The 144,179-nt window shown below is 42.0% G+C and overlaps 1 protein-coding gene and 2 long non-coding RNA genes across 4 annotated transcripts; 1 reads left to right on the top strand and 2 right to left on the bottom strand.

The window, feature by feature from the left end:
* Window positions 1-45,076: 45,076 nt before the first annotated feature.
* On the bottom strand, window positions 45,077-70,530 carry LOC133625392 (uncharacterized). The gene is made up of 3 exons (XR_009818696.1): window positions 70,322-70,530; window positions 45,822-45,946; window positions 45,077-45,717 (listed from the first exon to the last, which is right to left on the bottom strand). It is a non-coding gene; the product is annotated as an uncharacterized LOC133625392 (long non-coding RNA).
* On the top strand, window positions 70,037-93,069 carry LRATD2 (LRAT domain containing 2). 2 transcript variants are annotated; one of them, XM_061995971.1, is made up of 3 exons: window positions 70,037-70,262; window positions 70,710-71,588; window positions 88,939-93,069. In XM_061995971.1, the coding sequence occupies exons 2-3, from the start codon at window positions 70,715-70,717 to the stop codon at window positions 88,944-88,946; spliced, it is 882 nt and encodes a 293-aa protein (XP_061851955.1). In that variant the 5' UTR covers window positions 70,037-70,262; window positions 70,710-70,714; the 3' UTR covers window positions 88,947-93,069. The 2 variants fall into 2 exon arrangements, with proteins under 2 accessions (XP_061851955.1, XP_061851954.1); XM_061995970.1 differs by lacking the exon at window positions 88,939-93,069 and having other exon boundaries at window positions 70,038-70,262; window positions 70,710-76,852.
* Window positions 87,331-104,784, bottom strand: LOC133625391 (uncharacterized). Its single transcript, XR_009818695.1, has 3 exons — window positions 104,729-104,784; window positions 101,022-101,121; window positions 87,331-87,417 (listed from the first exon to the last, which is right to left on the bottom strand). It is a non-coding gene; the product is annotated as an uncharacterized LOC133625391 (long non-coding RNA).
* Window positions 104,785-144,179: the final 39,395 nt, after the last annotated feature.

Genomic DNA, 144,179 nt, shown 5'->3' with positions numbered 1-144,179 from the left:
AGGGAAGTGATCTTGTAGTGAATGTTCATGCAATGACTCTGGAAAAGGAAAATTGAATAAGAAAGATTAGATCAAATAAAATAAGATTATGACATTATGTTAAAATCTTTTGGTGTGTCTAGAGCTGTCTGTATCTCTAGTAATCACAGCTCCACAGCAGATAGTAGAACCAGAAAACATACAGAGAAGCACCACAGAGGTAAATAGCAGTACAGAATAGTTTCCATACAAGAAACAATTAAATAGTCACAGACACATAGAATCATGGAAGATATGGAGAGAATAATTGAGAGAGAGAGTATTTGCTGGTTTTCATAGAACAAGAACTAGGGACACCAAATTCCTTTAAACTACAGATTTAGGAACAGCAAGTGATTCTTTGTCTCATATCCCTCACATGTACTTAAATGCAGAAATCAATTGCAACAGGATTTTTTGGGGTGTTCATAAAGATGAGCTGGACCTATGCCTGAAAGACGTATATACATCAAGATCAATGGAAGCATGATGACTTTGATTTCAAGGTTTTCCTATCACCCATGGATAGAAGCTGAGGAGGAAAACAGGAATTTTTTCATGGAGGCAAGGATAAGGAAAAGTAGACAGAAGTTTGATTTAGAGACTTACAGAACTGCACATCTTCCATATCTTCCACACTGTCTGCCTAGTACTGCTGAATGTGAGAAGAGCATGTGAGAGACTGATCTGTGAGTGAAGCAATAATGAAGACAGGTCTTCCCTGTGGCTTAATCAGATATCTAATCCTTTAACTGATCCTGAGACAAAGTAGATGCATATGTGGTGTTTATTTTGGCAGTTACCAATAATGTAAAGCTTGGCATTGCGGAAAATTCACTGTGTTGAAGATCTTTCTCAGAATATTCAATAACTAATACAGTTTAAAGCCAGGATATGTAATTTCTTCTAATATGGCTTTGTCTGCTTTTTTTTTCCATCTATCTTTGAATTTTGTCTATTGAATGCTCTTCAGCTTCTGTCTGTCTCCCAGAAAGAGAATCAGTTTACACTTAAGAGTGTCAAGATTCAGCAGATGAACTGTTCTCTGAAGCTCGTTCCAGTGCAAGTCTCCTTCATCATTACAAGCACTCGTCTAATAATCATTGGAGTTCCTTTTTTACATGGCTTTAAACTCAACCACGAGTTCTTGCTATGCCATTTTCTACTAAACAGACTTCTAAATCTGGTGGTTTTCTTCCCTGAAAGTTGGTAACACATTCTAACTATGCCTTTTGCTGTGGTACTATGCAGTGGATGTGCAGAGCTATGGACAGAAACGTTTATGAAGCGTAACATTGCTCCCTTCCTTTTGCCTCTGCTTGTTTATGTGATGCCCTGACAGGGCTCTTTAGAAAGATGCTCTGTGAGGATTCTCAATCTCCTTTTGGATAAGCTAAGTAAATAGAGCTCTTCAAGCCTGACAAGAACAGCATCATTCTAAGCCAACATTTGTGGTTCCTTCCTATGTATCCTTACATTTCCTAAAACCCTGACAAGTGAAATGCGTACAGCATCACAAAAGGTGCCAGAAGTAAAACATCTCTACTCCTACCTGATTATTTTTATACCAGACTATCTCTCCAGGACTTCATGCCTGATTTCTTCCCTAATACTCCCTCCCTCTTTGTTTTTTTCCAAAGTGCATGTTGTGGAGAATATGGTCCTTGTGTGTTAACTGACCAAAAGACCCTGCTCCTAAATGTCAGAACCACTATGAAAACCAACCACTGCACAGCAAGTACATCAGATTCATAACTTCCCCAAAAGTCAATAAATGAGCTGGAAAGTATGCCAGAAAAGAGCTTCATTTGAGATAGTCTGTGTCTTGGTATACTTCCATGGATTTACACTTAACCTCTGACCCAGCTGACAGTCAGGGAGAGGTCGTACACAAAAGCAGTGCTCTAGATCCTTTCCCATGTAATTTGTCCCATGTAATTTACATCTCAAATGCATGTGTGGCATCTGTAGGCATCACAAATTATGATTCAGACAGTAAGGGTGAGAAGCCACAGTGAAGTTCTTGATGTCATGAAGGAGCAATCTCCAAAGAGTGTGATTTAGAGGAAAACATGACTGAGGTGCTATTGCCCTTCAAAGAGTTTTCTGTCCATGGCTAAGAGCTTTTATTACATTGTAACACTGCTGTAGAGAGAAAGACATCTGAAGCTATTAGAGCGGAGAAAAGCTTCATTATATCTCCACACCCTCAGGCAAGTGAAAACCAACTGTTTCAGCATCTTCTAGGATTAGACTGATAAAGATAAGAGGAAAATGCATTCTGGAGCAATGAGCTATTAAAAGACCAGTTAAATAATTTAGACAGAAGCATTTTTTGTTGTGGTTGAATATATTCCTGGAGCATGGTTATTTACCTCTTTTTTGCTGATACACACCTGCACAAGTGGTTAGTATTCTGGTAGGTAAAAATCCCTACATGGCTCTATTGCATGTCACAGTGCTTTTCCTTCAGTGTCTCTGCTTAGAGACTCTTATACAATGCATAGTACAAAATATAGCAACAGCTACCTTAGTCTGCTTTGCAGTCACACCTGGATCTGTCATATATAAGTGCCTTACTAAAATGTTTTACCATGATTCCTGATGAAAAATAGGTGAGATCTGTGAGAAAAAGGGAAAGAATAAGACAAGGAGACAACAGAGCAGTCCCTCAAAGACCAGAGGAGTTTGGTCCCTCCACTGTTACTAATTGGGAGAGAAAACCGACAGAAGTGAATGCTGCAGAAGTTACTATAAAGAACTTTTCCCTTCTGGAAAGTCCCAGAGATGAAATCAATAATATGGCAAGAATAGAATAAGGAACGAGATCCTTCCCATTATTCAAACAAAAAGAAACAGTGTTCAGATTTCTGCACAGTGACCCAATGCTATCCCAGAAAAGGATGTTTCCATACAGGATAAAATGCAGACGTTCTGCCTCATCTGATGGTGCATGGGTTCCTCCTTCTGTGCCTGGCATTACTTCAGACCTAGAACAAGACATTGGACAAAGCACAGATTTTGTGTCGATGGTCACAGACATGTCTATTACATGCTCACATTATAGCAGTGTCGTTGACCAAGTGCTGTAAGATCTTCTGTTACCACAACGATTACACATCTCCCAAGTTCTGAAACATTACACCGAGTTGCTCCCGACTGTTCAATGGCAGCTTCTTTTCCTGAGAATGACCACATGGTGGTGATGTATCACCATAAGTTCAGCATTCAGGTCTGACTCCCAGGAGCTGAAAACTTGGTTAAAGGAGCTGGAAATTTATAGCACAGCACACTTACAAGGATGCTTATTGAGTAAGCTCTCTAAGCCTACTTTACCTCAGAATTTATACTCAGTGCTTAACTGCTTTGCCTATGTAGTTGTGTGGCTTTCCAGTCAAAAATATCCTGGAGTTTTCCTAACAGATGTATCTCTCAGCAGGTACATCAAAATGCAACAGTATTTGGAGTTACACACAGGGAATTTAATTTGTTTGTCCATTTGATCAATCTCCCAACCTAGATTTTTTTAACATAATCCTTTGATACTCTATTCACTTAACAGGAAAAAAAAGCACTCCTGACATCTCCTTTAGAGTCAGTCAATGTTGAATGCTCAGTCTTCCCAATTTCTTCTGCAAAGTCTTCCTCTATAAACCTTTTCAGCCACTCTTCACATAAGGCAGATGCTTAAAAGAGCGTGTATTGCATTGTCATTGTGCTTTTCAGACCATTCACAATATAAGCCTTAAATTAGCTACTATATGTCCTTGACTGAATGTAGACAGTGACAGACTGATCTAATACGCAGTGAAGTCAATGGGTGACTTTCAGTTTTCCTTCATTTGGCCCTGAATCAAGTTCAAAGTTGTCTGGTTCAGGAACTAGATCTTCTGTGACTGTACAATGATGATTATTCTCCAATATGGATGTAGGTTACTGAAAAAAAAAAATCCATTACAACTTTGTGCACAAAAGGAGTTATATGTAACAAAGGCAGCAAGTCTCAAACCAACAGAGAGATTAGCTCCAGTTTAATTGGTTTGAAACAAGGGCAGAACATCAACAGGGACAGGAGGGTTGGTTTGGACTTAATGAAAAATACACTTTTTCCCTCTCACAAACTTTCACTGCAAACTCACCCTAAACTTTTAGAGCCAGAACTATTTTAACAATCTTTTTCCTTGCATTGTCATTGGCCTTTTTACTGATATGTTTTGTCAAGGATCAGAGAAATACACACCACCAGAGAAGGAGGGCTCTTTCACAAAGTGAGTGACTACATACCGTAAGTGTAAGAAGTGTCATGAAATACTGTATTCATGGATATTTTCTAGACAAAATGCATGCAGGCTCAGACAGTTCAGACAGACCACTCTAACATTTTACCTTGTGGCTGGAGAACCCTTTCATGCTTTAAAGTGTAGTGTGTTTGGTACCACAATCCTTTATGATGTAGGCAAACCTCAGCACATCTTCTTAAAATCTTTGGAATCTGAGAATATATTAATCCATGTCCACCTATTTCAAATATTTATTAGATACTTGAAGTCCTTATGCAGCTGCTGCTCATCCAGGAAGAACTGAAATCCCACAGTTGTCTCCCTTTTGTTGCTGCTGAACCTTTATGGATCCACCCATATCGTCACAGTACAAAGGAGATGGATGTCTACTTCTTCTGACTCTTGTGACTTGAGGAAGAGTTCCACTAATGTGTTTATAAAACATTGAATCAGACCTCTCTGTAAAGCTGACATGCAGGGCTTTCTGTCCTGCAGCTGGAACTTCATCAACTAGAGCTCTTACTGAGGTCTGGGATCTTCTCTCTTTGCTTTGGATTAAATCTTACAGCAAAAGCTTAGGATCATGGAATAGTTTGTGTTGGAACAGATCTTTAAAGCTCATCTCATCCAACCTCCCTGCAATAAGCACAGTCTTCAACTCAATCAGACTGCTCAGAACCCCATCCAACCTGACCCTGAATGTTTCCAGGTACTGGATATCTACCACCTCTCTGGGCAATCCGTTCCAGCATTTCATTACCTTCCTTGTAATTTCTTCCTTATGTGTAGTCTGAATCTACTCTTTTTTAGTTTAAAATCATTTTCCCTTGTTTTATTTCAAAAGGCCCTACTAAAATGTTTGTTCTTGTCTTTCTTATAAGCTCCTTTAAGTACTGAAAGACCACAATAAAGACTCCCCAAAGCCTTCTTTTCTCTAGGTTGAACAACTCAAACTCTCTTAGCCTGTCCTTATAGCAGAGACGTTTCAGTCTTCTGATCTTTTTTGTGGCCTTCTCTGGATTCACTCCAAAAGGTCCATGTCTTTCCTGTGCTGACGCATTCAGAGCTGGATGTTGTACTGTAAGTGGGAGAGGTTCACATGGGACCACTTTTCAAGCTTGTCCAGATTCCTCTGAATGGCATCACATCCAGAGGTATGTGAACTGCAGCACTCAGCTTGGTGTCATCTGCAAACTTGCTGAGGGTGCCCTTGATCCCTCTATGCCATTAATGAATATATTGAAGATACTGAACTGTACTCCTCTCTCCCGGTTTGGATCCCTGAGGGCCACCACTTGTCACCAGTCTCCATCTGGACATTGAGCGTTCAGCATTATCTTCTGGAGGTGACCATCTGTTCTGGTTTATCAAGGAGCAGCTTTTGCTTGGTAACAGCAGGAGGAGGTTGCAGTGAAGACCCAGTAAAGAGTTTGTGGACTCTCCCCGGGGCTCCTAGGTTCAGACCCACCTCCGGCCCGGCTGTGCCAATCTGGAGCCTCTGCCATCACTATTTAGGGACGGGAATTCGGAATGCAAGGTGGAAGGTGTAAGAGTGATACAAGATGGAGGCGACCACGCGGACCCTTCAGCCAGAGAAGGAGGAAGGAAGGAGAAGCAATAGACCAGAGACTTCTCTGCAAGCCGTGGCGAGAATGCAAGCTGTGCCTCTGCAACCTATGGAGATCCATGGCAGGACTGAGAGTTACCAGCAGCTCTGTGTGAGTGCACTTGGATGGGCGAGGAACTGTGTGGGGAGACGGCCATGGCCCAGGCCGTGCTGGAGCCTGCACGCTGCAGAGCAGCCCCACACGAGAGGCAGAGAGGAGCTGCAGCCTTTGGGATAAATGCATGTTGGAGCAGCCTGTGCAGGGCTGCCGTGTGTGTGAGGTACCCCACGGACCTGCAGGGAGGATGGGTGCAGAGCCCAGCTGCCCTGAGGAGGGACAAATGGCAGAAGCTATCGGGAACAGACTGAAACCCCCACTACCTGCCCCCCCGAACCGTTCAGGAGGGGACAGGGTAAAAACCCCGGGGATCAGGGCTCTGAGCCCAGGAAGAGGGGAGGTGTGGCAAGAAGGTGTTCTTAAAAAGGCTGGTTGGACTCTTCATTGATGTATTACTCTGTGTTGTTTCATTTTGGTTATGTTTTGGGTTTTTGGAGGTATGTTTTAGTTGATGTTGCATTAAACTGTATCTCTGTTTTCTTCCCCAAACCGAGTGGCCTGGTCTGTTTTGTCCTGATCCTTAAGCGGCAATTAAGCCCTCCCTGCCCTTGAGCAATTCTCAGCCTCTTCAGTACGGAGCTAACCGTGGTCTTTGTTCCTTGAGGGGCCTAAACCACGACATTAGCATTATCTTCTGGAGGTGACCATCCAACCAGTTCCAAACAGCCCACCTACCAAATCCATACCTCTCCAATTTAGGAAGAAGGATGTAGTAGGAGACTGAAGCAAAGGCCTTACAGGATTCCAGATAGGTGACATAATATAAACCAGAGCAGACACTGAAACTGTTCAATAGTGCATTTTGAGGATAAAGTTCTTCCAATGCTTTTTAATACAGAGTCTGACAAAATAAATGAGGGTACAACCTGTAAGGAATCGCCTCCTGAGAGTCCCATTATGTCTCACTGACAATGATGACTTCAGAGACACAGAGATTCTCTCAGCTTTTCTGCAAATGACAGAAGAGCAATGTCTCACCTTGAATTATTCAATGAGACAAATTAAGCTGGGATGCAACTCCTTTGTTTAATATCCTTCATAAACACCAGTTGAGATAGTGTTAACCAGAGAACTCAGAGCTCCTTATCTGCATAATGCCAACTGGCATGTTCATTCCTTCTACATCTTCCCCTAGTACCAGAGACACCCTGTCCTCCAGTAGTATGCTCATCCAGGAAGTACACATTGCATCTGCTGCTTCTCCTTGTTTCTTCAGCTTGAGTAGACCTAAGCACTCCCTTCTTTGCTTCTAATCTTTTCTAAGCCCTCGATCAATGCACTAGTATTTGCCCAGAGGAAATCTCTTGGGGTGTATTTGGCTGCTTTCAGTTATCGTTGTCTATTGGACTTATTGGGGACTGGATATTGAAGGTTCAGACATCCCTTAACAGTTTGGGTGGAGGAAAGAAGTGGCATCAGGCAAAACTTGTGCTTTGATCCACAATGAGACAAGGACAATTTGTTCAAATCACTTGACCCTTTGTGCTGGAGGCAATCCAGCTGGGAAATTGACTGAAAAGAACAATTTCACTCCAGATCAAATGCAGCATCTGAGCTGAGTTTTCCTGGCCCAGAGAATTGCAGTGGCTAAAACAGTTCAACTCAGCACAGGATCTGATTAAAATCTGGGTTAAGGTGGTAGAATTAAAAAATATAGTTACTTATAAAGAAGTTCTTTATCCTTCTTTAAAGCTCTTTATCCTCCACAACTCCTCTTCCCTGGTGAGGCCTCATCTGGAGTCCTGTGTCCAGTTCTGGGCTCCCCAGCTCAAGAGGGACAGGGAACTTCTGGAGAGAGTCCAGTACAGGGCCACCAAGATGATCAGGGGACTGGAGCATCTTCCTTATTATGAAAGGCTGTGGGAACTGGGGCTGTTTAGTCTGGAGAGGACTGAGGGAGGAATCTTATGAATACAGGTATTTAAAAGGTATATGTCAAGAGGATGGGGCAGCACTTTTCTCTGTTGTCCCAAGTAACATGACAAGGGGTAATGAACAAAAGCTGAAACACAAATAGAAGTCTATCCGGTGTACTTACTTCAATAAAACTAGAATCAAAGAAAGTCCAACTGGACTGAAGTGAATCTTGAGTGAATATACATAAATCAAGGCCCACGTATTGTATGGGACTCACCTGGTCTAACACTCAGGTGTCTTTGATTCAAGTGTCTATACCTCAGGTAATATCTAGTCCATAGATTGTCAATGGAGATTTAGTCAGTACAATCAACAGATATTTTTATGTGATTCATCTAACCAAACGTAGAACATAGACATGCACAGAGCTGAACTGCATCCTAAATTCCACTGAGTTTGTGAAGCAATCCCAGGGTGTCTTGCTCCGCTGTAGGTACCCCCATCCAGGCACTGTCAGGATAAGTGGGTGGCAGAAGCTCTTAAGACCCCAAAGTCTACTAGGTCTGAATTCCCATATTCATTCCTTTATATAGCTGTCAATCAATAATGATTGTAGCATGTTTCAAACCACACAGGAATATTTATTGAACAAAGTTTCAGCAGTGTTGAATAAACCTGTTCGGTGTGATTGCTGTCACATCGCTCAGAGGGGAGCCTTTACAGTATCCAAGATGCAATGTTTTTAATGAAAAGTAGAAATGGACAGTGACTACAAACAGCATCTGTGGACCTTCTCTCTTTTTTTCCATTGTGCTAACTTCTTTCTGACACTCTGTCATACATTAAATGTAATGTCTGGAGGCAAGAGATTGACTTCAGAGCCCTAACACAGCCCCAGCTGAGCATCATGTGTTTCTCTGCAGAGTCCCCGATTACTCCCTGGGTGCTACTAAGACAGTTCTACTGAGTACAGGGGCTGAGCTGAGCAGTATGTGCTTTCCCTTTAACGTCATGCCAGAAGAACTCCTACACATCAAGCCATTAGATTGTCCAATAGGAGTAATAAGGCTGATATCAGGTACATTTATTTTAACTATACAATAAGGCACAATGTTAAAACTGCAGAGGGCCAGCCTGGTTTTCTGCAGTACATAATATGTCTTGCATTTTTTACAGTAACCAGAAAGGCATAAAGATGTCAGAGAAACTACCCAGGATGCAGAATATTCCTTGCAGAGCCACATAAGGAAAGGCAGACACCATTCTTTAAAACCAAGCACACACAATTAACAAGAAAAATATTGCCAATAAAAAGGGGAAAGATGGCCAGTGAGTATAATTAAATGGGATAGTTCAGGGTGTGGGTTTGGCAGGAAAACGACAGCTAGAAGTAACAAAAACACTTTCAAGAGAACCAGTGTTTGTAGCTGCAGAGAACATTGTTATGTGCAAATGGAGCTTTAGAGGCCTCTTGTTGGAAGCTCATGGTGAGTGGATGTCAGAAAAGAGTTGAGCGGGATTCGAGAATGGTCATAGATTTGGTTTTCTGTGGGAAAAGATCTCTTTTGATATCTACAGTGAATGGTCAGACCGGAGGGTGCTTAGGTGTCAAGGTTTCAAAGCTGGATCCTAAAATCTATCTTGTCAATTTTTGTCAAATCATTGCCTAAATTTTTCTGGACCAGCATCTAGCTTTTTTCAAAAAGGACACAGGTCACAGGACAGAGACTAGGAATACAAAATATCATGGTGTCCATTTTTTTAATTGCTCTTTGTTGGCACAGCTACCCACAGTCCTCACCTAGTCCTTGTTCCTGACATGTTGGTTTCATGATAATCTTGAATCGGGAGAACACGAGCTGCCCCATTGGGAAGTCAGATGTAAATTCATACGGAAAATCTGAGGCAAAACAAGCACTAGACTTTGCCTCACACCCTTGTGTAAAATCCTTTGTCACCGAACTGTTCATCATCTCATTGTATTTAGGAATACAGATCATCTGTAGTCTCTACATCACCTCATTAACAAACAGCTCAAACTCAGAGGATTCAACTGCAAAAGGCATCCATATGGGAGGATTCAATGAAACCCAAGGACTGTGTTGTAAACAGCTGGCAAATATACAGAACTACAGGCAAAACTGCAAGGAATACAGCAGTGAACACCACAAACTCAATATATATATATGTGTGGTGTCTTTTATAATGTAAATGTCCTCAGTGCTTTGCAGAAAGAACCTATAAATGGTTTATAGCATTTTAATTGAAAGCACATAAAATGGAAATGGTTTGAAAGAAAGAATTCATGAGTGTATAGTCAGTGTTGAAGAAACATAGAAGCAGATTTGTGTCAAATTCCATTTTAAATGAAATGAATTGATCTGGAAAATCCTTGAGTTGCACACCATAGGCCTGGAAGAGACCTCAAAATTCATGTAGTCTAGTGCTCATGTCCCAGAGCAGGATTGAAGAAGCTCATAAGATCATCTTACCTACTGTTTAAAGCCTTCAGTGAGTGTCCTGGGATCTTGTTAGGCTGAAAAATGTTCTTCTATGGAGAGCCTCAAGAGTTCAAGGTCAATCTACAATACACCAAGAGGAAACTTAAATATGTGAGCTACCTCCACCAAGTGTCTTCCACCCTCTTGTCATTTTTACTGTCTCCAAGCTGGGTTGAGTAGCCTTACTGAGAATTCATCAGCTGATGATTTATCTGCATTGATAGGCATACCTGGGCACAAGGCTTACAGACAGAAGAAGGCTTTTTCAGTCAAGGAAAACATTCCAATGTAAGAGCTTCCTATCTAGAAAGAAACATGTCTCATCTGTAAAGCTCAAAAAATATATTTTCAATCAAAGCCAATTTTCATCCCTGAAGGAAGCCTATGGGTTCCCTGGGTGGTGCAGGACAGATGAGGTCAGTTACAGGGGAGCACATCTGCTCTCACAAGCAGAGAGAGGCTATCTGATACCTATCACAATCTGTTCAACTCAACTTTGGCCAGCAGTGAGTCCATCTTGGAGCCATCTGGCATTGGCTCTGTGAGACATAGTGGAAGATTCCAGCAGCTTTTCACACAAGCCATCCCTGTAGTCCCCATGCCACTCACACCCAATACATTCTTCTTGTCTTTCTTTCTCTGACATTTTCCCTATCATACTATATCCCCTTTGAGATATAGAGAGAAAAATCATAAACCAATATGTGGTATACATATAGAGACATCCTCTTCTACTCCATTATGCCTTTCCTAAAAAGTCTTAATTTTAAATCTGTTTTACCAAGTGTGTTGAGCACTGAGACAATTTTTACAAACATACTAGTATATCCTGAGATCTTGTTCCTGAGTGATAACATCATATCAGCTCATAATTTCATATAGAAAGCTTAGGACCATTTTTTACCTATATTTGAGCACTGGAACAGGCTGCCCAGATGGGTTGTGGAGTCTCCTTCTCTGGAGACATTCCAAATCCACCTGGACGAGTTCCTGTGTGACCTACTCTAGATGGTCCAGCTCTGACAGGGGACTTGGACTAGATGATCTTTCAAAGTCCCTTCCAATCCTTAAGATTCTGTGATTCTGTGGTTCAGATTGAGTTTCATCTGCCATTTTATTGCTGGGGCAAATCCCTTTACAGTTCTTCAGAGCTGGACCTTCTATCCATTATCTTAACTTTGTTTGCCTTTCTTTCTTTCTTTCTTTCTTTCAGATCATTGATAAATATGTTGAGCAGAATGGGCCATAGAACATTTTGTAGATCTCTACTGGTCATGTCCCTCTACTATGACAAATGACTGTTTGCTCCTGTCATCGGTTTCCCGTTTTTTATCTAAGCCTTTTTCAAAGAGCTTATGATGAAACATTCATGTTTATATGAAAAACTTTACAGATTATGCCAGACATAAGAGTTGGTTTTTATCACTAGTTTTACCTCATATCAATTTTAAATAAAAGCACATCTAGCATTAGCTCTCAGAGATTACTACCCAAATGTCAGAGAGTTTAGCAGATATCAAGTGAGCACTATGCCAAGATCATACCCTTCAATACCCTTCTGGCCTCCATCTCCTTCACGTCTTTGGAAGAATCACATTATCACAAAACAGCTTACTCTAGAAGAGGCTTCAAGAGGCCATAAGGCAAAGCAGGACAACACTGATGGGATTTGGTTAGCTAAATATAGATATTTGCCATCTGAGATGCCCTGGGGTATTTCTTTCAGCTTCCAACTCAGGCTTATGAAAAACACAAGTGTCTTGTATATCCTCTATTGTAATGGTCAGCCCCAGGAGGATGTCTTAGATACCAAAAGGCATCTCAAATAGCAAAGACACTCATGTTTAGTCAACTAAGCCACATTAAACAAGTGTAATATTTTCCCCTCTCCCCTTTCCATTTGTTAAATTCATTCTGGGCAAAATCCATTTGGGTTTGTCTCTTTATCTGAAATGAAGGGAAGACAATTCAGTCTCAGTTCTCTCCTCACAACATCACTGCTATCAACAGATTCAAGCCAAAGATAAGCTGCTTCCTCCTCTGGCAGAGGAGTATAGCTTTTCACTACAGTATCCATGCACATCATTTTCTTATGCACCATAAAGCAGTGCTTCAAATGACAGGAGTAAGCAGAAGCATGATGCTCATGTTAGAGGTAGTCAAAGGCTCAGGGATCATGAAGATCCTGCCTGTCCTTTCCCTGTGCAGAGGTATCTTTCTCAACACACATCCCAACCTCAGGTCTTAGATACAAATAATACTATAAGAGAAAGCATGAGGAACTCCTCCCCTTGCTTATGAGTTACTTTACAAGCTACAAATGCAAAGGCAAATGCGAAACTTGAGCAAACTGTTAATATACAAAGAGTTGGTGGGTCTGAAATATTTATTTTGGCTTTCTTTAGGAGTTAAAATTTTAACAATTCACCTGAAATTCTGTTCTACTTTACAAAAATCAAACCTTGCTGCAAGTGATAAGTTAAATGAAGCCTGTGCACTGTGCAGAGGGTTGTATTGGCCTCTGTGCAACAGGAGGAAAAAAATAGCACCAAATGGATTTAATTAAATGGAGTTATAAATCTTCCAGCATGAATTTCTTCACAATCAGCCTTTGTCTTGAAGACCAAACAGCATTTATCTTCTTCCTGATGCTTGCCTTCATACTGCATGTACTGACAGAAACTGTATCCTGTCAGTCTTCGTGGTGCCTCCGAAGCATATACTGAGCTCTTCATTTCCACAGTCCTTTTCTGCCCCTTTCCAGTCTGCATTCATCTCTTTTGACTATGGGTGACTGGCTCTTCTATCATAAAGTGTCCAAATCCCTTGGAATGAAGAGTGCTCTTAAAAGATGAGCAAATGCTTACATCAATGGCAAAAAGGCCAAGGGCAGTCAGACATTATGATTGCTATGTTCTAAAACATTTCCACCTTGGAAGCCAAGAGCTGGCCTCCTGCAGCATGTACATTCCTCATTCCTTGCAATGCCAAATTGCTTCAACCCTGTGCCTGTAAAAGTTAAGCTTTATCCCAAGTTTTATTTCCCATTATAGCGCACTGGGATCATGGACCAGGTCGTTTTCTGCAACTCCACTGCCTCAGCAATAAGTTTCAGTTCATTTCCCCTTGCTCACTTTGGTGAAGAAATACTCTCAGATTTCTAAAAGGCTGCTTTTCTGGAGAAGCAATCCACCTACATGAGGATGGATAGTCAAGATCTACCTGCAATATCTAATCCTATTCTTAAACTCAGCAGGAGCCTGTGCTTTGGGGAAAAAGCAACTAGTGTAAACCTTTGAAATTACTGAAAAAGCAGCAGCACTAATGTGGAGAAGCCTGACACTGAGATTTGTTAGGCTCTGGAATCCTCTCCCAAGGTTAATGATAAAAACATCATCCATCACTTAGGTATTCTAAAACTAGTCAAAGCACTAGAAAAAATACACTTTAGGAAAACAATGCTCTGTTATCAAGAAGATGGGCTGAATGGCCTGATGAATCTCTTCTGTCTCTGATCTTTTTTTCTGCTGAGAGGACTGGGAAGTGTTTTTTTCCAGCGACAGATCTGTCATACTTAGCTGTCTGTGGAGAGGAATTTTACTCTGGACAATTCTAAAGTGACGTTTTCATAACTGTTCCCTTACAGAGGTGATTATTTTTCAGTATCTTTTACAGAGATATGCATATTTTCTGTTGTAAACATTTGAAATTGTCTTTAAAAATGCCAACATGTTCTGCTAGCCCCTTACCAGAAGAACAGCAATTTCACTGATAATTGATGAGATTTAGTTCTACAAAATACCTGCCTGTCTATCCTTATCGGTGCAGTAAGAGGCAAAATGGACAAGCACTCATTAATTACAGTATCTGCTAGGGAATCAGGGTAGAGATGACTTCATGGCATTCCAGTCAGCTCCTGGTTTCAAGCTGGTTTACCAAAGTCATTCAGTGCACCATATTTAATCTTCATTTTTACCTATAGAAATAGCAAAGTGGAACCTGGCCATGACAGTCATTCCATCAGCCAGCACTGAAAATTCTCCCAAGTGTTATCAATAGACCTGGCACAGCATAAGAGAGGTTTCTAGCAAAGGCTTTTACTGGGTTAATACTGAAGACAGTAGGTAGAAAAATAAAATGCTAGGTCCTTCTCTTGTCATGAACCTTTGCCTTAAGAATAATTCTGAGAACAGTTCAGAATAATTCACTCTAAGATGCTGTTACGGCAACATGTGATGGACCGTAACAGCCTCATCTGTAATAACCAAAAGAAATTATCTCCTTGCTGCAGACTTGTAGGGGTGGTTCAAAAGTCCTGAAGAAAGGACAGTGTTTTCCATCTAGTGCTGCAGACTTTTTCATGTAATTCTGGTAGATTTTTGTTACATTGCTCTATTATTTCCAAAGTGAATTACTCTAGGAAACTAGGAGTTATTTTCAAAGCAACAGCAGTCCTTAAAATAAAAAGCATCCAGAACCAGACAGAGCTGAGGTACAGCTGTGTACATTGTGACTTTTTCATCTGGAAGAAAAGATTTCCCCATACGTAGGGCTGTGTTTACTGATTTGCTTCTATAAAAAATGTAAAACAAACTAACAGTGAGACATCATCTTTGCCTGGATTGGCAGAGCTAATTCCTGATTTACACAGCTGGCATCCTTTGACACAGCAAACGACACACAATCACATTCCCCAGCATACCTGTCAAATGCTTCTTCCCTGAATATCCTTCTTTTTTCTTTTCATCCCCATTATAAGTATTTCCCAGATGATAAATGCCACAAATTCACGTGTTCCTCTTCAGCTACATCAGGAGAAGTGGAATTTTCTTTAGCGCCATTTTATTGTCTGCCAATAACTTACTATATCTGCGTTCTCAGAGGTTTTCTTACAGGCTTTGTAACCCTCCTGCAGCTGGCCACAAGCCTGTTCAGGGAAAGCCTGTGCTGTTTTGGGACTGCAGACAAGAAGTCTCTGCTCAGATCCTTTGATGAAAGAAGGACCCCAGAACCTTTTCCTTAATTCTGAAAAGCTAAGCATGGAAATCATCTGCAGATAAAGCTAATCTGGACGTTGTGCATAGTTATGCCTGATGGACCTTAGAGGTAGTGACTAAATGCATACAGTCAGACAGATATGATCAGCAAGTATGTCCTCTAGATGCCACTGCAGACAGCAAAGGGCTTGTGAATGCCACGTCTATTATCTCTGATGGAAGTATAGATTCACAGAATGAATCATAGAATGGTTTGGGTTAGAAAGGACCTTAAAGACCACCTAGTTCCAATCCCCCTAACATGGGAGGGACACCTTCCACTAGATCAGGTAGCTCCAAGTTCCATCCAACACTTTCAGGGATGGGGCATCCACAGCCTTTCTGGAAAAACTCTTCAGTACTTCACCACCCTCACAGTGAAGACTTTCTTCCTAATCTAAATCTCCCCTCTTTCAATTTGAAGTCATTATCCTTTGTCCTATCACTACATGCTCTTCTGAAAAGTCTCTCTCTGACTTTCCTGTAGGCCACTTTAGGTACTGAAAGGTGCTCCAGAGCCTTCTCTTCTCCAGGCTAAACAACTCCAACTCTCTCAGTCTATCTTCATGGGAGAGGTGCTCCCATCCTCTGATCATCTTTGTGGCCTCCACAACACTCCAACAGGTCCATTTCCTTCTGATGTTGGGTGCTCCAGAGCTGGATGTAGCATTGCAGGTGAGGTCTTCCAAGAGCAGAGGGGTAGAATCACCTGCCTCAACCTTCTGGCCAGATATAGTTGCCTTCTGGGCTGCAAGCACACATTGCCAGGTCATATTTACATTTTTTATCCACAAACATTGCCAAGTCCTTCTCCACAGGGCTTCTCTCAGAACTTCTGCATAGTGTTGTTGCTGGGTCCTCAGTTTAACTACACACTAGGCAGGCAAAAAGACTGGGCAATCTGAGACAGCAGTTTCATGTTAAGTAGGAAGATTCAGCAACAATGCTGGTTTAGTGAGTTCCCGGTCAGCACAACTTTGGGAAGCCCTATCAGTGCTCTGACAGCACCGAACACAAACAGGAGTTATCTCCCACACTGAGCTGCAATCACATCCATTACACCAAAGAAGGAGTGAGCAGCAGCTAAAGGAGAATTTAAACTGCAATAAATCACATGAACGGGATGGTTTATTTATCTGATGGTGAGAGATGAACAAAAGCCTGGAGTACTGAACTTGCAACACTCCAGTGCACAGTGGATCATGAACAGCATCTACTACACCTTGCAACCGCAGCATCCAACACCATGTCAGGCTCATTGGTACAGCTCTGACAGTACCAGGAGAAATAGCTGTTAACATCTCTGAAGGCAGAGCTGTAAAGCACCGAGATGTGTTTAATGTGACAGGGACACACTAACACGGCACTCGTAAGGGTAAATCATGCCTCCTTCACCTCTTAAGACATTTTGAGAAGCCTGAGAAGGTTGTGTGTAAAAAAAGGGGGACAGGGGCTCATCACAATCAGTCCTGTCATGGATGCTTTAAAGGGCTGTCTTGAAGCCAGTCTAGAGCACTGGTGGCAGTTGCATCTCTATGGGGAAGAATGACCATCAGGATTGGCCCTGGAGGCTTGAGGCTTAAGGAATGTGTCCTGTGTTCACCAATGTGATCAATGCAATAGACTTTAAGAGGAAAAAGTGACACAACCTCTCATTTCTCGTTTGTGGGCTGGGTTCCCTCTTCTGAGGGAATTTTGGCCAGGAGAAAATGGTGGCAGTATCCCTGCCAGGGATGAGGCTGGAGCTGCTGAAACTCTGCAGCAGAGGCATCTGTGCTTTGTACAGATGGCCCTGGCCTCCCTGTAGATTGAGTGAGATTTGTAAATGATCCCTGTGGCAAATTTTTTAACAATGGGGGCTGTCCCAGCTGCTTTCATCTAGCAGAGCCTTGACAACACCAGCAGAGCCAAATATCTCCACACTCCCACACAAGCCTTTGTCTGTCCCTTTCAGTAAAATCAGGGGAAGCAGTAGTATCAGAATTCTCTTTTCTTAACCAGAGATTTGTCCCCAGAACATCAGAAATGCATATTTATCTGTGTCTATTTTATCTCCAGAGTTTAGTTGTTACCATCAAAACCTACCATTTCTCTTCCATTTCTATTCACCATGCTACACAGCAGACACATTGCTAACCTCATGCCAAAGCACAAGCTGTAATAATGCTATCAGAGCAGCATTTCAGAGAGTTTTTTCTCACTAACCTGTGTCTGACCTTTAACTGATAAACAGCAAAGTGGATCTGATAGCGGGGTGATGCAGAGGCCTTATATCTCTCTATAACTTCAATTGATTGCCCCTAAAATTGAGATAAAGTGATACAAGACCACAGTATCTGATATAAGAAAACACATCACTTCGCACATGAAGAGAATGCCGAGGCAGAGCACGGAAAGGTTAGACAAGTGGGAAAAAAAGGAGGGGATGTGGAATAAAAATCTCAGTGTTGAGAATCTCAGCTGGTCTATCAGAATTAGTCATGCAGTTGGGTACAGATTAAAGCTATCTTGTTTGATTAGTCTCAAAGCTTGGTAGGGAACTTAGCCACACAACTTGTTAATTCCAATGATCATGTCAGTGGCTAACTACCTCTGCTGACTTTGAAAAATCTGCAGTCTTGATATTAAGTTTTTCTTCCCATAAATTTCTCATGGACTGAGAGCAGCGATGAAGAAGAAAAATGCTACTACATGTAGGAGCTTATCTGAAGGAATGCCTAATGCAATGACTTTTATTTCAGCTGCTACTGCTGTTATTAAGAAGATGAATTTAGAAATATCACTATAAATAGAAGGCCATGCTCATGACCATGTGCTGTGAGTCATTGCTCTTAATTATTCACATATCTTTTCAAAGATACCTGGGGATTTGCACAGATGAGCAGTTGTAGAAGTACAATTGGTTACTTAGCATTGTTATTATCATATATGGATGTCTATAGATATGCATCCATTTGTTTTCTGTTGTTTCTAGTTTCTCCATGTAAATAAAGAGAAGGAATTGTATCACATGTTAGAAGTGGCTAGTCACAGGATACAGTGAATAATTAACAGTGTGTGCAAAGCAGCTGACAAATCCCCCAAGCTAAGTTTTATTGTATGCAAACTATTTGTCAGCCACTTGTGACTAACAGATTGATTTTGTAGAAATTGTGACCTGTTAGTGGACAGCTGACTTATACAAAAAGGAGATGATATTTCCAATACATGTTCTTACAAATAAATTGCTTTCGCAGCTTTATTAACCACCATGATGAGACAGAGGAGCGTTTTGCTACTGTGCCCATTTTAGTTGTTGAGTCTGTGGGTTTCTTTCAAGAGCAGAAGCAACAACATGCAGACAGGAAGAGGAAGGCTCTACAGGCATATGGGTCCACTTTGAAACTGGTTATATCAAACCAAGGATCACAGAATCACAGAAGCTCAAGGGCTGGAAGGGACCTCAAAAGATCATCTAGTCCAACTCCCCTGCCTAGAGTAGGTCACACAGGAACTCATCCAAATAGGTTTTTAGTATCTCCAGAGGAGACTCCACAACCCATCTGGGCAGCCTGTTCCAGTGCTCTGTCATCCTCACAGTGAAGAAATTCTTCCTTGTATTTCTTTGGAACCTCTTGTGTTCCAAATTACACCCATTGTCCCTTGTCCTATCATTGGCTGTCACTAAGAACAGCCTGGCTCCATCCTGCTGACACCTGCCCATTATTGCAAAAGTTAATGAGAACACCCCTCAGACTCCTCCAAGCTGAAGAGCCCAGCTCCCTCAGCCTTTCATCATAAGGGAGATACTCCACTCCCTTCATCATCTTGGTGGCCCTGCACTGAACTCTCTTCAGCAGCTCCCTGTCCTTGAACTGAAGGGCCCAGAACTGGACACAATATCCCAGATGCAATCACACATGAAAAATAAGCAATGCAGGTAATATCCTCAGCTTGGATTGGAGTTTTCTGTGCTGTTAAATAATTACAGTGGCTCCTTGGCTTGATTCAGATCTGAGGAAACTAACACCTTCTCAAACCATTCCCAGGTACAGCTCAGCAGTTAGCACCAGCAAGGGACTATTTCTGGCAGTCCACAGAATGGAAGAACCACAGAACCACAGAATGGTAGGAGTTGGAAGGGACCTCTAAAGATCATCTAGTCCTACCTCCCTGCTAAAGCATGTCCACCTAGATCAGGTGCCACAGGATATTACTGTAAGTAGAGCAACACAGCTTCAGAGACTTAGGGATCAAGACACCAGCAGCATGGATGTTAAATGTCCCATACTTGTTGTTCTCACTGCCCAACAATACAACATAATAAATGTACTAAGCTTGATGTACCTGCTGTACCCAGGAAAGTTCCTCTCTGTGCAGAAACTCCTCTGCAGAACTCTGTGCAGCAGTCCATCTCACCCTCAGTAAGAGGTTTACTGGCTTAACCTTCCAAAACTTTATGTCTTCCAATTTACAAATCCTTGTTTCTTAAGACTAATATCCACTATGTTTTTTCAACATCAGTCTGGGACCTATCAGAACCTTCTCTCTGTCCTAAAGTGTCTTCACTGAATACAGCAAATCACCAGCTCATCTTCACTCAGCTCATTAGCTCCAGCAGACACAGATCACCTTTGTTTTGCTCACTATTTCCCCTTACTACCATCCCCATTGCAAATGACAGGTTTCTTTGTCTGGAGTACAGTCTAGTTGAGCTTTTCCTCAGATGTGCCAATATCAGTAATTAATGATAAAAATCACAAATCAGCAAACACAAGGATGTGTTGCCTGCTCTCAACTACTGTTGCCATGTCTGATTAGTTGTGTGGACTGTGCACACAATTTGTTTGGCAGCACAAAGTTCCTCTGAGATCACAAGACAGACACTGCTCTTCATCATATAACTCAATAAGAAAGTTGCTGAAATATAAGACCAGTTGCACTAAAATCCTCAACTTCCCCAGTGTTTTAACAAAAAAAACCCAAAATCCCTCTTCCTTTCCCAGTTGTAGGGAAACTGTTTACTGTGTACCTCTAGGGGGCCAGAATTACCTTTACTTCACAATATCAGTGGAGCTCAAGGTGAAGGATGGTGTGTATATGACAAATGTCTGACTCACATCTTCTCAGCTCTGCCTCCTTGTTCTCCAGCACAAGAAGAGAGGATGCAGAAGGGGAAGGGATTAGGCAGTTATGAAGGTCTCCATGCAAATACAGAAGAAAGAAAATCAGCTCTGCTCTCTGTTTGAACCTCTTGCAGTGTCTGTTTATGGTCAGAAAGCTTGGCTAAGGAAGGTCTGCTGTACTATGGTTATATTACAGCCTTTTCTCCCACATCAGTTGCCCAAGTCTTTAGCAAGACTGATTTGAATTTCTCTCTGCATTCAGTGTAGACTGCTGTACTGCCCAACACCTGCTTACCCTGATAAAACTTCAGAGCCTGGAAGCACGCCTGCCTCCTCCTCCTGGTGTGCAGTGCAAAATTATTGTCATGACTGCTGGAGATGCTGGCAAGAGCAGGGCCTCTACAAAGAGTCATTGTTACCCAGCCAACACAAATGCAATATTTTGCTTCTTTACAGCTCATGTTAGTCAACAAAATTTACCAATTGACCAATTGATGCCTTGCAATAGGTGAGGTAATAGCAGAAGCTATTTGTCTTGTTTAACTCTCATCTATGAGGCAGATCATAGAATCACAGAATGGTAGGGTTTGGAAGAGACCTCTAAAGATCATCTAGTCCAACGCCCTGCTAAAGCAGGTTCACCTAGATCAAATCACACACGAACATGTCAAGGCAGGTTTTGAAAACTTCCAGAGAAGACGACTCCACACCCTCCCTGGGCAGCCTGTGCCAGGGCTCCCTCACCTAAACAAGAAAGTTTTCCTTAACTTTTTGTGTTCCAACTTTTGTCCATTATCCCTTGTCCTATCACTGGACATTACAGAAAAAAAGTGTTGCCTCATCCTCCCTGACATTCTCCTTTAAATGCTTGTAAGTATTAATGAGGTTCCCACCTCAGTCTCCTCTTTGCCAAGCTGAATAGCTCCATATCACACAGCCTTTCCTCAAAAGGAAGATGTTCCTGTCCCTTCATCATCTTGGTGGCCCTGTGCTGGACTCTCCAGAAGTCCTCTGTCTTTCTTGAGCTGGGAAGCCCAGAACTAGACACAGGACTCCAGATGAGGCCTCACCAGGGCAGAACAGAGGGGGCGCAGAACCTCCCTTGATCTGTTGGCCACATTCTTCTTGATGCATCTCAGGATGCCATTGGCCTTCTTGGTCACAAGGGCACATTGCTGGCTCATGGTTAGGACTCCCAGGTCTCTCTCTGCAGAGCTGTTCTCCAAGAGGTCAACCCCCAGCCTGTACTGATGCATGGGATTACTCCTTCCCAGATGCAGGACTCTGCACTTGTCCTCATTGAACCTCATGAGGTTCCTCTCTGACCAACTCTCAAGCCGGTCGAGATCCTGCTGAATGGCAGCACAGCCTGTGGGGAATCAGCCAGTCCTCCCAGTTTGGTGTCATCAGCAAACTTGCTGAGGGTACACTCTGTCCCCTCATCCAGGTCGTTGATGAAGATGTTGAACAAGACTGGCCCCAGAACCCATCCCTGTGGAACTCCACTGGCCACAGGCCTCCAACTCTATTCTGTGTCATTGGTCACCCCCCTCTGGGCTCTGTCATTCAGCCAGCTCTCGATCCACCTCACTCTGCACTTATCCAAGCCACACTGCCTGAGCTTTCTGATGAGGATGTTATGGGAGACAGTGTCAAAAGCCTTGAAGAAGTCAAGGCAGATGACATCTGCTGCTCTCCCCTCATCTAGCCAGCCGGTTATGCACTCATAGAAGGCTATCAGGTTGGTCAAATAGGATTTCCCCTTGGAGAATCCATGTGAATCAGATACCAGTAGGTTTAGCACAATAATAATCCATATATAGAAACACTAGGTGTTAGGTGTCCCACTAGTAGCAAGCTGAGGAGTGCTCTGCTCTGACTCCTTTTCCAGAGCTCATGCAGAGCCTTCCCATTCAGAGTCATCACCAAGAGGAGCTGCTTCTCTGCCAAGGCAACTCCTGAAAGGCTCACTACAAACACAAATAAAAGCCAAATGCAGGAGTTTGTGCCTAAGAATTGGTACTCATTTCTCTTGGAAATCCATGCTATTGAGCATGGTTTACTTCTAAATTCTCATCTTGCATCCCAGGAGCAAATTTGGAAGGCCTTTGTGAAAATAAAAAGGTCATACTTGACTTGCATCCTTATTTAGAAGAAAAATTTATCTTCTGAGGATTTTATAACATACCAATATTTTTACTCCTTTTTCTTCTTTTTCTTTCCTTCATTTTTTTTATTCTGGAACCTCAGGCACTTGGAATCTTCTAGTAATTTTTTTTCATTGGAACAATTTAAAGGAACAAAATCAGTCTGTAAGTTGCTACAGATTGTTACTATGAATTATCCCAAAGCCTTTGTGTCAGCATATTGATTGCTTTAAAGTCAAGTGAATATAGATGCACAGCCTAGAAGAGCCATTAAAAAAAACCCTCCACAAGAGCAAAGAGATTATTCATCCATACCAGTTAAAAATGTAGCTTGTAGGTACATGGATATGATTAGTGAATAAGTGCAGCTCTGACAGTGTGACACATACACGCAGCCACCTGTCTGCCAATTCCTTAAATAAACCGATTGTCTAGAAGGAAGCCTTTCTGATTCGTAACAGAAGATTCAGGTAAGGGCTTCTGCTTCTTTGATGGGGGAAGGTATAAGGAGTTGAGTTTTAGTCAGATTTTATGACATTAATCAACTCAAAGCATTGTTTCAGATATTCATCAGAATTGTTACTGTGGCTGTATCCTTATTCTGCAGTGAGGTTTCTTCATAATTTATGATTTATAATTGTATAGATTCTCGATGTGCTGTAGCCAGACTTTGTTCCTCTCTCTGCCTGTCAACTCAATTGGTTGCTATCTCTTCCATGCTAGATTAGTGCTTATTAGTTCTGATAGATGTTATCCTTTCAAGTTGTTTCTAGTTTGATTTTGTATCTGAGTTAGGAGGGAAATGGAGCTGCGAGCAAGCCCTTGGATGCAGATTTTTAACTCTCCCAGTTGTTGCTGGTTGTTCAACTGTTCTGCTCACCACTGCTGTGCTGCTGATGCCAGGGGCAGTCAGCAAGGGCCAGTCTGCAGTCTCTCCCAAGGATCTGTTTCTAAGCAGTCTCTACAACCCAGCCTTACCAGCTGGGCACTTACTTTTTGGCTAACATCTGAAAGCTATTTGGCAACTCTGGTGAAAGGAGGCTCTCCTTTGTGAAGAAGTCTACTCATAGATGGTGAGAGGACTGGAATAACATTGTTATGAAGAAAGGCTGAGAGATCTGAGGCTGTTTAGCCTGGAGAAGACTGAGGGAGAACCTCATGAACACTTAATATGTACCTAAAGGGTAGATGTCAGCAGGATGGGGTGGCACTTTTTTCTGTTGTATCCACTGATAGGAATAGTGGTAATGGACTAAAGTTGGAACATAAATGGTTGTACTTAAACATAAAGAAAAACTTCTTTACTCTGTGGGTAAAGGAGCCCTGGCACAGGCTGCCCAGGGAGGATGTGGAGTCTCCTTCTCTGGAAGTTTTCAAAACCCACCTGGACATGTTCCTGTGGGACCTGATCAAGTTGAATCTGCTTTAGCAGGGCAGTTGTACTAGATGGTCTCTAGAGGTCCAGCCTCTACCACTCTGCAATTCTTTGACTCTGCATAGGCATGTCCTCTCAGTTAAACCTGGCATGCCTACAAAACTGACCCAAGATGAAGGTAATCCTGTCCCTACCTGCATGTTCCTTTGTGCTTGGGGATGCAGACTGATGGCTAGATCTCCTCTGCCTGCAGTGGGAGCCCCACCATGTAGGACACCTGTTGATGTAGTAATCTGGAGTTGTCTCCCACCTCCAATTTCCCTCTCTTGTCAGAAGATACATAGGGGCACCAAGGTATGCTTCATCCCAATCTGCTATCTAGAAGATGAGTGAGTCACTATCTGGGGCTACCTGACTGTGCACTGACTGGACAGGACAACCAGAATGCCAGCTTAAACAGGATACCATTTACTACAGGGATAAAATTAGATGAGAGGAATCCTATCCCTGTGGTGCACTTAACTGAGTATCCTAGCAAAAGCTGCAGTCAGCACCATCAGTTGCAGAGGAAAGGAGCAAGGGATTTGCCCAGAAGGAAGGTTTCTACCTGCCAATATTTGTACGACTTGCATGAAGATTAGGTTTGCATGAAGATTAGGTTTGAGCCCTTCTAAAGCAACTGTTTGCATTAATACTGGATATTACTGTCTTCTGTACAAACAACCTTTTTCTGAATTTCATGACACTCTTTAAAGTTTATATCTTATGGTAATGAGTTCCTCAGGCTAATTGTGCATTGTCTGAGAAAAAAAAAATCTCCTTGTATAATTTTTTTTCTGAATATATTTGTTACACCAATTAAAGGACTTCTCTTCCCACAATGTTTTCTTTAATATTACCATTAGCTTGAATTCTGCAAGTAGGAGGCAGCTGTTGCAGAGAGAGAGGAGTGGGCTAATCACAGGGCTGGAAATAAGGAATTTATGAGCTCCTTAAAGATCCTCTAATGTCAGTTGCCCAGGAAAGGCCCTTTATTAAGCACTCATCTGCCTCTGTGTTTTGGTCAATCTGTACTAATTCTACATACATAGACATGTGCTTTTGTGGCAGCATTGAATAAGGATAGGACCAGCGAGCACTGGTGGGTGCAGAGTGTGTTTTCCTATGAAGCCTATTCACCATCTGGATTTACCAATGTAGAAAGTCTGCCTTCCAGAGGAGGAATCAAACCTTTATCATATTTTTGATCTGTAGGTTTACTGATAAACCAGCCACACTGACACCTCCAAGGTGCTTGGACATCCTTCTGGGAAAGGCCCGAATTGATGTCCAGAGATTGCAAAGAGAACCAGTTCAGCTGGTTCGCTGCCACGCATTAAACAAATTGAGACTGGTATTTGTTTTCCTTAATATGAATGAGTTTAGTGGGGCTCAAAATCAATCAGGAAAGAGGTGTTTGGAACTAAAATACGGGCTCTTTTTTATTTGGTTGTGTTGGGGATTTTTGAGTTAGACAAAAGCCTTTTGGCTTTGAAACACGGCTGCCTCAGCTATATAGGTACATCAGGAGGAAATCTGTCAGAAAAAATGGACATTTGGCAGGGAATTTTTTTCAAGTAAGACATAGTAATTAATCTTGATTAGGTTTATTAGGGTTGTAAGAAGGGTAAGCATTTATTCCATGCATTCTTTAGAGGAGTTTGCTCACTGGGTGTTCTGGTCTGGTTTTGTTTTTCTTCTCCCAGCTTTCTAACCTTCAATTGTGTGACACCAGCCAATTACCTAACTGTGCTGCCTTAACCTTTCTTTGTGCTGATCCACTCAAGAGCAGATCATTGTGCTTCCAGAAGGGCTGTTGTAAACCAAATGATGCTGCATTGTGCGTTCCTTTCAGCATCTTCTGGCATTGCTGATAATGGGCTATCGCTTTCCCTGGGCTGCCATATGTCTGCCATATTTAGCATTTAGGCAGACAACATCTGGGGCAGTGTCATATGCCTAGAGTTGCCAAAGGGACCAGGGAGTGGTTCTGCTTCATGTTGAGCAGAGAAAACTGAATGGCAACAATCACTTTAGATTTAGGGCCCACAAGTGCTGAATAAGTTAAGGCAGTTGTGATACTGTCAAGCTCACAAAAGACCTGCACCCCAAACCAGATCCTAACACTAGAATAAGCATGTCTCAGTTCCCTCTGTGCCTGTTTGAATCTGGATTGAAGAGAGACATATCTAAAGTTGACATCCCTGGAGTGTGGAGGTATCCAGGAGGGATATTGTCATTGGTACTTCTGCTTGATATTCCAGCCTTACAAGCCTGACTGCAGTGAGGAAAGAAAGGATAATCGTGGATGAATTCTCCAAGCTGGTTAAGAAAGCACAGTGACAATCAAGTATCTGAGGGTTATTACGGCTTATGATTGTCACAAACCCTTGAAAATACAAGTTAGTTCTTTATCTGCCACCGTGACTTTGGAAATCTCAAAAAGCACATCCGTAGGAACTAACAGACTGACCTCATTTTGACTACGGTAGCCAAAGCCACACATACAGTGGGTTTCTCATTGAGGCCCAGGCTGTCTCCCAAAACTCAGTCTCTGGGCTTAGATTGAAACAAAGAAATCTCTGTGCAAGACCTTTGCCATTCCTGAAAGATAAGAACTGGGAAGGAGCCAGCAACTGAGTTTGTTCTGGGGCCCCCAGCTGATTTCTTCACTGCTTGATCCAGAAAGGGAGTGAAGGATAAGGAAAAAGGCAGGTTTGCTTGTGATTAGTGACCAAGGGGAGGGTTTTTGGAAAGCCCAAGAGCTAGTTTCTTTCCCCCACATTCCTGTCCTTGTTAAGGCTTCATCAGCTCAGACAAATGGTCAGATACACTTGAGTGCACAGCCCTGCACTGCAAAAGTGATGCTGCCATGTCTGTGACTCTTGTGTTTAGGTATTTCGAGGAGGAGGAGGGGATGGGAGAGAAAAAAAGACTTAAGAATGTGTGAACTGGTTTTTCCTTTATTTTGCATACTGAGTCTTTGTTAGAAAACCTGACAGCTGTGCACCATGTTATGCTAAATGGTTTTCAAGTCCCCTTGCATGGACAACAAGGTCCTGCTCCAAACACCAAGATCCAACTGGAGCATTATGATCAGCTCATCTCAAAAATTGATTTTGATTTGCTCAAAATTGTAGCACAGGCACCACTGCTGCAACTCAAGTTTTGGCTTTGGTCACATGCACAAAATTTCATTAGAGCTGTAAGACTGTAAATGAAGGCAGTCCTTGGCCAGAAGGTGATCTGCAAAACAGACCACTGCTAACTTCATCTGACTGACTGGGGTCAACCCTTGGCTATTGTACCAAGATGTTGCAATCCTTACACAACCCTCTGTGCGTGCTCTGAACCCGCAAACGATCTGTGAGAAGTATGCTTCACAAGCCTCTGAAAAGGCAGACATGTGAGGTGAAGTTTGAGTGTGCCTTTGTGCTCAGCAGTGACTGGAAACAGAGAAGGAAAATGTGCCACTCTTGATTTCAGTTTTCTTGGTGAAGTGAGGTAAAGTCAGGTGTCAAATGCAAACAAGGATTGCTTCCGTGTGCTTTTCCCCTCAGCAGCTGAGCTGGGCTGACACTTGAATGAAAGGATTGGCCCAGTTGTCCAGAGAACCAGTTGAAATCTGAAGTTATTCAGTTGAAACCAATAAAGAGACTGGGATCAAAATCTGGCCTTGTGTCTGCCTATAGAAACCTTTCCAAACACACTAAGGAAAAGGTAGCTGTGGATTGCAGACCACGTCTGCAGCAGAAAGCGGAATTTTCCAGTCAAACAAACTTCTCATTTATAAAGCTTTTGATATTTGCAGTGCTTTTAAATAAACATCTAAACTGCAAAGAGCTTATGTGTTAAATGAACAAGTGCGGAAATTAGGACATGAGATATTTGCATAGTACTCAGGAGATAATGATTGGTGACAGTCCAAGCCAAAGAATAGTATCTATTGTTTCCAGCAAACTAGTATTCATGAAACAACATGAACTAACTTCCTGTACTCAAAACACTCACATCAGCAATGCCTACAATGATATGCTGCAAAACTATTAACGAATCAAGTACATGGGGGAAAAGGTTCAAACCTAGACAAACTATAAGGGATTAAACCTAATCCACAGCATATGTCTGTTTAAAAGGTCTCTGTATTGTGTATCTTTTTATCTAGCATTAAGTGTAAATATATGCTGGTGAAAGACAGTGGATTTCCTTTTCAGAGTGATGAGATTTTGTTCATATTTATATGCATGCAGAAATGTAGACATTAATTAATGACCTCCTTAGGTCAGGAGGCCTGCAATAGCTAGGGACCCCATTAGAGGATATGACTATGAATAGTTCAAGGATTAGTCTAACAGGGTCGCCTTGTAACATGCACTAGGTAATATAATTAGTCACTAGCAGAGGAATTCATCCTTACTCTGGCACCATGTGAATCAGTTTTTCTCAATGTGAAATGCAGCCACGCAGACAGAAGTCTCTGAGGTTTTTTTTTTTCTTTGTTTAGTGAAATAATAATTAATGCTGCATAAGAAAAAAAAGCCTACAAAAGTAATGATGGCAAAGTGGCAAATGCCACAGGGAGTTTTAGGTCAGTAAGCAGGCACGAGAAGCCTGCCAGATCTGCCTAACCTCTTAACTGTCAAAAAAGATGCTCTTCAGCTGGAAATTTCCTGGGGATGTAAAGCCAATGGAATAATGAAACCCAAATGAGTATTTATACTTTAAGTCACATGGAAGTTGGGAGGATGTCCTCCCAATTTTCTTTGCCTTACATTTCTCCCTATGCATCTGCCCTGGGTTGCTGCTGGAAACAGATACCTGGGCTGCATGCACCCAGGGCTAACACGATCTCCTCATGTTCTTGTGACTTCTTACAAGTTATAGAATCATAGAATGGTAGGGATTGGAAGGGATCTTTAGAGATCATCTAGTCCAATCCCGCTGATCAAGTAGATCCACCTAGATCAGGTCACACAGGAATGCATGCAGGTGGGTCTTGAAGACCTCCAAGGAAGGAGACTCCACACCCTCCCTGGGCAGCCTGAGCCAGGGATCCCTCACCTGAACAGAAAAATAGCTTTTTCTTTTGTTTAAATGAAACTTTTTGTGTTCCAGTTTCATCTCATTACCCCTTGTCCTGTTGCTAGATACAATAGAAAAAAGGGATGTCTCAGCCTCCTGACACCCACCAGTAATAAATTGCTGCAAAAATGGTGCTGATTGGTTTCAGATACAGAGGTCTCAATTACATCCAGTTACTCTGGCCTTATAATTTAACCAGAAATTAAGACTCAGTGTCTTGGACAGGTCTATAGACACCAAGGACCTGACTCTTCCTGAATTTCCTAAAACTCCTCATGAATTTGCCAGGAGCTCTGTGCCAGAGAGAAGGGAGCAAGGTGTCAGGCATTTTCCTGAATGCTCTGTTTGTCCTCCCTGTCAGTCTGTGTCATGCCAGCAGATGCTGAGAGCAAAAGGCCAGGCCCCATGTTGTCTCAGCTACAGTAGCTCCATGGCAGTGAGCAAAGCAGTGCCAGGCTAAATCACTTCACAGATTGTATCAGCAGGGCTGGAGAGGATTATTATATGTGTAATTTTTTTTATCCTGCTGGCCAGAAAACCTCTCTGATCATTCTTTATTTTACTTTACTCTTTCTTTTTTACCCTTCCAAGGTCACTTTTTGATAGGAAACAAGCGCTCAGATAATAATACAATATGTGTGGCAGAAAAAGGCAAGATTAGAGATGCCACAACATGGCTGTACATGGAAATAGACCATTATCTTCCAGGGAAAATGGTATTTTCTGTGTAACCTTGCTCATCTACTCTGCCTACTCCTACCAAACGCAAAGATCCGCACCTCACGGTCTTTTCATGTCTCACTGCCGTCTTGCAGTGGCTCTGGGAGAAACACAATCACTCCTATTTAATTCACTGAGAAGTGGACAGAGGTCCAGAGCCTCAGAGGTCCAGAGGCAACTACCTCTGCCTCTGAAGAGCCCTTGAAGTGCCACACCATACGTTTCTATGCAGGGTAATAGAAAGGGTTTGGGAAAGCTCTAGGAAATAATCCCAACTCCTATAATGCAAGCGCACAATTCATCCCGCTTGTCAGCTTTGGGCAGAGGTGGCCCCTTCCCTGCTATTACCCAAAGGGTAGCCCCTCAGGCTAAAATTGCACTGGGAAAATAATTCCTCAAAGAAGACATAGCTGCCTCACTTGTGAGGTAGCTGTACAAGCAGGGTAAGGAAGGAGGGAGCAGAAGGTTTTCCTTCCTGTCTACTTGCTCCTTGTTAGAGTTTGCATGTTAAACTGCTTTAGGTCAGGTTGAACCTTTCAGAACCTAACTTTATTATGACTCTCCTTTTCAGATATGAAACTAAGAGAGTAAAGCACACATATCCACCCAACACAAAGTTTTGGTGCTCTGAGCAGTCAGGTTTCAGTGACTGTTATTATGGGAAAGGTGTGTGGGTGTGTGGCTTTGTGTGTGAATGTGTGTAGGAGAGTGCAGAATGTAATAAGGAAAACTGAATAAAATGAGTAAGTCAGCTAGAATAAGCTGACTAGGATAGGAAGAGGACAGAGAGTGTGCCAGTACATAGGGACTGAGCTGGAGATGCTTAACTGGGAATGGAAACCATCTCTAATTTCTCCCATGCTCATAGATAACAGACTTAGTACATTCTTGTAAATACACAGAACTTCATTTAAGATCCCTAGTCCCAGATTTTCCTTCTAATTAAAACCACCTATAAAAGCAGACTGTGGCAATCTATACAGATGAGAATCAACCAGACTGCCCTTCATGCTTCTATTTCAAAATGAATGTATCTAAACATATCACAATGGATCAAGTTGGTGATTCACCATTTTATCCTCCCAGTTCATATCAGTTACTCAACCCAGTAAGAGTACTGATAAGGTTTTCGAAGAGAAGGTCTTGGGAGACCATCAATATCTCATCTTGTGCACCATGCAAGTACTGTACTCAGAAGGAAGGATAGGAAATATAATCTATTCTTCCTCATGCCTCTGTGCCATAGGGAATCAAGCAGTGCAAATCTGCATGCCAGCCCCTTCACTGAAAATCCATCTCTAGGAGACTTATCAAACTGGGCTGCTTCTCCAGCGCCTTAGGCAATTAATGCAACTTCTTTATATTCCTAAGGACACCCCCCCAGCAATCTCTGACACAGGCACACACAAACATACATGCTCAAAAGGGTTTACTCTCCTATTACCTGATGCATAAGAATGGGCAGGTGAAAAAAGACAAAATGTTAAAGAGATCACAGCGATTATGACAATCACACATAGGCTGATGTCAGGGGATGATACCTAGCACAGATGAATCCAGCTAATATATCCTGCTGCATTGAATGGGAAACATGGTAAAGATACCTGTACATGAAATAGCACCATGTTATATGTAAGGATATTTCATCCCTTTGTGGTACAGCAAAACCAGTGAACTAGGCAAACCTTCCAAACAGCTTGCAGACAGTTTTGATAATAAAGAAAAGGGAATGCAAGTGCCTTGTAAATTATTGATATCACATATTGCATGTGAACTTTTGACATGGCTGTCTCCCTGCTGTCGTTCACTGTGTGCCATAATCCTTTCCTTTCCTGCCAGATTTCAATCTGTTCCACGTAACCCTTGCTATTCTTCCAGCAAGGGAATTCAGTAGCATCATAGGTTTTGTACAATAATTGCATTTTATAAATCATTCCTGTAGTTAGCCTTCTGGCAAGCAATTACTTAACATGTTTTAGCCTCTCACATTGATTCTCAGGAGTTTGTGGGTCTCAACCACATTAACAAGATCTTTGGATAAAGAACAAGAAGCTGCTGAAAAGTGGAGAAGCCAGACCTCCAAGAGTCTTCAGATACAAACACTTTTTTCCAGAAGAGCTCAAGTGCCTTTGAGCCCCTGTACAGGGGTCAGATGTTCAAAAGTGCCCAGTGCCTTAATAGCTCTTTGTAGGTGGAACTTAAAAGCCCAGTGTTGATTTATTTGAAGCCTCTTGATTCAGTAGTGAGAGCTGAGGTCTCTGAAAAATTCAGCTGTCTTTTACCAACAAAGCCTACTAAAGAATAAATATTACACTCTGAAACTAAAAAAGGAAGGAAGAAAAAAAAAGGCCTATCATCAAAACTTCTTATGTTACCTTTTCTGTTTCAGTTTACTGGAAGTTGCACCAAAATGGTTCTACTAAGGCAAAACACTGACTGGAAATTTTCTATCAACATTTGAGTAAGTGAAAAGAAAATATTTATGGTTTCCAGCTTACTGCAGAGGAAGTGCATTGACTTCAAAATTTCATCTTAGGCAAAACTAAAGTATTGACTTTGTTTGAAGCAGGAACCTTAAAGACCACCATTGTTTTTTTGCCACTGGGATTACTTTGTAGGGCTTATACCCTTGCTTTGCTTCTCAAGATGAATGAGATCATTTCAGTTGGTTTGTCTGCAAGCTATTCTAAATCATTTGATAAATGCTCAAAGACTACTTATTGTGTTTTCATTGTTGCATGCAATACAGAAGTCTGAAAGATAAGAAAGGGCTCAGACCAAAGAACAAAGTCCCAAAGAACCGCTAACGATCTGGTATCAGTTTGAAAAACTTGTCACAAGTTTGATAGCCAGGGTTATTGCTACCCCTCTTGCCCCAGGATGCTATGTCTCAGATTTATGACATTTATGAGTGTGAATATAAAATTATTAGCTTATACTTAGGGTAATATAAATTCATTTGGTATGAAATTTTAGTCATTTCTCTTTCACGTACCATTGTTTTACATCTACACATTTTAAAATCAGTAAATGACCTTGAAATGAGATAAATGACAAGGTAACGTTATATCCCCTCAGACCAAGGATACAAGTGACCGAGTAATGCTTCGGATATCTATTACTGAGTATCACTGAGGGCCCTTATAAAACAAGAAAGCTCTGTAGGAACAAAACAAAATGACAACTTTTATTACCAGTGCTGAGAATTCCCTCCCAATCAGGAAAAATGGCTGAGGCAAGAATAACTGGGTGCTGTAAATATCAAAAGTCTGAAACTTGGGTTTAAATATTTTTGTGAGCAACGTAGCAGGCAAGTAACTCAAGAGGTGTTCAGTAGTGCCAAAGTTAGAGAAACCCTTTATGATATGCTGGCTACCAGCTCACTGTGCAATCTAAAATGACTCATGTGACCTGCTCACACAAGCACATTTTTTATCCTGAGATTTAAGTGACAGAGGAGACTGTAGTAGACGACCGGATATATCAGGAGAGATGCTGAAGTATTAGTGTAGGGCTCTGCTGAATTTGTGTGGAATGCCATGTATAAGTCTAACCACATTCAGGAATGCTGAATTCAAACTGGGATGAGCACAGAGAAGGACTCCTGAGGTTACCAAGGGAACCTGACTTCTAGAGGAGAGAAAAGTACTGGGAAGAGTATCTGTCCCTACTAAATCTGCCAGACAGCAAATATCGCTGAGGAATAAAAGGTACCTAAGAGACAGTCTGAGGCCTGTGTTAAGGCTGAGCACTGGAACTGCTTCCAGTCCTTGTCAGTAGCTAAGTGGCACTGCCATTTCATTGTGGAGAACTAAGATGTTCAGGTGCTATCCAGAAGTGGATGGAGAGCCATCAAAAGATGGAGATGCCATCAAAGAAGTGGATGGAGAGTCATCAAAGCCATCTGAAAGCCTAATCTACCAGGAGATTTCAAATTGCACTGAGTAGAACTGAGAGTACAGGAGGGATGCACCTCCTGCAGTAGGGCTTGTGGTCACACAACTGATAGATGAGGTAGAAACACAAATCCCAGGCCTTTTTCCGCCAAAGTGGGTGCAAATGGTGCTCTTATGTTTTCCAGGAGTGATGAAAGCACCTTGTGATAATTCCAGGGATGGGTAGCATTCCTTGCTTTAGCTGATAAGCAACCTCACAACAGTGAGGATAAGCAACAGTGTCTGCTTCAGAAAAAGATCACTACATGAAATACACAAGAAAGAACAGGAAATAGGTCCTAGAACCTAGGACTGTTCTCCCAGATCCCCTTTAAATGGGCTACAGAATCAAGATCCTTCTGGCTTCACAAGTCATGCATCTATTTTTTGCACAATGGCCCATCTTCAGCAAGGAGGAGTATAGCCCCATCAAGATTATAGATCACAGTGTGGGAAAGCATCCCTAGAAAACAGGAACTGCAGCATCATTCTCATGCAGATGAAAGTCTTGGTCCCAGACTTACTTCCTTCCCAACTTCTGGCTACCAGGCAATAAGCAAAATGCAGCTGCAGATGCTTCTTCCTCTTCCTTCTCTATCAGGCACATTCCTTCAGACAACATAGGGTTCTTTTGGCCTGATGCAAATGTGTAAAGGTTGTTTTTTTCCACTGTTTCACAAAAAAAAAATGAGTTGTGCTCCTCAGACAGCTAAGAGTGAATCAAGGAGCAGGGGAGCCTGAATAGGCCCACAGTTTAGAGGGAGCTTCAATCACTCAGACATGCCAAACACCAGCACAATTTGTGGAGATATCATGATGTCTCAGCAGGGGAACTGCACTGTGCTGTCTGAATGAGGCCAGTTAATGACATGAAAACAAATAAATACAAACTGGATGTGAATAGATGTAGCATGTAAACAGAGGGAAATGTAAACATCTGTACCGAGGTAGACAAGACTCTAGAATGACATTTCAGAACTATTAGGGAAAAAAAAGATGATTGATTGAAGGACAGGAACCAACATGTGATAACAGGAATGTTGGGTTCACTTGCCCAAGGGTTTCCTTATTCCTTACTGGCAGTTGCTTTTTCCATTGCTCTGCTCTTTTTATGGTTTCTTCTGTATCTGAGAGAATTTTCTCCTCCTCTGCTTACATCTCCCCTCCCATTCTGCCTTGTTCTCTTCAGAAATACACAGAACACTGAAAGTGGAAGGCAGATTTTTGTGCTAGCCATTTCTTCATTCAAATTACCTTTAAACTCATTGAAAACTAAGGTCTAAATAAAGGTGGAATACAGCCTGAAGAGTTGTAATAAAAAATGCCTAATGGCTTCTGCAGGATGTCAATTAACTTGGTTCATGAAGGGAAGATGGTTGATAACTCAGTGAATATTCTAACTGTTTCAACTCTACAGGAACTTAACTATTTTACATACCGTACTCTGTAGAAATCTCTCACTGGATTTCATCCTCTAATGTCTATAAAATAAAAGCAATACATATTCTTAGCACATAAGCAATAAATAGGAAATATTCAGAAAGACCAGATCTTATGGGATACGCATTAGTTCCCACAATAAAAGAATACAAATCAAACTCAGCAGCTGAAGAGCAGATGAGTGAATGATTATTCTGAGCCTCTAATGAAATGATATCGTGAAAGGCATTAGGCAGATTGATTAGAGCTCAGTTGACTGACAAAACTGCCTACTCTTCCCACCATTATAATGAATTTACCTAGGACTACTTCCTTGTGAGTGTGCATTGGTGTATGCATCTATATGCATGCGTGCTCCTGTGCTTTGTTGCAAATTATTCATTGCTGTTTCTTTGTAGTGCAGAGCTTCAAGCTTTAGACTTCACTATGAATATACTTTCAAGGTAAGACTCCTGAAATTACTCATTTTCAGTACATCTGACAGTCATTTCAATTAACACATTTATCAGCATATTTACAATATGCAGAGGGAAATAAAAATCCTGCTAAAGATCGAAGTGAGATGAATCAGGCTTTGCAGATTAAAAAAGAGGCAAAACGAAATCATTACCACAAGTTAACACTGAAGCTAAATGCACAGAGGAATAGAAAAGAAGACTGGATATTTATACCGTTAAGGAGGATATTCAGAGAAAAAATTAGAATGAAAAAGAAAGCAAGATAAGATCTTTCACTATTTAAATATTGTTGGTTCCATTTGTTTCAGTAGAATCCTGTCAACAGCTGTTAGTGATGGATCTGACCTGAAGTCTCAGAACCTACGTATTTCAGATATACTTTGAGAACAAGGTTTAGAAATTGTTCCTGGAAACAAAGACAAAGGCAAAGTCCTGCTTGTGGGTTGGAGTACCTTCAAGCAACAATACAGGCTGAGGTCTGGCTGATGAGGAATGACTCCTACAGAAAAGGACCTGCATTGCTGAGTGACAAGGAGTTGAACTTGAGTCTGCTGGCCAGCCTTAAAAGGACAAATGCCAACTGCACAATAAACTGCATCAGAAAGGACACAGCTGACCATTAGAGGAAGCTGATTTCCCTCTGTATTTTGCACTAGTGAAGAGTACATGTCTGGACTACTGTGTCCAGTTTTGGCTTTTCCAGTACAAGAAAGTTAACAACAAGCTACAGTAAGTTCATCAGACTCACTGATGAGACTCCAGAAGCTGAGCTTGTTTAGCTGCAAAGGAATCAGATTAGTCTTTTCAGCTACATAGAGTTTAAAAAGAGATGAAGCCAGTCTAAGAGCTCACAGACAAAGGATAAAGTGAATGGAATTTAGAAATACTAGTAGTTCTAAAGGAAAAATTCTTCACAGTGTAAGTGGTTGAACATTACAACAGAGACCCAGAGAGGCTGTGCAGTCTTTGTCCTTGGAGATATTCAAAGCAGGACAACACAAAGGGCATGAGGGACCTGCTCTAACATTGATGCCACTCTGCTTTGGCCTCTGGAGGTCTTTTTGAATTGTATCTGTGTATGATTTTAGAAAATAACAGAATGTGTAGGGAGAAAACTGGAAGTGCCATAGCACAAAATGAGATTCAAGAATCAAGGAACATACAAGGCAGACAGAAAAGATATGACTAAGTTGAATGCTAAGCCAGACCCAAAGAATCATCACTTGGTTATAATAGTCTTAACAAAGACAAACCCCATCTCTCTTTGGAAATCCAAGCCCTGCAGGCTTCTTGTAGTGAGGTAAATGAAGAAAAGAATAACCTTGAGCTTCAGTCGTTGCTTATTTAAGACAGAGCAACCTATTGTATATTGCTGCAATTTGTATAGATAATTATATAGAACTACAGTTATACATTGTGGCTAATTGCTGGAGTATACATCCTCTGAAGCCATTAGGAGTGTTACCACTGACTCATTTGAGCCAGCTGAATTATCTGACTCATCGTTAGTACTCTCATCTCAGCAGGCTCTTCTAATGCTGCCCTTTAGAGCAGTTTCTCTCAGTACAGGGAGCTTGGGGAGATTAACCTAAGCGAAATGCCCAGTGCTCTGTGAATACTGCCCTTTCTTTCCTCCTTTATAAAGACAGGGATGGTAATAATTGCCTAGCTCCACATTTGATGTATGAATCGGTTGATGTAAGAGCAGTTTAACAACAGGAATACTAAAATGCCTATTCCATTTGCCAGAGTGTAAAAACAGCCTTGTTGAAAGATTGGAAGGAAGAATTGGATGAAGGATTACTGACTCTTAAAAAGCCAGCTTTTCAACAATATTAATGAATACAGTGGTTTTAGGGCTGAATATCCTGGCAAAGAAAGTATTTAAAGGAGGTCCAGCTAATTAGGGCTTGCAGAAACCAATGTAAAGACAGACAAAAAATCCCTAATAAATATCGAACAAGGAAAGCTCATCTGTAGTAAGATGGTTTCAATGAGTGAGGGAGTGTGCTGAGGTTTTTTTGTCTGTGATTTATGGTAACTGAGTTTAGTTAGATAGGTACTCAGGGGGTTTATGAAGCATCAAAAATGTTTGAAGAAGCATATAAAATAAAAACCCCAGTATATATTCAAGGCACAGCCATGTCTGTGAAGTCAAATACAGCTGCTGCAGCTGATTTATATATTCTATACAATAATATATATTCTAACATATATTTAATATATTCTCTTCTACTAAAATAGATTTGTTGTTATACCTTTATGATAAATCGATAGGGCAGGAGGAGGGACACAAATACTTCATTTCCAGAATAGAATTACCACTTAGGAGAACAAGTGAGAAATATGGCGAAGAGTTACAGATGAGGACACTAGAGAGAACTGGGTCATAGAAGATAGAGCCAATGGTGTCAAAGACAACTACGGGTGGAATGCTGCTTAGGAAAAAATCATTAGTCACTTCGGTTAGGGTAGTGCCAGAGGACCTGAAGGAAGGGATTAGGAAGGGTCTCCAAAAGTTGACTATGAGTATTGTATTTAATGTGTGTATGGTTGAAAGCAATGGGTTTTGATAAAGTAAAACTAAAACAGAGTTATGTCTTACCAAAAAAAAAAGTCACTGAGAGAAGAAGCATGAAAGAGTGAATAAGATAAAAGGAAAAGAGGCAATACTGAGATGGTGACAATAAACAAAGTAGTAGGGGTTAGATCAAGTGAGTTACTGAAGGAAGGAAGGACTGGTTATCATTTACCTGATATGTGGTATCTGATATGGAGAAGTATCAGTGAAATCTTGTGTGGAGAACAAAGCGGACAAGAGGACTTAAGAAATTACTTGTCTCCAGGACTGTGTGATACAATTTACATGAATGAACCTTAGAAGGCTTCACCAGAGAAACAAAGTGAGAATAGGCAAGAGAAGAATTAAATCCAGAGTTGAAAAAGGAAACAGCTGTGAGGATCTATCTAAATTACTGGTGGGACAGCCATGTTGGAACACTTGGCAGTCCTTTGCTGTCAGCAGTATCAAAGGTCAGGTCCAGCTCACATGGATGAGGCTGTTAGACTGCTTCTCTTTGTCTGAGGGGACAGTTAGGTAGCTGTGGGCAGTATCATGACTCATTGCAAGTGTTTCCTTCCGGCTTTCAAAACGTTGGAGTCAAAGGGATGTTCAGCAGAGATTGACTTCTTTTACCTGAAGCCAGGCAAGTTTGGCACAGACAGGCCAGATGGTCAAAATGGTGAATATCCTTCATCGGCCATTCACCCTCAAGCTGTGTTGGATTGCTTCTGATTGTCTGGACAGTATTCTTTGCTAGGGCACACTCAAAGAACAGCCAAGACCAAGTTCAGATGCAGACAATAAAAAATACACCTATACTACACAAAAGAAGACTGCTGTGACACACTGCAGCAGCACAAAGACTGTTTTGCCGATTTGCCAATGGATGTGCTGTCTCTGGCAAAATGTATCTCCCATTAACTAACTTCATTGCAATCTATTCAGATGCCTGCATTCACTTAGGATCTTAGCACCATAGTTGCCCAACTTCCTAAAGTGTATCTGACATATACAGCAGTATTTGTCAAGACAAGCTCTTGCAACGGCATCACTGTGCACAGACTTGAATGGGGTGTTATTCATCTCTTTAAATTAGGTTGTCTCTGTTGGCTGGGTTCCTGTTACAGTCACTGGAGATCTGGTCAATACAGCCATAAGGCATCAGTCAGTTTATTCTAAAGCAGACATACACATTTAGGTCAGATGAATCATGCCCTAGGAATTATGGATAATATTGACTGGTTCTCCATAAAAATAGCTAAAGTTGGAATATCTGCCTCAAAGGTAAACACTTCTCTTTTAGAAATCTCAAGTTAAAACGCAGCATCCTGCTGTTGGGTCCATGCCACATGCCCCATAATGAAGGGGAGGAAGGTGACACATGGGGATCAGAGTGATAACCCAGATCTTGGATGTTCACATAAACTTTGAGGAGGAAGGAGGAACACACAGCTATACAAATGCTCTGAGAGCACCATTTCAGTCCTCACCATACTACAGACTTCATCTGCCATCTCCTCTGTAGCCAAGTCACTTTGTCTCATTACACCTTTGCCTCTCAGATGGACAGACTGACCTTCTACTTCCCAGACTGTTCTCTCACCTATGTAGACAGCAAGGTCTTACTGCATCTGACAAGGCTTAGCACATGCAATCTTGCATTTTGTTTCAAACCTCTATTGCTACTGTGATATGAGTAAATAATGGAGAAGCCAAAACATCTAGTCAGGAGAGCTTTCAGTCCCAAGAATGATTGCCCTTTTAACTAAGAATAGTATGATTTTATTGGATTTCTTTCTTTTTTGTTTGTGTTGCTGTTGTTGCTGATGAAAAAAAAAAAGTGATTTATTTCAACATGTTTTCTCTTGTTTAAAACCCAGAAGTTTAATCCTTGTTCTTTCCAGACTATAAGTGACCCTACAGGTATGCAATAAATATTTTAAATGGATAATTGAAAGAGGAAGGAAAAAAGAATCATGTCAGGGAGGGATAGCAATAATTTTATTTAAGAGTAGTGACAGCTTCTGTTCTCTGCCATCATGCAGCCAACTGAAATACAGGTGTGCACCATCTTCATCAGAGTGGCAGACGTGTCCACTCAGCACAGAGGCCAAGCGGTGGATGCTGAGTGCTCGCCATTAGAGCTGGTCTCATGAGGACAGGGTTAAGGTTAGCTAATTGCACAATGAGGAGATCCTTGCATTGTACCTTCTCTCACTGTCTTAATTTTGGAGTGGATTTCCTCCCTGGGTGCTGTCAGGCCAGGGTGTTCCTCCAGCGATGGAATTTATTCTATCCGTGTTTTGAATCACAAGAGAGAGGAATCGTATGCTGATTAGATGAATAAGCTGTCACCATCCTACCAGGCAGTTACTCCACACCTGTCCTGAAATAAAATGCTGGGCCAGAGCACTGGTTGCAGCAAAGGAGTGTGATGCCAGCCTGGCAGGAGAGAGTATCCTTCCAGAGCGGCTGCTGCTCCCCTTCGCTTCTCCAGAAAAAGGCAGAAGTTGGGCAGTGGTTTCTCTATGCACTGCTGGTTGCCAGGATCATAGAATCATAGAATGGTAGGGGTTGGAAGGGACCTCTAGAGATCATCTAGTCCAACCCCTCTGCAGAAGCAGGGTCACCTAGTTCAAGTTACTGCCCTGGTACTTTTTTTGTTTTTCTTCAGGGAAACAGAGGCACGATTAAGTTGATTATTTTATTCACCTTTCATTGGGTTTTTGGCAGAGTAGGGAATTGGTCCTGGCTCTCCAAAGCCCTGCTAGGAGCCTGGCCATGGACCACCCTTACTTATCACAAATATCCAGTCAGACTCGTGGTTATCTTCTCCTCAGAAATACATCAACACAAATGCTGCTGCAAAGAGCTTATGGTTTTGCACTCTCAGCTTTTCCACAGTTTCTGGAATCCCATTGATTCTTTGTCATGGGCCGTGACTTTCCACATTCCCTAAAGCTCAATGAAACATGAAATAACATTGTACTTTGAGCAACAGAAGGCCAGTGCAACCTAGGAATGATTCCTCCCAAAGCAGAGTAAGAGGAAGGTGTTTGAATTACTTTTCTGACCCAGTAACGGTGTAGGTAAGCTACAAAGTGATGGTGGTTTTCTTAAAAAATGAAATAATTGATTCACTTAAAAAAATAGAACACACCTCTGAGAAGGATCTTCTCAAATGTCACTAATTTAGATGTTTTTGTCCTCTAATTGTACTGAAAACCATCTAAATCTAAAACATTTCTGACACTTATGAATGGCCAAACTAAAAATTACTTTCACTAACAAGTGATTATGTAATATTAAAATGCTGTTGTCACATTTATCTGTTTACCAGCCAGAGTTCTAATTGAAATTTGTTCAGAACTCATAATAGCACTAGGTCATGTTACGCTTACAGCATTAAGCAATGATTACATCTGTGGCTTTTGTTTTTAATTAGCTTTTTTCAGTTATCTGGGAGAGATGGAATCTTTCAAGATTGCAATTCACTTTTGATTACAATGGAAAGAGAACAAACCGAGTCATCTTACAGAAAAATGTGTGACTGTATAATTTACATTCCTGACTCTGGAGCTGTTAGATCTGACTGTATTTTGATTTCCTGTCACTCATTAGTTATGTTAATTGGCTTTTGATGGCGATGAGGTGCTGGCGTTTGCACATTCAAGGATCTAAAACGACTTTCTACAAAAAAAGGGATGAGCATCTATTGTGTATTGTATTCTGTGATTCTGTGTTTTACTTTTCCAATGGCAAGAGAGAAGTGGTGCTCTTAGTGCACAGTACTGAAACCCAGACCATTTTGTATCAGTCATGCAGCTGAGCATCGCCAGAGGTGAATTTCAAAGAGGGTCTGACACATAGCCATAGCTCTGATTCAGAAAAGTGTATGAGTATGTGCCTTCATCATTCACCCCAGCCTACAAACAAGCACACATGATTACTCACCTGCTTTAACTTAAACCTCTTACTGAGTCTTATAGTATGGCATGGGCAAGCAGCAGGCCCAGAGGAAGTGTTCCATGTGCCCCTGTCAGTGAGTAACTGACACTAACTGCTCATTAGCAATAAACCGACTTGAGCAGTTTCCCGGAACAGAAGTGTCCTTCCTGCCCTCTTTCTTCAAACTCTTTCTTAGCTTATTGTAAATACCCATGCTACGAGACCAGACAAGTAACTCCATGAGCCAAAACAGGGAATAACCAGCTTCAATTCACTGAAAAGAGTGAGTGCTGGGAGACAGTCAGCAGCTCAACTTTCTACTGTTGCTGGGAGTCTGTGGGGCACCCACAGCCCAGTAAAGCGCCCAGGCCCACTCACACACTGTGCCACTGGTGTGACCAGAAGCACCAGAGGAGTGATTGTCTCCCCGTACTAGGCACTGGTGAGGCTGCATCTCGAATACTGCATTCAGCTTTGAGCCCCTCACTACCAGAAGATGTTGGAGCATGTCCACAGATGAGCAATAAAGCTGGTGAAGGGTCTGGAGAACAAGTATGATGAGAAGCAGCTGAGGGACATGGGGTTATTTAGCCTGGAGAAGAGAAGGCTGAGAGGACATATGATCACTCTCTACAAATACCTAAAGGGAAGTTGTAGTGAGATAGGGATTGATCTGTTCTCTCTGATATGAATGATAGGACAAGAGGAAATAGGCTCAAGTTGCACCACAGGAGGTTTAGATCAGATATTAGGAAGAATTTTTTCACTGAAAAGGTTATTAAGCAGGTGGTGGAGTCACCATCCCTACAGATATTCAAAAGACACATAGATGAGGTGCTGAGGGATATGGTTTAGTTTAGTGATGGGCCTGGCAGTGTGAAGTTAGTGGTTGGACTTGATCTTAGTCTTTTCCAAACAAAGTGATTCTATGATTCTATGATCTGTGCTCTCCAACAACATACAGGGAGGAAAGAGAATGCAAACATGGCCAGCCATGGCAAGCTGATGGCATTGTTCACCAGCCAAGAGCTTACGAGGGTGAATTACATGAGGTTGGTAGACTCTGGCTGTAGGAAGAGGTCTTTTATTTCTAGCACATCTATGGAATTGTACGACACACAGTGACAATAGTAAGAAACCAGGTCTGATGAGCTTACATGATCGTGACTGGTATCCCTGCAGAGGTTACAGGAATGGTATAAATTGTAGAAACTAGGCTCAGAAGAGAGATGTAACGTAATCCAGCCTCCCACTGAGATGAATCAAGGGGCAAATTGCCCATGAGACACATTGTCTGTAATTCTCTTGCTCTGCTCAGAGGCAGAGGAGTTCATCAGTTTTCCTGTGTCCAGTTGGATAAACAGCTTTCAGGAATTGAAACAGGTACTGTAGAAAATTCAGCATGGAGTAATAAGAATGATCTAAGGTCTAAAATAGATCTGTAGCATTCAGTCAGTCACTGAAAATTAATATAACCAGTTAAAACCACTTACGGGTGAAAATATGTAGGCTGAAGTTCCTGACCTGAATTGATTTCACCCCCTACACACCAGAAAATGATCCTCCCCCTTAAATGTATCACTGTGCCCAAACAGTTCTAATGTCTCTGTCCTTTCTGATCTTTATTGCTTGTTCCTGGGAAGACAGGGAGATGTCTTTCCCCATCACTAAATGAGCATATAGTACCCTTACCAGTGCCCCCCTACTATGGGCATTTTCAGTGCTCCCTGTGAGCACAGCCAGTTAGTTCCTCTCACTCAGGCTGGTTAAACACATCTTTTCCCTTCTTGGGGTAAGTGGTCTGCAGAGCAACGATCTTTGGTGGTTCCAGAGCAAAGGACTGAGAGGTTTTGGGCAGGTTGTCAGTTTCTGATGGGATGTGAATGCTCATTTACATTTGCAAGGGGGTTGAGGCACCTTCCCATGGCAGTCCCTCTGTGCCAAGCTCCTGCTATGCTCTGCTTTCTGTGGTCACTTACAGCTAACGGACACTGCTAAGGGTCTTCCTTGACTTTGACAACAGAAGACTTTGTGTTTCTGCTTGTACAAACTGGTTGATCTCAAAAAGCCTGTGAGGTCTAATGCAGGAGGCTAAAAACATTGATTTTACCCTTTTTAGGAAAACCAGCATCAAGGTCTTTGCTCTTTATGTTGACTTCCCTGAAGGATCTGTAGTGAAATTCAGGCAGCCTTCATAGGACGGAAATCTGGGCTTGGGAAGAGCCCCATCTCTTCATGATGACGGTCTTGGCTGCTGGGAGGCCATGTGAGGATGCAGATGTGGGATAAGTCCCACATTGGACAGGTGCCGGCTGAGGAGGTGCAGACACACTCACAGGCTCGGGTGACTTGAGATGAGACTTGTCATGACACCACGTGAGGCTGCAGTGGCTGCACAGGAGGACCTCAGAACAGAAAGATTACAAGAGATGCTGAGATGAGATGAGTTTCATTGGGGATGAACACGGCAGCAAGAAAAAGCAGCTCCTGTCGCTGCTTACAGCCACAGCAGCCTTCACCAAGGACAGCATGGGCAGCAAACAGTGCTGCTGTTACAGGAAACCTTTCCTGCTCTTGCTCTAGATTTTGGTCTTGTTTTTAACCACTGGAGATTTTTTTTTTCCAGTGAAAAAAACAGAGGTCAACGGGACTCTGTGGTCATTATTTATCAAGCAATCACCTTATCTAAGGTGCAGGAGTCATTCTTATTTCCAGTCTGGCTTTGGTTTAGTTAATGCTGGGACTGAAGCCTGCCCTTTCCACAGTGCAACGCAGCAACCCATCTGCCCAGACATTGGCTATGCTGCGGCTGCTCAAGATTTACCAAAATTCCTCATGGGACCCAAACAACCTTTTGCAGGAGGAATTTCAGCCAAGTGAGTGCATTGCCACAGCAAGTGCTGGCTCATTTCTTAAATTCAGGTTAAGAAATTAAAAAATTAAACAATCCAACACAGTCTAAACATCAGTGCAATGCCATTAAAGCAATGTAATGAAAATAACTCTGGCCTGAAGACTCAGAGATTTAAGTGAGACTAGAATAGGCCTTTAATTACTTCCATTTTTATGCTGTAGCAGCCTCAACAGGACTAAAATAGTTCCCTCTCTCCTCTTCCCACTGTGTCAGTAGGACAGAGCCTCGCATGAGGATTCACACGCTCCCTACTGTTGCAGCTCCTTAGACACAACAATACCTCGGTTGGCTTTCTCTCCCCTCCCACAGCAGGCATTCAGTGTGGTTCAGCCATACCACAGCCAAACTGAGAGACACGCAGGTGGATTTCTTTTTTCGTCTCAGCCCTATCCCTTTTCTCCCTTCCTTTTTTTCATGGGAGATGCAGATGGCAGTCATTCCCTTTGCCGTGTGAGAGTGTCTAGACGAAAAAACTCCCCACAGCTTGTGCAATTTTCTGAGCTGCCTCCTGCTCACCGCCACCTCCTCATTTTCCTCTTTATCTCCTTTCCGTATTCTCCATGCTGCTATCGGTCCTGTGAAAATGAACACATCAAAGCCATGAGTAGACATTTTTTCACTGCTCCTGTGTCCTCTCTCCCCCCTCTCCCTTTAACATTAATATTAATAGCTACCGTACCTTTCTCCGCTGTTGCTTTCTTCTTGATCCTCAAGGGAGTAAGCCTGTTCTTGGACTTTCTGCTACAGTGAACGTTTGTTTGAAGGAATGCTAGTGTATGCTGGGAAGCACAACACCCGTGATGCCTGTGATACAATATTGGGCCAAGCAGAAAAGATATTAAATGCTATTGTACTTATCGGAAGAGTCAAGCATGCTTTTATCCCTGCTATGTATGGCTGGATTTTTGCTGCTTTCCTAGAAAAAAAAAATCTTTTTAATCAGTCCAAAACCTCCAAGGAGAAAAAAATTGAATAACCTCTTTCCTATGCCCTCCTTGATGCTTTGCCATGGGCTGCTACCCGAGAAGCAAAGAAGCAAGTGCTGTTTCATGCCTGTCCTTAAACCACATTACATACTACAGGGACTCTCAGCACCAGCCCCCTCCCCACTGCTATTATTTAAAGCACTGAGTTAAGGAGCTATCCTGCTCTTCAGGGCTTGCTCCCCTGTTGCCATTCCCCGGGGCTGCATGCTGCACAGGTGCGTCAGCCTGCCGCTCGCATTTGTATGCTGGGCTGTGGCCGCGTGTCTGGAGCGCTCAGCAGAAATCCCCCTGGTTTGCTTTCACTCGCAGGCGTGTCGTGGAACCTTGGCAGTGATGCAGTGAGCGGGATGTGGCTGCTCTGTGGGGGCTGCACGCAACCCACAGTGTGAAGGTCGTGACTCGGCATCACAGCCCTGCCCAAAAGGAAGAAGGAGAATTTCCTGGTGTCATTGCCACAAGAAACTGGTACTGCAGGAATAATGAAAGCCACGGTAACCCTCAGAGTGAGTTATTCCAAGCATGATTTCTGCCTGGACGGATGAAAGGTTATTATTTGCTCCTTGACAGCAGAGATCTGCTCCCTCTGAAAGCAAAGATTTCTTTATTGTGCAGAAATAGACTGTACGTCTGGGGCAGGAGGGTTTAGAGTGTTCAAATGAGACTCCCCTTACACTGTTTTTCATGACATATGCCGGACACAGCAACATGTAATCTCCCTCCCCTCTTTCCTGTGCTCCCCCAGAGATGATGCTGCTGTGAAACCAGTACTTATTACAGCCAGTGGAACGATCCCCCATGCGCAGCAGTGGGTTTGCATCAGGGTCAAGAAATGAATTGGTGCTGGCTTTCAAGTTATGGACTCTTCCTGTCTTTTCCCTTTCTTTCTCCAGCAAAGCCTTGTAGGCTGATAAGCACTGACTAGCTGCCCTTTAATCTCAGTGTACTGTGGGGAAATCTACCTTTCTCTGATCAAAAAGCTGCAGGACTGAAATGTGCTGTACTGGCACCATAGCTATGACTTGGGGAAAAAAATGGTAGGGAGCAGAAGGTTGAGGAGACACAGGTCAGGCTCCTATTACAGCCTTTTGGAGGCTAGAAAGTCTCACAGAAGAATAGCCTTGTGTCTAACAGTTCCAGTCTCAACCATTTCAGCTCCAACCAGAAGCACTACAAGGCTCCAAAGGAAGGATGGGAGATTGTTTTTCACAAGAGTCAGGGGAATCATTCATCCTAACAAACAAAAGGAGGTGGAAGGGATCTACCTACTTTCTTGTAATCACCAGTTTGATTAATTAAAGCATGTGCAGCAGCATCAGAATGTAATGAAAGTGTCTTGTGCTTGCAAACATGAAACCTCAACAAAGTTTCAGGGAGTAATCAGAGGATGCTTTTGAGATCTCTGGAGGAAACCTAATAGGAAAATTCAAATGAGGTCATATGCTTTGCTGCTTGTCTACAAGATTCTCCCAAAGGTCTTCCTGCTCCCTCAGCTTATAAGCCTAATTAACCCTCTCTACCTCATTGCCAGGCATGGAATTTTAAGTGATTGTGGGGATATGTGTTGTCCTTACCGGCATGTCAAACTATTCATGTCACACTCTTAGTGCTGGTATTTGCTATGCACTTCAGTGTTGCAGGGGATGCTCATCTATCCACCCATGCAAACCTCTACTGAAGGGATCAGCTTCCAGGCAGGCTCTGGACCAAGGGAGAGGAAAATTCCTCTTAGAGGGTCTTGTGTGTTTCTGCACTACTCTGGAGCAGCAGGCTTCAAGTCCGAGCTGTTCTTAGATGTTTTAAACTACTTCACAGGCATTAACTATTCCCATTTCATACACACAATCCTACCTTAACCAGCTCCCCTGAGCAACACGGATGGTGTATGAGTTTTTCTGCATGTTCAGCTGGCAAGGGACAGCCTGAGGAATCTACACTGCTCCCACAACTCTTTATGCCTTCCTCATTAGAGAGCCTGGACTGAAAGAATAAAAACGGTAACAAGTGAAAAAAAATATCTGGAAGCAACGAGTAGAGTTCCAGGAATCAGACAGGAGCTTTGGCACTGGCTGCTACAGAGGTTGCTCTCTCTGCTCTTGTCTTTCCATCGCAGCAACAAATCTCTGACCACCCTGCTACTTGGTGATGAGGAAAGGGCACTTTTGCTCACGTCACTGATGTCTTAGACTCTGTAACACCTTGGTGTTTCAAGGTTTTCATGAAGTGCAGAGTCAAATCTCCTCAGGTGGAGAAGGACAAATCTCCAAATGCCATTTCCTAAATGGGTGCTCTCATCACTACCTCAGCAGGCAAAATGGAGGCAGAAATATTCTAAGAGTGTCCAAATAGAAAACCTTAACATGAGAAGTTTCAGACTCTTAAGTCCCAGGGCAGATAAGCCCATATGACAGTCTCAAACAATCCTTTCTTGGTTGGCCTCTTCGTTGAGTCATAGGACTCAGTGTTCAGCACATTAGATGTCATAAATCCCATGGTTAAGCATCTACTTTCACCACCATTCATAAACAAGAGATTGAGGAAATGCTCAGTAATGTACTGAACTTACACTAATTTTATGGTATTGAATTTCCAATGCTAGTGATTTCCTACAGCCATGAGGCAACCTGGAGGAGCTACAGTCTCAGCATCATCATACAGGTGACAAGGGTGAGAGAGCCCTGGCACAGGCTGCCCAGGGAGGGTGTGGAGTCTCCTTCTCTGGAGGTTTTCAAAACCCACTTGGATGTATTCTTGTGTGACTCGATTGAGGTGAACCTGCTTTGGCAAGGGGGTTGGACTAGATGAACTCTAGAGGTCCCTTCTAACCCCTACCATTCTATGATTCTGTGATACAGGGCTGACATGAAGCACTGTCTGTCTAAATTTCTCTCTCCACTTTAAAGAATAGGTAGGTGCCCAGATCTAACTGGGCATAGTATAGTTTTTCTTTTCAGGGAGAATCCTTACATACTGAAAATCCACCCTGGTTATGTGTCAGAAAAAGGCATGCAAAACTCTTTCATTGAATTGCATACTGCCTTGTATGATGCAATCATTGAAGTGGCCTTCATGATATCTATTTTGATTTAACTTCACTTTGCATTTTGTTGTCCCATATATTGAGAAAGCAGTAGGTTTTTTAATGGTCAGTAATGGACTGTTAAAGCAAACAATCAAGTGTTCTAGCATGATTTTCAAAAAGATCAGGAATAATCCAAATAAAAAAGGGTATCTTTGAGTGAAAAAACTTTACCTTTTAACAATTGAGGAGATCAGAGCACAAATTCTGTTGGTTCACAAACTACGTAGATTCCTAAAGATGAACACTACAGGGATCTGCTATGTGTATATGAAGAACAGTTAGTACTATCAAATGTTGACAATCGCTCACAGAAACAAGTAACTATTCTAGATGATTTTTAAACACTTTCCAAGAAGATATCACTGTACTATTACATTCTGTTTACACTGGTTGATTAACCAGCTTTCAGGTACCTATTAGTCCTGTGACCTACTAAAGTATTTGCCTTTACTCAGGAGTTTGCATCCACAAATCTTACTTAGTGGATGACTTTCTCTTTGATTCAGTTTCTGCAGATATAAAACAAGGATAATGATAATGACCTCCTTAGTAATGCCATTAGGGATTTACTAATAAGCTAATTATTATTGGGGAATAAAACTTTATGTGAGGAACCATTTATTAAGGCGTCCCCACAGCTTATTCACACTCTATAAAAGATTTATGAATGGAGCTTTAGAGCGCAGGTCGATGAAAAGTGCACCAGGGTTAAAGCAGCAATGATCCAAAGCTCATGGACACATCTCCAGCAGAGGTGTGCATCAAGGCACAGACATGCACAAATTAGCAGTATCATAGAATGGTAGGGGTTGGAAAGGACCTTTAGTAGTTCCTCATCTTTATATCTCTCCTCAACCTTCCTCAGCTGCTGCTTTTGCTGAGGGAGGAGGAGGTAGCAAGTACTTCTTTAGCTCCTTAGGTGTAAAGGTAAGGGATTCTTCCACATTCATCCTGTCACCAAATGAGCGACAAAACGCTTTCCCTGCAGCTGTTTCTGCAGTATTACACCCATTCGTAACAAGTGAAAGGATAAGGAGGAACTATGCTAGGAATAGAGATATTGGGTGCAGGTGAAGGAGCTCCCTCACACAACCTGGAGCACACACAAACCATTTAGACCATGGTAATGGTGAACAGGGTACAAAAATCTCTTCTTCCACCTCATTTTGCTTCTGCATGGACAACCTGAAATGTTCCTAACATATTTCTTTTTCTTTTCCCTTCTGCCTAGTAAGCTCTTTCTCTATAGGCTCTCTTCATCACATATTCCCATTTAAGCCTCTGCAGAGCACTTCACTTGCCCAGCTGCAAAATTTGCTTGGACTGCAAAACTTTGAGATCTAACTGGATGCCAAATGTGTCTCTGACTCCTAACATCCTCTCAAATGAGGATTTTAGCCTCCATGTTTCTGAAAATAGGAGTTCATCTCTGCAAATTGCAGACTGAAAAACATTTGAAACTCAAGTAGTGTTCTCTGTACTTTCAGTTGCAGGGAATGATGAGAAAAGAAACATGAAGAGCCAACAGACCAATACTTGGGCCCAAGCCTAGAGTCACTAGCAGAATGTTGACTTTTTTGATCACAGGTTGATCTACCTGTCACTAAGACTGCTGGGGACAGTCAAGGTACCTCTGTCTCAAAAGAGGAAAAGATCACTGCCCAGATGGTTCGTGAAGTCTTCTCCTCTGAAGACATTAAAAACCCACCTGGATGAGTTCCTGTGTGACCCACTCTAGGTGGTCCTGCTCTGACAGGGGGGGTTGGACTAGATGATCTTTCAAGGTCCCTTCCAGCCCTTGAGATTCAGTGATTCTGTGATCTTTGTGCAAGAGTCAGCAGGACTCATCAAAAGAGCTTTAAACTAGATTTGAAGAGGTAAAGGGATAAAACTAGGCTTGCTAGAGATAAGCCTGGAGATAGCACACCAATTTTTGAAGGCTGGTGTGCTAGCAAGGAAGCATGATCTTCCATCCCAGTGGAGGCAGGAGATCCATGAGGCAGCAGAGATACAATGATTATTGGTGTGATTATTAGGAAATGCCTGAGAACAGTCAGTGGTGAATGCAGGGTGGGTAAAGACAGGGAGTTACTTGGAAACAAATCCTGATAAACTCCCCTTTCCTGTTCAAAAAGAAAAAAAATAATCCTATCTCTTCAAATCCTGAAGGCTCTATTCCCTTGCATGCAGTAATCTATTCCTGCTCATTTACTGGCAATTATGGTCAAGGGCTCCACCTGACAAAAAATTACGTCGCTGCAGCAATGAATAAAGCAGTGCCAACCACTATGGCATGGTCACAAGTCACACAGGATAAAGATCATTGTTGCACAAGGAATAAGCCCTTATAGCCAGATAACTGATACTTGAACACATGAAAGATGCTAGACGATAGGTTTCATCCATCTCCGTCTTACAGTCAAATGTCAGGACCAAACCATGAAAGAATGAGTGTAACAGGAGGTGGAAATCAAATGACATCAGCATTCTTGTGTATTAAATACTGATTCAAGACCAACACCTTCTTAGATGGAGTAGAATAAAAGCACATCAAGGGAGGAAGAAATCTCATCTTAGTGAGGATCAGTCTGCATTGGGGAGGTAAGAGTCTTGATCCTGGCCTTTCTCTTCGTAGCCAAAAACATTACTTCAAAATCTGTGTATTGAATCTTCACAAAGTGAAATTCACACTGTCAGTCTGTAGAAATGATGAAGGTCTAGCACCAGTCCAAAGTGGCTCAGATGAAACCATGATTCAAATTCCTATGCACTGAATAGAAACTGACCCCCAGCTGCACTGTGAAACACTGGTAGTTCAAAGCTTGGTGGTTATGAGAAGTGGCAAAGAATGCCTGGCTTTTCACACAGGCCATATGCTTCAATTTCTTCAAAGCTGAGCAGGATGCTTAATGGGAATGGCACTTTGAAGAGGAGGTGGTTGGGCAGTGTACAGACAGGTTAGCTTTGCAGCCATGTGCTGGATAAGTTTTTCCCAGTGAAGGAAAGAAAGGCCCTGATTCTCCTTTCCTTTAAAACTACATGGACTGTGCAAGTCAGAGAAGAGAATCCAGTTTAGACGAGAGAAAAACCTAGTCCAGAGAGAGAGAGAGAAAATTTGTCAACCTGAAACTCTGCTCTGCCGGTGCTTCTGCTATTACAGATGTTGTGTACAAAGCCTCCAGTGGCATGTAATTTAAATCCAATTGGGCCTAAGTAAGGACTGTTGTATGGAACACGACTGCCTTCTTCCTTAGCTCACTGATGTGGTGAGCCCTCATTGTATCCTGTCAGGAATCCCTGCAGCACTTGTAAGTGGCTGGGGAGGGATGCCTCATACAAACTCACAAGACAAATGATATTAAAAATTAAAAGTGAAAAAGCAAACAGCTCACCTGGGACTTTAAAGAATAATAACTGCACTGTGTGCTTTTCACTCACAGCTTAAGTTCTTATGGTTGAATGGCTGCTGGAAACACTAAGGGTTTGATTTGGCAAATCTCTCACATGCAGAATTCCTGGGAGTTAGCACCACTCCGTCATAACTATGCTGTTCTTACCTGCTCTGTACGCTGTATTTCTATGTCCCTCTTACCATTGCAAGCCTACAGACACACCAACAGCATATATGAGCAAAGCCCCAGCTAGCATCTTTTCCCCAAGATAGATGCTTACGTGACACAAAAACCTGAATCAAAGGGCAAATGCCCTAAAGCTGTAAATCATACTCAGGTTCCCATCCAGGACCCATTTCTCTTGAGACAACTGCTTTTCTGTGCTTTGTAGTCTGCAAGAAGTTACACAATGGTTTCTGCTTGGACATTTCCTGTCTCTGGGAAATTACCTTCAGATAGCTGTAGCCTTTGTCATGCATTCCTTGGGCCATGCATAGTTTTCTTATGCTGTATTTACACTGTGCTAAGCACAATGAAGCTGTGCACTCTGGTCTCTGCTGCAATGCACACAATTAATAATACTGAGCTCTCAAATCAGTTGCTAGGAAGCTAGGGCTTCGACAGCTATGGCTGGTTAAATCAGTGAGACCTCAAGAACTGAGGCAGGGGCCAGGAACAGGGAATGTAAAGTAGAACTCATTTGCTCAGGTAGCCCCAGGAGATACACTGGATCGCAGCCTTCCTAAGCCTGCCACAGGGTGAACACATCCCTCTGCACAAAACTAACTGGGCAAACAAATGTTGATATATCTTATTATCAGACCTTCAAGAAATGCATGTCCAGAACCGCTAGCAAAGCCTCCATTCTATCTCATTCCTCCCACTTTCTTTGCAGTTCTTTGTTGAGATATTCACTTATGGTGACCAGGGAAGCAGAGATGAAAACCCACCTAAAGCTCTGTCCTGTGCAGACAGGCAGAGTTGGCAGTGTGCATGTCCAGGCCATATTTACCTGATGCTGTGATGAAACATTGCATTTTGGGTTTTGGAACTAAAGGGCTTAATTTTGCTGTAGATGTTGGTGAGAGATATGTGACTAGCTATAGACCTCGAGGTCTGAATAGTTATTCCCTAAGCTCTTCCAAGCTCAATAGCCATCAGAGCTCTGTGCAGTTTCTGCAAAATAGGCCCATCCTCCCTACAGTGATGGTTATCCTTGGTGTTTGGGGAGAGGCAGAATATTCAAGACCCCCTGTTCTCCTTACTGAATCCTGCTCCATCCTTCAGGATCCAGTCTGCATATGCTTGTGCTCAGCCCTGCACTTAAAACTAGATTACCTTCTGCATGGGGGTCGGACTACATGATCTCTAAAGGTCCCTTTCAACTCCTATCATTCTTTGATTCTATGATTACCATAGCAGTTATTTTCTTTAAAGACGAGATCTCAAGACTTCTATCTGTGCTGACAACGTATTCTGTACTAGTTTCAGAAGCACAGAAACTGTGTTAGTTTCAGGGGCACTCCTCTGTGCTAATAAATGTACCAGTATCCAGCTGAAGGTTTTTAGTCTACTGAAATTGCCGGCAGCAAGGTCCCCACGCTCTGTCTTTCCCATGCTCCCCCTCCCTCTGAAGGAGAGAAGCTGTCCTCTACCCATGGGATTCTACTGCAACTCCTTCAGTCAGGAAAACTTCTGCAAGAGAAGCTGGTCATGAAAGTCACCTTGTACATCCTCTTTGTCACTCACTACCATGTACCTGACAATCCTGTCTTGAATGAAATCCAAGGTCCTAATGTAACTTCAGGTTAAAGCCATAAAGGATTTTTTTTTAACCGATGACTAAGCATTCATTAGAAAATAAAATGATGGGAGAAAGTGAATGTGGGATCTACCCTTATTTTAAAATTCAATTAGCAGTACAACTGTGATGAACAGCACCGTGGTTATGTAGATTTAGTAAAGTCATTAAGATCTCAGATTACATGTGGTGCTATTTCCCCTTACTCTCCCTTTTGCTGCCCCCAGCAATCCTGCCTATCACAATACAAACAGAAACAAATCACCAGGGGTTAAACAGCCTAAATTGGATTACAGTCACACTGTTCAGAAAACAGAGTATTGTTGGTAATTGCATTCCATTGAATAAATATCTTTACATTAGTTTACATCACATTAGTATTCTGACAATGATTATTCTCATTGTAACTTGCCTGTCCAGAAAAAAGTGTAACACTCAGCTCAGAATCCAAACAATTGATGTGTTCTGAGCTCTGGTATTTGTTTTAAAGATTAAACAGCATTCTAGTTGGACATTAATAAAATCTTAGATCAAAAAATCGCAGACTCTTCTTCTTTCAGTCTCACTGAAGAATTATGAGCCAAATAATTCAAGGCCTCAACTTGTTCCTGCTGAAGTCAGTAGGAATTCTGCTAATCTCACTTCAAGACCCTCAAAATTTCTTTTATTTATATCACAGTAGCCTCCTAAATTTGCTGGTTCCAAAATATTTATGGATAGTCTGTGATGTGTATTTTGATATCAAAGGATTCCAGTCCAAAACAGGGCTGGTACAGTTTAGGAGTAAATTTTACCCTTGATCACTTCTCAGGTATTTTATTCGAGTTTCTAGTTAACAGCTTGTCTTAGCCAAAAGTCTCCACACCTCCCTTGCCACCAGCCAGCTTTACTGTGACTACTGACCGCAGTCCCCAAGTAGTTCACTGAGATGCTTATCAACCACTTTGATTTTGTTCAGTGCCTGCTGTTCTTCACTTTCTCAAAGAAAGAGACAGTGCCCTGACAGGAAGATAAAAAAAAGGATATAAAACAATAAAGGTAAAGAGCAATTTAGCCAGATGCTTCTCTAAACTTCATGGGGTCATGGGAGACATATCTCAACTTTCTCAGTCTCTTTGTTCCTCCAGCTCACTTTGTGCCTGAGACCTCTGATGTTGCCCAGGGGAATTTAAGGACCTCTAGCTCAGCAGGCAAGCTGTCTAGCAATCAAGAGCACCACCAATGTTCATGGGCCAGCAAGCTCTGGTGTGAGGCTAGATAAGAGATAGATGAGAGAAGGCAGGGGAAAACACTGGCAGTTAAGACAGAAATAACACTACAGTCCTTGCTGTCAGACTCAAGAACAGGCACACTACTCCACTGAGCATGGTTCTTAGTGCAGACCATGGTCTTCCTTTGAAAGAAATAACCAGCAGCTGGATGTCTTACACTGGGTACTTGTACTAATTATTTCTTTCTCTTCTCATAGGTCCAGTAATTAAGAAGGTTCTGGGAGAACTACATCATTCTTTTGTCTCATCCACTGAGCAGCAGCACAAGTTATAAATGACATGGAGATTCGACAGTACTGTCCCAAGTGCCCATCTATCTCATCTGTCATGTCAGAATGTTCTGAACATCAACATTTCTATGTTTCCAGGAGAACATCTTAGTGATGCTGACTTTGCATGGTAGTACTTTGCATGGAAGAAGTATTTGGGAAGAGACATTATCTTTCTTGCATAAAATAAAAGAAACAAAGACTGAGGGTAAAAGAAGACAGGACTGACACGAAAGAAGTATCACGATCAAGACTTGAATTAGCTGCACCTATATAAGTATAAAGTTGAAAAACTGGTCATTGTTTACAATCTGAACATAATATTTGAATAAGGCTATCAATAACAGACAGCCACTGGGAGGCAAAATCTACTGAGGCTCGCATTTTCCAAAGAATTATGGGACCTTGGAGTCCAATTTCCACAGGCCTCCAGCCTGTAATCCTGTTGATAAATCACTTCCATATGTAGGACTTGGTGCTAAACATTGAGAACAACCCACATTTTACTGCCAGTACCAAATGCATAAGAGAGGAACAAAACATTGCAAAAACTGCTGTGAAACTGGAAACCGGGAGCAGTACAGGGCTGCATGAAGATGATATACAGCAAGGAGCCCAGTACTTTAGTTTTTTTCCTGGCAGCTAGCATCATATATGCCAAAGACAGAAAGTGGCTGTAGGCAGTAGTGACTGTCTGAAAAACAGAAATGGGACAGAGCACCAGGCAATTGCCCTCAGCAGTATCTTATTCATCTGTCACTGGTGGATAGACCTTGCAAAAGTATTGCTATTTGTTGGCATCCTGTGTGATCTGAGAAAGTCAGAGGGGAGAGGAACAGACAGAGGCCATTACAGAGGGCTCCATTCAGGTATTGGCACCACAAGAGCCTTTTTGCACTACAGAAACAGGTCATGGTGTTTGGAGTCTGGTAGGCACAGAGAGGACTGGCTGAGAGGATTAAGGTTGGTATAGTAAAGGTGATACTGCCTGAGGCATCAACCCCACACTCTTAAACTTTTCCAAACATGACTATCCATTCTTTATTGCACATTTATTATGCAAGTACACCTTGAGTTCAAGTCAAGGACATGCATTTGAGGCTGGTGGAAATGAGGATGGATCTTTTCTCCACAGTCATGGTTCTAACTTCTGCCAGGTTTCCAAACACACAAAGCATCCCCTAACCTCTGAATATTCCTGTCTTCATTTAAGCAAAGGGCTGGATACCACCTCCTGAAGTAATTCCACCAGTCTCTTTCTGCTGAAACCTTGCACAAGTCAGCCCCGTGATAATGATAAAAGCTGGGACCATGCTTCTCAGAATGGGAGATAACACAGCACTAATTCATCCTGGTTTTCAAATGGGAGAGCTAATCACTTTGGTCAGGAATTTACAAAAAATGAACTTAGGGCACTGACCCAAGACACAGCAATTTGGAAGACAGAGGAGAGATAAACAGAACCTATTACATGGCAGCAGCATTTAACTATAGAGAGAATGCTGATATCTGACATCTGAGTCTTGGCTCAGTAGCCACAGATATCATAAAATCACTATGTGCAATTAGACACAATCTGTGATGTGCATTTCATAATAAGGGCAGAAACACCACAGCACGGTTGCTAACTTCATTCACAAACTACAAGCATGATCTTTCCAGGTCACAGTTAAGGTCATTGTCTAGCATCAGCAAAAAATCTTCTATTTCCTGATAGGTATTTACAATCTTCCTAAGGCTGAGCTAATTAGTCAGATTTTGTTTTGCTTACAACATTAGCCTTGGGGAGGGGGAGGGGAAATGACACTGAAATAAAGTGGGAAAAGATCTCTGTTCCAGAAAATAAAACCCCGTAAATTGGATCATGGTGAATTTTCCCATTAGTATGCAAAAATAAATCACACTCAACATTTTTACCAAAAACACAGGAGGTCCTTTCTGCTATCTGCATTTAAACCAGCCTGTAAAAACTGGTATGCTAGTAGTAAGTAGTTTGCTCCTTTTTTTCATATGACTTACAAATATAAAAATTTAGGTCTTACCCCTCTTCTCCAAAGTCATTATTAAAATCACGTGCAAAACTGATCCTACTGGAAGCACAATTTTCTCTAAGCACCTTCACTCCACTTGGCTAAAGAAGGAACAATAATCCATGTGCTGCTTTCTAAGCCATTTCTAAGAAACAAATACCTTAATCTTAGCAACAGCAGGGTTTGGTATTCCCAATCAGAAGCTTTTAACAGAGAAACCTTTTTGGAAAAGTTAAAACCTATGTAATCAACTTCTCAAAGCCTCTTTTGTGGTATGAACCAGGTTAGCCTCAAGAATGCTAGAGAACCCCAGGCATGCATGGCACTCAGTGATTCATTCCAGCGTGGAAGATGTCACTCAGCTGCCCTTTATCACAAGCACTGACCACAGCAGTATCAGAGAGACCACATTCCTTGAGAGCCAAGCTCTCACAGTCTTGCTTACAAGAATAGCACCTTCCCACAGTCGTGTTTAGATCAGTAAAGAATGGAGGCAAACTTTGGCCTTAAGCTGTGCATTTCTTTGGGATTTGTAATGCATATCATAGAATCATAGAATGGTAGGGGTTGGAATGGACCTTTAGAGATCATCTGCAGCCGTTTTGGTCCTGTGTTGAGTTCAGATTTTGGACTTCAGCCCATCAGTACTAATATGGCAGAATTTCTAATGGGGAAGGGAATTCATGAAATCCTTGACCAGAAGAAGAGCATCACTGCTCAAGCCTGCCAGTCCTATCATAAGGCAGTAACAAGGTTCCCTGGCTGCCACCACAAAGTAACTAAGGGGGTGCTATTCACCATGGATAGAGTGCAGACAGAGTCTTACAGCACACATACAGCTAGGGGAGAGTCAGGGAAGCAGTTTCATGATTTGTCAGTTGCTAAGATGTTCCAGTATATCTGCAATGATAAGAGAAGTTGTATTTTCTCAGGCAACGATACAGAGACATTTCCGGGCAGAAAAGTGTTTCTGCCTTTGAAGTCCAGGAAAATCAGAACTTCAGTATTTAGGCAAGGGGAGCCTTGAGAGGTATTATCTCTTTATGGAATTTCAAATCAAGGACATTTTACCTAGTTCTCATGGAGTCAGGCTCCAGGATGGAGCTGAAAGAAGCTGTAAATTGGACTTACTGGATCTAGTTGGCATTATTAGTAAGCAGATCTACCGTGTCCTGTGAAAATCACAGAATCATAATTTGGGCTGAAAGAGACCTGAAGAGGTCATCTAATCCAACCTCCTTTGCAAAGCAGATCTACTTAGATCAAGTTGCTCTGGGATGTATCCAGTCCAATCTTTTGCCCTTCCAAAGGTGGAGATTACACAGTGTCTCTGGGCAATTTATTCCCACATTTGACCACCCTGTTGCTAAAAATAAAAAAAACATTTAAAACTTAGTTTTCCAGATTCCAGCTTTTGTCTGTTGTCTCTGTCACTGTTCTTCTCACACTTGGGAGCCCAAAAGTGAAGCAGCATTCCAGATGCAATCTCACAAGTGCTGAAGAGAGAGGAAGGATCACTTTGCTTGATCTGCTGGCTATACTCTTATTAATTCAGCCCAGGGTGCAGTTGGCCTTGGAAGGATGTGCTTGAACTGTGGCTATTATTTGGCTTTACACAGTCTGCAAGGTGTAACTGAGACTCTAAAAGGCCATGAATTGTTCAGAGTTCTTCATGGATGAAGAACGAAATGGGAAAACAAAAGAAAAAGGAGTGATGTTTCACAAGACTTTCCTGCCCAACACATCCATGAAGGTATTTCTTTAAAGGATCCAAAATCAGACTAATTTCTCATTTTTCCTGTTCTAACCAAACTACATGTCATAACATCTTATCCTGAAGACACTCCCTTCACCTGGATTTTATTGCTAGATCATAAAACAAAATGACACAGACTGTAGGAAACTGGTTTGCCTAATCTTCTACTCTATACCAGCAAATAACACTGTCCTGCTTCTGATTAGCTACTTTTAGGATCAGTGGACTGTAAATGCTATGAAGGGAGAATATCCAGTAGAATTAGATTGTTGAATCATTGCATCCTTGAAAGAGCACAATGCACATGACTTCATTCACCTCCCATTGAAGTCAGTTGGAGTCTTTCCCTCAATTATGAGTTGGATTTAGTTTCTATCAACAAATGAAAGACTTTTCAGGTGAAGAATGGGAAGCTGTACCTTCCTTAAAGATGTGGCTTTATATTCCTCATCCTAATACAAAAACTGCACTGCCAAATAGTTTTGCACTGAAATCACTTTGAAATTGATACAGTGGAGATTTCAATTGATTGTTGCAGACACAGACTACAGTGTTTTGGTCCCTTGGCATGGTGGCCTTGCTGCTTTCCAAAAAGTACGAGTGTTTGTATTTTCCCCTAGAAATGATTTATCTTTATTCACGGCTTCGCTCATGCTGTTATCTCCTTCATGTGGAACCATAAAACAGAGGGAGAGAACGCCATACTGCACAGAAAGAGCCAAGAAAAGGGATTTGGTGAGGAGCTGACAACTCTAACATACACAGAGACTGTCTGAAATGCCTGTGAGCATGAGCATCGGGTGCAGTCTGCAGCTGATATCACATGTGAGCAAGGAAAGCATCACCGAACTGCTTTGAGTGCTGCTGAGTTGAGATGAACTCAGAGCCCTGCCCTGGGCCTCCCTCCTATGCTCTGACAGTCAGTGGAGATGGATGAAATGGAATGGCCAAGGGGCTTCCCTGAAGCAGCCAATGTGATCAGTCAGACTCCTGCCTAGCAGCCCAGGGAAGGGAAGAGGGGAGGGAGGGAGAGAAGGAGGGAAAGGAAGAGAAAAAAAATGGAATGAAATAGCAATGAACAGTACATTGCTTCAGCCATCCTCTTTCCCTAGTTGGAATCAACTCACACAATCAGGTAGGACAACATCAGTCTCCAGAAAGGCAAACACATACACCTGTCAGTTCTAGCAGGTATTAAAGTCATTATTATGAGCACACACATCATTATCCAGAGAGTACGTTATGAATCCAACCCAGCAGTGCCATCCAGCAGGCTGAAAGTTTTCTTGGCAGTACATTCTACCAGGAATACAATTTCCATCTACCTAGTTCAGAGGACTAAGGGAATAACCATCCCACAGGCACCAACCGAAAGAGCTTAGTGGAAGACAAAGATAATACTGATGCTTTCTTAAACAAGATGCACAGTGGTATTTCCTCATGCTCAGATGCTTTCTGCAAAAGGGGCAGTAACTGTTTCACACAGCAGCCACAGTGCCTGCTATTTGTCGACAAAGCTGAGCAGGTTCTCCCAAGAATCTGTGCATTTAACCAGTGTAGGAGATGGTTCTTGGTTGCAGGCAGTGATGAACAAATCCACAGGAGTGACTTCAGCCTGCCTAGGCTCATCTAGTTCCCTGCAGCCTCAGAGGTCTCAGCAGCATGATTAGTGAGTCACAGGAAAGGGATGCTTGCTATCAACTGAAAATCATCTCCGTGGAAGGTGTTCAGTGTGTGTGCTGCAGATATTTTGCTGCAGGTCATATCCAGACGCAGGCCTGGGTAAGGAGTCAAGGACCTCCCTGAGCACTGTGGACATTAGGAAGCTGATTCAAATTCAGACCCTTCTACTACCTGGAAAAATGTAGCACCTACCCAGTGATCTTCCTCTCCATGGGCCTTGTTAGCAGGAACTCTGAGCACCTCAGGACCTTAATGGGTTTATTTATCTTTGCAGCCCTTCAGTGAAACAGGTAGAAGTAGCTTCTATTCACAAATGGAGACTGGAGGCCTATTTACCTTCTTTAGAAGTTCAAATCCACTGCTAAAGTACACTCAGTGCTCTCGAGGGTGTCATACTACTGTCACAAGACTTTGCTGGTGCCTCAGTCTGTTGGGGAGTGTGTCCAAAGCTGCCTCAGACTGATGCAACCTCCAGCCCATGACCTTCCCCAAGCCTCACATCAACACTGATGCCCCAGAGTAGGTCCTTCATCTGCCTGTTTCCTCCTCATCTAGCTCAGCAAATTTCTATCCCATAGGCATGCTCATGGCACATCTGGGGCAGATGTAGGTTCACTCTGTGCATCCGTCTGTGGCGAGGGCTGTGGACAACAAGAAATGCGACATGAGGCAGAGGGTAAGCCCTGTCCACCCTCTGATAACATTTTGTGAGCCCTAGGTAGCCCAAGGTTCTCCCAATGCAGGTGGCTGTGTACAAACCCCACAGCTGCTCCTCCTGTGGCACTGAGACAATGAGGGGATGAGTCCTGCTCTGCTGCATTTGGAACAGGTCTAGTGGAAAGCCCTGAACATCACCTTTCTCAGGCGGTTTGAGGCTTTCTTTCTCTGTCACTTTCCATTGGCTGAAGGAGAAAAATATTAACCTGCTTCCCAGTCTAAAGGGCAAAGGATAAGGTGGATTACTCATCTGACTCCTGCTCCTCTACTCCGCCACAGACCTGCAGAAATGTTTGTGGGAAGCAGCTGTGGCCAGTACCTCCCAGTCAAACCAGCAAACATCCAAAGATGGGATAACGAGAGCAGAGCCCTCAGATCCCCAGGTGTGTTAACACTCCAAGGATGGCCAGGTCTTCTGACATGATCAGCTTCATAGTCTGGCACAGAAACAACCAGCGTCACAGAAGGAGCCACTTTTCTCGGTGGTTCTCCATTTAAAATGGAGGTGTGGGCACACAGCCATCAAACCATGGAATTATAGAATCACAGAATGGTTTGAATTGGAAAGGACCTTAAAGATCACTTAGCTCCAACCCCCTGCCATGGGCAGGGACACGTTCCACTACATTAGGTTGCTCCAAGCCCCATCTAACCTGAACTTGAACACTTCCAGGGATACGGCATCTACAACCTCTCTCTGTAGCCACATCACAGATTTGCTGGAAGGAGTGATGTGTTTATCTCACATTACTTTTAATAGCTAAAAGTTTTATTAGCAGCACAGCAACAGCCAAAGAAAAGACTCCTTCCTTTTACTAATGACTTCTGCTTAGGTATTGCACACCAGGAACAATCATCATAAGCTTCTCCTCTGAATGCAGCAGTCCCACCCTTTCTTGGCTGTATATAGAAGGACATGCTGTGCTACCAAGGCAGCCAGTGGTCCAGAAATGTGCTAAAATACACATTAAAGGAGGACCTTCTGGGGCAGAAGCCCAGCATGAGAGAGAGATCAGAGATGCAAGACACTAGTAGTTCTCATGCTGGAAAGATGCATGTGCTGTACCTCCTTCCTTGTTATGTTTGAAATACAGTTGCTGTTTCTGGGAAAAAATGGACTGCATTTTAATTAAGCTTTGCCTGCTCAAGTCAGTTTATAGCAATTCCTGAGAATCCAGGCCTCTACTGACATATGAATTACTTCATTTTCGTTTGCTGGAATACACCAATTAAAATCTCAGAGTGGAAGAGCTTCTTCTGAGATAGTTTGGATGCCTTAGTCAAAAATTCTGTGGCTTTGGCAATTTCAGCAATTTATTTCACCACTGATCACATTTAGTCACAAATTACAACACTGAAAGTACTTAACAGAGCCATAAGCTTCCAGACAGAATTTTAGAAGCAACAGAGTTTGCTGATGTGATAAACATGGCACTTAGAATTTCCCCTCTCTGTTCTCAAGATGTTTTCAATCTCTCTCTGATTTGCAGTTCACCTCACTTTCAGGTCTTGAAGGGGCCATGCTACACTATATGGAATACCAAAGGTCTTACATTTAGAAGCACATAGATGTCAATCCCTTGTGAGTGTCGTTAAAGGCTTATAGGCTAAATGTAGGTAAAACCTTCCTGTCAAATAATCTCTGGTTTCAGAATACCGAGATTCTCATGATATTTGTCAACATTTTGAGGTGCACAAATTTTCTGGTTACCTGAATTCCCAATATTTCTCCTGGAGACTCAAGGAGAGACGTTGAGTAGTGATAGATGCATGTTTATTTCACACATAAGCCCAAACATAAATCACAAACTAGTTATGCTCCTGTTAAAGTCTCTTCACGAGGCCTGGTCCAAAAGATATATCAGTATGGCTCTGACACAACAGAAATCAAGAAAAGCTGACATTCCCCCTGGGAAAAGCCAGCCCCCCCCAGCCAAGAGACAGGGGCGAGGCACAAAATGTCCCCCCTACAACTCAGGAGGAGATGGTCAGTGCACAAATCTATGGGGCCAGATGGGGTACTTCATAGAGTGCTGAGGAAACAGGCAGGAGTGCTCGCCAAGCCACTGTCTATCACTTGTCAGCAGTCCCGGCTGACTGAGGAGGCCCCATCTGATTGGAAGTCAGCCAATATAACACCTATAGACAAGAAGAGAGGGAAGAATGACCAGGGAAATTAAAAGCTTGTCAGTTTTACTTCAGTGCCCATCCTAAGTTCTATTACACAGCACATGCAGACAAGCAGGTGATCAGGCCCAGTCAGCATGGGTTTATGAAGGGCAGGTCATGTTTAACAAACTTGATCTCCTTCTATGACAGGGTGACACGCTTGTTGGATGAAGAAGAGGCTGTGGATGTTGTCTACCCTGACTTTAGTAAGGCATTTGACACTGTTTCCCACAGCGTGCTCTTAGGGAACTTGTCTGTTCTTGGCTTGGATGGGCATATACTTTCCTGGGTGAAAAACTTACCCTGAGTAAGTTTGCAGATGACACCAAGCTGGGTGGAACTGTTGAGCTGCTTGAGGACAGGGAAGCTTTACAGAGAGATCTAGATAGGCTGGATGGCTGGGCTAAGGCCAATAAGGCCAAGTTTCAATAAGGCCAAGTGCCAGGTCCTGCACTTGGGCCACAACAACCCCCAGCAGTGCTACAGGCTTGGGAAGGAGTGTCTGGAAAGCTGTCAGGCAGAGAGGGACCTGAGGCTGTTGGCTGACAGCAGCTGAACATGAGCCAGCAGTGTGCCCAGCTGGAGAGGAAGGCCAAGGGCATCCTGGCCTGTATCAGGAACAGTGTTGTCAGCAGGAGCAGGGAGGTGATCATTGCCCTGGACTCGGCTTTTGTTGAGGCCACCTTGAACACAGTGTCCAGTTTTGTGCTCCTTTCTACAAGGACACTGAGGTGCTGGAGGTTGTAAAGGATTTAGAGCATGTCTCACATGAGGAACAGCTGAGGGATCTGGAGCTGTTTAGCTTGGAGAAAAGAAGGCTCAGGGGAGACCTTTTGCTGTCTACAACTACCTGAAAGGAAGCTGTAGTGAGGTGAGGGTCGGTCTGTTCTCCTTAGTAACAAGCAATAGAACAAGAGGAAATAGCCTCAAGAAGTGCCAGGGAGGTTCAGGCTGGATACGAGGAGGAATTTCTTTGCTGAAAGGGTTGTCAGGCATTGGAACAAGCTGCCCAGGGAGGTGATGGAGTCATTCCTTGAAAGCGTTTAAGAGACAGGTGAATGCTGTACTTAGGGAAATGGTCTAATGGTTGATAGGGCTGGGACAAAGGCTGGACTTGATGATTTTAAAGATCTCTTCCAGCCAAAACACTTCTATGATTCTGTTCTATGACATTTAATAGCATCTGGGTTACACCAGCTGTGCAGGTTATGTGAGAATCAGAGGCCCAATCTCTTCCTGAGAAGATATGAGCAAAATTCCTCCATGAGCACATCCTAAAAGCAAACTTTCAGATCTTTCTGTTGGGTCTATCTGAATGACTCCCAATGAAGATATTGCACATTCATGAGACACGTGAATATTCATTACAGGGGACCTTAAAGCACTCTCATTCCTTTCCTGCATCTGATCTAAAAGCTGTTGTCATTCTTTTCCTTATCCCTCCCACCCCTGACTGACTGAATGAATATTTAATGAGCCCATACAAAGCTGAACAGCTTCAGTAGGACAGAGAGAGTACGACTTGCTCAAAAATAGTCTACAGTCTGGTGGCTTTCAGTACTCTCCTGGGAGATATTGGTTCAAGTTCCTGCAGTGAGATGAGAGATTTCAACCTTGGTCTTTCAAATTCCAAGGAAACAATCTGGAATATTAATGCTTTTTATTAACTAATGTGGCACTGCTTCTTCTTGTGTGTGAGAAACAGTCAACCAAACTCATTATAACACTTAACCTTGGGAGAGTGTTAGGCTGTGTAAAATGAATGAAAGGAAGAGCCATATTCCCACAGCTCCCAGGACGCTAACTCTGTGTCCCCTTCCCCAGCAGCTAGCTCAGGCCGGCCGTCTCACTTTAGGTGTCATTCCTGGCTTTACAAGAACTTGGTGCCTGACTCAGGGATGCAGCTTCCACTGGAGCACAAAGAGGCAACAAATGAAATGTTACAATCCTGAATTCAAATTTTCTTGGTGGATTTAGCCACGCCTGCCATGGAAGGACACCAAGTATCAGGAGCTCTTAGGTCACACATCTCCCTTGACTAAGGAATGATGGCTTTCTACAGAACTCCATGGAAGAACTTCCATGGATTCAGTATGAAGTGGTTTATTCCTCTGGTGCTCTTAATACCACTACGGTGCTTAAGCACTCTAGTTTGCTAGGTCTATGATGCAGAGTGCTTACATGCCAAATGGAGCACAGTTTATTTCAGTTCTCATAAAAATCTACTGAAAAAAAAAAAGAGAAATGGACGCTATTAAATAATTCAAGGGTGTCATAACCATCAGCTGCCTGAATACCTGCAAAACACAACATGCTTACTGAACATGATACTTGTCTAACAAAGTATTGCTCTCTAGGAAAGAAATTAAAACGTATAATAAGAAGATATGTAAGTGATTTCTTCTCACACTGGGTATCTTTTATTAACAATAACACTGAGGACACAGCATTTCACATCCAAGTGAGGGTCAACTGTAATTTCAAATCACTTTTTTAATCTCTGGATGTAAGACATGTAAGGTTAAAGATCAGATAGCATAGGAGTAACAATATAACTTACAAATAAAATAACAATCTAATTCTCAAAACTAGAGAACTTAAGTTTAAAGTAACCAGAGCTATTGCCACAAAGGTCCCTGGATTACATCAGCTACGTAGTCAGATAGACTAATAAATGCACCAGCTCCATAGATGATCCCCTGTCTTTAAGACAAGAGGTACAGTCCCCTCTGTGTTCTGTATATATCAATGGACTATACAGCCAAGCAGCTTTGGGTCTCTAGAGAGCTCTGCATCATGGCAGGTTTTTTGACCTTAAAAGGGAAATGACTATTAAGAATATTTGTTACTGACAAAATTCAAAGTATCTCAAATATCTTACGAGTCATGTTGCAACCCACTAGAATGGTACTTTTCTGATGTGAAACTGCATTGCTGCCCTCAACAATAGACTGAGGGCATATGGATATGCAAACTCCATTGTGAAAGTGCTGAAGGGCTGTGTAGAGCAAAGGAAGCCAGACCACATGTAGATTAACCCCTGCTTCCTTGCAGTCGTTGTGGGGACTCAGATGGGGGAGTTACCTGGAGTGAACCAGCCCCACAGCCACACCTGGGTTTTGTCTGGGGTGGAGATTTAACTCCAAAGGAGAATCTACAGGTAATAAATACTTCTGCAACCTGGATGAGCAAGTGACTGTGACCTAGGCGTGACACCAGGAAATTACCTTTTTTAAGTGTCAACATCCCTGTTGACTTCCACAGGTGTTTGAGCACAGCTGTAACTGTGGTATCCACAGCATTCCTTCTGTGACAGGTACAGAGCTAAATATCTCCAAACTGGGCAAAAAAAAAAAAAAAAGCCAGTATACTGAGCAAAGCTTGACTCACCTAGTTGAGAAGCCTCCAAGAGCAAGGTCAGAGGTATGTGTTCAGCTCTGCCTTGCTGCAGTTTGGACACCCAGCTCAGAAACTGCACAACCATTCCTCCCTCCACTCCATATCCACAGAGTGGATTATCTTTAGCTGATAAGAACCAAAGTCCTTTTTTTTTCCCCCAAAAAAAGCTACAGAAGAGGTCAATGCCCTCTCTAAAAGCACAGTCACTGAGAGAGCGTGTCACTGCCCCCAGCCCCCATCCCTTGTGCCTGTGGAGTTTAGCTGCTTTGAGGTTTTAGAGGTTAAGCACACAGGTGGTACAATAGGCACTTTAAGTCCTTCATGGATTTTCCAACCAATGCTTTATCTGCAGGTGCAGTATGCCATTATGTATGTGTTTTATGACACAAAAATACTCTCCAATGGTTTCTGATCCTAGAAACCAGCAGATTGATCAGAGAATGTGGATTCTGAGAAGCAGTCATTGAAAGGAAACTCAAAGAGATCAAAGAGATCAAAGCAGCTGACAAGGTGCAGAAAATTAAGCACCAGGGTGAGTTGAAGCAGATAGGAAAAAAAATGAGAGAACAAGAGAGAGAGCTGCAAATATGTGTGGATGTGCATGCACACACAAGTGACTCCTCTGGGCAACAATGAATTCAGACACAACCTTCCATACATTGCAGCAGATTCAAAAGGAAAACTAGCTTTCAACACAGGGCTACCAAAACATTTTAGCCAAGAAACACAACTGCTCCAAAGACAGTAATTTACGGAGCTGAGATACAGCTTCCAATACAAATGGGAGACCATGAAAAAGTCACTTCTATGTCTAGTCTAGCTCCTCCTTTTCAGATATTCTCACATTTCTAGATGCTCATCCTTAATTACCAAAGCAATTTCAGAAAGTAGGGCCCTCTTTTGTCCAACAGTAGCTACAAAGGAGAGGAATTTTAGAGTCAAATGGGCAGGTTTACTCAACCAGCCTTGGTCCAGTCCCATGGCTGGAGTACATCTAGTTTGGCAGAACATGAAAGGAATGTGTGTGAGCTGTTAGAAACCACATTGGGATACAAACCAAAGTGTGTGTGTGTGTGCACACATTAGGGGTGGGGGTTTGGGAGACTAATTTCAAAAGCTTTTCAGTTACCTACAATGCCCCTACAGACACAGTCACCAGGTGAATTTGAAACATAAAGGTCCTGATCTGTCTGCCTGTCACCCACTGTAATCGCTTGCCACAGCCTCACCATCCCAAGCAGTGGGAGTGCTCATCTCCCCAGCTGCAGCAACAGCAGTTCTCCCCACCCCAAAAGGCATGTCTATATTTGAAACCACAGAGGCGTATAATCTGATGGAAATGGTACTCTTAGAGCCTGTGGGCAGTGCCCAGCACCCCGGTAACACTGCATTGGTTCCTTCATTTGCCGCCGTCTAGTGAATCCTCAAAACAGCAGCGGGTAGCTGGGTTTATAAATTACAAGACAACATGCAAAGGGAATATATAAGACAAAATTAAAGACATTACTTGTAGCTCCCATATATTATCTCTGTAGTCTATTTAACAGATTTGCCAGTGCATGTTAAAATAGCACGAATAATAAACACACCTAGAAGACTAACTAGGCATTAATAAGAAGAATATTGTTTTGCATTCTCCAAAACACAGAAAGAAAACTATTCCCACCAGGTCTGATAATGCCTTTCCAGAGGGAAAGAATCATCATCTTCTTTATTGAAAAAGAGAGTGCTCTCTTGGAGTCGGAAAGAAAAGAAATTAATAAAACTAATTACACACTGCGCATCAAAGAATCGAAGGCACGAAGTCAGCCCTGGAGAGCCGAGCTCTTTGGTTTTGTTCGCTTTACAACTTCCCTGTTATTGTTTGCGGCCCCAAGGAGGTACCTTCCGGCACCCCCGCGAACACGGGCTGCGGGGCGGCCGCTTACCCCGTGGCAAGGGGCCGCCCGGAGGATGCGGGGAGGCAGCGACGTGACTCCCACGGCCCCGCACCGAGGCTCTGCATCGCCCCTCAGTGCTGTCCCAGGCAAACTCCAGCTCACAACTACTCGCCCCTAACCAAACCGGCGGGTTGGGCTGCCTTATGGCACCGTTCCCTTAAAGGGGCCGCGTGAGCGCGAGTTTGTGTGTGAGTGCGTTGCACACTCGCTCCGCTGCCGAGCGCCGCGGACGCCCGACCGCCGCCTGCGAACCTGCCTCGTAGGGTAGCGGAGCGCTTGGCATGTAGGAGCGAGTAGAAGGAAGGAGGTGCGGAGAGGAGGAAAAGGGGTGGGGGGGGGGAAGGAGGAGAGGCGGGAGGAAAAAAAAAAAAGGGAAAAAAAAAAAAAAAGAGCTGCCTCTTTAAATTCTGGGGGCTGAGCCCTCGCTTGTGGCGTCCGCAGCCGGATCCAGCCTCCCGCCCTCGGCCGAGCCTCCCGCGCTCGCCGCCCAGCTCCAGACCAAGTGCCGGCGGCGCCGGGCGCTGCCGCGCCGGGGCCATGCTCCATCTGCCCGCCCGCCCCCGCCGCGCCGCACGCTCGCCATAGAGCCGCTCCGCTCTGCTCCGCGCCGCGCCGCCGGCCCCGCCGGGTAAGTTACCAGCCCCGGGGCCGGAGGGACAGGGGCGGGCGCAGGGGGTAGTGACGCACCTGGCCGGTAGCCTGGCTCGGCTTGGCACGGCAGCGGGCAGGTGTGCGCCTGGGCGGCTCTCGGGGGCGAAACTCGGCCGTCCCCAGGTGGGACCTCCAGACCTTTCCTGGCATTTGCAGCTTGACTCCCCGCCACCCCCCCAACAGGTGGCTTAGTGCCTTCCCGCTCTCCGGTGCCTTCCTCTTCCTCGCTGCCGCCTAACAGGTGGTGGTGCCGCCGCGCCGGCCCCCGTGCGGGAAGCGGGTTCGTGCCCGCCGCGGGCAGCGCCGCCCCTCCCGAGGGGCTCCTGCAGCCCCCGGGGCTCGCCTCGGCGTGCGTGGGGAGGGAGAAGCCGCGCTCTGCCTCACCCCTGCGCGCCTTCATGCCCCGCGGTATGTCTCGTTGCAGCGGGCATGGGGAACCAGGTGGAGAAGCTGACCCATCTGAACTACAAGGAAGTTCCCACGGCCGACCCGACAGGTATGGACAGAGATGAAGGGCCCAGGATCGGGGTCTCTTACATCTTTTCAAATGATGATGATGAGCTGGAACAGCAGCAGGATTCTGTGCATGACCTGGGGGGTGAGCACCCAGCCCTGCAGACCTACGATCCCCAGCTGCACGAGGTGGAGTGCTCAGTCTATTACCGGGATGAGTGTATTTACCAGAAGAGCTTTTCCGAGGAGGACGCGCTGCCGGAAGAGGGTGATGAAGGAGGCGGGGGGCATCTGAGCACCTACACCCCAGAGAACCTGCTGAACAGGTGCAAACCAGGTGACTTGGTGGAGTTCGTGTGCCAGGCCCAGTATCCACACTGGGTGGTCTATGTCGGGGATTTTCAGGTTGTGCACCTGCACAGGCTGGAGGTGGTGAACAGCTTCCTGACGGACGCTAGCCAGGGCAGGCGGGGCCGCATCGCCAACCAGCTGTACCGCTACAAACCCCTCAGCCCAGCCGTGGTGGTCCGCAACGCCCTGGAGCAGGTGGGCTGCAAGGACCGGGAATTGAGCTGGAGAAACTCGGAGTGTTTCGCTGCCTGGTGCCGGTACGGCAAGCGGGAGTTCAAAATCGGGGGGGAGCTGCGCATCGGCAAGCAGCCCTACCGACTGCAGATCCGCCTGGGCGACAAGCGCAGCCACACGCTGGAGTTTCAGAGCCTGGAGGATCTGATTATGGAGAAGAGGAGAAATGACCAGATTGGTAGGGCTGCTGTCATCCAGGAGCTCTCCAGCCACCTGCAGGCTGCAGAGGAGGAGGAAGAGGAGGAAGAAGACTCTCATCATCCAGGTGCTCGGACTGCTGTGGAGTAGCAGCCTCAGCACCACCGTGCTGCTTAGCCTGGGTGATGGGGATTAAAACTGAAGGCTGCGAAATTGAGCTGTTTTAAGCCCTTTGGGCTGCTTCGGTGCAGCTTCATTCCAATCACACGTGAAAGGAAGGGGGAAAGCAGATTAAGTGTCTGTGCTTTAGTGCTTAACTCCTTCAGTGCTTGATGATAAAACCACTGACTTATTTGTAGAGGATAAAACTCAGGGCAATTCTACCCATACTCACTCCCACCTCTTTCCCTTCCCTTCTGCCCTCTTTGTGCATAGCCTTTCGTTCAGCCATCTGCCAGTAGGCTTGACCCTATGAGATGCTAAATGCCTTTGACATCTACTTATCAGCAGAAGTTAAGAGTATTTAGTACTATTAAGAAGGAGCCAACAACTTTCAGGACATGGCCATGCAGCTCTGAACATATGATTAGTTTGGTAGCTGAGAAGCGTGAGGATATTGTTTCCCCTTCTTTTTCCCCCTTTCTTTTCAGTTGTGGCTTCTGTTGGTATTGCAACAAGCTGCTTGTTTGCCTGGTACGAGGCTTTATGGATTGATAGCCAGCCCACAGGAAGGTATAAGAGAGAAATCTCCATTAATTTTAATGAAATGGATTTGATGTGCCTGATGCCTTCTTAATTGATAGGAGCTTGCAGATGGGCTAGGGGACCTTTGCCTTTGCTATCAGTGTGCAGCTTTGAGGACGGAAGATGTATTTATTGCTGACCAGTCCCACGGGAGGAGGAAGTTTGCACCCTGACTAAGGAGTCTGTGTATCGGTGTATGCTGGGACTCTTAAAGGCAGATACGGAGCTATGCCAGTGCTTGTTACAGGCTGTCTGGCTTCCCCTAAAGCAAATGGCAGAGCTCCTGATTACATCTGTGGTACACATCAAGGCAGTAGAAGCTGGTTGTTCCTGTGCAAGAGTATGTCATAGGTAAGCAACCCCTCGACAGGGTGGCCTCTTGGCTGGGTGCTGCTGGCCCTGAACGTGTCCCAGGTTCTGCACCGCAGTAAACAATGACTGTGATGGGAAGTGATGGGAGGGAGCACAGGCTGGAAGGCATCACCAGCAGGGGCTTTTGGGTGTTCCTGTTTTTTTCTTTCCTTCCTTCCTTATTGCAATTTCCTTTTCATTAGAAATGTCACTTTTCCATTTTTGCTAATTTTTATGGTATGCAGCTGAGCTATAGCATTAGAGAAAAGGAGATGACATGCCTTGAAAGTTGCTGCACAAGTCCCTTATTAACCTGGAGGGGAAGTGATGTGCTGCCTGTCTTGAATATTCCCTGAACTTGTTTTCAACTCTTGAACTGCTCTCACACACACACAGCACTGTCAGATCTTTGTCCTGGAATCTGACGTGTGTAAGCAAACACTGATTTGGAGGCAGTTTCTAATGCAAAATTCCTCCCCCTTAAAGCACAATAATGCTGAGGTGAACTTGAAGATAAGCTTGAGTTCATTTAAATAATGGAAACTAACAGTGTGATGTAAACTCGAAGCGTAGTTAATATGGTCTTCCCTGCAGTTGTTTACAGTTATACCACAAATAGCAAAGTACTCCGTGTCCTTTCCACCCCTGAGATAGAGGCAAAGTTTGTCATTTAAGAACAGGTAGATACCAGCTTTTGATTAGTTATGAAGTAACTTTGCCAATGTGATCCAAATATATCGTGGTGTTGTGTTTTCTGCCTAAAATACACAAGGTAGAAGCAACCTCTGAAAGACTATTTCATCCTCACTTCAGGAGGAAAAATAACTTTTAGAGTTATGCAAATGCGCCATGTACTGTTCCTTTAATGACTCCTGTGGTCTCATTTTGGGCTGTAAAATAACCAAATCCAAAGGAGAGTTTAACACCCAGCTCCCTTAGAATGCTATAGCTCAGGTGTGGGGTTTTTTTTCTCCAATATGCAATTGAGTTATACTCAAGTTACTGTGGTTGCCAAGTAGATGTGCAACTTTGCTTGGAGAGCATTATAACTACCCATATGTAACTATGATGGGGTTAATAGGTGTATGTCTGCACACAGGTTTTGTACAACAACTAAAAGCTGAAATGATCACTGAAATAGTCTGAAAGAGTGAGAGAGAATCCCTTCTTTGTACTGACTGGTGTGAGACAACAGAGGTAATTGAGATCGTGTCTGGCTGTGGTTTCTTTCATGCTGAAACCTTGTACATAATGAAGTTTATTTCACTGTGTAACATAGGTATGTTAAATAATATTTTCTTACAGATATTTTTGAAAGTTAAAAAAAAAAATCCCTTCATAACCTTGCATTTGAAAGTAAGTTATGCACATTATTTTCCAGTCTTCTGAATGGGTTTATTTTTCATTAGTGATCTAAAGTATATTCTAGGTCATAAAATATAGAAACTGCTATAAATGTCAAATAATATGTATCTACAGGGTACTAAATAGTAAACTAGTCATGAAAATATTTTTCCCTTGTGTCTGAAACATCAGAGCTGTGGCACTTAGCTATTTCTTTCCTTCTAAGACCCTCTGAATAGCCTGGCTTTGTTTCTTGTTCTCTATTTCACTTTTTTCTTTAACAAGACAAGGACCAAATCTGCTTGGGAATGGAGAGCAAAGCTCCTTTGACCAACTGAAATTATGTCTTGTGCTGATCTTCGTGCTTCTCTGTACCAGTCATGCCTTTTGGGATAAACCCCCACACAGGCAAAGGGCCTTAGCAAAGAATCCCAGAGCTTGCACTGGCTTGCTAGGATGGGGAGTGAAGGGCAGAGCTTGCCTCACAGGTTTCTGCTGTAACACCTATATGCTCCTGTGGCACCTGGGATACAGGTGTCCAGTATTTAAAACATAGATATTTGGAGTCTTTAAATTTCTCTGCAAGCCCTGTCTGGGAATTTATTCTGTCTCCTGGCATTCCATTATGGGTAAAAGTAGAAGAGAGGGGGAAGCTTGGATTATTATTTTTTTATTTAGTCTGGAAGAGAGCTACTTCCATACAGGGATTTCTTATTCCAGCAGATAAAAATGCAACTGTTGAATCTTTAACAGACAGGTCCTTTTCCTCTACTTGTTCGTTAGGCAATGTTATTTAATAGGTGCTACTAAACACCACTGCAAACATTTCCAAGCAGTCTGGTCTTAAAGCCATGGATGAGCTGGATATGAGAAAAGGAAGTGCTGTAGAAGCACATCACAACTGCCTAGTTTCTTGCCTTTGCTGTACTTTACTCAGTTTCTGTCTGCAAATGAGGCTGGGTTTTCTGAAGCTTCTTTTTAAAGAAACAGATCTCCCAGGAAAACAGACTTTTTTTGTGTGTCTACTTCAAGACTTTTGTGAAGATCACAAAAGGCAGGGGAAAAGAATAGATAAAAGTTCTCTACAGCTTCTTCTTTAACATATAGAAAAAGTGTGATCCTTCTGCAGAACTTCTGGTTCAGTGAAGGTCTTGAGCCTATACCGAAACTGGAAGTTGAGTAGACTCTACCTTGTGCTACTTGAAAAATCAGTAAGACTGTTCATGTGCTTTGAGGTTAAGTGTATATTTACACTTCTTTGTGAATAAGGGCCTGGAATCTCAGTTTGAGGTCTCTGGTGGGAGTGTGGAGGCTCTGAGGTTGCATAATCACTGGGGGAGAACAAGTAGTGCTGTGAAAGCTGTTTCTCAAAGGGCCTGTTGTCCAAACAAGGCTCATGGAATCCAGCCCAAACTTTGGCCTCAGTTTCCCCCTGGAAATCCAGGAGCTGCACCGATTTGGCGGGAGGTGTATTACACAGCAGTTGTGAGCAGAGCTGATGATAGTGCTGCAGACTGTTCTCTGCTATCTGTCTCATCATGCTTGAACTTTCCCATGCGTTTTTAACATTTAAAGTTAGTATCATTTGTTTTAAAAGCCCTTTGATTGTGCAAACACTTAATCATCTATATGAATTTACTCATTTGGGCATACCTACCGCTGCTGATAGGATGACTGCTGTGAATATCATTATGCACATGTTAAGGCTGGCAAGACAGAGCCCCAGATGTGTAAATGTAGCTCCAGCTAGGAAATGTAAATGAGCAGTCTTATTTCCCCAGAGGATTGGTGTGTTTGATGCAAATAATGTCTTGGAAAAGGCTTTATAGTACAACCTACAATTATTCCTTGATTGAGTAGTTTAAAGAACACAGTTTAGACATTCACCTTCCGTGGCAGTGAACAAGGGCATAAACTGAAGAGTATTTCACATTATCCCTGATTCTGCATGAGTGCAAAGTGTTGATTACAGCCGCTCTCTGGAGCTCACCTGGCCAGCATAGTAGGTAGTTTTAGGGTAGGCAGGGAAAGTACTCGAAAGCCAATTCAAAAACTGTATTTTCTTACCTGGAAAAATACATTCTTCAGACTGAAGGATCCTAGACTGTGGAAGTAAACATTAAATTGTTTTGTACAAAGGAAACCCTTAAGTTTTGTTCATTTAAAGTCAATATTCTGCTCTCAGTACTAAAATAAGTAATATTATGTGATGAATATATTTCAGATTTTGAATGTAAAGATGGTTTTCTTTTTCTCTTCTCCTTTGGTTAAGTTTTACCAAAGGTCTGTCCTTGGGTCTGTGAAGTGTGTTGTCAAGTGATTTCCCACCTGTGCTTTTCTGACAATTAACAGCACCAACCATAACTCTGACAGCCATGTAGGAACAGATATTTTTCTGAAGCAAATTTTTAATTTTATATAAGAGATGAGAGACAAGTAACTAAGTAGACATAGAACATACATTGTTCCAACAGCAGTTTCTATTTGTAAGAAATCTACTGTTAATTGAGTATGTGTTGACTGCTCTTATAAATCAATGTGCAGTGATGAGGCCACGTGTATTGTATAATGGGCTTAGACTTTCAGATTAGATTTTTATTTTAAAGTGTGGGTAGGAAGAAATCAGGGTGACTTCAAACACCGATGGTTTAGATGGTTATTTTGCATTAATATCAAATTAGAAGCTTTCTTTAAATGCACACTTGAAATTCCTGACATTGTACAACTTCATGGAATCATCCACAATAACAAATGTAATCACAAAATGGGTTTTTTTTCCATCATGAGCATTTTCTGTAAACTGTCTTTTGTCAGTAAATGTTGAATTGTTAGTGCAAATATCTTCTTTTCCCGAGAAAGAAGTACAGATCATTGATTGTACCATTTCCTTCAAAATGAAGGGCATTGCATAGTAACTAAAAAGAAATAAAACATTTATAGTATCTTTTACAACCTTTCTTTTCTTTGGGTCATTTTTTTTTGAATGGTGTGCTTTTTGGAAAACTCATGTTTTCTCATGATGGATGTGTTGGACAGAAAAGAATCAATGTTTTCACTGACTTCACATGTCAGACCAAAATCTGACTTTTCAATTGTGTCCTTGCTCCAAAGAGAGAGGAACAATAATCTCTATACAAGGCCAGCCCATCAGCTGCTTAACAGGCAATAGCTGTATTAAATCCAATGAGGATCTGGACCATAATTTAATTTTAAAAGTGGAAAATGAATTCAGCAGAAGATCATATAGTATTAGTTGGCACCCAGGCTTCTCTTGTCTGCCAGCAACTGTGAAAAGAACAGATGCAGTGTCTGTGATAGGGAGAAATAAGAGAACTTCAGAACTCACAGGGAGTTTTTGGAAAATCTGTACAACTGTTCAGTTTGTGCCATGTTTTATCTTGTGGAAGCTTCAGGGAGGGAGTGGGATCTATGTTCTACCTGCATCAGGTTCAAGGGCAGTTCTTACTGAAGGTGATGAGGGTCATTCATTGTACTAAGATGTTAGATCCATAGGGTAACGGTTCTTAATTCATCAAAGCCTTCCACTGTGTACACATCCACGATGACCAAACCGCTAGCAGTACAACAAACTGTACTTTTCTCCCTGAGATCCTGACCAGTAAGAGATATTTGAACCTCACACAAAAGCACTGAGGCAGCTCAAGCAAGAATACTTGGAGTGAAACCGTCCTGAAGAAAATTAGCTAGAACAAGGTGAGACTTCTGCTGAAAATACTGGTGGAGATCTTAGCTCTTCTGTGGGTCACAGCTGTCCTTGACAGCCTTCTTACAGGTGTGACAGTGTGAGACAAATTATTATAACACAGACAGCAGCTTTTAAGGCTTAGGGCCACAGGTGGGATTCCACTATAGCATTTAATTTCTAGCTCTGGCTTGGACTTGGGTGACTTTAAACAAGATGTACTAGGCACCTGGCTGTGCCCTCTGTAATGCAGAAGTGCTTGAATTTTCAGGTGTCTGATATTAGATCTGAAAAAGAACATGAAGAACCAAAGATGTGAACTGGGTGATTGAATCAATACCTGAAAAATCTCTGCTTGGTTGCTACCTAGCACTGGGTGCCACTAAGCTTTGAAGCTTCATTATTAGGTTTGGTTGGTTGGTTTGGTTTTTTTTTCCCAATTCTTTATTTATCATATTATTTCCAGAGGTTTTTTTTCTTGAGGTTCTGAGTGTTTTTCTCACTTGGAAATTTCACCAAGTACATAAAGTTAAGCAGCTCATGACTTCTTTCATAGCCTGTGCCCATAGAGAAAGAGGTCCAGCAAGCTGGATCATACCTTACATCCCAGTGACTGCTCCTAGAGTGTATGTGACCTATCAAAGAGGAGCTTCTTAATAAGGACCTTTGCATTGCCCTATGATGTTGCACTTAAGCAAATGGTCTAGTGGTTGATAGGGCTGGGACAAAGGCTGGACTTGATGATCTTAAAGGTCTCTGAAAGGTCGCTGAAATGACTCTGTGATTCAGGACACACCTGAGCTAGAAATAGTTTAATGTAAAATGCATTCACGGGAACATGGACTGTGATGTGGTCTCTGCACTTCTGGCTGACTGCTCTGAGCCAATGGACTTGTGTTTTCCTTCAGTTCACTCTTTTCTGTGCTATGGATCACTTCTAACAGAGCACTCTTGAAAGTCTGACAAAAACCTGCAAGTGATAGAAGGGTTGAATCCCTGTCATCTCCAGGCAGAAGAAGAAATCAATTTTTTATTTTCCTCTATCCTGAAGCTATGCTCAGATCTCTAGGATACTGTATAAAAGGAAGGCTGCCAACCTTTGTCTTTATAAAGGAAGGCAGCCCAAGTTCTAATTTGCACGAGTGGTTGCCTTGTACTTTCTTCCCGAGAGCTCTGCATTGCAGCAGGAGGCAGCTACTGTTGGCCAAGAAAAAGGTGCCCAAGCACTAGAGGGGGGTGGGATGGGAACAGCAGACTCACAAAAAATCCTTAAGAATGGGAGGGACCTCTAGAGACCGTGTAATCCACCCCCTTGCTCAAAGCATGGGCAACTAGAACAACTTGCTCAGGACTGCATCCAGTCAGATTTTTAATAACTTAAGTGATGGAGACCAAAAGTGTCTCCAAGCAACTTTCCACTGCTTATGGGCTTTTATGTTTTGAGTTTTGTCAAGAACTCCTTGATTGTCCGTGGCACTTTTGCTTGACTTCTTGCAGGTAGGGATGGGCCATTCAAGAGCTTGGATGAGGTGACTGATAAACATCAGCCAGGTGTTATGGACATCCTCTCTAGCACTGTGTCCATGGATTCAAAACAGGTCCCTGAGCAGACTAAAGTTTTCTCTCATAAAGTCCATGTTGTGATCCTGCTATTTGCCTTGTTCCCGCTTCTGAAAACTATGAACTACACTATCTTGTGGCAACTGCAGCCAAGGCATCTCCAAAGCGGTTCTTCCTTGTAAGTGTACTCTATAGAGGTATCTCCCCTCATTACTGCCTTGATCCTGTGCCAGGAAGTTGTCATCAATATACTCCATAAACCTCCTGGATTCCTTGTGCCCTGCTATGTTGCCCCTCCAGAAGAGACTGAAGCAGTTCAGGTCCCCCATGAGGAGCAGGAAGTCCTGTCATGAGGCCTCTTCCACTTTTGTGCTGAAGACAGTCTCATCTTCTTTCCAGTCAGATAGGACATAGCAGCCACCCACCACAACATTGCTCACCTTGCTCTGCCTGCAAACCCTGACCCGTAAGCTCTCAGTGGACTTACCGTCTATCCCCAGGCAGAGCACCTTGTATTCGTGCTGCTTTCACCTCCTCTCCATCCAGGTCTGGCCTTCCTACAGAGCCTGTATCCATCCCTTGCAGCCTTCCCATTATGTAAGTTATCTGTTTACGTCTCTGTGGTTCCCAGTGAGATCATCACCCTACAACTGCACACAAACCTCCAATCCCCACACTCCCCATGCAGTGTGCACCAATGTAGAGCCACCACAGAGCTGTACTATCAGCACTTCCTTATTTCTGTGCATACATTTTGGGTGACCTCCTTTCATCCCACTTCTGCTGTTTTAGGGCCTCTCTCATCCACATCAACCTGCACTATTTGCCAGTTCTCATTTCTTTGTGGGTCTTGATTTGCTTCCCTCATTGTTCCACGGTTAAAGCTCTCCTCCCCTAGTTGACCCCTGTTGGCAAAGATGTTTCTCCCCAGTTAGTCAGGTGGATCCCACCTCTCCCAGCAGTCATTGAACCATCGTTGGAGTCTCTGTTTTCTAACCCACTAAGCACAGGGTTTGCCTGTCTTACTTTCAGTACGTCTTAAGCATCAGACTCCTCTTGTATCCTGGTATCACAGAGGATATGGGCAACCTCCTTTTCATCATCTCTGATGCTGCTGACCTCCTGCTGCAGCTCCTTTACTCGGTGACATGAATCCTTCCACAGCATGCACCTGCAGACAAGGAGCCCATCTCCCCTTAGTTCCAGCAAGTAGCCCCAAGAAGTCACTGCATCCTGAGCCCACAGAACTGCATCCTCCTTAAGGTCAGTCAACCTTGGCTAAGGGACCAAATGCTTCAGTTATCCTCTCACTCCTACTGAAGGAGAAAATAGAATGGAAAAGCTCACGGGTCATGATAAAGACAGGGAGATCACTTACCAAATGCTGTCATGAGCAAAACAGATTCAACATAGGAAAAATTAAATTTCTTGTTAATCAAAATAGATTTGAATGATAAGAAAGAAAAACTAAAAATAAAACACTTTCCCCTCTCTTCGCTGGGTGTAGTGGGTCTGGGATGGTAGTGATTTTCCACAGCAGCTCCTGCAGTGCTGTGCTTACTGTTGATACCAATACTATGACTACTGCTCGCACAACATCAGGGCTGTCCCTCCAGCATTCCTTCCCCCACCTTCACCAACAGCTGTGGGTGGGCACAATCTTGGGAGGGACCACGGCCAGAACAGCTGACCCAGGCTGACCAAGGAGATATTCCATACCATATGACATCAGCTCAGTAATATAAACTGGGGGAGAGGAGCAGGAAGGGGAGGCAAGATTCATTTTTGGCCTTCCCAAAGCAACCGCTACGCGTACCGAAGCCCTGCTTCTTGGGAGGTGTCTGGACATCACTGCTGATGGGAAGTAGAGAGTAACAGCTTATCTGCTTTTGCTTCACTTCCCGCACGTGCAGCTTTGCTGTTTCTTTATTAAACTGCTTTTATCTCAACCCACGAGACTCTCATCTTATTTCCTCCCCTTACCCTGGCTTGCTGAGGAGGTGAGTGATTGACTGGTATGGTGGGCACCTGGCATCCAGCCAGGCTCAAACTACCACACTGGGCAATGCAGGTGTCGTGGTTTGGCCCAGCTAGCACAGCAGCACCACAACAGTCTCTTGCTCAGTGCCCCCATTCAGTCCCACCCTCATTAGGATGGCAGAGGCCCCAGTGAAATGGGAGTAAAAAGTTAAGCAAGGTTGTTGTGGATTAAGACAAGGGCAGGGAGGGCTCGCTGCCAATTACGATTCCGGGCAAAACAGACTCCAGCACTCAACTTAGAGAGGAAAGTAGGTAAGTTTATTCTACAAGAAACAGAACAGAATAAAAGCAAAAAGGGAGTAGGATGTTGAGAAAATTACAACCAGCACTTTAAGATCTCCCTCCCCCAACCCTCTTTTCTTCCCGGGCCCAGCTCACTGCTCCCCATATCTCTACCTCTTCCCTCTTCAACAGCTCAGGGGGGCAGGGATAGGGGATATGGTCAGTCTCTCACAGATGGGCTCTGCTGCTTCTACCTTCTCAGATGAGGATGACTCCCGGCACTCTTCCCCTGCTCCAACACAGGGTTCCTCCCCCAGGACATAGTTCTTAACGAACTTCTCTGATGTGGGTTGTTCCCAACAGCTGCGGCTTCTGCCGATACAGGGTCCCTCTCTCGGGACAAGGTCTCTTCTGGGCATAAGTTTAATGAGCTGCTTTGTAGTGGGTTCCTCCCCACAGTTACAGCTGTGGATATTGGATCCCTCCCTCAGGACACGGCCTCTTCCAGACATAGTTTTAAAGAAGAAAATCACTGCCCCTGGCTCGGGGTCTGCAGTGAAGTGGTTGGGTCCCCACCACGGGACGTGGCCTCCTCCGGCCATAGTCACTGTCCCTGGCTCAGGGCCTTTAATGAAGTGAATTTATGCCCCTGGTCTGGGGCCAGCTTTAGCAAAATGAGTCTCTGCCCCTGATATGGGGTCATTATCAAAATGAGTCTCTGCCGCTGATGTGAGGTCTTTAAAAGAAATGAAAATAAATCTCAGCTTCACCAGTTCTCTCCATAGAATGCAGGGGAGTCTCTGCTCCAGCACACCTCCTCCTCTCTTTCATCACTGACCTTGGAGTCCACATGGTTGTTTCTCTCACTGTTCCTACTCCTTGCACCACCACCAGCCAGAAGAAAAAGAAGGGGCAGAGAAGAAGGGGAAAAAAAAAAGGAGGAAGATGGAGAAAGAAACCTTCCCTTCCGGCTTCTTCTTAAAAAGTGATCGTGGAGGCGTCTAATTGGCTCAGCCTCAGAAGTGGATCTGGCTCAGAGCTGGGGAGAGTTGTGAGCAACTTCTTACAGGAGCCATCTTTACAGCCCCTTCCCCCTTACCAGAAAAGGCTGTCATGGCAAACCATGACAGCAGGGTGGGCTGGGGGAACAATGGGTCCATTGCAGCCCCTCTGGACTGCTCCTCCCTCCTTCACCTCTCCCTCCACCAGTGCATCTTTGGGCATGGACAGCCTGTGCAGTGCCTCAGGAGCTTGGGCTGAGAGATACCCTGATACTGCAGGGACAGTTGCTCCAATGGATGTGGGGGACTGTGCCCTGGACTTCTCTGTATGTTGTTCTTGGTAGAGTTTTCAGCCCCTTTTCTCCAAACTGCTGCGCCTGTTGGCCACACACTGCTCGCCATATACCAGGCCCAGCAGTTACCTACGCCTTTCCCTAACACCTGCTGAAAGGGTGCTTGACCATCCTGATCAGAAATCAAATGGAAATGAGGAAGTGAAAGTACTCTTCAGTCAGGAAGAGGTGTCAGATCTGGTTAGAAGAATTTGGAGCTTGCTAGAGACTCATATGGAACAGTCAGTGAGACTCACAGAAGTCTGTGCTGGAACCAGAATTTGTCGCTGTTATCAAGTTCATCAGTGGAAATAATCTGGCACTGTTAAGAACCAAGTTAACTGAAGATCATATGAAAGTCTGGTCTTTCTCTTAATTTTAACTTGCTCCTGAGCTTCTTCCATATTGTCTTATTCAGAACAAGCATTCTGGGGCAAACTCTGCTCTTTCTGTACAGTAGTTAGTGCAATGAAGTCTCGAGGTGTTTACATAGTATTAATCAAGTCAATCACCAGAGGGCAGAGGAAGTGAAATGAGAATGTTCTGGACCATGAAATAGATGACTCACATGCCTGGAAAAGGTTTAATTGAGCAAAACAGGTACACAAGTGTACCTGGCTCACCACAGAAATTGAACAGAGAAAGTTGAGTCCCCAGAGGATAGGATCAAGGCACTCTGACAGCACACAGAGAAGTGTGTGCAGTGCTAAAGTAAATTGTGTCTGTGGAAAATAGGTTTCCACATACAACTCATCCAGCTCCCACAGAAGACAGCTGGCAGCACTGTTCTTCACAGTACTTTCACTAGAGCTGTTGGTGATGTCCAATGTGGAAAAGATGCTCTGCTGGCAACCTTAGCACCGTGTACACAGTGAGGAGCATTGCTTGAGACCCAACAGTGTTACTCTATGGAAACACATTTGATGTTGTGTTTTTTCCTCTTCATGTTTTCTGTGCTCTTGTTCCTCAGCACCTCAAGAAAGCAATGCATCTATGAAGAGGAAGAGGGAAATGTATAGTTGTGGGGAAGACTGGTGTGTACACGTAGCCATGGTGTTCTGCGCTGCCCATGTCTCCTGGAGCTGGATTCTTCAACCCTCACTGCAAAAGGAAGAAATGAGATACCCACACCCAGACTTGCAGATAAGTAGGTAGCTCAAGTGTTGGCCTGGGAAGTGGTTTCAAATATCCTCTCTGCCTAAAGCAGAGCGTGGTCTTAAACACAGAGCTTGAGGAAATGCTTTAACCAATGCTTAGGGGACCAGAGCCATTTGTATTCTCTGCATCAGTGAATAATTGACCCATCCTATCAAAGAAGAGCACTACCAGCAGGGAACAAGAAACCTATGTCTTCAAGTAACTGGCAGTCTTGCAGTTACATTGTTTTCTGGAGGAATAGGATGCTAAAACTTCAGCTCTTCAGGATTTTCAATGACAGTGACGGGCCTTATCTTTTCCATGTGATGTGCATAGCAACAGAGCTCTAAGAAAGCCAAGAAGACTAAGTCCCATGGTAGATTGTTAAATGGTGAGGCTCAAAGGATTTCTGTAGTATCTGCTTGAGCTACATTTTCAAGAGACAGAAGTGCCCACAGCTCCTGGGCATGCAAGATGTGTGGTCTTGGGCCGGACCTTCTAGGCTTAGGAAGACTAAGGCTTAGCCACCTTATATGTCAGTAGGCCAGACCTTTTTTGGTTTTTCTGTTATTATTACAAACTACAGATATGGTTAAAAGACATACCAGCTGTTAAAAAGTATTTTCTGATTTTCCTTAAGGATGAAATAGTTTCTTCTTCCATGCACAGCTCTACGTTTGTCCACCTTCAATAAGCCCTACTACAGGTGTATGTATTTACAGCCCTTGTATGCCCAGATGCATCTCAGATCCTCAAGTCTAATGAGTTCCCATCACACGAATTAATTATACTACAAAGCACAGGAAAGAAAGCCATTAAGTCTTAAATTAAGTTATTAAATTAAAATATTACTGCAGAAATTCAATAGCACCTTGTAGCCTGTGGGAAGTGCAGGGAAAAAACACCATTTGCAGGTGAGGAGCACCTTATCATATTCATGGGGAGGAGGTGCTGAGCCCTGCAGAGAAGCTGCAGTTATAATGAGTCTTTTATCCAGGAAAATGCAGTTATCCCAATACATTTGTGATGGAAGCTGAGGTACTAAATAAGATGCTAGCAGGATATAAATAATGAGGTGGCACACGGCTGTGTGTTGGAACCAAGCCACTGGAGCAAGATAATGGCAAAGGCAAAAGCTTAACTTTCATTTGGGTAGTTCCTGTGGGAAAGGGGATGAGAGGATAATGTCGCATGGAAAGCTGATTCCTCAACCTGTAGTGTGTAACATGACTCCGAAGCCCTGCTTGTCTTTATTCAGAGCCAGAACATGCAGAGTTGAATTACTGCAGAGGTCTTTAACCCTAGGTGCAAGGCTAGTTTCCATCTGAATGTGCCCCCAAAGTCTAACCGTACAAAGGCCATTTCTGGCTTTACATAACTAAACCCATGCTGAGAAAGGGAAGAAGCTGCTGAATGCATTGGGCCTAGATTCATCAAAGAGTTTAATCAACATCCCACTGAAAAGGGATTTGAACTTGTGCATGACTGCTCTGATAGTCTGAGGCTATCAGAGTATACATTATTTGATATTTTATGGTGGTTTCCTGTTGCCAGGAAAGGCATTACTCATATTTCTAATTAAACATTTTAATACAACACAGCTTGTAAGCATCTCATGGTACAGCCTAGTAAAGACACAAGATAGAGTTTTAAAAAGGAACAGTGATTTTATTTAACCACTAACACCAAAACTCTTCAACATAATTCTGCTCTGCCCATCCCCTCTGATGAAAAAATCTATGCAAGAATTCCTAACAGGAACATCAGTCAGTTTAGACATCATTGTACATCACTGTGTTTTGTTACAGGTTTGCTTAAATATCTTTCACTGAGATAAAGGAGTTGCAAACAAAAAGGGCACTGTTGTGAATTTTCCTTGTTTTGCAACTCTATATGGCCAGATTTACAGATTGCTGAAATGCTTTATTGCTTTGATTAAAGGACAAAGAATCAAGTAAACTTCTCTGATGATTTCAGGGGGGGAAAACGGTGATTAATAATCATGTTTCCTTTTAAAACACATTATCTTATTAACTGGCCTGAAAGTTAAAGCCCAGTTAAATCAAAAGAAGAATTTCCATTGACAGTTAATTGGGGATGTATTGTGGAGAACTGCAGCTAAGAAATGACTGACTTTTTTGAAATCAGATGGCAGCTAATGCCTTGTAAAAACTCTGAGCAATATTGCAATGCCTTATAACAAGTTGGGTACATCAGAGCAGTCTTGATAACTGTTGTAAATCTCTGAAGAGCCTGTTAATTCCTCCCTGACTGTGGTAAAAAGGGGCACATTTATAGATCTTAGCTCTCCATAGTGAATGTAACACATTTAATGTTGCAGTTGTCCCATGATGTCCCATAATGAGGAAGGAAGAGCTGGGCCTGGGAGGTGGTCCTGGCCACCAAGTAGCCCCAACATCTGAGGGACATCACGGGTTTGATCTTTCTAGGGATCTGCTTAGAAAGGCAAAGTATTCCTCTGGCTCCCACACAAAGTGCTCCCAGACACTGAGGAATTAAAATAAACTCTCAATTCCTCTTTCAGCTACAGCTTTTCCTAGATTTGTAACTAATTGCTCAGACCAGCAGTTTTCCTCAAGGAATCATTATTAGGGTCTCCCTTAGCCTCCATTTTCAGTCACTTCCTCTCCCCAGAGCTGATGGTTTCTGCAGCTTAAAAAGGTCTATCTACAGTCTTTGCTTTAGCTCAGCAGCTTCTGCTTTCTCTCAGGGCAACAGCAGGGTCAACTCACAGCTCAGTAGCTCTGGCAGAGCTATTGGAACAGTAGCACTGTTGCTGGAATAAAAGCATTAAGAAAAAAATGGTTCTTCAAATAATAAAGATATTATCAGAATGTCTCAATCTGTACACCTTTAACAACTTCTACCTGGAAACCAAGAATATTTCTTTGCTTCTCCCTAGGATTCTTTCACCCATAAAAGTCTTGAATCCACAGCACATGGCCTCTCTTTTGAGTCAAGCTGGTCTTACTAGAAAGCTTCTAGTCTCTCCCTGCCACCTCTGAACCACAGCAAATCAATACAGGATATTTCCTCTGGAACTGAGGTTTCTGAAGACTAGGAAACTGCAATTCTTTTAGTGAATGTACTTCCTTGTCTGACCCATTTAACTAGGAATACAATAGGTAGCAGAACCCACAGGAGATACAGAAATTCATAACATTGATGAACAGTCTGTGAGTGCTGCAGATGCCTACAGCATCTGTCCTTTTGCTGTCTGGTACATCTTCAATAGTCCATGACATTGCAACAGTCACAGGTGCTCCCATGATGAATATTTTTAGCCTGATTTCTTAGAGGTGTGAGGCTCTGTGGTGAGTGGAACTGCTGTTTTATGTGTTCACTGATAGGGATTTCAGCTTTGCTTTTGGGAGAAGGCTAGATGAGGAGTCACCACCCAGCATCACTTACCTTGCTCACTGCTGAACTGGGCACTTTCAGCCTCGTAGTCTTGGGCGTTCCTCTGCACAGATCCTTGGGCATCCCTCTATTGTACTCTTTCTGTATGAAATAGAGATGCTTGTTAGCTGCTGTTTCATATTCCTGGAATACATTGTAGTTATGGTGACCATGGAGAACACTTTCAGAGTTATTTTTTTCTCGTGAGAAATTGTCACTGAGATTACAGAATCAGAAAATGGTAGGGGTTGGAAGGGGCCTCTAGAGATCATCTAGTTATAAACACCTCTAGAAGATACTTGCAGAAGTATGCCACAGGGAAACCACAGGTGATGACAATGCAGAGCAGCTGTGTCCTCTGTGTCATGATCTTCAAAGCACAAGTTGTCCATTCTTTTGGACTGCTTTGTTCCAGAGATAGTAAGTGGTTCAAAGAAGTTTTCTGCAAGCTTTCAATGGCCTATTAGATAATCTTTTGTTCTTGTCTTTAAGCTGCTGATATATCTCAATGGATTAAGCTGGTGAACACTACTTTCATCCTCGTAACATGTAACTTTACCTTGCACTAAAAATTAAGTTTTTTCTAATACAAATCAAGAAGCTAACTGAATTTAGTCATTTTCTTTGTGAGGTACTTTGTGATCCTAATGTTAGGCAGGCAAGTGATATGCCTGTCTGACAGAGTTCCCTAACCATGAAAATGAATAGGCTTCTCTCAAAATGAATCCAGTCACACAAATGAAGCTCTCTCAAAGCCAGTCTCTTTTTGAGGCTTCAGACACAACACCACGTTTGCTAGACCTCAGCTTCCTACTCAAATAAAACCAATTGCTCAGACACAGTGATCCATTACTCAGGAAAACTTATATGTGATGCTAACATGGTGTCATTTAATAAACTAGGATTACATCTACTCATAAAATCGTAAGCAAACTGCAAAAAGCAAAAACAATAGTACAGGAAATTAGAGCTCAACAACAAGGTTCATAAGTAAAGTTTACTAGGCTGGATTTTTCTCCCTCTCTCATATAATGAGATCAGAGACCTCCACATTCTCTTTGGAATCAGGGATTTGTGCACACAAATGGCCTATGTGTCTTCTAGGTGATCTCTGTTTCCTATTATACTACTCTGCATCCCTCAAGACAACATGGAACAACTTTAGCTTTCTGCTAATTAAGTGTAGAGTTGTCTGAATTCTTTATTAATACAAATTTTAACGTGCTCATTGAATGGAATACATTATGCTTCCACTTGCTTCTGAGCTTACCACACAGATTTTGTTATATTTGTGCTGTAATCTCTTCCACTCCTCTACAGATGAGAAGGAAGGGCCCAGCCTATTGCTTATACAGAACATTAGTTTGTCAAGCATTTTGTGCATCCCCTGGGATTAGTGGAGCTATGAAATTGTATCATTATCATTGCCTGCTGCATTACCAAACCACCAGGCAGGGCCTGGGAGAATGTGCATGCATGTTTGTGCAATGACATTTTTAAGCCACTATTCTCCCTTTCATTTCTTTACTTCCTGCATACTAATCCATCCCCAAAGTATTCCAGGCTGGTGCCTAGAACAAGAATTTCCTTCTGTTTTAAACAAGATTTTTTTTTCTTTTTCAGGTATTTGAGCTATTTGACTCAAGCCCATCATTTACAGATAGGAGAACTGTTGCTTTTTGCTTAGACACATTTACAACTTCTGAAGAGAGATACAGACTTGCAGACTGCTGTGAAGTGATTTGGGTTTCAACCTTTGTCTCCACAGCATGCCTTTGAAAAACAGGCCCCTTGTAGGCACAGAATTCAGCTCTGCAAACACGGAAACCTGCCCACAAAGATAAGTGCAACAGCAGCAGTTGAGTCATGGCTTTACGGTATCAAGGTCTTATTTTAAAAATGTGTATAGGCCTGGAAATGCTTAATTTTAGGCAAACTTAATTTTTCAACTTTGTTACAGCAAAACAAATTTCAGAGATAAGCAAACACCACTGTGACAGGAAATTTGCAAGCCTATCAGAGAGGGAATTTTGCTTGAAAGAGCACCCTTGGACAACTGCAGAACTGACTGCTCTTTTGTAAGCCTACACCTTAAAAAATGCTCCTAAATCAAAAGTCTGTAATTGAATAATTAAGTGATAAAGCCTTGCCTCTGTGTTTGCTGTTGTTCCAGCTCCTTCTCACCAGGGTATTGTGCTCCTTGCTGGTTGCTTGGGCTGCACAGATAGCTGGCACCCAGGGAAAGTTGTTGACACGCGTAGTTGCTGACAGGGTGCGACTCTGCTTTTGGACGCAATCCTAAGCAAACAACGGTGTCAAACTTTTCAGTAGGGCAAGAGAAGTCACCATGACACAGTTACTCATGCTGGGCTAGACTAGGAAAGATTAACTCTTCCAAGGCCAGGCATTTTCTTCTTCCTTGTTGTCCAAATCTGAGCAGAAGGTTCGTTCACCTGCTCTTCACTCTCTCATTCCTCTTCCATTAACTTGGTAACCAGAAAAGCAAACACTTCAGTGTGTTGGCATGATGTTGTTGTGGAGGATGGGAGAGGTTTCAAATCCCTCATGTACTTTTGCAGAAGTATGAAGGTTGAAGCAATGTGAACGTTTAAAGAGCAAGGAAGCAGAGTGAGGAAGCATGGTCCCAGCAGCCTGGCAGCTCTGCTGGTGTCCTGTATATTTCATACAGGCTAATGTAGTGACAGGCTGGAATGTTGCTTTGAAATAGGAAAATGATTGATTACATTGTATTATGACGTGTAATTATAGAGAGAATTTCATAAATTTCAACAGAATTCATGGGTCATAATGTTAAACTGTAATATTATGTGGGTCTGAAAACCAAGAACTGTAATGCCATTAAGTGGCATGTAATGTTAGCACAGGAAAAAGAGCTCTTGAATGAAAGTGAGTTTTCATACTTTCACAGAAACATGTTTTGAATTTGTAGATGGTTTTGCCTGTTCTTTTTCTTCAAGGAGGGAAATGACAGTGATTTCCCTGCCACTCTTAGGACCTTTATGATCGGATACTGCAGTTACAGTTTTGTGATTTAATAAAGAAGCCCACCCACAAACGTGTTGAAATTGTAGATTTTAAAGCATTATGTTAGCAAAGATGTTTTGCAAATTTGAGGAAAGGGTGATGAAACTGAGTTGCAAGAATTTAATTTGCCATTCATTGGTCTTTATCCTGTTTTGTCTGCAAATAAGCCATCCTACTGAGGTGCATGGAAAGAAATGGAGATAGAAAATACGAGTCATTATCTGTGTAAAAGCAAAATGAATGAAGTTTGTGACCTGGACATTGATCTCAAGCAGCCATTTTTGCCTTAGATAAATTTTCAAAAGTCTGCTGTCCTTTCAGACTTTGTGATAGCTAGTACAAACTGTTTATTAAACAAGCAGCATTTTCCAAATAATGCTGAGTGGAATTTCCACTCATGCACTGAAATATCCTTCAGTATCTCTAATGAGGAAACAAAAATGGCAGTATAGCCAAACACAGGTGTTATGTTCTAATAGAGGGCAAATAGGAGCTACAGCTACAAGTAAAGGGCACTTGGAAGACACTGTTATTTATTGACAGCAGCACTCACAATTTCACCTCTTTGTGTCAGAGATTCTACAGTGGTGTGAACTAAATCCAGGGCAATCTTGAGATATTCTTCCTTCCAGGTCCTTGCAGAAGGAGCATGAAGGGATGTGGGATGAGGAGAATCAGAACTGTGCACAGGAAGTGTCAGGCCAGTGGCTGCAGGAAATACCACCCGGAATAATGTGAGCAACGTTGTGATATTCATGCATTGACATCATTTATGTGTCGAAGTGAGATCAAGAAGCAATTCCAGTACTCATACGTGGGAGGAATTGGACTATCTCAGTTGAGCATTAACAGTTATAAAATTCAGCACAATTTAGCTGGCTAAAATTCAGCAGAACTGAAGTGCCCATCAATAGTTTTTTTCAGAAACGTACTGGATTCTGAATAACAAGCTGAGTGCTATGAATAAAGGAGCAGAGAAGTAAGTGCTGTCTTCAGCCTCTTGTTCTTTAAGTCACGTGACTGTAGGTTGCCCTGCTTCAGGGACCAGGCAAAGGGGACAACTAAAATGCCTTATTTTCATGTGCCAATTAGTCACTACATGCAGTTATGCTTTTCCTGTTCTTTTAAGGAGGAGTGCTACGCCAATAGCTTTATCAACAGGTAGACAATGCTATTGGTTTAGGTAATGTTATATCAATACAGTCTTCCTATATTAAATAACAACACTCATTGGCAGAACTGGGAAAATGTTCCTCTGAGACAACAGCAGTTGTCTCAGATGTAGGCTTTAAATTAAGAGCTGAAAGTGTTAACCATCAATGACGTAGAAAGAGCATTTAGAAGGCACCCTGTTGTGTGCCCAGGGTCATTGTGCCTGTTGTGGAAAGACAAGTTATTTTCTTCCACATATAGGATTTACCAAAGTGTGCAAAAACTAGCCTGGACTGGCTGGAGTTGAAAGGAGGTTTGGGTGGTGTGAATTTGCTTGTTTGACTCAGACTTGCAGCACTGAGCCACAGTCACGAGAATTATTTTAGTGAAGAAGTTATGAAGTGTTTTGCACAGACTTCAGACTAGCATCTCCCCCAGGTTAAGTCCAGGGATATCTTAAGTTTTAAAGGCAGAATTGAACTGGAATAGCTTGAATTGTGACCAACAAAGATAGCATAAAATATATTGATTTTACAAAGAAAAAAGTTCTCTGATATTTTATTTATTCATTCCTTTCTGCAAACAAAAGGAGTTGTTGACTTCAGAAGTGCCTGTACTCTCTCACAGCAGCACTGGGTACGGGTCTGAGAATGTAAAAGTGAAAGTGATTGGACAATGATTGGTAATAAAGGTGAAAATACATAGTTTGTTTTCGTTGCCTACTGTGAAAGAAAGAACAAAGCAAAAAATTGGGATTAAAAGCCAAGTTAATGAAATTCCAAATACCTTTCAGTGTAATAAGTTACAACGGTATTAGTAGCACAAGCTAGGCAATTTATTCCTAAACCCAGCATTTTTTTCAGTCTCCCTAGGTTTCCTCTGTACTTAGTAAGGAGAGATGAGCATACACAAAGGGCATTTTAGATCTTAGGAGAACTGAATTATTTCCTCAAATGTGCTGAATCCCTTTCTTTCTCTCTAAATATATATGTGTACACAGACACACAGAAACACACACACACAAGGAAAGATTTCTGTCTATACATGCATATGTCTCTATATGTTACACACATCTTTATGTGTGTACACAGGCATGTGTGTACACAAGCATGTGTACGTGTGCTAACGGTCCCTAGCAAACTGCATTCTGAACCCAGGGCCATTGCCCACACTTACATGGGATTAATCCAAGTGTGGAATTTGGACAGAGAAAATGATGATCCTCCTCTTTCACTGTTTTTACAGCTATGTTGCATAAAGGAGTTTCTTCTGACTTACACTGGTTTACTTCACACCAAAGTAAAGGCTTTGAGAACAAAGGATGTTGGAATAATTCTATGGCTTTTACTAGAAGCTGGTAGCTAACGAGTTAATAACACAGTTCAGCAAACTAAATATCATATCTGGGAGATCTGTAGTCACATCTTCAGATTGTGTAATTTAGCAGCTCCCAAGACCTTGTCCTTCCAGAGAGCAGCTGAGGGATGGCCAGAGCCTGCTTTGATCAGTGTTCAAATCTGCCTGCATACCCCTGTGGGACCACTTGTCATGGGTCTTTCTTCTGCGATGCCTTGAGACCAAGAGACATCTCTTCCTCTAGGCTGGGCTCTGCCCTGGCACCTTGGTCTTCTCCATCCCAGAGGTGGGTGCATTTCAGCTCTGCCCCGAGCATACTGGGGAAAGAAAACTCTGCTGTTACCAATATAAAATGTATGAGCATTATTGATCCACCTGCACCTCGCTCTGTGCGCAGGGATAAAGGCTTGGCCTCTCACATGCAGGAGAACAACATTTTGCCTCTTGTTTGGAGGTCACTGAAAGAGTTGTAACAGACAATGTCCCACTGAATGCTAGGCACAGAGGCTGGAGCTACTCCATCTCAATCAGATAGATACAGAACATTTTACCTTGTGGTAACATTATGGGTGTCATGGTGTGACTGTTACTACTCGGAGGTTCCATGGTCTTTACCAAATATAACCAGAGATAAACAAGTAAACTCTATATCTGCAGTTCCTCCCCACGTAACATATACCATGAACATCAACAGTTCTGGGCTTATCTTACTGCAAATACTTTGCCAATTAGCTAATGCAGCTCGCATTTTAAGGGTATTCAGGGTGATGGCTGAGATTCTTGAGCAAAAAGCTCTGTAGCTGCACAACCTTCTGTCCAAATAAGAGTGGCTAATATTACATTAGAATGATTCCTGCCTTCCCCCTCACGTTCTAAGTAAAAATCCAAAGCAGGCTGGCTAAGAGAGAGCACCAAATTTCAGGTGGCACATGCACCCTTGAAGTGTCAGCTCCACTTCCTGGGCACAGTCTCTAGCTTTCTTGTAGCGTTGAGTGGTTTTTAAGCAGCTCTGACTATATTTGCTGTCACTAAGTGACTGTAACAGAGAGCCAGAATACAAGAAAGCCACAGTAGCACTGGCCAAAATCAACCTCCTCATCTTTTCATATGAATGTTGACTGCTAGGTCTTGGAGATTATGTCCAGTCCTCCATTCGGAGAGTCTCCTGAAGAGCGAAGAGTAAATATCAAAGCATGGGTAGAAAGTATTTCCACTAATTGTAGCTGCAGTTCTCCTCATCCTTTTAATACACTCCAACAGGCAGAGGCAGCTCTCGGTTATTAAGTGTGTATTTGCTTTGTTTTACTGCAAGGTAAGCCTGTATCTGCTATGGAAACCTACAGATACCACAACAATTACTGTGTATACTTAGATTTACATGCTATTATCTGTGCCTGCATATTTGAAGAGCCATTGCTACTATTACCACTGAATGGTGCTGGTTACTTCCAGTGACCATAAACAAAATCAGTATCAGGAAAAAACAGACACTACATATTTTTCCTGCTTGTATGCTGGCCATCATGTCATTCTCCTCAATAGGAGCTTTCAACTCAGATTGTCTTATCGTGCAAAAGCTTTGATGCTTGCAAAAAAAAAAGTACAGTTGCTCGATAAGGATGCTGTTCAGGTGTAAAGGTGACCCCTAGCTACACAATAAACAGCCAGGTCACAGACTGGAGTAGATTCTTTTCTCCAACTCCTCTGAAATTAGGAGGAGCTGATAAAGCAGCCAAATCAGACTGTGTAAATGGTAAAAACTCTAAGAAGGTAAAGGTTTACTGAGCATATCTAAGCTGAGATGGCTTGATGAATACAATCATGAGCTGACAGCCTAAGTGGCTTATCTCTATGTCAGTAGTGAGTTACTTCTCTCTCATTGTTAACTCCCTCACTCTATAAAGCTGGTTTCATGCATTTCTGTCAGTCTTTATTAATGTTTCAAACTCATTGCTGGAGTATTTCAGTTTGTCCAGACCTGGTCTACTTTCACTCTATTGACATTAATTTATTCCTGTAACTCATTAGGACTTTTGCAATGCCAAAGAACATTTTTTCTTTGCTTTCTGTAGGTAATTCAGTTTCTCAGAGACATGGAGATGTTTAGTCCAGCACATGAAGGTGATATGACATGCAGTGGTACTCAGTGGCTTTAAGACATCAAATCTAGTAGTGGAGATAGGGAACTGCATGTCTGTTCTGAGATGTCCTAGCAAGGCAGCAGTGAGGGATGGTCATAACAAGCCAAAAGATATAATGAAATCAAAATGTAGACACCCACCAAGCAATGTGAGATGACCTTTCTTGTGCTGCTTCATCTTCCTTCCCCAGCTCCTGTATAACTTGTTATCAGCCCATCTCAAAACCTGCTTTCCCTCCTGATTTAGACTTTAGTTCTTGATTCTTCCACCCACGCCTGTATTAATTTGCCTCCCTCATGTTGAACAGAGAGTAGATCAAGGGCTGTCATTCTGCTCAGATTAATCTCCAAGCAGAAAATGTTAAAAACCCCCAATTTCAGAAACACATAGATTAGTCAGCAGAACCTCTGTCTTGGTAACTGGCAGTCAGAAAACACCTTCATAACTGCACCTGCATATGATAAGCAATGACTCTAACCACAAACAGATCCTCTAAGTCAAGAAACTTCTCAGCCCTGAAGATAAGCTTTGTCTTCTGACAGACTCAAAATGGCTATGCAATTTTCTCAGCAGCATGTTAAACAGTACCAGAGAAGAGGGTTGCTAAGCTATAGCTGTATCTGTAGCAGCCTGTGGAGAATGTGCTTTGCTGGGCGTCTTTAAATTTGGTGCCCCAATCTCACCTCCTCCACCCCCTCACACTGCCTGGGGAAAGATCATGAATATCCTTGCATATGGCAAATGCTAAAGACTCGTAACAGACCAAGTCCCTGTTTGCTTTGTCTGGGGGATGAGAATTCTTCTAGTATTTTTTATAGTATGTTCTACACGGTAGCTGAAGCTCCAGTAAGTACAGTGTACAGTGTTCAGTAGAGCTGGCCAGTGGTTTCAGGCAGGAAGCTGAAGGGCACATTGCATTTAGCATTAAATGCCTTGCAAAAATCCTGGTGAGGTGAAGGATTAAATTGAATGAGGTATCTTGCTACAGATGTTTCTGAAGCATCGAATGACTGCTCAGTGCATGTACATTGCTGGCACAGGAAAGTGCCAGATTTCAACACATGCGCAGTTTTGTAATACATTCAAGCATAGGCATCATCAACCTCTCTCTTTCAAGAGCACATTTGTGTTGAATCCTCACGAGGGATTTATGTGCCGTAGTCTTTAATAATGCACAACCTTGCAGCTTGTGCAGTCTCTAGGAAAAACCATCAACCTGCAGCCAGGAGAGGCAGAGGATTCTTTGGAGACAGTTGTTTTTGCACATCTTTCTGCCTCTGTTGCTCCCAGTTCTGCTGTATGGGAAGCTGATACTCTGATACTGTGTATATACTGCATGGCACACACGTGCATGTATGCACACCATCACTCTAGAGACATATTTGGCTGCACATACACCACGTGCACACAAACACACACACTGACATAATATAATAAATCTTATTTATATGATTTGCTATACATATACACTCATTGCCTGGCAGAATTGAACTTTTTATAGAGCAGAGTCTTGATTGAATTCATTGTTCTGTGCTGTCAATTTTAAAATAAAAGCACTGTTCCACATAATCACCTGGACGCTCGTCATACCTCATCTATCAACTCTCTTTTTCAAGAGTAAGGCACTTGACAACTCAATGACCCTAGATATATAAGATATGTAGGGTTATCTGTAGTTCTTTTATGTATGAGTGTACTTCTATATATAAAGTGACAGATCTCCAGTTGGTATATTGATTAATAAACCAACATTGCTCTATAGATGCCACTGAATCTCTCTTGATTTACATCTGTAGAGCATCTGATCTGTGGTATACTATGATGTACACAAGCCACAATAGCATGATGCAGCATTAATTAATATTTTAGGTATAACTATACAAATAGACAGAATGGCAAAACAGGTTAACAAAAGCTGGGCATTAAAAAAGATTAGCGTAACTATAGCATACTATAAACTGCATATGAGCAGCAATGCCTTGCTTTTTTCATTTTTACTGGTAATTCCATCATTAAATCTGTGAAACTGAATGACTTACCGTGAGCCTAAGCAGAAGTTCAGAGTGAAAAGAAAACAGCAGATATTTCACATTCCCCAAACTAGATCCACTGTTTAAAAGAAACCCTCACATTGCAAATCCAGCACTCACTTTCACCAGAGATAGATGAATACTCTCTTTCTTACTGGTACAGATAGAGATAAAATATTATCTATTTTGCATTCAGTCCCAGTAATTTGAGGAATGACATTCTGTTAGGAACAGAAGATAACACTTCATGAACAGATTGATTAGAAAAAAAGAAAGACAGTGAAACATATTAGCTGTCTGAAAGCACACAGAAGTTCAGAAGGTTAAAAGGGTTGAGCCACTATTTTCTCTCAAGATTGTAGATAAACAGAAAGCAATTTCCCTCACTATCTGTGGCAGTAAAAGTTAACGCCCTATGAAGTGCCTTGTTGCAATCTCAGAAACCAGGAACCATATGTCTACAAGACCTGTAAGAGACCTCAGAAGAGAAATGCATTCCCAAACCTAGGCAGCATTGTAGTCATCTCCAAGTTTCACAATAGAATAAGGAAGTTAAAGCAAAGATTAATACCACAACTAAAAAGCAATATGAACATTTATTTAGAAATGTCTTGGAGACCATGCTTCAGTGCAGCTGAATAGTATTGGTGGTGAAAAACTTCAAAGCCTTTGTGTGACAAAGGAAAACAGAACTTGACAAAAACGGGTTGGATTAGCAATGACAGTAGTAGCAGCCAGAATTCAGTGACACAAACTGACTCAATTCACAAAGTAAAAACATAAAACCAGCTCTGAAGATCATAAGTCCTGACCTAGGGTCTCCTGTTTCTAGTGCAAGGGTTCATTTGATATGAACTTGTAGATGTGAATTATCTACAAACATCAATGTTGAGGGCAGGGTCATAGCTGTAGAGGCTGACTAGCATCTACGGTGAGAGTGCCATCCACTCTCAGACAACACAGGGAAAGGAAAAAAATCTTTTCTTTTTTTTTGTGGGGAGGAGGAAAGGCAGAAGGGTCAGTGTACCCTTTATTGTATATAAAAACAACCACAACCAGCAAGGCAGTGGTAGAACAAATTACTTCTAAAGGAGGCTCTAAAGGAGCTGCAGGTTCTCTCACCAGTAAACGTTTATATCAGCAGCAGCAAGCTGAAACAGGCACCCATAGAGACAGGCTTATTCCTATCCAGGTGGAAGCTATCCACACAAATGTGTTATTCTTCATGCAATCACAACAGAAGAAACAAAATCATACTGTATCTGTCAATGGTGACCTAAAGAATTCAAAGTCAAACTCAGTGAAAAAGGTAGAAACCGATTTGCAAACCTTTTCTACGCACCAAGCCTGGAGAGTTCATGAGCAGAGCAATTGAAGATCATCCACCTCAGCGAGAATTACAGAGATACAAGTCAGAAACTTGTGATAGACACAGGTTGCCTGGAAATGGAAGATAAATGCCAAGAATTCTGAAAATGTAGTTTGGTGATTGTTCTGACTGGGGTGAGGGAGCCTACTGGTGCAAATGCTAGGTGAGGTTCATACCACTGAGGTATCACAAGAACCTGAATTTTTCCAGTGAAACAGGGAAGACTCATTATTATCTTACTTGGCTTGAGATTATCCTCATCACAGACAGGTACAATCCAGGCAGAGTCCCATGTACTTTTCGTCTCTGGAGATATCTCCCTCAGGCACCTCACAAGGGGGAAAAGTCACAAGTACCAGTTTGTGCTGCCTGCCACAGTCCCACCACAGCAAAGTTGCTTCTGTTATCACCACTGGTTGGTCAACATCTGAAGGAATTTTTCCCTCTGATATGGATGCACAAAGTGAGTTTAAACCATTCCCTACAAAATTTGAGTGAGCTATATGTAGGTGAGAGCAGGAAATTATGTAAATAATTCCATTAAATGAATTCTTAGGAGATTTACATGGAGCACCAATCTCATAGGAAAACTTTAGTTCACTATTTTATAGTAACCAGCTGTCAATGATACCCGGGAAAAGAAAACAAAAAAACCATCAAACAAGTAATCCAAACTCATCAAGCCAAGGCAGCAGGGCTATCTGTAGAGCTCAGGCATAACAGACAGATATGAGAAAAATGTGCTGTCATGTTTGAAATGGGGAGAAAAGCTGAAAGTTTCAATAACCTCCACAACCCATGCAAGCTCAGCCAGATCCTTGCTACCAGAGACCAACCAAGGTACTTGACACAAGCAATCCATGAGCATAAAGACTTCTTGAGCAACATGGCCCATTGACATTTCCTAGTATCTTCTTAGAGCTGAAAACAATTATTGAAACACCCTGGCAGCAAAGCTACTTCATGAGCTTTGTCAATTCCAAAGGACAGATTGGTTCTTTAACTATGACAGGAGTTAGTACAGCCCAAACACTGATATGAAAGAAAGTAAGATTTGTTTCTATTTATTCACTCTGGTGACAAGGGGTAATATTATGGGAGCAAAACCCCATCTATCTTTTTTAAAATGGATTTTAAAGATTCAAGGCTTAGTGGTACAGAAGCTACATGTAAAAAAGCTGACCTCACATCTTTCAGATCATGTCTCCAAATAAAACAGGCTAGAGACCATTCTCATCCTGGTGAGTAAGTGGTATTACAGAGTTTATAGCCATACAGATAATTCCCCCACTCCAAGCCCCTGGCCCCAGCACAAGATGTTCAAGCCCACAACAGCTGCTCTATGTTGGACACAAACCATGCCAGAGCAATCTGTGGGCAACCACTAATTGGTGTGGGCTAAAGCCATGCTAAGGAACATGCTAATCATTGCACAGTACGGGTATCTGCAGGACAGAGCACAGCCCTGTGCCACAATGCTGTTTTGTTAACGAGCGTTGAGGCAGCTTTAGAGCCTCTGCAAGCTGTGATCACATTACAGGGAAATCAGGTTGGAATTCATTCACAACATGATATTTGAGACCTTTGCATGAAGACCATAGGCCAGTGCCAGAAGACTAGAGGAAGCACAGAATGTCTTCAGAGACCCACCCCACAGGTGTGAGGAGATGATATTTGTTTGTAAGATCATGCTTGGATTCTGTACTGAAACTCAGCAAAGTCATCACCAGGGTTATCAGGGTGATTCAGCTGTCTGGCAGAGGTGCAGCCTTGACCCTTGTTATTTCCTGTTTTTAATTTAATAGAAATTGCTCCCAGAGCAGACAAACACAAACATACCCACACACACCAGCCACGCTTGATGATGCAGCTAAATAGTTCAGCATATTCTGATGTTCATTTCAGGCACTATTTTTATAAACTTCCTGGACAAGGAGACAAACCTTCCTGCAAACATTTAAGTCACATACATTTCTTTGGGTTTATATTTCCAGAAAAAAAAATTAACTTGCTTCATCTAAGCATATGGCCATAAAATGTTCCATAACTATGCACAATGTTTTATAAAAACACTGATAATATCTGGGTGTGGAAGGAACTGCTTAACAGGAAGAAGATGTTTTTTGCATATGATCTGAAAATGGACAGTGTCCTGAATCAAATACAATGATTTATTTATCTCTGTAGGACTGATTTTTGCTTTGGACAAAGTTTTTAAACTTGATTTAAAGTCCTTGATTTAGGGAATCTGCAATAGATGTTGCAAATGGAAGTATCAAAGCTTATTACAACTTCTGCAGCCTCATTTCAACCATGCTGGAGAAGGAAGATGAATCAGTCTGTTCACATTGGATGTTAAATGCTTCTTTTCAGGCAAACAAAAAATGATACTTTTGTATGATTTTTGACATCATAAGTGGACATCCAATTTAGATATGTTGGAAACAAAAGAACAAAAAATGTTGTCATCTGCAACAAGTAAAGCAGAAAACATATTTTAGCTAGCTCAGGTGATAACATCCTGCACAGAAACAGTAGCCTGTTTCCTAAAGTGCTGTTGATGTCAGTTCACTATTGGCAAACAAAATAGTTCCAGCTGCTTATTCACAGTACCTGGTTCACATGTGCCATTCCTTGCATAACTGTCAGCTTCCTTGCTTGAATACGTAGCATTTAATTTCGGTCACCATTTCTTTTACGAAACATTCTGTTCCTGGAAATGGAAAGGACTCTATTTAATGATTAACCATCAAAATAGATTCCTATTTTATAATCTCCTAGGGAAAGGGCAAATCCCTTCAACCAGTATACTTTCAGATCAGCTCATTTCAAGAGAAAGAAATGTAAGTGCCAGGGTCTCTAATACTGCCATAGAAAATGCAAACCAGAACACTTTATAGAGAACCTCAGAAGTGTTAGAAATCCTTCTCCTCTGTGTCTTAGGGTGTACCACTTCATACAGCACAGCAGCTCTTTGCCTCCAGCAATTCTCTTCATAGCTCTTTCAGTACCAGGAAACCTTGCCTGGTGAGATTGGTTTTCTTCCTCTAGGACATTTTGATATAGGAGTGTTGTTTTATGCATCTTTATTTCAATAAATAAAGTTGATTGTTGCTGTGTTTGCTTTTCTGGTTTCAGTATTTTTACTGTGTATAACAGATGGAGCTGCTAGCAACACAGTGAGATAAGGTTGCTTAACGTTTTCCATGATAAGTCTCTGTTTTCAGTTGCTTAGATCTCTTTTTATTCACTTGGGCTAGAGCATTTCATGCTTGCTTCTTGCCTCAGATTGATTTTTCTTTTCCTGTTTTCTCAGTAAAAATTATTCTGTTACTTCTGAGGATCAAAAAAGAAATAAATATATTTCCTAATGTTAATTTCCTTTTTTTAATGTAAGACCTTGGTAGGAAGGTTGTGGTGGAGTGAAATACATTAACTTTGAAACTATGAGCCAGTCTCACAAACAATAAGACTAGTGTGAACAAAGCATGGAGCTTCTTGCAAAGTATCGGCTTTTGAGCTCTGTGTTCTTTAGTATCGGCTTCTGTAAGTTTTAGCTAGTACATACACACACACAAATACACATGGAACAGATATACAGCATTATTTTATAAAGGTGTGCGGCCGTGATCCAAAGATTTCAAGCAAAATGCTACCACCACTGAAATAGCTGGAATATTTTCTTGTTGACTTTGCTGGGAACAGTGTTGTTTCCTTGGTGAAGCTCCCCACAACCTTACATTTTAAGTAAAGTTATGCAGCTCAGGCTGCTCCTACGCAGAAAATACAGCTTTTGCCTTCCCTGCAACGACACCTTCTGAACACATACTCGTGCGGCAGTAGCTTCTGCTCTTTGCTCAGTTGCTTGCAGGCCCAGAAGAACACTTGGATGTCTGAGAATTGCTCACTGCAGGAGCAGCTATTTTCCACACTGTATGGCTGAACACCTTTAGCACTGGCTGGTGAGAAAGCCTCTCTGGGCTGACAGCGCCTTTGTCCTGAACAGTATGCTTTGATGCAGTGCCTGGGATGTTAGCTGTGTATGATATTTATTTCTCCTGGAAATGAAGATCCTCCCCCAGGGAATGGTAGTTTTATTAATGCCTTCAAAAAAAGTAAACTAATCAATTAAGATCTGCCAAGTAATTAATCTAAGAATTGATCCTCACAACTGAAATGAATCAATTAAAAAAAATCAGCCTTACAGTCTATGTGTCTGGCTAATTATATAGACATTTACCATGCATATTTTCAAGCTAAACTTAAACTAGTTGCCATATAGAAACTCCTCCAGTGTAAGAGATTGTACCACAGAGTTCACGTGTTTAATATATGTCGATATATTTTCAAGTATATTTGCATAATGTATGTTGTAGATTCTAATCCTACCCTTAACATCCAAATCATATACAGCAATATGTGCTGGGGGTGGTAGGTGGGGTTTTTTTTAAGTGACCAGCTCCACCACCAGTTTAACTAAATTAGTGAGGTTGCTGGAATGTGTTCCACATGAGGCCCTGCTCTGGAACTGACACTGGAGCAAAGGAAGAATGCAGCTTGATTATTAAATGTAGTGGTTCACTAGGGACATGGTAACTTCCAGATAGAAACTGAGGTGTTGATCGTAGCCTATAAAATCTTGGATGATTTCGGCTTGGTCAGAAAGCATAGCATTATTCTGTAAGAAGGATATTGGCCTCCAAGCAGGCTACCATGCTTCTAAGCTCTCATGTTCCAAGAACTGCTGTAAAATAAAATTAGCACATTAATTTTTCAATTCTTTATGGATGAAGTTCTTTAGAGTTTGAGGTTTGACTTTCCAGCACTGAGCCGGCCCTCGATAGCAAAGTCATGGCACAATATCATAGAATCATAGAACCATGGAATAGAATCATAGAATACATCAGTTCGGAAAAGAACCCTAAGATCACTGAGTCCAAACACTAAACCAGCACTGCTAGGTCCACTACTAAATCTAGTTCCTCAGCACCATGTCTAAATATCCTTTAAATACCTTCAGGGCTGGTGATTCAACCACTTCTCTGGGCAGCCAGTTTCAGTGAAGACATTTTCCCTAATATCATAGAATCATATAATCATTTGAGCTGTAAGAGACCTTCAGTCCAGCCTTATTCCCAGCCCTGTCAATCACTAGACCATTTCCCTAAGTGCAACATTCACTCGTCTCTTAAATACCGCTGGGGTGACTTCAGCACCTCCCTGGGCAGCCTATTCCAATGCTTGAGAACCCTTTCAGGAAAAAAATTCCTTCTCAGATCCAGCCTGAACCTCCCTGGCACAACCTGAGGCCATTTCCTATTGTTCTGTTGCTCGTTACTAGGGAGAACAGACTGACCCCCACCTCGCTACAGCTTCCTTTCAGGTAGTTGTAGAGAGCAATAAAGATTGCCCTGAACTTTCTTTTCTTCAAGCTAAACAGCTCCAGATCCCTCAGCTATTCCTCATATGAGATGTGCTCCAAATCCTTTCCTAGCTTGGTAGCCGACCTCTCCAGCACCTCAATGTCCTTTTTGTAGAGAGGAGCCCAAAACTGGACACAGTATTTGAGGTGTGATCTCACCAAAGCCGAGTCCAGGGGAATGATCACCTCCCTGCTCCTGCTGACAACACTGTTCCTGATACAGGCCAGGATGCCCTTGGCCTTCCTGTCCACCTGGGCACACTGCTGGCTCATGTTCAGCTGCTGTCAGCCAACACTCGCAGGTCCCTCTCTGCCTGGCAGCTTTCCAGCCACTCCTCCCGAAGCCAGTAGCACTGCTGGGGGTCGTTGTGGCCCAAGTGCAGGACCCGGCACTTGGTCTTACTGAAACTCATGGCATTGGCCTTGGCCCAGGCATCCAGCCTATCTAGATCTCTCTGTAAAGCTTCCCTGTCCTCAAGCAGATCAACACTTTCACCCAGCTTGGTGTCATCTGCAAACTTACTCAGGGTGCACTCTAACCTCTCATCCAGATCATTAACAAAGATCTTAAACAGGAGTGACCCCAGCACTGAGCCCTGGGGACACCACTTGTGACAGGCTGCCAGCTGGATTTAACTCCATTGACAAGGACTCCCTCGAGTCTATTATCTAACCAGTTTTTCACCCAGGAAAGTATATGCCCATCCAAGCCAAGAGCAGACAATTTCCCTAAGAGAACGCTGTGAGAAACAGTGTCAAATGCCTTACTAAAGTCAGGGTGGACAACATCCACAGCCTTTCCTTCATCCAACAAGCGTGTCACCCTGTCATAGAAGGAGATCAGGTTTGTTAAGCAGGACCTGCCCTTCATAAACCCATGCTGACTGGGATTGATTACCTGCTTGTCTGCATAGATGATCTGCTCCATCAGCTTCCCAGGCACTGAAGTCAAACTGACAGGCCTGTAGTTTCCCAGATCCTTGCATCTCTTCTTATCTATGGGTGTTATAGTGGCTGACTTCCAATCAGATGGGACCTCCCCAGTCAGCTGGGACTTCTGATAAATGATGGGCAGTGGCTTGGTGAGCACCTCTGCCAGTTCCCTCAGCACTCCTGGATTTACCCCATCTGGCCCCATATATTTGTGCACATCAGTGGGGAGCAGTAGGCTACTGGCCAACTCCTCCTGAATTGTAGGGGAGACATTTTACTCCTCACCCCTGTCTCTTGGCTTGGGGGGTTGACTTTCCCCATTGGAAATGCTGCTGTTACTAAAGACTGAGGCAAAGAAGGCAATGAGCACCTCAGCTTTATCCTCATCTTTTAATACCAAATTTCCTTCTAGATCTAATAGGGGATGGAGGCTTTCTTTGATCTTTCTTTTACCGTTAATGTATTTGTAGAAATTTTTTTTATTACACTTTACCTCTAAAGCCACTTTGAATTCTAGTTGGGCTTTTGACCTTCTGATTATCTCTATACATAACCTAGCAATGGTCTTGTACTCACTGTGAGTGGTCTGCCCCTTTTTCCAGAGGCCATAAACTCACTTCTTTCCCCTGATTTTAAGCAAATCTGCCTACACAGCCAAGCCTTCAGGGACTACCTACTCCTGCTGTGGCTCTCCCCGGCTGCAGCTTCTGCATGAAATGTCTTGCCGCTGCAGCCTAGGGCTCTTCCCAGTCTGGAAGGTTACTCTAGGGACCTGCTGTGACCATTCCTGTTGGCTGGGTACATGTGTGCTTGGGTCCTGCAGCAGCCCCTGCCCTCATATCTGCAGGTGTGTGGTCAGAGAGTAAGCAGAAGGAACCAGCTGCATCAGAGAAATTTAGCTGCATTAGAGAAATGAGAGAAGCATTTAGGAAACATTGAGAACACAGAAACAGTCATAAAACGTGTCCATGGTTCCAGGCTGCAGAAATGTTGCAAATCAGATGTGTTTCTATTGAATTCTTTACACCAAACTGGGCTCAGTTACACACACAGGACCAGCATGACTTATATGATTTCCAACCTACACAGCATCAGTCACAAATTTCTTATTACACAAAGTTATTTTCCTTATCATATCTGCCACAGATGATAAAACTAAACAAATGGGTGAATATAATTCATTCACTGGTTTATGAACCTGCAGTCCCGCAGAGACAGTAGGATATGGCAGTCCAAACTGCAGTGCTGTTGAAATTGAGGGACAAAAAGCAACACAAGATCACAGTGCTCCCAGCTCAAAAGGATTTATTCTAGGAAGCCAAATGTGCTCTGGGGCTATTGTTACTTCTTTCCTTTCTGGGTTTGTTATCTGTAGTAAAACATTTACCTATAAAATTCAAAACAAGGCATCATGATTTTAAGGGAACACCTATGCATCAGCTCAGGCTGGAAAATAATATGGGTTTATTTAGGGTTTTGGAAGGTTTTGAGGTGTCAAGGTCAGTGATTCCTTTTAATGGAAAAGGCTAACTTGTCCCTTTGAAAATTGTAATGGTGCAACAGATATATACAGAACAAAAATCTTACATTACTGTATTGTTCCACCTGCTTTGTGTTGCTCTGTAATGTAAAAGAGCAACCCAAAAATATCAGATGGATTGTAGATTTGCTGTCCCGTGGAGATCATTATTAACTTGGCATTGACTTTGCACAGAAGCAGTGACAGCAAAAATAGCTGAATTACACAGACATGGCTCAGGTTTTGATTTTTTTAATGTAAAAAAAGTAAAAGAAGGGAGAGTATCACATGGTGCTCAGGCAGAAGTCAGGCATGCTGTGAAACACCAAGAAAGGAAGCTCAGTGTATAACTGCCTTGAGGACACCAGGAATGCCCAGTCTGGCATTGAGGACATTTGCAAATACAAGCTAATGCCTTTCAGGATTACCTTTTAAACACACAATGATGCAAATGTTTATTTATCCACAGAGCAGCAGATTGTTAGAACTGCATATGCCAAAATATGCTTTGGCTGCAATCTGATGACAAAGCCTTGTCTAAGAGATACTGATCAGTCTGGGGAGCTGGAGTGACTCAGAAGAGATATAAAAATCAAGGGGTCTGTTCTCTGAGGCATACACAAACCATTCAGGAAGTAAAGATAGTTTGGGGAAACAATGATATTTATTACCTTGCCCCTGGTGAAAGGGTTCAAAACTACCTGACCTATTTGTTTGAGTACCTGTATATTTTCTGTGTATAGATTTTTAGGGCCTAGGAAGCAGGGTGTTCAACTTTATTTGCATAGTTTCAAAAGAAGCACAGCACACTTCATCTGTACATATGTATGCTTTACATCATAATCCCAACATTTAGCATATGAGACAGAGGTTCCTGCAAAAATAAGGTGGCGTTGTTGAATTATAGTTATCCTGTCAATCTGAGTGCAAGTGCCCTCCAGGCTGGAGCATCTCGCATTATGTTTAGCCAAACCTAACAGAAATGTAACTGATGCATAGCACAGATCATTACCCACCAGACCTCTCTCTGCCTCAGCTTTCAAGGCTATTTTTAATAATTTTGCAAGTTATAATGAGGCTTGCTTAGTTATGTTTTTATTAGTCATCTGTAATGGGTCCTAATTAAACTTAACGCTGCTGCAGATCCTGGTGAAAAATTCTTCGTCGCCCTTTTATACTCTGGAGAATTGAAAGGGTATAAGCCTGCAATTATGCTTGTTATGGTCCCCACAAGTGTGCCAGAGAATTTATGGTTCATCACCAAGGCCAAATTACCATCATATATTCCCCAAAGGTGCTATGCACTGTTTTCTTATTTGAATTTTGCCATTGGTTGAAAGACCAAGTGATTTCCCCATGGGTTGAGGAGCAGCTCTGCAGCTGATGGCACACAGGAAACTGGGAAGGAAAACAGTGACATGGTAGAAAACCATCATGGATGAAAAGAAACAGTTGTTGTTACCACTCATTTAGACCTTGGGCAGCTTTAGTTAGTCAGCCTCTGTTCTAAAAAGTCATTATATCTTCTTTAATAGGAAACATCTACTTATAGAACCTCAAACTATTACCTTTATTAACATGTTATCATAATAGAAAACACCAACCACAAGACTCTCTGTAGATATTAATGAGGAACATAATACTGTAAATCAGCAAAACTTTTTTAAAGTTATCAAATTCATGAAACTAGTTATAATATTATCTATCCAAAATTACTTTTAATCAAGAAACTCCACATTCTTATTGCTCAGTAGTCTCCCATCATCACACTGAAATAGAAAGAAGAATGTTGGAGGAGTTCAAATTCAGCTACTGGAGATCAGATGGAGCAGGGAGGACTGGTGTGCACAGAAAACTCTCTATACATAGCTTCATCATTAAAATTTCCCTAGCATGAGCAGAAAAGTTATTAAATTCCCAATAAAAAATGTTTAAATGTCATTAAAAAGTTTCAGTTCTATCATAATTCTCCTTAATGGTAAAAATTCTGTGCTGGTTCTCAGTCCTGAAATTGCATTTTCAAAGAACCCTGTGCTTTAAGTCTCAAATTGCCTAATTACCATATTTATTGCTGGATTCTGTTTTCTAATCCCTGATGACTTTGTCAGATGTATTTATGTTCCCTCCATTTTACTCTCGTGCAAGAAGGACATACAGAAGTTTGTAAAGGATGGCATATTGCAACCTGAGTCAAATAGGTGGCTGTTATCAGACAATATTAATACCTGTTTAGCCAGCTAGTATTAAAGGCTCTGCAAACTATACACAACTGCATATGAAAAATCATAGCAGTTATTTTCTGCTTAACATTTATCCATGTTGCAGTATGGTCATTGTAGTTGATATAAATGAAACCTCAAAAGTAAACCATGCAGTCTCCAAGTTGACAGCACCAAAAGCAGTTTTATTTCAATTGAAGACCAGAAGAACAATTCTACTTCTCAGTTTCCTTTAATTAAAGCATTGCTACAAAAAAATGTAATTCAAGGGAAGAGATGGGATAAAATATTAATAAAAGCAAGCATCCAGATAGTCCAAGAGTAGTAAAATCTTTAAAATGTTCAAAGGAGGGCTCTAGATTTATTTAGCTCGTGTAAGTTTAGGAACGGTGAGTAGGAGAGGAGGAATTCCTTGCTTGTTATTTAAATTAAGATCTCATTAAACTACAGTTCTTCTTTAAAACTGAGTGTATAAAAATGCCATGATAGTATAACACATTTAATGTCCTTTCATAGACTAAGTATATTTGATCAACAATCTGCACCTGACCAACTTTTCCCAGTTTCTAACTTTGCCTTCTCAACCCACAGTCTGACAAGATAGCTTTTTTTTTGCTATCTTGCAACTGATTGTTGGGATCCTGATCTTTTTTCCCATCGCATATGATAACAAAATTCAAGAGTATGGAACTTCTGCAAAAAAAAGATTTTTAAAGGTTGACAGCTAACTTTAATCAAGCATGAGCTGTTTCAACTTCATCCTCATTATATTAAAACCATACATTAGCTATAACATTTTGACATAAAAAAGGAGAAAAAGAAAAATTAAAAATATCAAAACATCAAATACAATTTGAATACATATTTGAAAGCAAAAAACTATTTAAAAATGACCCTCTCTCTGGAACAATGACAAGATCTGGGGACATAAAAAGATACCTCAAGGGAACTGCAAACAGATCTGCCTGTGAAAAGGTGTCACATCACAAAGTAACAGATTTTGCCGACCACATCATAAAACCAATGGCCATTACAAACAAGCCCATGTTAGCAGTGACACTTAGTAAAGAATAAAATTAATAATAGGAAAGGAAAATCCACCATATTTCTATTGAAACACTAATTCTATACATTTACAGGATATTAAAATCTACTGTAGACATTACAATCAATAGATTTAATGCTGAGGAAACACAGCAGGTCTCTCACATTATAGATTTAATTTCTAAGTCTGTTTCAGTAGACAAGATTTTAAAAACTAGAAGAAAATTCAACCTGTGGTATTTTGATATCATCAATTGTAAAATTGATTGTAAAATATTCTGAATTTTGGATTGGTCTCATGGAGCTGAAGGATAAGGTCTGACATAGGGACTACTCTGCTCCCGAAGTTGGCAGTGATGAGAAGAAGATGGTTAACTACTTTAATTAAAGATCTATATGAACAGAAACCTGCTTCTAATAATTACCAGATTAGAAACTGTATGCCAGGGAACACTTTCTAAAAATAATAGAAAAATCAAAGACAAAGTATGAACTGTAGATTATAATATTAAAAAAATATCTGTTGCATTGAAGGGTTTTTTTCCTTACCTTCTGTTCCAGCAAAAAACCCCATCATGTAGCCATTTAAATGTCTTCAGATTTCAATCAAACGTACTTGAAGATAATAATTTTTTGTTTCAAATACACTGGAAGTTCTGAATACTTTATGAATACATTTTGCAAGCATAATCTAAAGCATGGGGAAATATAAAGGATGTAAGGCCTTGCTGTGCAAAAAATAAAAAGCAGCTATTTGGCATTGACTGGAACTTAAATAAAAATATTTGAATGCATCCCCTTCAGAATGTAATGGTGTGAATCACCATCACTTTTAAGAGATCAAATTTGCTCCTGTTTCTCAAGAATAGTAAAATGACTCAGTTCAAGAACAGTGTTCTTGTTTCATTTACCAGGGTAGTAGCTAGCACAGAGGTAGAAGGTAGCTCCTCGTGAAAAGGACAATCCCTCATAAAATAACAGGTCAATTGATAACTAATTCCAAACACCTTCTTGATGTCAAGCAAACTTCAGGCATTTGCTGCTCTTCGGATTTTCTGACAATGAGCTGTATCAATAGTCACTAATTTCAGGAGCTGCATTTAATACTTGACAGTAGCTTAGCTTCACTCCTGTATTGTGGAATCATAGAATGGTAGGGGTTGGAAGGGACCTTTAGAGATCATCTAGTCCAACCCTTCATGCTAAAAACAGGTCCACCTCAATTAGGTCACTCAGGAACATGTTCAGGTGGGTTTGAAAACTTCCAGGGAAGGAGACTCCACACACTCCCTGGGCAGTCTGTGCCAGGACTCCCTCACCCTCACAGTGAAATAGTTTTTCTTTACGTTTAACTGGAACTTTTTGAAGCTACAAACTTGCCTGCTTAACATAATAAATAAACAAATATGGGCTTATGTCCAGAAAACAATAACTAAAAAATCTAGACAAAACTCATTAAAAATGGTCAGTGTATAAAACTAGATAGTTTTCCACTGTGTTAAGAAACCTGGAGAGATTTATTTCACACAGATTTCAGGTCAAGCAAACTAGAAGTTGGGGACAGCTTCAGCAAATCAGGCATCCTATAAAATTCTATCTGAAAACAATTTACTGACCAGCCAACAAACAAGAATTGGGATGTCCTGGTTCTCCAGTTAGTGAAGCTCCTGTAGCATTTTTTATAAGAAAAGGTGGATGAGTTCTATTCCCCCAGATTAGCTTTAGCTATGACTTTACTTTCTCAGCATTCTCACTTAGATTCAGTTTACTCTCATTTCTCACTCCATTGATGTTTTCTAAGTCAGAAAAACTTCAGTAAAATTGTAGCTTCACTTTCCATCTTGGATGTAGATAATTTCAGTGGGATCTTCTCGGTGTTTCTCTTATGAATTCCCTTCCTACTTCATGCAGGCTTTGGATAATGCAGTTAAGAGAAGTTTCCAAAGTGGATTGGAAACTGGATAAAGCCTCTCTGATGTGAATTATTATTAGAATAAGAAAATTAGCCTAGATAACCAAGGTAAAAAACCTAACTACATCTTGCTATCAGAAAGAGAGGTCATAGAAAAAACACAAACAACAACTGAAATTATTAAAGCTGTAAATAAAGCTAGAGAGGTAAAAAAACCCTGTAATCATGATAGCACACAGAGCCAATTTGTAGTCATCTGGTGTTAGATGCCTAAGGCAGGACACAGGTCTCTTGGGGCTCCCTAAGTGGTCAAAGGAGAGAGAGAGCTATTCAGTCAAGAGCTCATTTTTTGTGCCTAAATAAACCTGGAAAGGTAAAAGCTCCTCTTCCTTCCTTGGCTGCTCACAGAGTCAAGGGAAAAAAGCTTTCAGATTTAAATATCTCAGCTTCAAGTTGTGCAATGTAGATCCCTCAAGGACTTCAGCCACTGGAAAGGTCCAGCTACACTGTAAATGATAGAAGGATGCATGAAACCACCCTTCCCCGGGGCATGGAAAGCCAAGACAGCAGCCAAAGCAAAGAGGACACAACGGTAGTGGGAGAACAGAGGCGGTAATCCCAAGATGTATGAAGAGCTGGCACGACTTCACGGGTAGCTGCTGCTCTGTGCCTCATTGCAGGAAAGAGTCTTTGAATTAAAGGTGGTTTGTCACTAACCTGTCTGAGTTTAAGGCAAGCAGAGGCGGGTTTCCAGCTCTCTGGTCCCAAAGCACTCCACCTGCCATTCCATTAGATAACAAAAACTGAAAAGAGGACTGAGTGAATTTTTTAATCTTGTTATATTGCCATTGCAGTGCCTAGAGAAGGATTCTAATTCCTCTTTACAGAGGCAAATAGTTCTCTTCCTGTGACAGAGCCCAGAATTGATCTGAACTCTCTGAAATCAGAGGCTTACTCACTTCTCAGAGGGTGGAACACTAATCTTAATAGCTTTTGCTCATGTAGGAAGAAGCAATTTCCCACATAACAAAAATTTCTTATTATAGTCATTTAAGTAGAATAAAGTGACAACGGGGAGTTGACAAACACCAGGCAAAGTTTTGGGCCCCTCACTACAAGAAAGACATTGAGGTGATGGAGCGTGTCCAAAGAAGGGCAATGAAGTTGGTGAAGGGTCTGGAGCACAAGTCTAATGAAGAGCAGCTGAGGGAGCTGGGGGTGTTTAAGCTGAAGAAAAAGAAGTCAAAGGGAGACTTTATTGCTCTTTACAACTACTGGAAAGGAGGTTGTGGTGAAATGGGTGTCAGTCTCCCAAGTAACAAGCAACAGGACAAGAAGAAAAGTCCTCAAGTTGCTCCAGGGGAAGTTTAGATTGGAGATTAGGGGAAAATTCTTCATGGAAAGAGTTGTAAAGCACTGAAACAGGCTGCCCAGTGAGGAGGTGGAGTCACCATTCCTGGAGGTACTTAAAAGATAACTAGATGTGGAACTGAGGGACATGGTTTAGTGGTTGATGTGACAGTGCTACATTAATAGTTGGACTCGGTGATCTTAAAGATCTTTTGCAACCTAAAAGTTTATGGGATCATTTCATTCTAAATTTTAAGCTTCCAAATAAGTGATTTTAAAGAAAGAATATGATTGAAGATGCCAGCTTAGATGATACACCTCCAAAAGTATCTATAACTCAAAAGTCTAGAACAAGAACTTCCTCTTGAATTTAAGCTTGTCTCTAACCCCACACTAATGGTATTTATGCCAGAAAATTAGGATTTAGTAGCCTAAAATCAAAACCTTCATGTTTTCAGAGCTTTCATGTTGCTACTTACTTATTCTATAGACAATAATTCTTTTATCTCAAGAAATACTGATTAAAACAATCACACATATTTTCTCAAGACTTAATCTGAAATAGCTACAAGCGAGTGTTTTCATATATATTTATGTACACAGACACTGCTTTAGTGTTCATTTTGTGCAATAAATTACTTTTAAGGATATTAAAATGTGTCTTATTTTCAAATTGTGTGCTGCAGCTTTTGCTGAGTCAAAACATGCCGACATTCCTCAAGCCAAGCTTTTGATTGTTACTTCTCCTATCAATATTTAAACTTCAGAGTGCTACTAGAGATCATTTGAAGACTCTTGCTTTCTCAGAGAGGTTTAACTGTACCTCAAACCCAGCAGAAATTAATTATTCAGGCAAAATTATTGTAATAAACACTTCACTTTCCTTACAATCATATTCTACAGCTGATTTTGAAGCACAGACTGAAAGATACAGTGAAAAAAGCATAAAAATATAATTTTATACATGTTCCCACAGGTTTTTAATAGAAGAGAATTTACACTGAGATGTGACATGCAAATAAGAAATATTATAAAAATATTAGCAAAAATAATGTAATTGTAGAACAACCAATTTATTGTGGTTTTAGTCTCATCAAACCAAGCAGGTTGATTAATTAATTATTGAAGTATGATGTATGTTTTACAGGACTTTTTTTAGGTCTATGCTGTTTTCCTGGCACTATGCTGAACATCTTGGTCTTCACATTTGAGCTGGGGAGAAGGGAGGCATTAAACTGTATCACAGTTTTTTACAGTAGTTACCTGTCACCTTGAAAGTCAAGATATCAAATTTCTAAATAAACATATTTCTCAGCATGGGTTTACATGAATGATGTATTCAATGGTCAGTCAAGGGATAATTACACTTCAGCTTGTTTGCCATTTTTTCCTGTCTCAGCATCATTCCTGAGGCTGTGCCTATGCAAGACCTTTTGGTGATCCAACAGTGAATCAAACTGAGGGACCGATCTGTCTGGAAAACAATCCAAGAAAAAAAATGTACCTTTCAACTTGGCTTAGTTCCCAAATATGGCTCACAACACAACAGTGCAGACATTTGCTTTAGCATAGCACAAGAACAAGCAGGCTAGAGCAAATGAGACAGCAATTGCAGGTGCCCATTGAAGCAAGCCTTCTTTCCTAGGTTCTTCAGTTTTATTTTCTCTTTGAAAATATTCCCAAAGTACATACAAATTTTGGGCACCTTTTCTATCGGACACTGTGATTCTGACATCTCTGATTTGATCTCAAACAATTAGTCCCTTTGTTTTCATAAATTTTAAATCCCAGGAGATGACCCCTAGTTCATCGGTTTAAACAAGGTCAGCTCATTGTCTAGACAGGATTCCGAGAGCAAGGCCTTTGCCTTTCACTCTATAAACTTACTTACATGTTTTCTGGATTGATGATTAGCAAGAGGGTTGAGGTTTTTTAATTATCCACTGAATCTCAGCCAGCAAAAAATGTGCCAACTTTTGAAGCATATTCCTTTACGTGTGAATTTAGTTAATTTGTTCTTTTGCTTTTAAATTAGTCATTATGAAAATTCCCTTGATATCTTAAGCAGAATAAGCTCTGTTATGCTTAACTTTAAATTGTTTTGTGAGACTCAGAAAATGGAACAATCATAAAAGAATACCCATGAGAGTGTGTCTGATGAAGGGGTGAGCAATATGTTTTAGGCTTTGTTTTGAAATAATAACCAGCCACTAATACACAGTCATAATTTCTCTCTGATATTTTGAGTAGTAGTCTTTGATATCCAGCCACTGAACCTCAATCAAAACCCCATCAATCATTGTTTAAAAGAGAAAGCCAAGGTGCAACATGCAAGAATATAATTTTCCATGCGCTGTACAGCCTCGTGTTGCTTTTATGCATTGCTTGTTCAGGGGAAGTCTCTGTTAAGTCAGGTGTTTCCTTTTCATTGAACTGGAAAATGGAATGAAGTTGTGGAAATAAAAATGCTTGGTAAGTTCATTTTTTCCTTTAGCATAAAACGAGTAGGTAAAGCTGAAGTTTGTGTGGTTCACTGAAGTTGGTGGACTAACTGTGCCCTTACAGTTCAGTTTGTGTTCAAATCTTTTGCTTGAATAAAGACAGTAATCATCTTCTTTGAAATTTAAATCTTGATTTTGCAAAATCTGATTCCCATGAGCAGAGCTGGCTCCACTGAAGCCAAGGATGTTGATGGACCTACATCCAGAGCTCTACTGGGTGTCACATGGGGCAGGGGGCAGTGCCTATCCCCACTGACAGACCATGCAGAACAAAGGGTTTGCAGATCCTTTTCTGAATTATTCCTAAGTGATAATTCCCTCCAGGATTAACACTGTGACTTCAGGTCTCACAATTTATTGCCATTCTTTGAGTTTCCTTCAAGCCCTGGTACACCACCTCTCCTCAGGGAGAACAGGACTTTAACCTGTGATAATTCAGCTTAGCAAAGCAAAATGCTGCTTATTCAGAGGAAAAGAACTCTCTTTGGAAAACACATAACAAATCAACAAACAAAAGCTTTAAACTCAAGCCACTTTTACTCCTAATGCTTCAAAGTAAGATCTGTCAAGGACTCAAGACATAGTGACTCATTTTAGGACAGGACTGTCTTTTGGCCCCATTTTTTGCTAGTTCTCTTGAATCAGTCCAAACCAGGATATGATTTCCAGTGAGCTGATGACTAGCATTAGGAACTGGTGAGTATATCCCTGACTGACTGTTATGCCCAGTAGAATCATCCAGCAATCTCCCATTCACTTTTAAACATAAATTAACCCTTTCAGGTTTCCAAAGTTTTACTTTTCTCACTAGAACTGTTCTTGCAGTTTAAAGGAAGAGGGTGAGAGGAATGCTTTCCTAGTGTTGTGTAAGAATATTCTGACAGTCACAAGCATTAAAGAGGCAATTAAAGCAGCTGTATTTATAAGTACGCACTTCAGAACGCTTCATCAAAAGAATTGCTTTTTGAATAACTTTACAGGGCATTGTTCTTGTCCATAATGGGAATCTGGTACAGGTGAAAAATACATATATGTAAAAGCTTCCAAATTAAGCCCTCTCAGAATACAGTAGTGAAACATATATCTAAACAATCAGGGATGAAAAAAAAGGAATCAAGTTGTAATGTGTAATTCAAATTAGATGATTACTTCCAGGGCTAATGAGTCGGAGACTACTTTCTCTTTAGGAGAAGAATAGTGAAAGAATTTGAGCTACATTTGAGCTACACTGGGACACATACATAATTTGTCCTGATCCCAGCTTCCCTGGATCTCCCAAGAAGGCTTCTGCTTCTCCTTTCCTGTTGCCTCATGTGCTTGTGGTAAAAACAGCTAAAAAATCCAACCAGCTGTGTCAATTTTTTCAGAGAAAAAGATTTTCTTTTAGTAAAATCAGCACGCCAGAGGAGGTAGTGATGGTTCTAAACAGCTTAAACTCACCAACAAAGACTATAGATGTTATAGACAGGGAGAGAGGCCTATATTTCTGTGGCACCATGATGGTCACCTTTGTAGACAACTGCCTGACCCTATGAGATTGATTTGCTGGTAAGGTTTAAAAGAGTTTTTAAGATGGAAATCAAAAGGGACAGAGGTTTCTCTATTCTGACAGTTCTATTTTTCACTCTGCATACTTTGCTGTCTCTGCTAGCAATTTTTAAAAAATTTCCATGAAGGAAATTTCCAAAATTGCTGAGCTTTGGAAATAAAAGAACTGTCAGACCAGCCTCATGGCATTTTCTGGGATTTGATAGTCCTACAGTATTTTGTTCAATACAAATGAAGCTGAACTTTCAAGGTATCTAATAGTGTCTTAGAAAACAAAAAGACAAAACAAACCACTTTCAGAGTTGAGAGTGAAACTAAGGATTTTCTTTAAGGACAAGCCAATAGGTCCTCCCCTCCACCCCCACTATTTCCCCCCCATCTTCCCCTTCCCCACCGCCCTCATATCCCTTCCTTCTCCCCTGCACTTCTGCTGACAATCAACTGCAATCATTCCATCAGTGAGGGGCTGGGATGCAGTGTGAAGTTCATCATCTCTGTTGTCAAGAATCAAATCAGTATCTAGAGAAATAACTACCATGGAGAAAATACAGAATGAAGAAGATCCCAAATGAAACAGAGGTTTCAAAACAGCTGTTATGGATAGTAGGAACATTCTCTTGACACTGTTTCCCTCAAGGCATTTAAAACCAGGGGAATGAAGACTGAAATCTGTCCTTCTGTCTGTCTTATGAGGAGTGGCTGAGAGAACTGGAATGGGTTAGTCTGAAGAAAAGGAAGTCAAGGGGAGACTTTATTGCTCTCTACAGCCACCTGAAAGAAGGTTGTAGTAAAGTGCAGTATGGTCTATTCTCCCAACTAACAAATGATAGGGCAAGAGAAAATGACCTCAGGTTGCACCAGGGGCAGTTTAGATTGGAGATTAGGAAAAATTCCTTCCCTGAAAGGGTTGTCAATCATTTGAACAGGCTGCCCAGGGAAGTGGTGGAGTCCTCATCACTGGAGGTATTTAAAAGATGAGTAGGTGAGGTTGCTGAGGGACATAGTTTAGTGGTGGATGTTGGCAATGTTAGGTTAATGGTTAGAGTTGATGATCTTAAAAGTCTTTTCCAACTAAAATGATTCTATGATTATTCATGGCATGGCCTAAGTGGAGGTCCAGCAGTCTTAATCCAGGTTGCAGGATTCTATCTGGCCTTATGAAATCCTAAAGGGGAAGCAAAACATTTTTCCTACAGAAATGTCTCTGAGAACAATAGAGATGACACTGAAAGGCAACCTGTTTACCCAATATTCCCTACAGAGTTAAAATAAAATGCCACATTATCAGTCTTTAGTGCAGAGATGGATGCTAACACTTGATATCTGACTAGAGAAGTGACAGAACATCAATGATTCTAAGCAGGAGGGAAATGGACAAGTCCAAAGCAGAGAGCAGGGAAGCTGAGAAGCTAAACTGTCAGTCTATGGACAGTCCTTGCAGCTACGTGAAATAACACTGTAGGAGTTTTGAAATAATATGGAAATTTATTCTGTGGGTTTTAACACATAGTTCTGGTGAACAGAACCAAGGTCCTAAAAAAATAAGGCATTTAGCTACTTCACAGCATCTCTTTAGAGGTAATACCAGTAAGGGTTCACTCAACTGCAATTCTAAATCTCTAATACATTGCAAACACAGAAACACAACAGAAGGTACATGTCTGCACTATATACAGTCACATTCATATAGAATTAAAGCAAACAATGGTGATGAAGGTGAATAAGACCACTTCTGAATACGTGGATTACTTCTTTTCAATGGTCAGAATTCCTGTGAAGTTCTCTTTTTCAGCATTATGGGTAATCAGTTCTCAGGCTGCAGAGGGACTGATATTCCACTGGTACAAATGTTTGCACACCACAGGCCTGACACCACTTTATTTGGTACTTGGTAATGGAAGCCGTGTCTCCTAGAGTCCTGTGAATTCTTGGGAGTGATAGTTCTCAATTGCAGTGGGAAAAATTAAATGCTGAACCCAAAAGGATCAGAATTCTAAATTCTATCAGTTGAAGAAGCAGCTAAAAGGAACATACATTTAAAACCCTCATTATTTTTAATCCATCTGAGGAATTTCAAGACCTAGCTCTTGTGTTTTGACTATACTTGGTTAATAAATTTGGTAAAAACATGATGCTACAAAGCAAAAATAAAACACTTTAGAGAAGTAAACTACATAGAAACAATTTAAAGTCTCACATTTTGCTTTAATTGACATTATGGATGGATTACTAGCACTTTTGCTACTGTGCTGAAAAATGATACAGTATTACAGAATCCTCTCTGGAACATGATTTTATTAATTTTCATCCTTGTCATACTTAAGTACTTAAGTTTAATCAAACTACTAAAAATAGATCCCAAAGCAATAATATCTGAGGTCATCACATTGATCCCATGTTCAATAAATGACTACATACCAATAAACTGTTTGCTGACTTTGGGTTAACTTTCTAATGCTGTTAAACTTTAGACTTCTAGTCAAGGTCTACCAGGATGAATGTGATATGATCCTTCTCTTCCTGTTTTTTTCCTGGCATTAGAAAGGCACAGTTAGGTAAATAACCCTGCCAGAAGGCAGAATGGAGCAACATGCTTTGGTCTTTTTCACCTAACTTGTAGCACTCTGTCATGGATTCAAGGAAACATTCTTCCTATCACACCACAATCCAACTTGGGAAACTCACATGTCTGTGCAACTACCTTACAGCCAGAGATCAGAGAGAGACAGAGATCACATCTGGCCCTACTGGACATACTTTTTTTGGAACCTATAATAGTGATTATTCATTAATTAATAGTCTAAGTCTCATAATAATTTTCATCCATTCGAGTGAGATGCATCCTGTAGTCTGTTGCCCATACTGCTCTTTCACTGATGACATTCATCCACCAAGATCTGGCTCCAACTCTATTAGTCCACCTTATCTATGCTGCCAGATACACACCAGATGGTGACTTCTCATTCTGTAATGAAGAGTGTTGCTTTTTGGGAGTGAGGACGTCTTTCTGGCTGGTTTTGGATAGCCCTAGCACAATGCCGTTTTGGATACTGACAATTTTACTAGCCAATACAACCCACAACACCAAACATACTTTTGAGGCTGGTCTAATATCCATCCCCAGAGAGGGTCTGTGAGGCCACATGAATGTCTACACAGCTATACAGTGTTTGAGGATACTACTAATGGTAAATGTGTACAAATTGGCAGTTTCAACTAGATTTTCCAGGCTGTTAGGCGAACAAGCTTGTTAAGACTAAAATTTACTCCAAATAGGTACAAACTTATGGTTTGAAACTGAGATGCTTTCTGGAACGGCTCAGCAGCTTTTTATATTGTAGCATGATTCAGTGCTTGGGCATATTTCATATCTCAAGTGCTGTCTAAGCAATTAGCAAAGCTTCTGACAGCAGCTAGCCTGAATGTCACCCTCAGACAAACGTCGAAGCAGCTGCGCTTCCAGCAGGCCAGTCAAAGATTTCTTAGAAGAATCCTTTGCTTTCTTCAAGGTTGAAAGCATTTGATGAAGGAATATAATATTCCTGCTACATTTCTCTCCCCATCTCTTCCTAATTGTTTTAGGTGTTTCCTGAATCCTGTCATTACTACTGTTTCTGAAAATGTTGGGTCATCACTTCAGAGAGTAGGATTGTGCTATGATGCACTGGGTCAAGGTGGGAAAGTGTGACACAAAAAAGGAGTGCCTCTAAGAAGATTTAAGATCTACCAAGGAAGGGAGCATAAATCCAAGTCCTGATTTCATCAACCTCTTATTAGGGCAATTTTCCTAATAAACCATTCCATCCTTGTTATTTCCAATCCTTTTGACACTAGCTGGAGCCACTGGCATCACCTTTTGTGTTAAGAGATGGAGTACAAAAGTATACTGAGATATGTCTTGTAATTACAGAGGCATTTTATCACATTCAGCCTCACCTTTTTTTTGCCTATTTCCGTTGCAAAGCGATTTCAGCAGATGTAGAGAGCTATTAGAACAGACACCAACACTTGCAAGTGTGTGCCGGGTCAGAGTACCAGCTTCAAACATCCCATGGCGTTGTCTCTAAGTGGGTCAGTTCAGAAAATGTTGTCTGTTCAAATGATATCCATGCTCTAGTAAGAAAAAGAGGAAAATGTGGTAGTAATTGAAATGATCTGATTTTAAAAGCCTGGCAGCCAGTGCATGTTCAAAAGAACATTTCAGTTCTCCATTAATAATACTTCTAGCACACAGGAAAATTGCAAAATGTTGTTCCTAAAGATTATGGTCTGAAGTTAAAAAAAAAAAAAAGAGAGAGAAAAGGATTTTTAAGAAGCTTTTGCATCTTTGGGACGTTTTTATTTGTACCTTTTCCTTTATTTTTTGCTAAGAATGGGCCTTTGAGTGCATCCCAACCTCCAGTGCCTATTCAGTGTGCCTAATGAGATAAGGAATTCAGTAGAATATATTGTGCAATGGCACAGCATTAACTATTGCTCCATTTCCATACATTCTTTCATAACAGACATTCTGATTCAGCAGAAGAATATTTTACTGACCTTTCTACTTATTTCTAGTTCACTGGTGTGTCTGGAGCTATCTTGTCTCTTTGGAATTCATTTTTGTTTTAGCCTAAGTGACTGCTTAGAAGTAATGATCCCCACTGGCATGTCAGGCACAAACTCCTCTCTGGAGATGCTGAAATGGACCCCACAGCCACTGGGAGGGGAAAGGGGAAGAAATTTGTGTGGAGGAAGTGACCCATGATACAAGGTGAGATGGGGTCCTGCAGGGTATACCAGCTGAAGCTCCAGCAGGCAGTGTTTCATTGCTGTTGTGACACTCAGTACTGAAGCCTAGAGGTTAGAGAGGCTTGTCCTTGTAGCCAGGTCTACTACTGGGAACACAGGATGCTATTTTCTACCCTGGAAAAATGGGAATTAATAGTTTTCTTAATGTGTCTCCCTGAGCATTGAGAAACTGCAGGTCTTAAAATGAGAGAGATGAGAGCAGATTCTTTAGAGATGGGACCATGAAACAGAAAAATTTCTGTATGTTCCTTCCACTATATAGGAGTATGCCTTTCCTCTGGGCTTTGAGAGGAAAAGCCTTTGGTAAATTAAGAACCAGTTGGACTCTCCTGCTCAGTGGCCTCTTCTAGAGACAAGTGAGAAAATTCTGTATTAATTTCAGGTATGAAATGGAATTGTCTTCTAGGATTATTTCTATCATCTCCCTAGGGAGCAAGATGGGGCAAACTGGCCTGTGGTTTCTCAAATCCTTCCTCTTCCCTCTCTTGAAGACAGGGAGTGCGTTTTATTTTTTAATGTACCTAAACTGGTCATTCTGTCTCTCAAAGGAGTTAGTGAGAACAAAGCGACACTTCTAGGACATGATATAACTGAATTTTTCTTGATATTTGTATTAAAATCAAGAAAAGTACAGGAAAAATACCTTCTCTTATTGGCTATAAAGGAAGGATAGATAACTAGGTCATAAGGGGATGCTTCTATGCACACACCTACATTTGGCTGAATACATCTGTAGAGTTTAAAGAACCATTGACTTTCCTACAAAGGCAACCAGATAATGATAATACAAGTTCAATTTTTGCCCCCAGATGGAGTACTTTCTTGCAGCAGAGTCAGATACCAGACAGGTCCATTAGATGGATGCATGGCAAAGGGACTTTTTCTTTCTTTTGGTATAAATTGTTCTTCCTCCAAGTAAAGCTGGCTACCATGGCTGGCTCTCCTTGAGTAACAACTGTCATGTGTTAAAGAACCAAATGCCCCAGTCAAATTGGAATTTGTTTCTTTTTCACGCTTTTAAGCTACTATAAGTAATCACAGAAAGAAGCAAAAATTATTAGCAGTGGACTTTTATCTGGAAAGCAGCACCAGTACATTTGGACACTTAGGGATATCCTTTAAATCACAGTGGATCGCTACCATTCAGGTTAAACTCCCTTTGCATGCAATAAATAGTGTCATCTTTAATTTTTATTCCAGGCTAGATAGCCTGCCTTTCAAGCTGTAAAAATAACCTTTCACTTCTCCCAGTAAAAAACAAAAACCCTTAACTTTCAGTATGTCTCTCATCTGATATCTAGAGGAATCTGGATCCAAGGCCAGATGTGTGTGTTGCACCCACAGCTGCATCCATGGCAGGACTCCTGCCTTGGAGTCAATCTACGAGCTCCTGCAAGAGATCAGTTGTTCAGAGATTCAGGAACAATGATCCCAGGTGGGTTTGACATATGATCTCAGAATGGTGAAAAAGCAGGCATTCAGCCCCCCTGTCATTCCCTTCCACTAGAGGCTTTTTGAAAGAAAATTTAGAAGAAAATTAGAAAGCTAGCAAACAAAAAATTACCAAGGGAACAAAGCACAAGAGAGGCAGGATAAAGGGGAAAAGTGCTTGGAAAAACATTTCCCTCTCCTGACAAGTCTCAGTTATGTACAGAAAGCCTGTGAGAAATACTGAACCTGTGACAGCAGAAACATCCCAAAGAGAGCGATGTGTGTGGGGGAGCACAATTAATAATAAAGCCCTGTGGAATTTGTGAAGGTTCCGCACAAAAGCTTGAAGCAGTCTTTTGAGAAGCCAAATCAGCTTTAATTACTGTACTCTGAGTTATTCTTTTAAAATGCTTTTGCAGTGAAAGTTTCTCAGTCTGAGGGAGGGCAATGCTGCTCTCTGCTATCATTTCCCTTCATTGTTACAGGCTTCAGCACACAGTGAATGCGCGAGGACAAGCAGATCCTCGATGTCTTTCATTTCAAGTGTTATTTTTTTCTCCTTTTCATTAACAGCCTCCAAGAAGAAAAAGAACTACTTAGGGCAGGGTTTTTCTTTTCTCTCTCTCTTTTTCTTTTCTTTTTTTTTCCTTTTTTTTTATTTTTCCTGTCAGCCTGGGTGAGGCCCTGTGCATTCACTACTCCTTGTTATCTAAAAACCAATATAATAGAGATACATAGATGCTTGTTACTAGCAGCTATGCCATCTTAACGCTTCCTATAATGGTATTTTCAGCACATAATAGACAGTCTATGCTGAATCTGTGCTGATCTGTGCTGAATAGTGAATGTGGTGCTTGATTTTTCTTTCACTTGGCAAAATCAGTGAAGTATCTCCCATTTTCAACAGTGAGAAAGAGGGAAGAATCCACTCCCTGTAGTTGCTTTCCAAAGCCTGCTTGCCACAATATCTCACTCACCAACACTGACAGAGGGGTTACTTCAGCAAGAAGGTAGAATGCTCTGAGTCTCTGGACCTTAGACACCAATAGAAATGAGTTGTATTTTTGAGGTGAACAAGCTTTGCAATTCTAGAGAGAGAACAAAAGCAAGAAGGTGAGAGGAGGAAGCAAAGTGGGAGGGGGAATGTAATCATTCTTCAACTGCTACTAGAAATGTTAGTGATGTGCAGCATGGAGGGGAAGGAACTCAGACAAAAATAAAGCTTAGCCAAGATAGGACTGCTATTTCCCTCTGTCTTGTATGGTAGTGCCTTCTAAGTGCTTTTCAATTCAGTGAGTTTTAATAAGAAACAGAAATGGCTATATGTCATTACATACTGTTACATGGTTGCAGGTATACTTATGCCCACATCTGCCTATGTCTTTAAGAATATACTTCATGAGCACAAGTATAGGTGGAAAATTTTGTAAGAGACATAAAACCCAGTAAATCATTTGCTCAGATCTGAAAACAATACAAAGAGATACCTCACTGATTAGGAAAGGAGCTACCTGTACTGCTCTGGGGCCCGAAATATCCAGAGAGATCAGTTCCAACAAATACCAGATTTTACTTGAAGTTATTTTATTTTTGTGCAGAAACATAGATATTGTCATCAGGCTTAACTGTCTTTCAAAACTTTCCTGAAATCAGTGTGAGTACAGAGGAGATGGCAATTCTAGAATCACAAACTGCTCCTCAATGACCCAAGTTTCTCTTGTGTCCATAGCTGATCAATTAGAAAGGCCTAGGTGTTTTATCTATGATTCCTAAACATCACTTCCTTGCTATGCAGTTTAGGATTATGTATTCCACTTAATCCCAGACAGAAAGATCATGAGGACAGAAAGAAAATATAAAGTAGGGCATAATAGCTACAAAGCAAGAAGCATGATTGAAGGGTACAGTATTGAGGACTAGTATTCAGGATGATTGGAGTACATTTCCCTTGTGTCAAAACCAGCCTCATTCATTGCTATGATCTTGCTCAATTGCAATCTCAAGGTTCAAAAACCCTCAGTGCCACCTAGCAGACAGTTGCGGCTGTGGGAGCATAATTGGTTCCATCAGTACAAAATACTTGCTCTCAAGAGTGTGTGAACAGTGACTGAGAGTGAGGCTAAAAGCTCACTTCCAAACAAAGTAATTGCTTACTCTTTTAAATATATATATTTTAAAAACCACAAACAAACAAACAAAAATGCCTGCAAAAGAAGGCAGAAGGAAAAATCCCAGCAGCAAAAATTGTCTATGCCTAGTGCACACATCAGTTTATTGCCTCAGGTTATTTCTCTCACCTTAGTCCTTTTGAAAGTCACATCTCATCCTATTTTTCTCTCATTATCAAACTCTCATTTCCAGCCACAACCACTTGCACTATCTCCTTTGTCCTGTCTAGATAGGAATATCAAGGTTTGGAGTTTAATCTCACTGGAGTCAAATAAATAGGCATTCCTTAATTAATATCTTCCCCATTGTTTCTTCAAGGACTTTGAGAATTTCCTGAAGGTATATTTCATCTTTGTTATTGTCTCATTTCCTGCTCATGCCGCCTAACTGTCTCCTTTGACTTAACTCTGCACAAGTGGAAGAAAAGTGGAGTGGACTACAGTGCAGAGTACTTTTAAAGCAGACACATAATGATGCAAGGATCTGTCAGTTTCATGGGAATGGGAAGAAGGAAGTCAGGGAATAGCTCACAATAAGCAGCAGTGTCTTGGCAGACAAAAAAAAAGTGATGTTCCTTGGGATCCCAGAGAATGAGAGTTCAATTTTACCCAACTGGTAGTCTGGAAGTCTTTAATGAGCAGAATTCTATGACCAAGAAAGACTTGTGGAGCAAAAGTATGGCTACAGCTCAAGAAAAGTTGTCTCATTATAAGAGAAAACCATTTTCTTACTTTGTGGGATTTTTTTCTTGAAAGCAGAAGAGTTGCTAAGTTCCATGGGTTAGCATTTACTTCTTAACAAAGTCAGGAAATTCCCATTTGACCACACCTAAGAGGTCTCCACTGCATGCATGCAGGCTTGCGTGCTCTATGCTGAATATGATACTCACATTTTGTTTCAGATTTGATTCTGGTCTAGTTTCCTCAAGCTTAAGACACAGGAACTCCCTCCTGACTCATCTGCAAAGTTGGGATGTAAACCTTGTTCTGAAAACAAACTTCCTGCAATTCATGTAGTATCAGGCAACGTGAATCCTGGCCACAGCTAATATGCAAAAGCTGAGATTCATAGTCTTCTAGATAAGAAGCTTTTTAGAATAAAGATATTCTTTTGAGGTGTTCAAACATGTTTAATGCAGTTCTGGTTGCTACAGAAATCACAGCTTTGCATTTCTGATTTTGAGGTGCCGTCCTTCTAATTTAACAGTAATGAAAGTTTTGTAACAGTTACATTAGAGCATTATTATTCTGCCCACCTCCAAACTAAAAATAGACAACAATTACTTGCGTGTTTTGATCACACTTTACTTACTGGAACGGAACTACTGAGCGAGCTGCTTCTCCCAGCTTCCCCTTCAGTAGGGGCTGCCCTGCTCTGATGGTCTTGCATGCTTTTTATTGTGACTTTTGTACAGGAAGGAGACTGCTTGTCAGAGCATGTGATAGCTAAGAACAGAGCAAGAATCTAAGAAGAAATTCTGTTTTATGGTTCAAAGATGGGGTTATTAAAGGTGAGGATGAGACCTTCCTGGGCATAACACTGTCTTATGGGGATTCTATGAAATTAGTTCAGTTTTTCTGGTGATGCCCTTTCTCCTGAGTGTCAGCTTCCACCAAACACTCATCTCACAAGAGGAACCTCAGTCTGTTCTGCTGGAGCAAATTTTACCCTATGTTGTAGCCAATCCTGGCACAAGGAGTTCCTGCTACTTGATGAGGGAACATACTCGGTCTTCAGCTTAGCATAGGCTGGGTTACCATAAAGAGAGACTCAGCCGTTGATTCAAGACAGGAAGGGCTATGAGCATGACAAAATCATACAAGGCTGCTTTGTCTTTAAACAGCTAAAAATGTTCTGTGGTTGCAGAACAATTCAGTCCTGTGAATTCAAGAGCTAGGTTGTTTTCTCTTCAAATTCAACAGGGAGGGAAAAAATCATTGATCATTTTATCTTGGTTTCAGAAAGCAGTGATTTACCTTTGGTCCATCTCAGAGTTTCAAGCTGACAATAATTTGCAGCAATTCTCTATGAATTGCTTTATGTAGTCTTTTCCTGTGCTTCTTTTTCTGTTTCAATTTGAAAACCATTCAGGTTAATTGAGATACAGTTCTTAACAAGCAAACATTTGCTGAGGACATCATCATATAGACATAGCTGAAATGACAAAAAAAGAGACATCTCTGAGATGGGAACTCACCTTCTAGCTTCTAAAATACAGAATATCATAGAATCATAGAACCATAGAATGGTAGGGTTGGAAGGGACCTTTAGAGATCATCCAGTCCAACCCCCCTGCAGAAGCAGGCTCACCTAGATTATTAGTGTAGTTTGTTGTAAATGCTGTCTATGCCACCAGTGTATCCTACAAAACTAGGTGAAGTTTACAACCTCCTAATCACAAAAACAAATTTGCTGAAATCCAATTTGATGAAAAGAACAAGAATGGCAAGTTTCAGACCCCACACAACTGTCGACTGTCAAAGTTAAAAACAGGATAGACAGAGAGAATTTATGTTACAGGATGTACTGGCAGTATTTAATATCTGCTCAATGCATTACAACAATATACCACAAGCACTGGCCACCAGCAGTGATGTGGGGGACTCATAAATTAAAAATAACTGGCATACCCCTTTATTTAAATTAAGGGGAGTGTTCATGAAGTCAACTACTTTTCATCCTGATCATGGTTGGCAGAGTGCATGATTTAGTCTCTGTGATTTAGTGTGGGGAGCTGCATATGCGTTTTCTCAGGGTGATTTGTCCCTTGTCATTAAATTTGGCATGCAGAGGCTGGCCAAGCAGTGTCTGGTTTAAATTCCCATGAACAGAAGGTAGAGGACTGTGAATGAATGGGACTAAGAGCCCATAATACAACTGTTGATCTGGATTTAAATGAAATATGTGTAGCAGTGAGTCAGAGACACCAAATAACCAACTGACCCTCATTCAAAACCCTCCTCATGTGTGAGTTCTGTTTCTTGAGGCTGTAGGATTTTGCCCCTTTGCCCCTCTAACGTTGGGAATATGAGGAAGAGAGTCCTCTAGGGCAGTGGCATCTCAAGGGCCTGAGGAAGGATTTGCACTGGTCCCCTGACCCCCTCCTCTGCATCCCTGGACCTGCTCATTGTTCAGAGCCCCATTTCTCACCTTGTCTGGAACCTACATGCTCCTCTCTCAACCCACCAGGGCACAGACATCCTTGTTCCCCATGAAGATTCCATTTTCCTGCAGACCATGAGAGATCCAGGCCTCTGCACAAGGCATAAACAGCTCTACTTTTGCATATTGGCTGCCGATGCCCAGGGCTGATCAGTGGGGCTGTAGGTGGCCACCCTGCAGAAGCACAGACCCATCCTGCAGCCTGGGAGGGCCCCAGGATGCAGAGGGGGGAGATTTCCTGCAGGAGCTGCTGCCAGGGAGAGCCCTGGCAGGAGAAGGTTGTCCCTGAAGGATGCAGCCTGGGGAAGGGCCTGTGCTGGAGCAGGTTCTTCTCCTTTGTGGTTATGGCAGCCTGGGAGGCAGAGCCTGCTGTCTGTTGAGGAGCAGAGTAGCTCCAGTGGCCAAATTTCAAAGGAGAAAATGAATGCCTCCCCATTTCTCGTCCAAGCTGCATCTCTCAGACCTTCCTCATCCTCTGTCTCAAAGTGACCGTGAGGTTGGCTGCAGGTCAAGGCTTTCAATCATGAACACTGAGAACAGGTTATTATTGCCTTCTAGCAGCAACTTGTCGTATTCCCAGAGGGATGTCATGTTCCTTCTACATCTTTCTCTTACTTAGAATAAATGATCCCATTTTTTTCTTTGTGGCTGGTTTTATAGAACTCTCATCAACTTTTCTACTTCCCTTTGACTCTCCCATGATGTAAGATGTGGTGCCATCTGAGGCTTTACCAGCACTGCACTATGTGGCATGATCATGTACCAGGTCTTACAGGAAAGAAGGGAAGCAGAGAATAAACAGAGAAAGGAAACAGGGATGGATAGAATGGCAAGTACAGGCTAAGTCTGACACAGAGAGTGGGGTATACATCTGGGAGAGATTTGCCAACCTAGGGTGATGTGGAGGACCTTCTCCTTCAGCTGCAGTAGGAGACATAGAATCCTAGAATCATTACAGCTGGAAAAGACATTTATGATCCCTAAGGTATTGGTTGTGCTATAGAAGCCATATGCAATTCAGTGATAGATAAATACAAGATAAAGCACATGGGAATACATATATCGTGGATTCTAAATTAACTATTGTCATCAAGAAGACCTTGGGGTCACTTTGTATTGTTCTCTGATGGTCATATGCAAGCAGAAAGTTAGAAATTGTTAGGAAAAGAATACAGAGTAAAGCAGGAAACTTCACAATGTTACTGTTTTGTACACTCATTCCTGGGACTGTGTAGGAGCTCATCCTGACCTGTGCCTTGTGTTTCTACATGCATGTGGAGCACTGGGAAATGCGAGGGACAGCCACTGCCTCCAACAGAGTCCAGGGACAGCAGCTGAACCATGCTGTTACAAGAGAAGCTCAAGGAAGAATTACTTCTTTGAAGTATAATTATCTTTGTGACTCTTCCTTGCTTCAGAGATCAGAAATTTGCTGCTGGCTTATTCGTACAACAATCAAGAATAGTGCACCAGATATTAGTTTTAGCCGTGGACAAGCTTTAAAAGTTCTGCTGTCTTTTCCCCTTACTACCCCCATCCATCCTGCCTTCCCTTTGCTCTCCAGCTGGCTGTCTCCTCAGCTGTGCTGAGACAAATACTTGCAGACTATGTTCAGTGTGTTCTATAATTAAAAATTAGAAGAGAATTAATCTAAATGGAGCTGTTTTAGTTATCTGGCTTTCAAGACAGCCCACAAAGCATTTGATCTAGCTCAGCTAAGACGTGAATCAGGGACACAAATAAGCAAGCAGAGCAGAGAAGACAGGAGGGGACAGTAGGTCCTTCAGCTGGCTTTGCCTCTGAAGTGGGTATCCTATGAGAACATGGCTTTTTGCAGGGGATCATGCAAAGTAGGTGTGGGGGAAGGATGTAAAAAGTATTGCTAGAGAGTCCTTCTGCAAACAGCTGTGCTGGGTGGAGGCACAGGTTCACCTGAGCTTTCAAAACTGCTGTTCTGCTAAAGCCTATGGGGCAGTAGATGCAGCTCTACCTGCAGACAGAGCCATACAAAAGTTGACTCTCTGCTCAATGTAAAGCTAATTAAAGACCACTACCTCTCTATTGTTAAGGGTTTTCCTGCTTCTAGCACAATGTGCTCAGTGCTCCAAATAATCTAGAGCATACGATCTGCTTACTCTAGATGCATGTAGCTCATGTCAATGTTGGTAAAATGGGATTGATCATACACAGAATCATAGAATCACATAAATTGGAAAAGACCTTTAAGATCATCCAATCCAATTGCTAGTCTAGCACTTACAAGCCCATCACTAAACCATGCTTCTAGGTGCCACATCTACTTCTTTTAAACACCTTTAGTGATAGTGATTCATCTGGAGTCCTGTGTCCACTTCTGGTCTCCCCAGCTTAAGAGGGACAGAGAACTTCTGGAGAGAGTCCAGCACAGGGCCACCAAGATGATCAGGGGACTGGAGCATCTTCCTTATGAGGAAAGGCTGCAGGAACTGGGGCTGCTTAACCTGGAGGAGACAGAGAGATCTCATTAACACTTACAAGTATCTAAAAGGTGTATGTCAAGAGGATGGGGCAGCACTTTTTTTTCGTTGTATCTAGCAACACGACAAGAGGTAATGGACATAAGCTGAAATACAAAAAAAATTCCGCTTAAACACAAGGAAAAACTTCTTTCCTGCTGAGGTGAGGGAACCCCGGCACAGGCTGCCCAGGGAGGGTGTGGAGTCTCCTTCTCTGGAGGTTTTCAAAAACCACCTGGACACTTTCATATGTGACTTGATCAAGGTGAACCTACTTTAGCAGGACTAGATGATCTTTAGAGGTCCCTTCCAATCCCTATCAATCTGTGATTCAGTGATTCTGTGAATTAAGCAGTAGGAATTTTATATCAAGATGCCAAGACAAGAAAGCTTGTCACGGTTTCCTTGACAAGTCTGTCATAAAGCCCATGTATATTCTTTCTGTTAATACTCCATTACATCATATTTATATGATTCAGACATCTGTTCTTAAAGTGTCATGTCAAGGGCACTGCCAAAGCTAAGAACAGATTAGAAATAAAAAAAAAATCAGGATTAAAAGAAAAAAAGTATAGATAATGAAGCTGAATAATGGCATTTCACAAGACTGTAACCCAATATATTCAGAGTTCTGAATAAAAACCTATATAATACATATACTGTGTAATATAAATGCATATGCAATATATGTAATTCCTCCTCATAGAAATAAAGGCCCAATATACTTATTATTTCATGGTACATAAGAGATCTTATTTTTTATTGCATAAGGATATCATAGCATCATAGAATGGTAGGGGTTGAAAGAGACCTCTCAAGATCATCTAGTCCAGCCTTCCTGCTCAATCAGGTCCACCTAGATCAAATCACACAGGAATGTGTCCTGGAGGGTCTTGAAGACCTCCAAGGAAGGAGACTCCACACTCTCCCTGGGCAGCCTGTGCCAGGGCTCCCTCACCTGAACAGTGAAATAATTTTTTCTTATGTTTTAGTGGAACTGTTTGTGTTTCAGCTTCATCCCATTACCCCTTGTCCTGTTGCTAGGTATAATAGAAAAAAGAGATGTCCCAACATCCTGACACCCACCATTTATATACTTGTAAATATTAATGAGATCTCCCTTCAGTCTCCTCTAGACTAAATAGCCCCAGTTCCCACAGTCTTTCCTCATAAGGATGATATTCCATTCCCCTGATCATCTTGGTGGCCCTGTGCTGGACTCTCTCCAGAAGTTCCCTGTCCCTCTTGAGCTGGGGAGCCCAGAAGTGGACACAGGACTACAGATGAGTCATCATCCCTAAAGGTATTTAAAAGTAGATGTGACATCTAGGAAAATACACAGAAATATATACATTAAAGTGAATATGATACATTTGTTGCTTTATTCTTTCTTTGAATTTTAACACAAAATCTGCTGAGACATATATCTGGCATTGCACCTAGCCAGGTGCATCACAATGTTTGAGCAGCAATCTCATCTGGTGTTATGTGTTTTTCCAATAAATCAAGCTAAACCAGCTTAGAAGGATTGTGCATTACATTTGGAAACTAGTGAGGACCTGCTACAATATCTATGAGGTAACCAAAAACCTTAAAAGAAATTAAGTGCTCCATTTCCTTAAGAATTAATGTTAAACACTGCTTGGAAACACTGACAGATTTACCTGCTTGAATACGGAAGCGAGCAACAGAAGTATGTAAGAATGTCCTATGACTGTCTCTAATCCAAGATCCACTTCTCCCACTCACTTTGACAATGGCCAGAAGCGGACACTTAGAAGATAACTACAAATACAGAGTGAACCTTCCTCTCATAGATACTTTGTTTATTCTATGGAACAGCCTTATAATTTTTCTTAGTGTTGTTTAGCACTTATGATTATATGATTAGTTATGAATGGTCATTCTCATTTTACTGATTCTGATACATTCCCAATGTTAAAAAGTGTAAGTATATAAGCCTTCTTTTTAGTCTAAGTGACTCTGGGGTATTTAGTCTCTCCTCAGATCAAAATCACTCCTACTTCTCACAGTAGCAGCAACCTTTCCCATTTTTCAGTTCCTCTCTGAAATTGTACTCTGCGGGTTTTGAGGTAGGTGCAGACACAGTCCCAGACATGGGTGTGTAACACAGTGACCTTATGAAATTTCCTGCTTTATTCTGTATACTTTTCCCAACAATTCATAACTTTCTGCTTGTGTATGACCAACAGAGAATGATACAAAGTGATCCTAAGATCTTCTTGATGGCAGTAGTGAATTCAGATCCCATGATGCTATATGTGTGTATTCCCATGTGCTTTACCTTTTATTTATCACTGAATTACATATACCTACTATAGCACAACCAATATTTTGGGGATCTAATGAGTTCCTTGCACTCAGCTTGAGTTACTGTTAATTCCATCTCATCAATTAACACTTTAATTTTCTTACCTTCCAGATAAAGAGTAGCCATATGATCCATTACAATCTCACAGCTGTGAGAGGTGGAAAAGTGATTTTGGGGGTAACATTCATCTGAATCACTCTTGCAAGATATCTAAGAACACTTCTGTCTTGAACTGTCTACCTCAGTATCTCGCACCAGCTACAGCGGCTGAAAAGAAGATTTCTCAAATCTTCTTGTATTCTGCAAGAGTTCACTTGCTATGTAATCATCTTTGTTTGTTGTACACAATGTAGTAATGTTTGCTTTCTATTTGAGTTACATCTTGTCTTCCTCATCTAGTGCTTTCTTCCATGGTTTTGATTCTCATTGCTTTAATGTGAGTTGTATTAGAAAGACCATGGAAATGGTGAGTCAGGCTGTGAATCTTTCATAGATGTACAGGTATTATAACAGATTTCATGACATGATTATAGCCCTCATAAGAATATCTTGTAAATCACTCATGATTTAAAGTGAGCCAGGACAGAAATGAACTGCTTCTGTAACAATCACTTTTATACTCTTTCCTAGAACTGAAAAAGCCTTCTTTCAAGAGCTGTTAAGTCTTATTAAATCCTTCTCACTAGCACCCGCATGTCAAGAGTTAGAGAGGATGACTTAGAAGTGGAATGGAGATTGCAAAATATTCACAAATATTATTTCCCCATAGAAATCAAGGACTCAAAGTGTCTGGAACGATGGTGATATTCCTGTGGAAAGGCAATAAAAAATCATAATGAGAGAGTGAAATCCATTCAGTTTGAAGTAGAAATGCCAAACGACAGGGAGATTGCACCAGGTTCCTGTGGAAGAACACTGGGTCTGGAAGACAGCCCTGTAGTCAGAGCCCACAGCCCCGTGTGAGGCTTCTCCTCTTACCCCAGGAGAATTATGCAGAGCTACAGGTTTCTTGGCTTCTTCCCAAGAAACCAAGAAGGCTTCTTCCCATTGCAACAGTAGAGAACAGAGATCTCCCTGGACAAGTGCAGAGTCCTGCATCTGGGAAGGAACAACCCCATGCACCAGTACAGGCTGGCGGTTGACCTACTGGGGAGCAGCTCAGCAGAGAGAGACCTGGGAGTCCTGGTTGATAATGAACTAACCATGACCCAGCAATGTGCCCTCGTGGCCAAGAAGGCCAATGGCATCCTGGGATGCATCAAGAAGAGAGTGGCCAGCAGGTCAAGGGAGGTTCTTCTCCCCCTCTACTCTGCCCTGGTGAGGTCTCATCTGGAGTCCTGTGTCCAGTTCTGGGCTCCAAGCTTAAGAGGGACAGCACAGGGTCACCAAGATGATCGGGGGACTGGAATATCTTCCTTATGAGGAAAGGCTGTGGGAGCTGGGGCTGTTTAGTCTGGAGAAGAGGAGACTGAGGGGAGATCTTATTAACATTTACAAATATCTAAAGGGTGGGTGTCAGGAGGTTGGAGCATCCTTTTTTTTCTATTGTATCTAGCAGTAGGGAAAGGGGTAATGGGATGAAACTGGAACACAAAAAGTTCCATTTAAATATAAGAAAAAACTATTTCGATGTTCAGGTGAGGGAGCCCTGGCAGAGGCTGCCCAGGGAGGGTGTGGAGTCTCCTTCCTTAGAGGTCTTCAAGACCCACCTGGACATGTTCCTAATGAGACCTGATGTGGTGGTTTAGCCCGATGTCCATCCAGTCACAAAATCACTCCCCCTCTTAAACTGGACAGGAGAGAGAGAGAAATATAACAAACGGCTTGTGAGTTAAGGATGGAGACATCACTTGGCAATTAGCATCACGGGCAAAACAGACTCAACTTAGGGAGAAAAAGATTTGATTTATTAAAGAAACAACAAGAGCAGGGAGATGAGAAATAAAACCGTCTTAAAAACACCTACCCCCTCCTCTTCCCCGGACTCCCTTTCCTTCCCCACAAATGGCTCACGGGATGGGAAATGGGGGTTGCGGGCATTCCATTACAGATGGACTTTGCAGCTGCTTCTTCTCAGGGGGAGGCCTCCTCACACTTCCCACTGCTACACTGTGGAGTCCCTCCCACAGGAGACAGTCCCTCATGAACTTCTCCAACAGGGGCCTTCTCATGGGCTGCAGCTCCTCACGAACTGCTCCAGCATGAGGCCTCCCACGGGGGCAGCTCCTCACACCCTGCCCCAGCGTGGGTCATCCATGGGGAGAACAGTCCTTCAGGGACAGACTGCTCCAGCCTGGTTCTCTCACAGGATCACGAGTCCTTACAGCAAACCTGCTCCAGTGTGGGCACCTCCCCGACAGACTCCCAGGTCCTGCCAGGAACTTGCTCCAACAGGGGCTTCACACGGAGTCTCAGCCTCTTTCAGGCATCCACCAGCTCCAGCGTGGGCTCCTCCACGGGCTGTGAGTGGTTCTCTGCTTCCCAGTGGCCTCCATGAACCTGCTTCACTATGGTCCTCACCACATATCACAGGGGAGTCTCTTCAGTGCCTAAGCATCCTCCTCCTCCTCCTTCTCCACTGACCTTGGTGTCTGCAGAGATGTTTTCACATTCTCACTCCCTGCTGCTGCTGCTGTTTAGCAACTGTGCAACAACTTTTTCTCAAATATGTTATTCACAGAGACGTTACCTCCATCGCTAATTGTCCAGGCCTGGGTCAGGTGCAGGGTCCAGCTTAGAACTGACTGGCCCTAACACCGTGAACTACACGGGAAGCTTCTGGCAACTCTTTTTGTTTAAAGAAGCCACCCCTGTAGCGTCCTTGCTACCAAAAAACCTGGCCCAGACAAAACCACTACACCTGATCTAGGTGGACCTGCTTCTACAGGGAGGTTGGACTAGATGATCTCTAATGGTCCCTTCCAAGCCTACCATTCTATGATTCTATGATCTTTCAAATCCTTGCCCTCTACCAGAAAACTACTACAGGAAATTTTTACCATCCTTGAGGATAAAGACACATTTAAAAATCTTGTATAAATTGGTATGTCCAGTCTATTCTACTGAGAGGAACAGAGAAATTAACTGGAATATCAGTTATTAAACAGTTGCAAAAGCTACAACTGGCATATGAGGAATAATTACAGCACTATTCATTGCTGTCTAGCCAGTCTCTGTGAATTTTTCCAAGTGAAGGTAAAAAAGGCCAGGGCAAGCATCAGCAGGGAAGAATAAAGAGCTGTTTTGAGGAATAATTAAATCTGAACCAAAAAGGTCATGAGATACTTTATCAGCTTTCACACTGAATCCTAACACACCCAGGATGTTACCAATTCACTGTCATTGTCCTCAAATTAGAATAAAATGTCTGAAATCAAAACCCTGTGGTGCAGAGAAAGCTGAATTTGAATCTCCTCTTTCATTTTTGTTCATCTCCATTAATTTGCCACTTGTTAATAACAAGCAAGGAACAATCAATCTAAATAGAGTTCCAGCTACTGGCTCCCATAAAGCAAGAGAGAAGGAGATTAAATCATCATTATGAACCTACGGGGGGAATGTTATACATGGAGGGTAGGAGATGCAGGAAGGGGAAGTTTATTAGAACTGTGGCAGGAAGTAATTTTTATTTTACAGCTTCTCCATTTGATAAAGCTTTGAATGATTCTTGATCCAATTTCCTCTTTAAAACTAGGCAAACGAATGTCAAGAAATAAACCATCTTCAACGTTACCATCATCATCACCATCAAAATAGCAAAGAACCATATTTAATTCAGCTGTAGGTACTTTAATTTTTAGCATTTTTTCTTTTTAGTGCAAAATCATTAGAGGAATTTCTACATTGAATAAAAATATTCTGCCTATATGTAGAACTTAACTGCATATCTCCTGCCTCCAGGCCAGCAAAGAGCACGCTCTAAGGAATGCATCTTACTGTGACTAAATAATGGAAGTCTTGTGAAGACAGACATAAGTTTTATATCTCTCTATACCCAGGCTAGATGAGGCTCCTTGACTTTAGGGATAGGAGATTGAACTGTTTCTTTGGGCTACACGTATAATAGAGTGCCTTCTCAAATTGAAAACAACCTTTGCTCCACAATTTTAGTAGCCACGGAGGCAATTTTCCACCACAAATAACCAGTGTTTGGTCAGTTTATTGATCAGGTATCGTATTTCTTGAAACTCAGAGAGAATGAGATTTATAGCTCTACTCCTAAGAACAGCCACAAGGTCCATGCATCTCAGTAAAAAGCCCATTTTCATTCTACATATATTTGGTAAAACTTGTCCCTGTCAACTTGCCAAACTCTTCCTCTCATTCTCATTTCTACTAGGCCAAATCAACAGCTGAAATAAACCAGATTTATTCCATTGAAATCAACAGAAATAGGTAACTTTACCTTCGCTGGGGAATAGGGCTCAGGGACGGGGTGGATGACAGACGAAATTTACAGCTACTGGACTGTTTGCTTAAATAATTACATCTCTCTTCTTTCATTCCAATATATGTCTTATTACTTGGAGTACTACAACATCTCACTACCCCCTGGGATGCTGTTAACATATATAAAATGCATTGCAGTCCTTATTGTTAAAAAACATCTTTCTGTGATTTGGTAACAGCAGCAGAGTACAGGCAAGAAATAACATGTTAATTTCTGAGTAAGCAATTTTCAAAGTGTATTAGCCATTCTCATCCCTTTCCATCAAAGGCTCCAATTTGCCTCCAGCTCTGTAAGCACACAACTCGGTGTTTAGCATTCCACTCCACAATGTAGTCCTAAATTAGGAAAACTGAATAAAATCTATGTTGCTTGTACTTTAAATTCCTTGCAGGCAATCAGTAGACTTCCACAAGTTCTCAAGCCTTATGACTTCACAATGTTTTCTTACTCATTAAAGAGAGGCAAAACTTGCTCCCTGAAATCTGGCAGGTTTTTTTCTGGTGACAAAGAACTAGATGGAGAACTGAGTATAAGTGCTTTGCCTTCCTCACTTCTTTACATAAAACAGGGAGGTTTGAGAGCCTCATGTGCTTTCTGAGTGTCCATGCACTCTGATTTTGAAGGAAAGATCTCCTTGTCACCTCTGGTTTAGAAAAAAAGGAGTTTAAATGCCTGAAAAGAACAGAAGTCTGTGTTCAAATGATATTAACAGCTCTAACAGAAGATGTTAGTTCTCACTACACATTTGGATTCCTTTGTTGTATCCACAACTCTAGCAGCACAGTTTCTCTTGATTTTCCACATGTGCATGCACAACTGATAATCAGTAGGCTGCAAGAAGCAAGAAAGATTAGGTATGTGGGTGCCTTTATATCTTCCAGGTTGAATAGGAAAGCAGAAAATGAAGGTCCTGCCCTGAACACTAATCCCCAAAGCTATTTATAGTCATTAGTGACAATGTAAATACATGGTAGTTCCCTGCACTCAGTCCCTCTAAAATAGTGGGGCTACGTCCTACTAAATATTTGAGACCTTAAGTTGGCAGCTGGCATGAGTTTCTGTGGAGCCACTTTTTGCTTGATAACAAGGAGAGGGAGCTGCAGTGCTGATCCTACTAAGCAGTTCTCAAAATATCTCCTGGGTATGAGGTGGACCCACCTCCAGCCTGGCCAGGCCAATCTGATGCCTCTGTGATCACTGTTTAAGAAGGGAAATCTGATCCAGAAGAGGAGGTGTAAGAGTGATACAAGATGGAGGTGACCATGTGGACCCCACAGTTGAAGGAGGAAGGAAAGAGGAGCACCAGACTACAGACCCCTTTGCAACCCTTGGTGAGAGCATAGGCTGTGCCTCTGCAACCCATGGAGGGCAATGGCAAGACTGAGAGCCACCAGTAGCTCCGTGTGAGTGCACTCAGATGGGCAGAGATTGTGTGAGGAGATGGCCATGGCACAGGCCATGCTGGAGCCTGTGCACCGCAGAGCAGCCCCACACGAGAGGAGCTGCAGCCTTTGGGATGAACACACACTGCAACTGCCCATGCAGAGCTGCCATGTGTGTGAGGTACCCCGCAGAGGTGCAGGGAGGACTCATGCAGAGCTCGCCTACCCTGACAGAGGCAAACAGCAGAAGCCATTGGGACAGACTGATTGAAAACCCCACCCTGCCCTCCTGGGCCATTCAGTGGAGGAGGAGATAAAGACACCGGGATCACGGCTCTGAGCCCAGGAAGAGGGGAGGCGTGGGGAGAAGATGGTCTTAAAGAACCGATTGTGCTCTTCATCATTGTACCACTCTGTGTTGTTTTCCTTTTGTTGTGTTTTTGAGGGTTTTTTCGGTTGGTGGTGGATCAAATTAATTTTTGTTTTCTTCCCCAAGTTGAGTAGCCTTACCTGTTTTGCCCGAGACCATAAGCAGTTATTGAGTCTTCCCTGTCCTTAGGGCCTTTGATACTTACGGCTGATCCTAGTCCTTTGTTCCTAGATGGGCCTAAACCAGGACAGCAGCTCAGTATCTCCCTGTGAAACATCTAGTAATATTGCTAAAGAAAGTAAACTGTCAATTGAACAGAGGCTCTTCTTGGTGACAAACGGTCCCCATAATGTGATACATTCAGTGTCCAGTCAACTCTGTTGCTGAATTAAAAGAGTTGTGTGGCAGCAAAAGGATCACAAAGTGGACTAGTTCCTCAATTCTTCAAAAAGGCAGAGGCATAGATTGCAGTAGAGCACGCAAAATGTCAGTTTACACTTCTGTCAAAGAGGCTGAGTGACTGAAATGTCACATATCTCAGGCAGGAAGAGAGAAGAGATAACTATGAATTCGTGGTCTCAAAGAAAAACACAAAAACCATTTTAATAGAGACCTTTTCTAGACAGAAATATACCATTGTTTCTGTGAGGGAGCTGATTCTCCATTGGTGAGTACAATTTTTCTAATGTGCTTTAGTGTATTTCTGCTGAACTGGGCCAGCACAAGTGAACATTCACAGGTGAGGGACTTCTAGAGATTGTTGAGTCTCAACAGAGCTAAGAATATTTCTTTTGCAGCTAGGCCAAAAGTGACAGCAGAAATCATTCTGCACCTCAGATGTACAGGTAAAGTGAGAGACAACTGTTTAAAATTCAAAGAGGAAACACCACTTAAACACATAAGTTGGAATCAGTGACCTTACCTCCCAGTCCACTGACTGGCTGAAATTTATTGAATGTGATCTGTACTGAAAGTTATCTTGATTACAGGTATCAGAATATTGGCCTATATCCATATTTCTAGTTTCCAAGCATTATAACTAAAGAAGAATACTCAAGGGGTTGTTGAATTCTCTCCAGTGCTCTTCAAGTACAAAAACACAAGGCTCTTTATTCTCTATACCATTTATTTCCTGATCTGAAATTGAAAGCTAATATTTTGCTAATGACAATTAGTACCAGATTTATGTACTGATAGACCAGCTACCGCTGCAGATTTGATCTGAATTCATCATTGCCATGCAACCACACCCACTGTGGAACCAAACATAACACAGAATCCAGCCTGGTACAGAGAGGTACAGATATAACTGGGAATGGTCAGGGAAAAAAAATGATATAACCTAAAATATGCCAAAAAAAAATAACCCAATTGCATCAATTTGCCCAAATTTGAGCCAACAGCATGAATTCATACTGTATGAGCACTTAGGTATACTTGGCCACAGATTCTAATCCAGCAGAGAGAATCTTGTTGAGAGACACACATCATCACCATATCACAGCCAGAGTGATGTTGTGAGGATAATGGTGCAAAGTGAAAAAGATTCAATTAAACCTTCACAGCATCACAAAGTTAATACAGTGTCTCAGCTGATGGGATGAGAGGAAGCAAAGAAAAAGATGGCAATAAGTTGCAGAAATATAACTATTTTGTAAATCTTGGCAGTGTTTTTAGAAGCAAGCACAGGACTATGCATTTGGTCTTTTACCATTAGGATTTTCTCATTTCCTTTGGCTCTGTTTTTCTAATATTTGCCAGGTTGTGAAGCTGAAGTGTTTAAATACGAAGGATTGCCCTTCTGATACTTTTTTACCCTTAGCAAATGTAACTACCAGAAATGTGACAGTATCATGGCTTTTCCAGTCCTGGTTTGCTGACTTCAGAAATTCAAATGGACCAGGTCATTTGTCTTCGTTCAATCTCTGAAACTTGTTTCTGGCCGTACAGTTATGCAGAAAGATTTTAATGGCTGCTATCAAGGGTGCTGACCCAAAGACAAACACAGACCTCAATGGAACTGATGGATTCGCCATGCATATCTTTCAGATTCAAGTAATTAAATCCTTTTCTGAAGTGAAACAGTCACAGACAAAGAGATGTATTTAACTGCAGGCACATTTTAAGGAGACCTAACCACAGCAGTTTCCCTAACTGCAAACGCCTGAGCTAGGATACTGATGTGTAAAATGTGTGCAGCAGAGAAGGAAAGCCACAGTACCATAATTAAATGAGAAAACAGCACAGTGTTTCTAAAGCCAAGAACTCCCTGGAAAGACAGGCCTGAGGATTTGTGAGCAAGGAAATTTCATGCTGTTGTTTGTTTCTACAGAGGGGTTTTTTTTCCAAAAAGGATTACACCAAGAATTTACATTAGCTCTCAAGTCAATTCAACTTCCTAATTAAAACAAGCCTTCAAGATTTGAATATTGACCAGAGCATGATTCAGGCAACAGTTTGTTCAGGTATAGCAATTTCCATCTTTTGCTTTAGGAGAAAACAGGACTTTCAGTATTCCACTCCCATGTACCTGAGATCATTTACAAATTCAAGAAGCTCTGTGTTTCTACATAAGGAAATCCATGCTCAGAGAAAGATTCCTGATTTAATAAAAAGCAGAAAATAAAACATAAATCGGATATTATGTACTGCTGGTGTTCAAAGCAATGATCAAATAAAATTGATGAAAAATTCTAAATATTTCAAGTGCATTTAAAGCTCAGGCAGAGTTACAGCAATAGCAGTCTCCTTCTGGCCATCCACTGCACAACTATTACCATTGCTGCTGCCTAAGTCTTGTTCCTACACAAACAGAAATTTGCCCTGAGGAAATCTCTCACTGTGAATATTTTTCTGCATGCTTTTGGGAAAGTGATTTCCTCTGGAATTCAGCTAATTCTAGACAGATAGGATCCTACAAATATATCTGAAAATAATCCCTTATGATCTGGCAGTATTGTTATTGTGTGACCCTGGGCAAGTTATTCAAGGACAACTCACAAGTGTCAAACAAGAATGAAAGTGTTTGCAGGACTATACCCAAGCAGACAGATAAGCTGTCATCTTGAACTTTAAATGACTCAATTTTTACCACAGAACTTGTTTAAAAAATGCTGATCACGTGCATTTGCACAGTGCAAAACAAAGAGAAATAGAAGCATTCAACCCATATAAGAAAAGATTCTGACCAAGAAAGAATACCACTTGCAGATGTGTTAGACAAATTTGTTTGTCATTCCCATTTCCTTCCTATCACAGCAGCAGTAGTTTGGTATATTTTTATTCTCTCAGCAATGATCAGCCTTCTCAGGAGTCCTCTGTGCTGCCTTCTTAGGAAGGGTTAACTACTCTTTCCTCCACATAAAAATCTTTATGAGCTGATCTTCAGTCTCGGTCACAGAATTATTTAGAATTTGCTTTGCATAATGTTCAGCAAAAAAGACATTTTCCACCTTTTTCTCATGCCCTCTGAAAGCTGTTGACAAGTATACATGGAACCATCCCTCCTTTCTCCAGGATACCGTTACTATATAGTAAGTATTAGTCTTTGTTACCCAGACTATTCTAGTCTGCACTCAGTGTGCAATCTCTCTCTTCTTTCAGGACTTTAGGCTCTGATCTTTTTTTTCTTTTGAAAAAGTACATATACAGTCATGTAATAAGCTGTTCACACAAATATACTCAACAAAGTGACCAATTAAACAATGGACTGGTACCTGTGCTGAAAATGACTATTGACAAAGACCAGACTCACACAGGGTAGGCTTTTCTACCTTCTATCTGGCTCTTTTTGACATAAAAGAAGAAAAGACTGGTTGAGTTCTCCTTCTTGAAGAGAAGATTGGTATTTACTTCACCCTGTGATAAGCACTAAGGTACACAGCTCTGATATAAGAGGACATAGATGTTGTCATACCTAATATACTTTGGTTTCATTTGTTCTAGTCTCTGTGTTTCTTGGAGAAGAGGTCACTAATGACATCCCCAGCTCTGTCTGGGACAGGGATTGGATTTGGAGCTGCTCTGCATCATTCTGAGCATCATCCCATTCCTCACCATGGCTGGGGCTTAGGGTAGCATCTGCAACTCCTTTATGCCAGGATAACCACCACAAGCTCCTAGCACAGGAAAAGCAAAAAGGAGCAAGAGAAACTGTGGAATCTGAAATCAGGAGGTTGGTGAGGAGGACAAAGGGCTTGAACTTGCAATTGTTTCTCAGTGAGGCAAAGGCAGTGAGGGGACTCGAAGAAGATCATGGATGTGGGAAAAAGTGGACAGATATTAATCAGATGAAATATATAGGGAGCCAAGGGATGTCCAAGCAAAAGCAGATAGTGAATCAGCAGAGCATGTAAAGAACCTGTAGACTCTTTGACATGAATTTTGGAAAACAAAACCTTGCAATTTGCAAGAATTTTTAAAATATGGTTAGGATAGCAGGAAGCAGAAGGGAAGAGATGCAAATCCAGAGAATGTGGTCTTCTGAAAAGCCTAAGACAAATTGGGCACAGAGGATGGGAAATCAAAGAGATGCTTAGAGGTACAGAAGGAAAAGAAAATAGATGGGGAAGAAGAGAGAGATATATGTAAAAAAGAGGTGACAGGTTTCAGCATCCATAAAGACAGTCTTAGTGGGTTATGAAACCCAGCCCCTTCAGGGGTCTTGCATGGAGCAAACAGTAACATAGAATATTTTACAGTACTTAATGAAAGTCAGAGAAAGTTTCATTAATTTTTTTCT

This window comes from Colius striatus, chromosome 4, assembly GCF_028858725.1.
Source record: "Colius striatus isolate bColStr4 chromosome 4, bColStr4.1.hap1, whole genome shotgun sequence".
Lineage (NCBI taxonomy): Eukaryota > Metazoa > Chordata > Aves > Coliiformes > Coliidae > Colius > Colius striatus.
The sequence above is the reverse complement of the archived record's forward strand: the minus strand, read 5'-3'. Positions and strand labels throughout refer to the sequence as shown.

Coding starts and splice junctions, on each gene's coding strand:
- LRATD2 (XM_061995970.1), top strand. CDS start 70,715: ATGGGGAACCAGGTGGAGAAGCTGACCCATCTGAACTACAAGGAAGTT.